Source organism: Ochotona princeps, chromosome 25 (assembly GCF_030435755.1).
Source record: "Ochotona princeps isolate mOchPri1 chromosome 25, mOchPri1.hap1, whole genome shotgun sequence".
In the NCBI taxonomy this organism is placed as follows: Eukaryota; Metazoa; Chordata; class Mammalia; order Lagomorpha; family Ochotonidae; genus Ochotona; species Ochotona princeps.
Genome location: NC_080856.1, coordinates 3,276,680 through 3,409,893, shown reverse-complemented (window position 1 = coordinate 3,409,893; position 133,214 = coordinate 3,276,680). Strand labels below are relative to the sequence as shown.

The 133,214-nt window shown below is 50.5% G+C and overlaps 1 protein-coding gene across 3 annotated transcripts; it reads left to right on the top strand.

Moving 5' to 3' along the window:
- Positions 1-13,179: 13,179 nt before the first annotated feature.
- NRF1 (nuclear respiratory factor 1) lies at positions 13,180-104,178 on the top strand. 3 transcript variants are annotated; one of them, XM_058654896.1, is made up of 12 exons: positions 13,180-13,306; positions 40,962-41,190; positions 42,618-42,833; positions 50,826-50,940; positions 52,333-52,459; positions 53,747-53,887; positions 67,809-67,967; positions 68,901-69,098; positions 70,598-70,699; positions 74,547-74,704; positions 80,398-80,522; positions 82,470-82,709. In XM_058654896.1, the coding sequence occupies exons 2-12, from the start codon at positions 40,968-40,970 to the stop codon at positions 82,517-82,519; spliced, it is 1,614 nt and encodes a 537-aa protein (XP_058510879.1). In that variant the 5' UTR covers positions 13,180-13,306; positions 40,962-40,967; the 3' UTR covers positions 82,520-82,709. The 3 variants fall into 3 exon arrangements, with proteins under 3 accessions (XP_058510879.1, XP_058510878.1, XP_004592586.2); XM_058654895.1 differs by lacking the exon at positions 82,470-82,709 and adding an exon at positions 103,412-104,178 and having other exon boundaries at positions 13,181-13,306; XM_004592529.2 differs by lacking the exons at positions 42,618-42,833; positions 82,470-82,709 and adding an exon at positions 103,412-104,178 and having other exon boundaries at positions 13,183-13,306.
- Positions 104,179-133,214: the final 29,036 nt, after the last annotated feature.

Below are 133,214 nucleotides of genomic sequence, written 5' to 3'. Positions count from 1 at the left end.
CAGTTTCTAGAAGCCCCTGGTTCAGGACTGCCTCCCCCTCCTCCGTGCAGCTCCCCAGCCCCACACAGCTGCCCAAGGATGTGGGTTTGTTTGTCACAGAGACAAGCACCATGGACGGCTCTTGGTTCCAAACAGCTCCTTGTTCTCATGGTAACTGAAACTCCATCAGCCTCCAAATGTATAAAAGGCAGCCGGCAGCCCGGGGATGTTACTACGACAACTGGAAATTGAGTGTGCCTGGTGCGAGGTGGGTGGGAGGCTTTCTTTTCTCCCGGAAGTCTTGGGTCTGGTGAGTAGCAAGAGTCAGGCCTTCTAGAGAGTGGGATGCGCTGATTTCACGTCTGGGCGCAGGAGATCCTGGTGCTGACGTGGCTGTGACCAGAGGCTGGAGGAGCACACGGTGGAACCACCGAGGGGACACACTGCTCTCGTTAGAAAACCACACCGGGGCATGTCCGTGTCGGCATTCGGGAGTTTGAAGAGATAAACTGTATTTTTAGCCTTCATTGGGATTTGCAGATTGGAGATGACTAGGAAAAGCAAGCTTGTTGGGAAGCACGTCCACTTGTCCATAGACGGTCCATCTTCCACTTCGGAATACACAAATACCACCACGGTCTTCAAAACACTCAGGACATTCCAATGCCTTTAGGACATAGGCCTGCCATGCAGGCTTCAGTGTGTGGCGCTTGCTCCAGCTCTATGTCCTGGGTCCTCCTGTCCTTCTGGTGGCTGACAGGTGACTTGGGCAGCCCAGCTTGGCCCTCCCCATCTATAGTGGTGGTTTCTGGTCTGCAGGGAATGGGCTGGCACTGCCCTGGGGTCAGCCTGGACCAACTCCTTAGGCCCATGGTTTCCCTTGCTAGCCGTAGCGTGCGGAGTGTGACTTGGGCAAGGTCATCTGATGATCACGGTGGAGTCACGGCCTGCCTCTGCCCCGCCCTCTCCGGGAGGCGCAAGGGCAGGAGTCGCACATCTTGTGAGAAGTTTCAGTGCAGCATCTTCGGGACATGGGTGGACTTCATTCTCCACTAATTTGCTCAAGCTCAGAGGGGGAGAACTAACTTGGCCAAGGTTGCACAGCAGACACGGCTGGAGAGAAACTGGAGAGGAACCGAGAGAAGCAGCATGAGTTACTCACAGCTGACGTCAAGAGGGGGTTTTGAAGGGCTCTGGGGGCATCCTACCTCATTTGGCCCAGTTGGGTGGGGCTCCTGGTAAAGATTTCCCAATGCTCCAGGAAGGACTCATGGCTGCAGCCACAGAACCCCAAGATGCCAAGACGCCACAGAATATAGAAGACACACACACAAAAGAGAAAACATGGCGGCCCGCCCTGGGGGTGACAGGCTAGTCCTCTGCCTGGAAAAGCAGCAGAAGTTGGCTCAGTCCTCGGGCCCTACCCCCGTGGCAGCCCGGAAGCTGCTGGTTTCTGTTTTGGACTGGCCCATCTCTGACCATTGCAGCCATCTGGGGAGTCAACCAGCTGGTAGAAGATTCTTTGTCTCTTTCTCTGTGACTTAGCCTTTCAAATAAAAGTAAAACAAAATTTAAACACACACACACACCAGAGCAAAGGGGATCGATTTTGTAAAGGGCACACTGCCACGTGGAACATCCACGTCCCACGCCCTGCCTCTGTTCTCCCAGCTTCTGGCTGGTGCACAGACAGCAGATGACGGCCCACGTCCTTGGGTCTCTGCGCCACCTGGGACAGCTGGCATTCAGCTGGCATTCAGGCCTTAGGCCTGGCCCAGCTGTGCAGGCTGCGGCCACTTGCAGAGGGAACCAGCAGATGAATAATCTCCTTGTGTCTCTGTCTTTTAAATAAAATACATCATTTCAAAAGTGGCACTAACAAAAAAAGTTGAAACACAGAAAAGAGAGAGGAAGGACAGGGTGGGCCAGTGTCATGGCAGCTGTCCCCTTTCCTTGGCCCAGTGTCTGGGCCTTAGCCTCCACCCACCACGACCACCAACCAAGCAGTGTGTAGCAGCCCCCACACGAACAGGATCTACTGCACCCACCCTCTCACAATGTCTGCAGGCACCCCTCCTTTCTGCTCTCAGGGGGCTTCTGTTTCCTGTGGCCTGGAGCCCCCATTACAAGAGGACCCACCCCTAGCCACACCCTCCCCTGCCTGTGGCCCTGAGCCTCGGCCTGCAGGATGGGTCTGCGAGCTCTGCCTCCACGCTTTCCTGCTGCAGCCAGTCATTGCTGGGGCTTATGGGCCACGAGAGCCTCAAGCCCTGTGGCCTGCCTGAGAAACGAGTCGGGACAGCTCCAGTCCATCCTGCCCAGTTCAAGTCCCAGCTCTTCTGCCTTGACCGGAAGGTGTTGCCGTGCCCTGCGGCAGAGGGGTCACACCTGAAGTGGATTGGCGCATTGTGAGCAGAGAGGAAACGGAAGTGAATCTCTGCCATGCCTTTCATCTTGTCCTGGCCGCCACTGGAACCCAGACCTGGGCTGTGTGCTCTAGGGCAAGGAATAGAGGAGGCAGGGACTAGAGAAAAAAAAATTCGGTCAACGTTTTTTGGATTATATATATTTACTTACTTATTTGGAAAAGTAACAGAGAAGAGTGAGAGAAGAAACAGACAGAGAGCTCTTCCATCCTCTGACTCACTCCTCAAATGGCTGCAACAGCCAAGGCTGGGCCAGGCTCAGAACTCCATCCGGGTCTGCCACACAGGCAGCCTGAGTCCAAGCCAAGCTTGCTGCTTTTCCAGGTGCACTAGCAGGGAGTGGATCAGAAGTGGAGCAGGTAGGACTTGAACTGGCTGCTCGTAGGGGATGTCGGCACTCACTGCAGGTGGCAGCTTAAGCTGCAGCACCACCACTTGGGCCCGTCTTCCTCAGTTCTAGGTGTTTCTAGGCCAGCTAGGGACCAGTGTGGCTCCTAGTGGTGTGGTCAGCCGACAGTTCTTGCTACTCTTGGGTAACTTCTTGACCTGCTGGCTAGAAGAGAGTCTCTTCCAGGCAGGCACCTAGGGTATGACTAGAAGTTCCTGGGCAAGCTGGCATCCCACATCGGGATTAAGTCTCAGCTACTCTACTTCCAATTCAGCTCCTGCCAAGCAGCAGAAAGTGGGCCAGCTGGGCCAGCGCCCTGCAGGAGCACCCACGAGAGGAGTAGAAGCCTTGGCCAGCCTCAGCTGCCTGTGATGCACAGGTGGCCTGGCGCCCTGGGCAGCCAGCTGCTTTTCTCGAACTCTAGCCTAATGAGGTGCATGTGCAAAGCGCCAGCGGGGCCCAGCGCGGCCGTCCTGCCCCAGAGGCCGTCGGCATGAGCCTTTGGATCGCTTGCCTTCCTGTATTTCGGAAATGCTGTTTCTGGAACTGAGATCACTCTGTCTACACAATCCCATGCCCTCTTTTTTTTTTCCACTTGCAATATCATTTTCCCATATCATTAAAAATGACTGAAAATATTACATTTTTTCATCTTTTATTTTTTTACTTATTTTTTTAAAAGATTTATTCATTTTATTACAGCCAGATATACACAGAGGAGGAGAGACAGAGAGGAAGATCTTCCGTCCGATGATTCACTCCCCAAGTGAGCCGCAACAGGTGGATACGCGCTGATCCGAAGCCGGGAACCAGGAACCTCCTCCGGGTCTCCCACGCGGGTGCAGGGTCCCAAAGCTTTGGGCCGTCCTCAACTGCTTTCCCAGGCCACAAGCAGGGAGCGGATGGGAAGTGGAGCTGCCGGGATTAGAACCGGCGCCCATATGGGATCCCGGGGCTTTCAAGGCGAGGACTTTAGTGGCTAGGCCACGCCGCCGGGCCCTCATCTTTTATTTTTTATTCTAAGAGCAGTACACGTTCACGATAAAGAATGAAAAATAATTCAGAAGTGTACAAAAGAAAGACTACAATCCGCTTCTCCCTTCACGTGCCCCGGGAGAAGCACTTCCGACTTCGGGTTTTCATCCTTGCAACCATCCTCTGTGCCACGCAGAATCATTCTTTTTTTTTTTTTTTTTTAACAATTTTCTAAATTGGAAAGGCAGATTTACAGGTAGAAGGAGAGACAGAAAGATCTGTCCACTGGTTCAGCCCCCCAAATGACCGCAACAGTTCTCTGATCTGAAGCCAGGAGTTCCTGGTCTCCCGTGCGGGTATAGGGTCCCAAGGCTTTGGGCCATCTTCCACTGCTTTCCCAGGCCACAAGCAGGGAGCTGGATGGGAAGTGGAGCAGCCGGGACAGGCACCAGTGCCCTATGGGACCTGGCGGATGCAAAGTGAGGATTTAACTAACTACCAGGCTATCATGCCGGGCCCATGGTACCATGTTTTGGTACCTGACCTTACAATTGGCCTTCTCATGTCTCAGTGCATCTCACAGTCATTTCCTTATCAGTACACAGGGCTCTGCTGTGTGTAAGAGGCCACACGCCCCTCATGGAGGTTCTGCCATGCCACCGCTGATGGACATGGAGGAAATTTCCAATCACTTGTACCACTTGTTTTAAGATTTATTTTTGCTTATTTGAAAGGCAGAGTTGGAGGGAGAGAGAGGCAGAGCGATAAAGAGAAATCTTCCCTCTGATGGTTCTCTCTCCAAATGGCCACAATAGCCAGGACAGGGTCAGGTTGAAGGCAGAGCCAAGACCTTCACCCAGACCCCCCATGTGGGTTGCAGCAGTCCAACCACTTGGGTCAACTGCTACTGTCTCGCAGGTGCGTCAGCAGGTAAGTGGCCTGGAAGGGAGCTGCTGAGACTTGAACTGGCGCCCTCATTGCAGGTGGGGCTGTACCCACTATGCCACAGCGCCGGGCCAGAGCCAGTCTTTTTTGAACATGTCTGAGTGCTCCTCTGGGGTGGCATCTGGACTGGACAGGTTTCGCAGAGAAAAAGAAGCAGCAGAGAGCTTCAGCCAGGCGGGCCATGGATCTTGCTAAAGGGCAGACTTCCTGTGGGAATTGGTTGACGGTGTGATAGAAGCCAAAAACAAAAACAAAACAAGTCTCCCGGCGTGAGACTGTAGAGCACGATGCACACCCAGGCCAAAGGCCCGAGAAAGGGGTGCAGGTCTGAGACCTGGGCGCCATGCCTCCAGGAGCGGGAGGAGTCGCCTGTGCCACTTCCAGGTTGCCCCTTCTGAGACCACCTAAGCCTACTGAAATCTTGGCCACGCCTTCAAGTGGGCAGTACGGAACTGCCCAGCCATTTCCTAACTGATTGAGAGACCCCATTGGAACCACCCCATAGAATTCCCACCCACACAAGGAAGGCTCAGGGAACGCTTAAAATCCCAAGATCCTTCCAACAAGCCCTCCATGTGGCTCCATTGCTGCTTTCAAGAGGCACCGCGCCTTCCGGCTCCTCCTAGCACATGCCTGCTTCCCTCTTCCTTTGACGCTCCCTTAGTCACTTTGCAGATGAAACCTCTCTGTGTGCAACCGGTTGCCAGCTTTTAATTTCTAAACTAAGCTGAGGAAAGAGCCCGCCGAGCTTTGCCTGGAACATTTCTCCACCGTTGTGTTCTGTCAGGGCCCTGGGTGGCCTGCTGGGCGCCCACCCATGCTGGGGAGGGCAGATCCTTTGCTGGGGCCCCTGATTCCAACGCTCAGCTGTTTTAGACACACGCTCCCAGCCATTGGTGCAGGGTCCCAAAGTCTTGGGCCATCCTCCACTGCTTTCCCAGGCCACAAGCAGGGAGCTGGATGGGAAGTGGAGCTGCCAGGATTAGAACCGGCGCCCATATGGGGTTCCAGTGCGTTCAAGGCGAGGACTTTAGCCGCTAGGCCACACCACCAGGCCCCAGACCCAGTTCTCATATATGCCATTGGGTTTTAGGCCAGTGCCTGGCGAAGTCTGGCCTTCCGTTGGACCTTGTATGAGCTGGTGAAAGTTGTAGTCCAGCCCACCCCACACCCTATTCAGGATGCACATTTGGGTGCTACTACCTTGACCAGTTCAGACTGTTGTCGGTTCCATTACCTGTGATTGATGGCAGGTTCCTTGGTCACACCTAGCTTAGTCCATCACCACACCAAGTCTTGAGCTAACCAGTGGGGCTAGAATTTCCACAGGGTTTGGCCCACACACCCCCCCCCCCCCCCACAGAATCTACCCCTGGATATGGTTCTCGAGTGCTAGTTAATGTCATGGCCCTGCCTAATGTGAACCATCTCCTGGTCCATCATCATGTCAGGTAACAGGATATGATCCTGCTATGCAAGCCCCGAGCCTTAGATTTTGCATGGACTGGTGTTCGGTGGTCAGCATTGTTCAGTGATTACAAGTCCTTGCAAGGAAAAGTTACTCTGTCATTGGGAATCTTTGGGATTGATTCATGTTCCAGAGGCACAGTGGGTTCAACCGTGGATCTACCTTAGCAGTGATTCAAAGAATCAAAATCCCAGAGCTCCCCGGCCAGGTGGCCAGCAGGCGGAGCCTGACGCCAAGTGGCGTGCTGGCCACCCGGGGACAGCTCACCACATGCACGCGGTGGCTGGAGTCAGAGATCCGAGCATGGAGACGCCCCGGCCTGAGACCCCCCCAGCAGCCTGCAGGATGCCATAAGTTTCAGCCTCCAGGCCCAAGGTCACGCCCCTCCCCAATCCCATCCCCCGCCCAATGATGGTGGTGGGTGGGCCCTGTGCCCGCGGGGGGGGGGGGCCCAGATTCCCTCCTCAATGTACTCACCCCGAAGGGAGCAGCCCTTGAAGCCCAGGCAGGCCCAGGGACAGTTCACCACAGGCACGTGGTGGCTGGAGTCAGGGTTTCTCCAGAAGTTTTCATGTTACTTTGAGACTTCCAGGGCTTGGCCAAGCCAGGGCCAGGAGCCCAAAACTCCAGCTGTCTCTCCTACAAGCACCCAGTGCTCGGGGCCATCCTACACTCTGCCAGGGTACACGTCAGCACGAAGCCAGAGCCTCAACAAAGCAAGGACTTGAACCAGGCCAAAACTGTTAACAACCTTCTTCCAAGGAGTTTATCAGCTTATTTCCTTTAGCCATTTGAGGCGTACATTAAAACAACATTTTTTTAAAGTTCAAGAATTTGATTAATATTTAAACAACTTGAGAGTAGTTAGCACCCATAACCCCAGCCACCTCACCATAGGCCTGGTTAGAACCAGGATCCTGCTTCCAAGGGACATCCACAGGCAGACAAGGGGGTGGGGCTGTTTCATTTTAATTGATTTATTTTTTTTAAGATTTATTTATTTTTATTGGAAAGGCAGATTTACAGAGATAAGGAGAAAAAAAGATTTTTTTCCATCTGCTGGTTTACTCCCAAGTGGCCACAACTGCCAAAGCTGAGCTGATCTGAAGCCAGGAGGCAGGAACTTCTTCTGAGTCTCCAAGGGGGTACCGGGTCCCAAGGCTTTGGGCTGTCCTGGAATGCTTTCCTAGCCCACAAGCAGGGAGCTACATGGGGAGAAGCGGAGCAGCCAGAATGTGAACCAGTGCCCATACGGGGTCCAGAGCTTGCAGGTGGAAGATTACCCAATGGGGCCATCGCGCTGATTTATTTTTAAACATCTCTAAATGGCAAAACAATAGAATCAGACAGACATAGGAGAGAGAGGGATCTTCCTGCTGCTGTTTCACCCTCCAACCCCAGTGCATGCATTGCAGAGCTAGAGCAGGACCAAGGACTCAGTCCCGGCCTCTCGTGTGGGTGGCTGCCACCTGCTGCCTTCCAGAATACCCGTTAGCAGGAAGTGGGTTCAGGAGCAGACAGTGACCCAGGCACTCGGGGAGACGGGGTGCGGGGCCCCCTAGCAGCGTCATGAATGCTGTGCCAAACGCAGGCTTCCTGAGTGACTTCTTTAGGCATCCATACCACACACACGCATACCGTTCCGGCACAATTCTGTAGCTATCTAGGGGCAATGTTGGAGGGAATGACATCACGGAGCAGGCCCAGGGCCACACAAAGTTTAAACAACACTCAGCATTGGAATTCATTCCAGGTGGTGGCTTTCGTTTGCAGGAGGTGGCCAGCTCCGTAGGGACCAGGCGCTCTCTTGCCTGCTCCACGCCCCACCACTCCAGCTTTCTCTGATTAAGTCCAAACTTTTTGTGGCTGCTCCCTGACCTCAAGAGAGCTGGCGCAAGGTGGGCAGTGCCTGACTCCCACAAGGGGGGCTCTGAGGCGTGTGGCAAGGTGAGTCTGGCAGTGGAAAACTGGCCTTGGCATTAAGCCCACCCAGCGACCTGGGTCATAACGTGTGTGCGATCGCCGAGTTTACAAGCTGCAGGCTGGCCTGGCTGGTGCTGGGCAGAGGCCCCCAGGTCTCAAGCGCACGGATTATAGGAAACCTGCACGGGGCAGGAGCGGGACTTGGCAGCTCAGCCAGGGCTTCTGCAGTTTATAGGAGGGCAGGGAATGCCACGTGCTGTGGAAACCTTCAGTAAGAAGCCAGGCCACAGCTCTGCTTCAACCTCAAACTTCCCCAAACAGCAAAAGGCTCCCACCACTCCCGCTCACGTGCAAAGGCCAGACCCCTTCCAGCTGCTGCTCCGGGGCTCGCCCAGGCCTGCTGAGCAGTGCAGGCAGGCTTGGAGGAGACAGGGTCCCTCCGTGTGTGGACAAGAGCCCCCTGCCCGGTGATCACAGTTGGCGCAGGGCAGTGTCCTGGGTGGACAGGTCAACAGGTGGACACCCACAAACGCTTTCCTCCAAGCCTCAGAGAGGCTCGACTCCGCCTTCTTTGAAACTCCTTCCCATCATCTCACTTGCGTTAGAATTGCACAGGAAGAGTACCTTTGTGTTCTTTCTAGGACAGAATTAGCCAAGGAAGGTGCAGTCACCAGAGAGCATACCAAATACAGAATCTGTTTGCCGTTTTCCAAATAAAATGCCTTCAAGTTCCTAACGAGCAACCTGAGCTTGTTTCCATGAACAGAACTTGGAAACAGCTTTTTCTAAGGTTACCTCATCTAGCTGCACTGTTATGATTTCAGCGTGTCCTCTACATAAAATTATTAATGAGATATTTTTACTGTATTCAGCATCTGGGTTGGGGGCTGCATTTCAGTTACAGTGGGTCTCAACTTGGCCTTGGACCAGCTGCGAGTCAAATGCTGGACTCCGTGTGTGCCGGAGTATGGTTGCCTACTGCGGCAGCGCCAGGAGACTCTAGCAGCATCTTTTTCTATTTCTTTATTTTATTTTGACTTTTTAAAAATTATTATTTTTTATTTGAGAGAGCTATAGAAAGAAGGAGAGACAGAGACATCTTTTATCCTTTAGTTCACTCCCCACATGGATGCAACGACCAGAGCTCAGCCGTCCTCCACTGCTTTCCCAGGCCTTTATCAGGGAGCTGGATTGGAAATGGAGCAGTTGGGACACAAACCAGCGCCCCCCAAATGGGATGCTGGCACTTGAATGTGGAGAGTTAGCCTTATTGAGTCATAGCGCCAGCTCAGGAATGTTGTTTTTTCAAACAATTCTTTTAAAGATTTATTTATTTTTATTGGAAAGGCAGATATACAGAGAAGAGGAGAGACAGAGAGGAAGATCTTCCGTCCGATGTTTCACTCCCCAAGTGACCGCAACGCCTGGTGCTGTGCCAATCCAAAGCCAGGAGCCAGGAGCTCTTCCGAGTCTCCCACATGGGTGCAGGGTTCCAAAGCTTTGGGCCGTCCTCGACTGCTGTCCCAGGCCACAAGCAGAGAGCTGGGTGGGAATTGGGGCTGCCGGGATTAGAACAGGCGCCCACATGGGACCCCGGGGCACCCACAGCGAGGGCCCCGGCCGCCAGGCCACTGCACCGGGCTCGTCGCAGCTTTCTTTAAGTCTGCCTAGGAAGCCTTTCTTTCTAAAAGATTCACTTATTTATTTGCAAGTCACAAGTTCTAGAGTAGGGGTGAGAAAAGAGAAATAGAGGTCTCTGTTGGTTCATTCCCCAGGCAGCTACACAGAATTTGGCCAAATTGAAGCCAGGATTCCAGAACTCCATCCAGGCTTCCCACCTGGATGACAGGGCACTTGGGCCATTAGCAGGATGCTGGATCAGAACTGAAGTAAGAGCCCGGCACAGTAGCCTAGTGGCTAAAGTCCTTGCCTTGCATGCACCAGGGTCCCATATGGGCACTGGTTCATGTCCTGGTGGCCTCACTTCCCATCCAGCTCCCTGCTCGTGGCCTGGGAAAGCAGTCAAGGATGGCCCAAAGCCTTGGGACCTGGAGGAAGTTCCTGGCTCCTGGCTTTGGATCGGCACAGCACCAGTCGTTGTGGACACTTGTGGAGTGAAACCATTGGACGGAAGATCTTCCTGTCTGTCTCTCGTCTCTGTATATCTGACTGTCCAATAAAATTAAATAAATTAAAAAAAGAAAAAGGGGGCTTGGCGCTGTGGCCCAGCCACTAAAGTCCTCACTTAGAACGTGCCAGAATCCCATATGGGCGCCGGTTCTAATCCTGGCAGCTCCACTTCCCATCCAGCTTCCTGCTTGTGGCTTGGGAATGCAGTGGAGGACAGTCCAAAGCTTTGGGACCCTGCACCTGCGTGTGGGAGACCCGGAAGAGCTCCTGGCTCCTGGCTTTGGATTGGCACAGCACCGGCCGTTGCGGTCACTTGGGGAGTAAATCATCGGACTGAAGATCTTCCTGTCTCTCCTCCTCTCTGTAGATCTCACTTTCCAATAAAATAAATAAATCTTTTTTTTTTTATGATTTATTCACTTCTATTGCAAAGGCAGACATACAAAGAGTAGGAGACACAGACAGAAAGGTGCTCTGCTGTTCTGCTTCTCAAGTGGCCACCACAGCCAGTGCCAAGCGGATCTGAAGCCAGGAGTCAGGAACCTCCTCTGGGTATCCCAGCAGGGTACAGGGTCCCTAGGTCCCAGGCCATACTGTACTGCCCTCCCAGGCCACAAGCAGGAAGCTGGACAGGAAGTGAAGCAGCCGTGACACGACCTGGTGCCCACGTGTGATTCCAGAGCATGCAAGGCAAGGTTCCAGCCACGAGGTTACCATGTCCGGCCCTTGCTTTTTCGTTCGTTTGTTTGTTAACTGTGTTTGTTTGCTAGGACTGCCATTAACAAAAGCCTCATGGTCTGGGTGGCTTACACCATACAAACGTATTTTCTACCAGTTCTGGAGGTCAGAAGTTGAGTTCAAGGCATGGGCAAAATGAGCTACTTCTAAGGTCTTTTCCTTGATTTTTCTCTCCAAATCCCATTTTATACTAGCATGCAAGTCATGGTGGATTCGGCCCCACCCTAGCCATCTATCTTACCTTCATTACCGCTAGAAAGGATCAGAAGCGGAGGCTGCACTGAACCAGGCGTGGGCTTCCCAAGCGGCTGCCCAGTCGGCCACGTTGATGAACGTCTAGGCGCCTTGCTCAGTTTACCTATGGGCGACTAAGTGTCGTGCATTTCCAAGCAGGCTGATAAGACCCATGTGGCTCTTCTGTCCTTAGGAAGCCTTCAGGTCATGGCAGACAGGGAAAAATCTATCATTCAAGGAAGGGATCAGTTGGGCCTAAGGACAAGGCGGGGCATCTGGGTGGAGAGGACTAGAAGTTTCTCTACTTCCCCAGCACTGGATCCAGAAAGAGCCAGGCAGTGCCAGGGAACGGGAGCTGCAGGCTAGGGAGCACAGGCCCCTGCCTGTGAGGGACTGTGCTTGTTCACTGCAGCGACAGAAGGACCCTGTCCCAGAAGGCAGCCTCAGCCAGCTCACCCAGGAATCCCTCTCTTGCCAAGGTAACCCCAGTTGCGGTCTTGGGACAGCAACCTGTTTTCTTGGGAGAGTAGGTGGAAATCAACCACACTGACCTGTTTCACACTTTGGGGTTAATACTGGTAACAGCCTGTGTCACTTGGACTTCTCAATGTTTGTAGGATTTTGGAAATTTATCTTACCAAGGAATCTGACAAAACTTCACCACACAGCAGCCTAGATCTGATTTTCTCTGATCCTTTCTTCTGTGAAATGCTGGTCGTAACCCAGTCCTTCTGTGCTAGCTCGGTGGGCCCTGACCTGCACACGTGAGGTCGCTCGGGACCCTGGAGCCACCTCAAAACATTTCATATAGAACCCTAAGAGCATTAGAAACAAGAAAATACCAGATTTTATTTATTAAATGGACAGGAGTTGACAATTCTAGTGGTGGGGAGACCAGAAGAGCCTGTTAGTTATCTTTGTGAGAGGTGACAGGTGCCTGAACCAAGTTAAGAAATGACAGGAAGGTACAGGTTTCCAAGTCTCACTAGATGTGGGCTGAATTCTCCTTGTGGGTGGGCCGCCTTCCTTCAGGGCACACTGGAAACTTCTATTTGTAGGTATTTTGATTTAGGAGACACAGGGATTCTTTCTAAAAAGTATAGCTCGCCCATGTTTTTGTTGAGCTGTTTCTGACATGTTTTGGAATACTTTGGCGATCTCCAAGGCCAGCATGGGGGTAGCAGAAAGGAAGGGGACGGGAATGCAAGCGTTAAAAAACACATGTTCCCAGGCTGAGGAGCTAAGATTCCAGAGTTACCATCTGAGGTCAGAATTTACACAGACCACAAAACTACCCCTCAAATATCAACACTGGATGGCTTTCCCACTGCCCCCCCCCGACCCAACTTTGCGGGCACCTGACTAGGGGACCCCCTCGGTTTCACACAAACTCCGAGACAGCAAGGGCTTTGTCCTGCCAACAGGTGCATCTTCAGCGCGCCCAGAACTCTATCTGACAGAACAGAGCCCTCCAGAAAACGTTCGCAGGACGAAACGAAGCAATACACCAGTCCCTCGCTTTGTGCAAAAACTTTGCTTTTAAAATGCCCGGGCAAAGATCTGAAACAGAGAATCCAGGGATATGGCGGCAAAAGGGAAGCCACCACAAAGCAGAGCCGAGAAAGATGTGCCAGAGCCCCCGGTCCCCGTCCGTGCACCTTCGGGAGGTCCTAACTCCCCGGGCTGGGGGGCGAGAATTCTGCTCTTTTTCCACACCAGCAACCATTTTGGGCGGCCCGCGTCCCTCCTCCGGGGCAGCGACGTGGCGCCGCTGCAGTCGCCCTCCCGGCTCCGGCCCTCGGCCGAGGCTCTGCAAGCCCCCGCGAACACGACGGGGCGGCGGGGAAGGCCGGGGTCGCCAGGCCGAGCCCCCTCCCGGCCCGCCGCCGCCGCCGCGGCCGCACGACCTCCCCATCATGGCGGCCGCGGGCGGGGAGGCCGGGCGTGCGTCGCGTGCGTGCTTCCCCCTCCCTCCCCCTCGGCGGCGGCGGCGGCAGAGGCGGCAGCGCTCGCCATTGCCGCTGGTGGCAGGAGGCTGCGAGGAGCCGGCGCGGTCGCAGTCTCCACGGCGCAGGCCCACGGTAGCGCAGCCGCTCTGAGGTGAGTGCCCTACCGCGCAATCTCCAGCTATTTCAGCCCCGGCGCAGCCGCAACACGCCGCCCGCCCGCCGGCCGGCCGGCCCGCCCCGCAGCCGGCACCCTGCCGCCCCCGGCTTCGGGCCCGGGCCCCCGCCGGATTCGGCCCGCGTCTGGCGAGGGGCCCCGGCCCGGCCCAGTCAAACCGCCACCCCGAGGATGCGCAGGCCGCACTAGGCCCCAGGCGTCCTGGCGGGCTCGGGAGGGAGGCGCTTGCCCTCCAGAGAGCCCCGGCCGGGGTTCCGGCCTCCCCCGCCGCCTGGAGCGCTCCGGGCCGGCCGCGGCCCTCTTCCCCGCCGTGGAACCTGGGGCCCGGCCTTTCCCGCGGGCTCGGGAGTGGGAGGCCCGGGACGGCGCTCCGGGCTCGGGAGCGGGAGGTGGGCGGGCGGCGCGGGACCGGAGCGGCGGCTCTCTGCTCGCTCCCTCGGCCTTTTCCCGGGCTTCGTCCTCCGGCTGTACGGCGCGGTCGGGGCGGGCGCGGGAGCCGCTGTCTCCGGCGGGAGAAGAGGCTGGCTCTCGGGGGCCACCCCCGAAGCTTCCCTCCCGCTGGGGTGGCGTGGGCTTGTTACCCAGGTAGACCGGGGACGGGGAGGGGGGACGCTGGAACGTGGCGCGTTGCCCACCTTGCAAGTTAGGAGGCGGCAGTTTGAGGAGGAGGGCGCAAAGTCCTTTTGTACGCAGGAATAGGGAGCGACATTGTGTTCCCCCCACCCCCTCAGCTGTGCTGTGCCCAGTGGAGGGGGCTCGGTTCTTTACCTGTGGTGGTGGTGGTGATGATCTTCGCTAGGGTTTGGGGGAGAGGAGTGTCACGCCCCTCTAAGGGAACCAAACCTTTGCCCGTAGGGAGCCAGGGGCGCCGGGCTGGCCTTGTGCGTGTTCCCTTGGGTCCCCGTGCTGGGGAGGGGGCACCATGGGGGTTGCCCTTGCAAGCTGCGCGCTTCAGCAGTGCAGGGCTGTCCATGGCCTCGCTCACCTGTTGTGTCGTTGCTGCTGGTCCCAGAGTTTCTGCCGTGCATCTGCCTGTGTCCACAAGAACTTGAAGTGGTTTTAAAAATATGTATCAGTGTTTTGAGGGTGTCAGGCGATGCTGCTCCAGCCGGCTGGAGGAGCTGTTGCCTGTTCGGTCTGGCTTCTTAAGGATCAGATGGGAAGGTATTAACTGCTTTACCTGAGAGCTCCTGTCCTTCGGGCCTAGTTCTGTGTGTTGTCAGAGTGAAAATGTGCATTTTCTTTAGCGCTTGGAGGCCGTGTGTTGAGGGCACCCATTCGGAGCTAAGGTGCTGTGAGGGGACATGGCAGCCCAGTGGGGTTCCTCGGAGGATGGTTGCAGCGTTTGTCCCGGCGTGCGGACACCTGTACCTTTTTTCCTCTCAGCCCTACCTGGCAGAGTTTCTTTGCCTTTGGCCTTGAGCAGTAAGTTCTTGGGTTGTTCCTCGCTCAGGGGAGAGGAGGGCGGGGAGCCCAGGGCGTGTGGGGTGTTTTTGGTGGGGTTCTGCCTCGTGGGTGTGTGTTTCACAGTTCACCCTAGGACCATAGCTTCTGTCTGCGCACCCGTGTGACTCCCCAGTGGCAGGAAGGGTGCACGTGAGGTCGCGACATCCTTAACCACGCACAGGACTTTGTGTCCAGGGCTTTTATTTTTCTCCAGAAGTTAGACGGTGGCTTTCAGCAGGCCCGTGACCCAGTGGGTGAAGAACTGCTCACTAATGTTTTGACTCACTCTTAGGTGAAGTTCTTTGTTTTCATCCCTGTGTGTTGGGAGGAGGAGGAGCAGGGCTGTTTTTTTTTTTTTTCTTAGTAGTTGTCATGCTTTGATTTAGCAGAAGCATTGCTTATTCTCACTCTAGAATCCTTACCTTGTTTTAAGGAAATTTAGCTCTTGAATTTAAAGATGGAGAGTTGGAGTAGGGATTCAAGGAGGACTTCAGGTTTTTGGCCAGCAGTGTGTATTCCAATGGAACCCGACATTGAAGGGTCTTTGCTTCATTAAGCCGTGATAGATTGAGATCATGACTTTGTCAGGGCCCTGAAGCCCGTTTCCTCTAATTGAAGGACCCGGATTTTCCTTCCCCAGGCACTGTTGGTTCCTCCAGACCTGGACTGTCATCAGAGAGTGGTTAATGTGACTCTCTTCAGGGCTATTTAAGATCTTTGTGGTCTGAGAATAAACTTTATACCTTTTATATGCATATGCACTAAGGTGGTGGGAATGTGACCTGTCCGTTGGTTCTTTTTTTTTTTTAAAGATTTATTCATTTTATTACAGCCAGATATACACAGAAGAGGAGAGGCAGAGAGGAAGATCTTCCGTCCTATGGTTCACTCTCCAAGTGAGCCGCAACGGGCCGGTGCGCGCCGATCCGAAGCCAGGAACCTGGAACCTCCTCCAGGTCTCCCACGCGGGTACAGTGTCCCAATGCATTGGGCCGTCCTCAACTGCTTTCCCAGGCCACAAGCAGGGAGCTGGATGGGAAGTGGAGCTGCCAGGATTAGAACTGGCGCCCATCTGGGATCCCCGGGGCTTTCAAGGCGAGGACTTTAGCCGCTAGGCCACGCCGCTGGGCCCTCCCTGTCCATTGGTTCTTTCATGAGTTTTGGAAAGCTTGTGTTTTGGTGTCTGGAGGGATTGCGTTATCAGCCTTTGGATTCACTCTTCAGCCCTGCTTGGGGCCAACAGGAAGTTAATATGTCCATTAAGCTCGTCTCAGGTAGACAGGCGCAGTGGGTCGTTTTGAAGCAGGCTTATTCATTCACTTAGGGGGCTGAGAGTTGGAGGGTGAGAGCTCTGTAGGCTGTTGGGTTTCACAAACGTCTAGCTCTAGAGCTGGCTGCACCCTTGCTGGGCCTGCGGGATCAGGTTAGGGTATGTGATGCTTGCCACTACACACTGAAATACTATTGGGAAAATCAATCATATATATATATATATATATATATACACACACCAGTTTTGGTTTTTGGTTTTTTTTTAAGATTTATTTATTTCTGTTAGAAACACAGAGAAAGAGACACAGAGACACAGAGAAAGATCCTCCATCTGCTGGTTCACTCCCCAAGTGGGGCACAATGGCCAGAGCTGAACTGATCCAAGCCAGGAGCCAGGAGCTGCTTCTGGGTCTCCCATTTGGGTGCAGGGTCCCAGTCCCTGGGGTGTCCCCTATGGCCTTCCCAGGCCACATGCAGGGAACTAGATGGGAAGTGGAGCAGCTGGGACATGAACTGGAGCCCACATGGAATCCTGGTGCTTGTAAGGTGAGACCTGTAGCCACAAGGCTGCTGTGTCTCTTCCCCAACCCTTATTTTTTTGAACCTACACTTACTTTTTTTTTTTTTTTATTGTATTTCATGTTTTACCTGAGATCTAAAGCCAATGTTTTCAGCCTAAATTTAGCCAAGTACAATTTTCCTTAAATTCTTCGTAAAGCAGCAATGGCAAAGAAACACACTTGTTAAGATTTAAGAAACATTTGAACTTGGCATGGTAGCCTAGTGGCTGAAGTCCTTGCCTTACACGTGTCGGGATCCCATATGGGTGCTGGTTCATGTCCCAGGTGCTCCGCTTCCCATCCAGCTCGCTGCTTGTGGCCTGGGAAAACAATTGAAGACAGCCCAGAGCCTTGGCACCCTGCACCCATGTGGGAGACCCAGAAGAAGCTCCTGGCTCCTGGCTTTGGGTTGGTACAGCTCTAGCCATTGGGGCTGCTTGGCAGGGTGGGTGGGGGGTGAGCCATCGGATGGAAGATCTTCCTCTCTGTCTCTCCTCCTCTCTGTATTACTGTATTTCCAATTTTAAAAAAAAAATCTTAAAAAAATTTTTTGTTTAGCCCAGGTTCAGTGTTGTTTTAGTCTCTGGGTACATGTTAATTTATGCGTGTTCTATTTCATATAGTTCCTGGGGAAGCCAGGTGTGGATTGTCCACTTGACCGGGTTTTCAGTTGGTGTTTTGGTATGCACCCAGTCCTATTCTAAGGTGGACAGGCTGGGAAAGCAATAGTAAAAGGAGGTGGAATAAATGAGTCTCATCTATCTCTGGAAGATGACAACCACACTGAACTTTGGAAACTCAATCCTAGAGCAGTAAGAATTTTTTGCTTAGAGTTATTTTAGTAGGGATAAAACTTGGCAAATAAGTTTTTGAAAAGTATTATATATACCTTGGGAAATATGTTTTTTTCCCTAAAGTACAGTTCAAAATTAGGCTAATGCGTTTTCAAGTAGTTTAGTGACTGAAATTTAGAAAAGTCTTCATTATATGGCCTTTGTGTCTAAAGTATTTTGAAGTGTGAATATGTGACATCAAATTAACTTCTCTGAAAGAGAACATCTTTATGGAGAAACAGTTTAATTGAGATGGTCTCGTATGTTAAACTAGTTGCAGTGAAGGCAGGCCTAAGACATTTTTGATCCCTGGAGACAAACTGTGTTCTGTCACTAATAGAAGCTACTTGAAAGATAGTCTGAGGCCTGGCTTATCCTCCACCTACAAGTGCAGGGATCCCATGGGTGCCAGTTGTGGCCTGGGTGCCAGTCAAATCCTGGCTGCTGCACTTCCCACCCAGCTCTCTGCTCGTGGCCTGGGAAGACAGCAGAGGACGGCCCAAAGCCTTGGGACCCTGCACCTGTGTGGGAGACCCTGAAAAAGCTCCTGGCTCCTGGCTTTGGATCAGCTCAGCTCCAGTCTGTTCCGGCCAGTTGGGAAATGAACCAGCAGATGGAAGATCTTGTCTCTGCTTCTCTCCATAAATCTTTCCAATAAAAAAGTCTTAAAAAAAAAAAACTCAGTTTAACAACAACAAACAAAAAGCAAAATACAGTCTGATGAGGTGGAGGCCTCCTCTCCCAGATCCTAGACCGAGGAGTCCGCCTTCAGCAGCCAGCAAGGAGCTACCGAGGTGTCAGATTGCTTTAGGACGGGAGGCTGTGGTGGTGGTAAGGGAAGGTCTGGGTTACGAGGGCAAGGGGAAGATGAGATTGGTACAGGAGTGCTTTGAAAGGTAGGATGAACGCTGGAGTTTGGGAGGAGCGTGTGGAGTGGACGCTGGAGTTTGTGGGCGGAGCGTGTGGAGTGGACGTTGGAGTTTGTCGGAGGAGCTTGTGGAGTGGACGCTAGGGTTGTGGGGGGAGTGTGTGGAGTGGTGTTTTTTTTTTTGAGTAGTTTTAAGATAAGCCACAAGAGTTGCTTTTCGTGTTGTGGATCATCAGATGTATGATAGTTTTATTTTTGGTATAGATAAGCATAAAATTTACATTAATTTTGGCATGCTGATTAGTGAGGTAAAAAATGTGAAAAGTTTGGCGGATGTAGTTCAAGTGGGCATTTTCTTAAGAACCCTTTAAGTGGCACCTGTTGAGCAAACTGCCAAGCCTTTCGCAGAATCACCATGAGGAGAGTTTTGTGCATATAGGCTAAGGACATTTTTACAAAAGAACTTGTGTTTTACTTTCGGTTAGGTTTTTGCTTTTAAGAAGTTTGTGAGTCTGTTTTACTATTGCTCCTGAATGCTAACGTGGTTACGCTGGCAGCTAAGCCTATAGAGAACAAGAGGAAGTGAGGAAATGTTTTCATGAAGCGCTGCTAAAACTAAACAGTAGGCCGGAAGTGAGGAGCTCGGCTCTGGGGACTTGATGCTCGTCTGAGTTCAGGTTGTAAAGAAGTCGAAGAAACTGAGGAAAGCGACAGAAATTCTTTTTATTTACTTTTTAAATGTTCAGTAATTATATTTTACAGCACATAGGCATCAGTCATTTGTTTGTTTATTGCAAAGGCAGATAGAGAGGAGAGACAGAGAGGAAGATCTTCCATATATTGGTCACTCCCCAAGTGACTGCAACGTTTGGAGCTGAGCCAATCCAAAGCCAGGAGCCAGGAGCTTCTTCAGGGTCTTGCACGTGGGTGCAGGGTCCCAAGGCTTTGGGCCGTCCTCTGCTGCTTTCCCAGGCCACAAGCAGGGAGGTGGGTGGGAAGTGGAGCACCTGGGACATGAACCAGCGCCCACATGGGATCCCGACACGTGCAAGGTGAGGACATTAGCCACTAGGCTACCATGCCGTGTCTAGTCAGAGAAATTCTTTTTTTTTTTTTTAAGATTTATTTATTTTTATTTTAAGGCAGCATATACAGAGAGGAGAGACAGAGAGGAAGATCTTCTGTCTGTTGATTAACTCCCCAAGCGGCCGCAACAGCTGGACCTGAGCCAGTCTGAAGCCAGGAGCCATGAGCTCTTCCAGGTCTCCCACGCGGGTGCAGGGTCCCAAGGCTTTGGGCCGTCCTCGACTGCTTTCCCAGGCCACAAGCAGGGAGCTGGATGGGAAATGGAACACCCATTGGGATGCCAGTGTTCGGAGGTGAAGGGGTAGCCAGTTGAGCTAGCCCAATAGGTCCGGGATGTGGGTATTTTAATCATGTCTTTAATTTCCAAGCTGGTTGCCTACTCCTTCTAATATTAAAAGCTGTCTTAGAAGTCTTACTAAATTCCATGATTTAGGCAAATAATTTGAATCAACAGTCTCTTAAAATGCAGATTCCTCTAGAAGAACATCGAAGTTTTACGATGCATTATCAGGTGTGCTTTGAATGGACACCCCTGAGTCTCTGGAAGACGGGTGAGACGTGTCAGTGCTGTGTGGTTTTCCTGGGAGAGCACTCCTTCCTTGTGTGACACAGCAGCCAGGAGCCTCTTCAGCGATGCGGATGATCGCATCCGTTGGTGATCGTGTTGGTTGCCTGAAATCCATTGTCTTGACAACTGGAGTAGATCAAGGAAAAGGGAGTTGGAGTGGGTGTCTTAGGTGAGTAACCTTGGCAAGTGGGTAGGCACTTGGAGAGATGGAGTAGGACACGGAGCAGCCCCAAAGCCCAGCTTCAGGATTGTGCCACCTGGTTTGGATTCCTTATTTTTTTAATACACCAGAATTCAAATTTCAAACTGGCCTAACTGAGCACACCGGGTAATGGACTTTGTGGGAGAGGTCAAATTGCTGTTTTAAAGAGAAAGTGCATTTTGAAAGGAAACAAATTGACTCATAGATCGAGCTGATAGAAAACATTTATTTGTTTTAGAAAGCAAACAATTTTAAAAATTGCTTATACTTTGGAAAAAATGTTTTTGAAATTTATTTATTTTATTACAAAGTCAGATATACAGAGAGGAGGAGAGACAGAGAGGAAGATCTTCTGTCTGATGGTTCACTCCCCAAGTGACTGCAATGGCCGGTGCTGCGCCGATCCGAAGCCGGGAACCAGGAACCTCTTCCAGGTCTCCCACATGGGGGCAGGGTCCCAGTGCATTGGGCCGTCCTCAACTGCTTTCCCAGGCCACAAGCAGGGAGCTGGACGGGAAGTGGAGCTGCTGGGATTAGAACCGGCGCCCATATGGGATCCCGGGGCGTTCAAGGCGAGGACTTTAGCCACTAGGCCACGCCGCCGGGCCCTGGAAAAATTTTAAAGTGACAAATGTTTTAGTCTCGCAATATGGGGCAAGACATCTATTTATTCTCTCAATTCTTTTAAAAATTGTTTATTTGAAAGAAAGTAATAGAGAGGGAGAGACTAAACTGTCATCTATGAGGTTCACCCTGCAGGTGGCTACAGCACTCAGGTGGTCAGGCTACAGTCAGGAGTCTAAAAGTCTGCCTCTGCTCCCCCCCCAAGGCCAGGGGCAGGGTGGGGGGCCTGAGCACGGGGCCATCTTCCACTCTCTTCCCAGGTATTATAGCAGGAAGCGGGGTAAGAGGCATCGCAGCTAGACTCAGAGCAGCACTCGGATGTGTTAACCTGGCGTCCCAGCTTAACTTGGGCTGTAGCCCTGTTCCTTAATTTTCTTTTCATGAAAACTTCATTGGTCTATTTTGTAGCGTCTGAAATACAGTTATAAAGTTCTTTAAAATCCAAGATGATGTAATGCTAAATGGGATTTTTGTTTCTCAAGTCATGATTAAAATTTAGAAATTAAAATACATTTGTTTACAAATGTTTCATACTAGGTTTCTGAAATTTTGAATTACTGGCAATTTTTGTTTCCTCTGGTCTTTGGATCATTAAGAGTAAATAGGAGGCAGTTTCTATTAGTTAGATTTTAGTTTCTGGAGCGGAATTCTCCAGATGTTTGATTGCTCCCCTCGCAGTTAACAGTTAATGCCAGCTGCATTGTTCTAAAGGAACCCTGAAGAATATTGGAAGCTACGATACAAATAAATACATTGAGTATTCTTAAACATAAAAAATTGTGTTATGTTACTTACAAATAACTTGTATGGGATTCTTTTTTCTGATTGTCACAGTAATAATTGTATCTGTTCATTGTAGAGTGTGGTATTTTGGCATATACATGTATGGTGTTCAGAGCAGTTAACATATAGTTTGCACCTCAAACATTTTCTTTGTGACAGAAACATTCAAAATCTCTAACTGTTTTGCAATAGCAACCATTTGGGACTGGCACTGTGCTGTAGCAAGTTAACTTTGCTTGTGACTTTGGCACTGGTTTGAGATCTGTCAGCTCCACTTCGCATCCAGCTGCCTGCTGATACACCTGGGAAAGCTCTGGAAGAGGACCCAAGTCCTTGGGCCCTACACGCCTGTGCGAGAGCTGGAAGAAGCTCCTGCAGTTGGCTGCCCTGACTGCTGTCCTGTTGTGACCCAGTGGATGGAAGATACTGTCTCTCTCCCTCCTTCTCTCTGTTCTTACCCTGCCCCACCCCCTCTGTAACTCTGCCTTTGAAATAAATAAAAAATACATTTTTGTGATAAGTTCCCCTAAAAGTTTCCACATAGGAGTCGTAGGAATTAGTGTGATTCAGTGTGTTTGCTGTTATGTGTCTGGCTTACTTTATGTAGCGTTATGTTCGCTAAGTGTGTTTGTTTTGTTGCAAAGTGAATTACAGTCATTAATCGACAAGTGATTCCATATAGAATTTTAATGTTTTGTCTTTTCCTTTGGTTTGGGCCCATATGTGTTTTTTGGCTTGTTTTCTTTTTCTTTCTTTTTAAAAAGGTTTATTTATTTATTTATTTATTTATTTATTTTAATTGGAAAGTGAGATATACAGAGAGGAGAGACAGAGAGGAAGATCTTCCCTCTGATGGTTCACTCCCCAAGTGACCTCAATGGCCGGTGCCACGCCAATCCAAAGCCAGGAGCCAGGAACCTCCTCCAGGTCTCCCACGTGGGTGCAGGGTCCCAAGGCATTGGGCCATCCTTGACTGCTTTCCCAGGCCACAAGCAGGGAGCTGTTTTTTTGAACTTTTAATGTTGTTTACGTAGTTGACAAGAATGCATACCCATGAGGATCATAGATTAGGGTGGGGAGGGAGGCTCAAGGTATGAGGGAAGGGGGTGGAACAAAAGATTTCACTGTTTCTATTCCTTTTTCTCCTGTATGGGTTGGGGGTGGGGCTGTGTGGGTGTGTGGGCCCTGCTGTCTGGCTCCTCCCCGGCCCAGTCCTGGCTTTCTTTTTTTTTTCCTTTAATATTCGTTTATTCATTAATTACATTGCATTACATGACACAATTTCATAGGTACTGGGATTCCCCCCCCTTCACCCCAAACCCTTCCCCCATCATGAATTCCTTCACCTTGATGCATAACCACAGTTCAAGTTCCGTTGAGATTCCCTAATTAAAAGTTTACACCATACAGAGTCCAGCATCCCACTTGTCCAGTTCAAGTTCAACGGCCTCTTAGGGAGGCCCTCTCAGGCAGAGCCAGCAGAGCGTCACCTCGATCAATTAGAAGCTCCAACATATCATCAGCAACAGTCCAGGTATGATGAGGCTGGTGCAGAGTCCACTGATTGACATAGTCCGTCTTAGGGTTTCCCCTTGTCCAGTTTTCCGCTGGAAGCATAAAGCTGAGGTGGTTGATTCATCTACTCCATTTTCCATCTTTTTTTGATTAATGTTTGATTCCTCCATTTTGTTCAGGGGAATCCCCCTAAAAAAAACTTTGAGGCATTCCCAGTCCAGGCTCCTACATGTACTACTAGTAAGCACAGTGCCCACCACCGTCCATCACTCCGATCAGCTGATGGTTTTAACCCCTGGATAGTCCTGGCTTTCACAGCCGTTTTGGGAGAAAACCCAGCAAAAGGATGATCTCTGCCTTTCAAATAAATAAAAAATAAAATGCATTGCTTTTTTGTTTATTTGGAAAGCAGGGAAACAAGGACTCTCCAGTCTATTTGCTCATTCCCCAGATGCCTTCAACAGTGAGGGAAATGCCAGATGGGGGGCAGGAGGCAGAGCTCGGTCAGGGCTCCCAGTGGGTGGGAACCTGCTGCTTGCCGGTGTGTGAACTGGTCTTGAGGATGTGGGATGTGGGCCTCTCAGGCAGGACCCCAAGAGCATCCCTGACACCAGCCCTGCAGCAGCTTGGACACCCAGAGGCACCTGCTCTTGGGCCACAATAAGGATCATACAGTGTTCACATCAGACTTGGGACAGGCAAATTGTGTTCACTGGGTCTTTTTTACCTGTTTGAAAAGTGAGAATGGAAATGACAAAGTTTCTTCTAACAATCTGTTTTAATTAATTCTAAGTTTGTTGTGATAACCAATAATTATAACTTTTCTTTATAAAGATATATGCTTATTGTGGAAAAGTAAGATAACTAACTTATATCAAGATAAATACATTATGTCGTTTGGTATGATTTCCTAAGCATACATGTCCAACCACAGTACATTTCTGAGTACATGTTGGCTGTATGCACTAATAAGACTCATTTACTATCTTGAACCTGTAATGTTTATGAAAATCTGGTATTGTCATTTTATTTTTGTTATGAAACATACTTAATGCTTCAGCGGCAGTTACAAGTGCATTTGTTTTAATAAAAGAATACACTCTTGTCCAGGAAACGTTTGCTGTCTGTTTGTGGTCTGTATTTTGCCGAGATCAGGGTAGCATGGAGTCAGTCGTGCTGCCCTCCTGGGGTGCGAGTGCTGACCCCCCTGGTGAACTCGGCCCCAGTCACATGGTGACTTGCCTGTTCTCATCTCCACATCCTTGTGGGCATCTCTCTCAATACAACTGCTTTTGTTTTTCCTCTTAACCTGGGAATCTTGTAAGTTGCTAATTCCACCGAGCGCTAAGAACAGTGCTGTAATACAGTAATGTTAAAATTGCATGTGTTTTAGCATTATTTCTGGAGAATTTGATTCTCTATGCAGAAAATATTTATGTGTACATAAAAATCTATGAACCTAATTCATACTTTCCCTCAATGATGTATATGGTTGCACAGTATGTGTTTGTAAAAATGCCAAAGATAAAATAGACATGCAGTCTAAAACTTGAAGCACCAGTACTGCTGCTTAGGACTCCCAGCCTGCATGGGACTTGTGGGACTGAAAGTCATGCTGAGTCCAAGGGGGAATGATGAGCAAATGAGAAGGCCAAGGACATTCGCCGTAAACTTGTGGGCTCCACTGTAGTTAAAAAGAATATTCTTCTTTGATAATATTATTAACTCTTAGTTGGATCTGGTGTGTTGGCTCAACTAGCTGATCTTCCACCTCCAGTGCCAGCATCCGATATGGGCACCAGTTTGTGTCCCAACTGCTCCACTAACCGTCTAGCTTTGGGCCTCAGAAAGCAGTGGAGGACAGCCCAAATCCTTGGGACCCTGCTGCCATGTGGGAGACCTGGAACAAGCTCCTGGCTCCAGATCAGTTCAGCTCCAGCCGCAGTGGCCATTTGAAGTGACCCAGCAGATGGAAAATCTTTCTCCTTCTCTGTAAATCTGCCTTTCCGAAAAAAATAAATCTTTTCTTTAAATAAACCTTAGCTCTTGGTATACCTTTTTAGCTTCATAAGCTTTATTTTATTTTATTGGAAAGGCAGATATACAAAGAGATACAGAAAGATTTTCCATCTGTTTGTTCACTCTGTAAGTGGCTGCAACAGCTAGAACTGAGCCGATCAGGAGCCAGGAGCTTCTTCCAGGTCTCCCATGTGGTTGCAGGGTCCCAAGGGTTTAGGTCATCCCCCACTGTCCTTCTAAGCCACAAGCAGGGAGCTGGATGGGAAGTGGGACAGCCAGGATATGAACCAGTGCCCAGATGGGATCCTGGCACATGCTGGGCTCAGCTTCGCAAATTTAAAATTATAGTTAACTTTTCACTCCTGTTATACATGTGTGATTTTAATTTTATGAAATGAATAATTGGACCTTAAATTCTTTATAAATATTTTATACGGTGTAATCTTTAGAGCTGATATGTAACCAAGTATTTCTGCCTACATAAGTAGTTTCAGTACAGGGATGGGGAGCTCCCATCGCATGAGCTGTATCATGTCCTTGAAGTCACCTGGTTTGGCCCTGCCAAGGCAGACACAGGCAGGACTCAAAGCTCAGTAAATCTGGAGCAAGTGTAAGTTGATAGCTTTGTATGGCCAGCAAATGATACAAATATCCAAATGGCCATTGGTAGGAAAAAAAGGTTTTCCACTCCTGCTTAGTAGCTGGTTTTTATTTTTTTGTAAAAAATGGTGAACTTAGTTATTGCAACATTTTTCATCTAAATATAGTCCTGTGTTGCTTATAGTTGGTTGGATTCTGAGGAGCACATCACTAGGTGACTGCACTGTGGGAGCATCAGGCAGGCACTGCTCTACTTCAGTGTAGAGTCTGAGCCTTGCTGCTGCTGGGCCTCTGGCCTACATAGTACCTTGCCATGTTAAACACTGTAGGCCCTGCTTCCACAGCAATGTGTGTGTGTATCTAAACCTGAAAAAGATCCAGTGCACGTGTGGTTCAGGAGATAAAGCCATGGAGCTGAACAGGACACTGAGCGCGCGTGGGGCTTGCAGGGTGTAATCGCTGAGGGAGTGTGACGGCCTAGGACAGCATTGTAGGCGTCCTTAAGCCTGCATGGAGGCCACATTGGGTGACAAAGGGTGACTTTTTCCTGCATAGCGATTACTTAACTGCCTGTCACTTCATCTGTTTAAAAACTGTTTTAACTTTTAGGCTCTTGTAAATAATGCTTATTTAAGAACTCATCGTATATAGCTGAACAAAACATATCTTCTTTATATTTAATCTTTACCCATAAACTTTTGTTTTAAAGAACTACGACAAATGCCCATCACAAGTCTCTTGCTTTTTTTTTTTTTAATATTTATTTATTTTTATTGCAAAGTCGGATATACAGAGAGGAAGATCCTCCGTCCAATGATTCACTCCCCAAGCAGCCACAAAAACCAGAGCTGAGCCGGTCCGAAGCCAGGAGCCTGGAGCTTTTTCCAGGTCTCCCACATGGGTGCAGGGTCCCAAGGGCTTGGGCCGTCCTCAACTGCTTTCCCAGGCCACAAGCAGGGAGCTGGATGGGAAGCAAGGCTGCTGGGATTAGAAATGGTGCATTCTACACAAGTGACAGGGGACTAATATCTAGGATCTACAAAGAGCTTCAGAAACCCAGGGATAGTGAAAAAACAAACCCTGTAGCAAAATGGGCAAAGGAAATGAACAGACATTTCTCAAAAGAACAGATTCAAATGGCTAACAAACATGAAAAGATGCTCAGGCTCTCTAGCCATCAGAGAGATACAAATGAAAACCACCTTGAGGTACCACCTAACTCCTGTGAGACTGGCCTACATTCAGAATTTGAAAAACAACACATGCTGGCGTGAATGTGGGGAGAAAGGTACCCTCCTTCACTGCTGGTGGGAGTGTAGGCTAGTACAACCATTGTGGAAATCCATATGGAGAGTGCTTGGAAAATTGCAAATAAACCTGCCATATGACCCAGCAATCCCGCTCTTAGGAATATACCCAACAGAAGTAAAATCTGCATACGAGAAGGGAATCTGTAATCCTATATGTACAGCAGCACAATCTACAATAGCAATGACATGGAAACAAACCAGATGTGCGTCTAAGGAAGAATGGTTAAAAAAACTGGTACATCTACTCAATGGAATATTATTCAGCTGTCAAGAACGATATTATTCTATTTAAAACCAGGTGGTCCCAACTAGAAACCATTATGCTCAGCAAATTGAGTCAATCACAAAAGAATAAATACCATATATTCTCTCTCATATAAGGAAGCCAACATGGAAAGGGTAAGTCCAATAGTCCAATCTATACTGTTTTTTTGAGCGTCTGTTGGCTGTTTTGGCTGTGTCTCAAATGTTTTGATGTTTTTATGTTGGTTTGTTTGCTTCCAAATAATTTCTTTTCTCTAGTGGAGTTCATCAAGTGCCCATGGAGTATGCAATGGCAACATAGTTCCTAAGAGACTTCTGTGTTTCCTTTTAGTTAAGCACGTGCTGCCTACTCAGTGGCACATTACTTAATCAAGGTGCTACAATTTGTTGTTGACGTTGTTGCTGTTGTTATTCATGCTGTGATTGATGTGGCTGTTATGAAATGATGTCAATCCGAACAATAGTTAAAAAAAATGTTCTAGATATGAGAAAAAAATGTCTTTGGTATTTTGAGATTGCAATAAGCTTGTAAATTGCTTTAAGTACAATGGGTATTTTGATGATATTAATACTTTCAATATATAGGAATTTGATTTTAACAGATAATTTTGTACTATGAATGTTTACTGTTAGTACCAGGTGTGAAATATAGCTTTTTGTTATTGTTATACTTTTGTTTTCAAAAGATTAATTTTTCTGGCCGAAAGTCTTAATTATTTTAGAGGTAATCTGTGACTACTTTGCCATGTGTGTGTTTTTCCGTTCTTCCTGCATGTTCCATGAGGAAGATATTCTGACTTTGTAGATGAAACATGCTTATGCTTTATTGTACAAGAAGTCTTATGTTTTTAAAGCAAATAAAGGTGTTAAAAAAAAAAAAAGAAATGGTGCCCATATGGGATCTTGGCAGGTGCAAGGCAAGGACTTTAGCCGCTGAGCTACCATTTTGGGCCCATCCATAAGCTTTTTTAAAATCAAAATTTATAATGCTAGTTGTTTGCTTTTTAAACGTCTTTGTTACTGAGAAAGACTCAAACACACAACTTAGGCTTTGCCAGGGTCCAGGGATGCGCATCTTGGCGGTGCACCTGTGCATCTGGGAAGGCCTTGGGGGACAGCCCGCCACCAGTGCCTTCTCCACATAGCTCCCGAAGCACCTGCTGGAGGGAGGCAGACATCCTGCAGGAACAAGTCAAACTCTTCCACTTCCTGTCTGTATCTGAAAGGTTGGGGGGCTTGGTTAGTTCTCAGTGGTCTTCATTTAAATCAAATCCATTTTGTAACCAAATGAATGGTTTATATTCAATGCTCTTTAAAGGCATTTTTATTTATCTTTGCTTAGGATTCGTTTCAGACTTTTGTTGTAGTAGTGATGTTTATTTATTGGCCAGTGCTGTTTCATGGTTTCCTTTGTTAAGAATGAGGATTATTTTGTCACAAGTCTTTCCCGAGGAGGATCAAGGGCTGTGCAGCTGATCATTGAATGTGTGTGTTCTGATTTAGCTTCTAGCTTCAGGACTTGACACAGCTGTGCAGTTGCTGGATACCTGTGCTGTGCTTCAACCCCCAGTGAACTTCCCTTCTCAAACGCACTGTCCCACTCCTGTCAATAATACGATTTCAGCCAGTTTCTCATGCCAGAAACCAGTCTTTCTGTCTCATCAAATCCTTATTAAGCCTTCTAAATAAACTCAACTTGTCTCTTCGTTTTTCCTTCTACCGTGTTGTCTGTGTTTCCTGAAGTGTCCTAGTAACCTGACTGGGTGCACCTTCTGGCTTCATGCAAATCCATGCTTAGTTCTGACACAGTGAATTGGTTTAAAACACATAGGTCTGAGCTTGTCCCCTACTGAACTTAATGTGAAGATAAAACTCCTTCTGGTGAACAGAACCACCTTTTGGACAGTCTGTCTCTTTTTAGAACATAAATATTTATTTAATTGAAAGGCACAGTTGTAGGGAGAGGGGAGGGGATGTTCCATCCACTAAGCAGCTGCTGGCACTGGAGCTGGGCAGCAGGGCCGTGGGTACTCGGGTCATCTGCTTTCCTAGGCACACGAGCAGAGTTCATTAGAAGCAGCTGGGACACACACTGGGGTCCATGGGAATGCTGGAGTCGCAGGTTTGCCATAGCACCAGCCCCTTGAACTTGGTATCAGCCATGTGTTAATCTGCTTGGAAGACTGCAGACTGTTCTAACTCCTTCAGGTGTCTGTCCACGCATCATTTTCTCAGGGAAGTTTAACTGATCTTTCGCTTGTACTTTTCTGTCATTGAGAAGATCCATGTATGTGATTTTGGATTTGTTTGCAAATTGCTGATCTCTGTATTTTCAGCTGATTTGTACATCACCAAGTCACAAGAGTAGATGCTGTGTTTGGTTTTGTCACTAGATGTGGTGCCTGACATGTGACAAGCAGTGTCTTCTTAAGTAATTGTAGAGACCTTGCAAAAGCTGTTTGGTAATATTTTACCTAAATAAACTTTCGTGGTACCATTGGACATCTTATAATTTTCAGAACTCCAACTGGAAGGCTAAAGCAGGCAGTTCTTTTTGGAGCCCGAGCAATCAGTAGGGAAATTTTAAGTTGAAATTAAATTTTCAGACCAAGTAAGTGGTCTTTAACCAAACTTTGACACTAAGCTAACTTTGGGGAAGTAGTTAAGTTTCCATCATTAGAGATATTGAACAAGACTCACGGCGTTAACTTTGGGGAGAAGAACTGGCTTAAAAGACTAGGAATTCCATTGCATCCGCATTGCCTGTACAGCTCTGCTCCCGGCCGCTCACTGCTCCCTGTTCACACTCCCTTCAGGACAGTGCACTCTTGTCAGACTTCTGCCCTCCGTAATGTCTTAACTGTTTTTCTTATTGGGGCTATCTGCCCTCTAACACAGTGAGGGAGACCCTGTTCTAAAGCTCATTCCTCATTAGATTGAAATGCCTCTATCTTTCCAACTGCTCTTACTGCTATTGGATCTTTTCATAGTCCCCATGGAACCTAATGGGGGTAGTTCTATCTGACGTGGTAGTCTAGTGGTTAAATCCTCACCTTGCATCCGCTGGGATCCCATATGGGCTTTGATTCATATCCCAGCTGCTCCAGTTCCCATTCAGCTCCCTGCTTGTATTTTGGGAAAGCAGTGGAGGACAGCCCAAAGCCTTGGGACCCTGCACCAGTGTTGGGGGATCCAGAAGAAGCTCCTGGCTCCTGGCTTTGGATTGGCTCAGCTCTGGACGTTGCGGCCAGTTGAGAGTGAACAGTGGACAGAAGATCTCTCTGTCTCCTCTCTGTAATCTGCCTTTCCAATAAAAATTAAATATTTTAAAGGGAGAAATTTCTACAACAAAAAATCTTCATAATCTGTAATTCCTTTCTACACAGACAAAAAAGCATTGTTAGCAGTTTCAGTATAACTTTCTAGATTATCTTCTTTGCCCATAGCCATATCCATAGCTTTTTAAAGTCCATACTCATTTTAGCTGACTGAGTAACCTGTTTTCCAACCCCCAGAGCACGTTGTGGGATTCTCCTGTCAATATCCTGATTCCACCCCATCTTTAAGACTGTTATCGTGCTCCTCTGCAGTAGCAATTTTTAAATTTACTTCCAATTAGTATTTCCTGTGGCATAGTACATGGGCTATGCTCCAAAATACAGCCCCATTTCATTAATATTTTGCCCTTGATTCCCTGTCTTCCTCATTTTTTGGATAGTTCACTATTAGGGGATGGTGATGTGTGTTGCTTTTCTGGCTTGTCTGTAGGTCAGGACTTCAGCAAGTACTAATCCCGTCAAGCTGCACACGCTGACACACTGTTCTTTCAGGCAATAGCTCTAATTTAATGTCCCTTTCATAGATTTTAGAACAAGATCTTGGCAGCCAAAATTATACTTGACACGTTTATTCCAGTGTATTGCTGCTGGTGAAAAAGGCGGTTGACTTGTTTTGACCCAAGTGAGCCTAATTCTCAGAGACTAAGAAGGTGGGTGACTGGCAGCTTGAGGGGCTTGGTAGGCAGCTGCAGGATGGCCATTGTGGCCAGGGCCAAGTGCTGCTGAGAAGTGTGGATGGGAAATTATGTTTGATAGCCTCTATTTTTGAGAACTTTATCGAAGATCACATTGAGAAAGTAGTGAGAAAGAATATTTTCATGTTTTTTTTTAGAAAGAATATTTTTACTTGATTCTCCCTTGTCCAGTACTTACAGTTTTAAGCATATTTATTCTAAGTGGATATGACATTTTTTTGTAGTTATGGAAACATTTTGATGATTAAAAAAATAGTAAACAAGAAATAGTGTAATTATTACTTGAGTTCTTTAGAAAGGTGGAGTTGTAGTTAGCAGCAGTGAATTCCTCTTCTGTTTCGGAAATGTTTTTTAACTATTGAACACATTCTAAAATTGAGACATCACTTCTAGTTTTAGTTTTACATTAAACTGTTTTCTAAATTTTATTTATATTTAGTCTTGAAATGTGCTTTTTTACGTCTGATTTCCTTTTCTTACATTGGAATCCATTTTTAATGTTTTGTTTGTTTTTCTTGATTTATTTGAAAGGCAATGCTACATCAAGAGAGAGGGAGTAACAGGTTTCACCCACTGGTTCATTCTCCAAATCTGGGCTCGTCTGAATCCAGGAGTCAGAAGCTTCCTCTGCGTCTCCATGTGGGCAGGAGCCCAAGCAGTGGGCCACCCTCAGCTGCTTTCCCAGGCTTGCTAGCTGGGAGCTGGGTCGGAAGGGTAGCAGCCAGGCCTCTCACTGGCACCCATATGGAATATGCTCTTTTTTTTTTTTTTTTTAAAGATTTATTCATTTTATTACAGCCAGATATATACAGAGGAGAGACAGAGAGGAAGATCTTCCGTCCGATGATTCACTCCCCAAGTGAGCCGCAACGGGCCGATGCGCGCCGATCCGAAGCCGGGAACCTGGAACCTCTTCCGGGTCTCCCACGCGGGTGCAGTGTCCCAATGCATTGGGCTGTCCTCAACTGCTTTCCCAGGCCACAAGCAGGGAGCTGGATGGGAAGTGGAGCTGCCAGGATTAGAACCGGCGCCCATCTGGGATCCCGGGGCATTCAAGGCGAGGACTTTAGCCGCTAGGCCACGCCGCCGGGCCCTGGAATATGCTCTTAACCTCTGTCCAAATGCCTGCCTCCTCACCTACCTACCTACCTTTCTTTCTTTTCTTTTCTTTTCTTTTCTTTTCTTTTCTTTCTTTCTTTCTTTCTTTCTTTCTTTCTTTCTTTCTTTCTTTCTTTCTTTCTCTCTCTCTCTCTTTCTTTCTTTCTTTCTTCTTTTTAATAAAGATTCATTTGTTTTCATTTGAAAGTCAGATTTATAGAGAGAAGGAGAAACAGAAAGAAAGATCTTCCATCTGCTGGTTCACTCCATAAGTGGCTGCAATAGCTAGAGCTGAGCCGATCAGGAGCAAGGAGCTTCTTCCAGGTCTCCCATGTGGGTACAGGGTCCCAAGGCTTTGGGCTGCCCTCGACTACTTTCCCAGGCCACAGGCAGGGAGCTGGATGGGAAGTGGAGTAGCTGGGACGCAAACCAGTGCCCGTATGGGATCCTGGTGCATGTAAAGCGAGGACTTTAGCCACTGAGCCGTCGCTCCTGCTCCTCCCTTGGCGCAGCAACCTTCTGTTTGCTCTCTCTTCTTCTGAACCCCTCCCCAGTCTTCCCCTACATAGCAGCCACTGATCCTTCAAAAATGTAAGTAAGACAAACAGACCACATTTTTCCCCTGTTCAGAACTTTTCCAAGATTTCCCACTTCATTCAAAGTAAAACAAGGTTATTAACGTTACCTCAAGGCACCTGAGCAATGACTCAATTGGCAGATCCTCAGCCTACAGGCATTGGTATCCTATATGGGTGCATATCTGTGTCCTGGCTGCTTCACTTCTGATCCAGCTTTCTGCTTGTGGCCTGGGAAATCAGCGGAGGACGGCCCAAAGCCTTGGGATCCTGCACCCACATGGGAGACCCTGAAGAAGCGCCTGCCTCGGGGCTTCAGATTGGCTTATATCTGGCCAGTGTGGCCATTTGAGGGGTGAAACTGGATGTTAGATCTCTCTCTCCTTCTCTCTGGAAATACGCCTTTCCAATAAAATAAATATTTAAAGAAAAGCGAAGGCTCTGCACACTGATCCCCCGCACCTTAGTGGGCACTGCTAGTTCAGTGGCTGCAGACACTAGGGCCTTGATCATGGCACACACTCCTTTCGTAGCAGCTTGGCTTTGGCTGTTTGATCAACCTGAGGTACTCTTTGCCTAAAAATTTTATCTCCCAAATTGCTGGAGACCTGAGTTCAGGTAGCTTGTTAGGAAGGCATCTTCTGGCCTATACCCATTTCATAGACTGTGTTTCCCGTAGACCCTGGGTTCATGTTGGGTGGCCTTTCCTCATCCCCAGGTATTGGGGCAGTTGGGGGGCTGGGTATGGCTTCTCCCCTTATTTCCTCCCTTCCCTCATATACAGGAAGAAGAAATAAAAAATTTGGAAACAGTGATCACACCCAGTTTCCCCTAACCCTCGATCCTTTCCACCCTGATCAACTGTGTAAACATCATCAAAAATAAAAAAAAACTGAAAAAGTTTAAAAAAAAAATGTTTCCCTATAGGAATACTAGGTTAGGCTGCTGCTTTGTGCCCCCGGCGTCCCACATTGGAGCACTGGTCCCAGCCCTGGCTGTTGTGCCTCCAGACCAGCTCCTGCCAACATACCTAGGAAAGCATGACTGAGTTTTAGAAATTAGTAAAGTAAGTACTGTATGTTTTTTTTTTAAGATTTATTTATTTTTATTACAAAGTCAGATATACAGAGAGGAGGAGAGACAGAGAGGAAGATCTTCCATCCGATGTTTCACTCCCCAAGTGAGCTGCAGCGGGCTGGTGCGCGCCGATCCGATGCCGGGAACCAGGAACCTCTTCCGGGTCTCCCACATGGGTGCAGGCTCCCAATGCATTGGGCCGTCCTCGAGTGATTTCCCAGGCCACAAGCAGGGAGCTGGATGGGAAGTGGAGCTGCTGGGATTAGAACCAGCGCCCATATGGGATCCCGGGGCGTTCAAGGCGAGGACTTTAGCCACTAGGCCACGCCGCAGGGCCCAAAAATAAAGATAATAAGAGAAAAAGATAAAAAGATAATAGCACAATAGCCTAGTGTCTATATCCTTGCCTTGCAAGCCCAAGCCCTTGGATCCCATCTGGGCACTGGCTTGTGTCCTGGGTGCTTCGCTTCCCATCCAGCTCGCTGCTTGTGACCTGGGAAAGCAGTCAAGGATGGCTTTAAAGCCTTGGAATCCTATACCCACATAGGAGACCTGGAAGAAACTGCTGGCTTCAGATCAGCTCAGCTTCGCTGTTGTGTCCACTTGGGGAGTGAACCAACAGATGGAAGATCTTTCTCTGTCTCTCCTCTCTCTCTACATATATACCTTTCAATAAAAATAAAATAAATCTTAAAAAAAAAAGTTAATAGCATTGTTCCAGCATAATGGCTCAGTTGCTAAATCTTTGACTTGCACACACTGGGATTCCATATGGGTGCCAACCTGTGTCCCGGCTGCTCCACTTCCCTTCCGGCGCCTTGCTTATGGCCTGGGAAAGCAGTAGAGGATGGCCCAAAGCCTTGGGACCCTGCACCTGCATGGTGACACAGAAGAAGCTCCTGGCTTCTGTCCAGCTTCTATGGCCACTTGTGGATGGAAGATCTTTCTGTCTTTTTCTTCTCTCTGTAAATCTGCCTTTCCAATAAAAATGAATAAATCTTAGTAAAGAAGAAAGAAGATAGTAGTATGGTAAATACAAACCCAGTCATATAAGAAAAGGGGGGAGGGACTTGGAGTATGTCTACAAAACAACTCAGTCACGTGACTGGCAGGGAGTTGTGCTTCGTCCCCCCCTTTCGTACCTATGTTTTCTGTTACTGGAAAAGAACATGTGTCATTTCTATAAGAACACACGCATTTTTAAAACTAAAGATAGAAAATGAGAATTTCCAGTCATGGTTTTTCAAATACTGATACTGAAGCAATCTGGAAGTACCTGGGAAGAGTTCAGAATGTACTCATTCAGTGAACTCGAGGGTGCTGGAGTGCAGATGGTCCTAGAGGCATAGTGTTGGCCTTTAGAGTTTCCTAATTTTATCCAGCAGCAGTTCTTAGTTATCTCAAAGGAGAGCCATGTGCTGCAGGTCCTGCAGCTAGGAAACAGCTGTGAGTGAGTGTCGGCTGTGTTGACAGTGCCCGCAGAATTGAGGCCTTTGCACCGGCAGCCCCGCCACAATGCTGGGCTTCACTCGGTGCAGCCTCTGAATCAAAGTGTCCTTTGTGCTCGTCTCAGACTGAGGGGCGGGACTTGGGGCAATTTATGTTATTTCTCCTTAATGGAAATTGAGGCAGCCTCTAATCCTGCTATCACATGACAGCTACTTATTTGATTTTTGGCAATTTGGGAGCAGCTGTGGACAAACGATTATTCTGCAGAAAGCCTTGCCAGCTGCATGCTGATCTGCTCGCAAAGGCTTGGCCGTGCTGAGCTTCCTGTGTACCAGGTTTCTAACCCAGGGGTAGTTCAGCAATTCACCTGCTTTATATTCACTTAAAATTAAAATATCTATCTATATATATTTGAGGCTGCCAGTAAGCATGTAAAGGTTGTCTGTTCTAATTATTGTCACCGACACAGACTAGGTGTCCGGTCCACTCACTGCATTGTGCTGCCTTTGCTTGTAAACCGTAAGCTGTAAGGGGGATAGAATGTGTGCGCCCTGGAAGGTGGGCCAGCATTAGCTTCCTATTTGGCAGACTGAGTTACTGTAAAGTGTCTGGTGGAGGTTGATGTTGTAGCTCAACAGGCTAATACTCCAGCTTCAAGCGAACGCATCCTATGTGGCGGCCGGTTCATGTCCCAGCTGCTCCACTTCCCATCCAGCTCCTTGCCTGTGGCCTGGGAAAGAAGAGGACGGCCCTAAGCCTTGGGACCCTGCACCGCATGGGAGACCCGGAAGAAGCTCCTGGCTTCAGACCAACTCTGCTCCAGCCTGTTACGGACAATGAACCAGTGGATGGAAAATCTCTCTGTCCGTCTCTGCTTCTCTCTGTTAGTCTGCCTTTTCTAATAAAAATAAATAAATGTCCCACTCCCTTTAAAAAAAGATCAAAACATAATCACATTTCAGTGCAGTTAGGTAGTCACATGTGCCTAGTGACTGTTATTTTGGAGTGCCAATTTACACTTTCCTCGTGCAGGGCCTTATGTCAGCTGGTGCCAATCTGGAGCCCGTAAGAGGTGACTGACTTGAAAGTGTTTGCTGATAGATTCCGTTGACTCTCCGTTGGAAGGATGTTTGGGTACAGAATTTTATGCAACCTGCAGGCTTCCCAGCTTTTATTTTTTTGATATTGGCACCCTCTGCTGTTTCAGCCTTGTTATAACACTAACCTCACGAAGTAGTCCTATTCTTGAATTCAAGGTCACTGAAATTTCAGAAAAAGCGGAACATATATGTGCATGGACGCAGCCATTTTTCTAAAAGAATGTGGTTCTGACCCATCATCAGGGTCTTTGGTGTGATGAAAACCCACTGTGTGCATGTAACCTTCCGCTGCTTCTTTCTTTTGGTAAGGATTTACTTTTACTTGAAAGTCAAAAGTTAGAGAGAGAGAAAGCGGGAGAGTGCATGCACTTTTCTGTCCCCTGGTTCACTCCCCAAATGGCTGCAATGGCTGGAGCTTAGCCAATCAGGAGCCAGGAGCCAGGAGCTTCTTCCAGGTCCCCCACGGGGATGCAGGGTCCCAAGGCCTTGGGCCATCCTCTGCTGCTTTCCCAGGCCACAGGCAGGGAGCTGGATGGGAAGTGGAACAGCCCGGATGTGTGATGGCACCCACACGAGAGCCCCTCGCTGCTGTATGATCCTGTGCAGTTAGGAGTGAAACAAGTTCACAAATCCTCCTCGCTTCCCCTGGCCTGTACAGAAACCTAACCGGAAGCTGCCAGGTGAGTCTGGTTGCTGCAGCCCGGGAGTACTCTGCGTTCATGGAGTCAAGCAACGTGGGTTGAAAATATTCAGGGAAGAGGATTGCATTGGCACTGAACAAGCTCTCCTTGTGGTTGTGCCCTGAGTGCTACAGTATCACGATTCCTATCATTCATCGTGTGAGAGGCCATGCACGTTGCTTTAAAGCTTTTTTACTGGGCAGTTGTGCATCTTACGCTCCGGATACTGCGAAGCGGTCACGTGAACCTCTTCGTTTTCCTGTCCCTGCCTGGACCTGAGACACCAGCTCCAGCTGAGATGTCCCTTTGGCCTTTCTTGAGGGTTTTCTTTGATGTGATAATGTTATTGATTAGGCTAATGCTTTCTTTTACATCTGGTCATACTTTGATTAGATTTCTTGATCCCTTCCTCCTGTGACCTTTATGGTAGTTTCTGCTTCATCTCATCCCTGTGTCCATCACTCCTCATTGCCCTATAGGTATTTCCCCAGGTAGTGGGCTGCTCTGGGGGCCACCAGTCCCACTCTTACCAGCCTGGAATGGATGTGTTCCTATCCTATGTTCATTTTCTGTTTGTGGAGAAAACATAATGCACCTAAGGTGGTAGCCAGGCTGCCAAGAGATCACACTACGATACTGGCACAGCACTGCTTGGGAGTGGTCTGTGTGTGCAGTGCCCCTGCCGTGGGGGACACAGCTAGGCCCGCCGCCGTGGGGGACGCAGCTGGGCCCGTTGCCGTGGGGGCTGCTGAGAGGCACGGGGCAGTCTGTCAGTGCCTCCCTCTGAATTTGCCCTGTCAGCTCGGGGGGTGTGTACTGTCTGAAAATAATGTGGAAGCATTCACTGCCTGTAGCTTCCTTGTCTGTGTTCAGGAGAGCCGTCTTTCAGTTGTAATATAGGGATTTTTAATATACATCTCTTGCACACAATTAAGACAACTCTGTCCTCAGTGTCTTATTTGTGGATTAAGAAATTGAAGCTCAGGGCTGTGAGGCTAGCCAGGCAGGGAGTCAGAGAGGAGAACCATAAAGCCTGACCCCATCACTGCTGCCGAGCGCCTGCGCCTGCCACGGCCCTCCTCACGCTGTCCACACACACAGTCCTGTGGCTAAGGTTAAGTCACTTGCTCACGGGTCTGCCTAAGTGGGTAAATAGCCTGTGCAGTTATTTGAAGTGCAGTTTAAATGTTTTCACTTCTTAGCAGTTCCTGTCTGGCTGCTCAGAGCATCCATGGGTGGGAGCGAAGCTGTTGCACGAACACTGACTTAGAGGGTGTTATGTTCTAGCAACATGTGGCTGTCAGTCACACCTGACTTCCTCTGTAGGTTGTGGAAAGAGTACTTCGCAGTTCGAAGAAGTAGGAAATGCCTTCACCTTTCTTTTCCTTCCTTCTTTCCTTTTTCTTTTGTTCACAGTGCTGCATGTGAGTGGTCAGAGAGGCTGAAGGGGGAGCGGAGAAGGAGGTGGGAGAGACAGGACGAGGCTGAAGTCACAGGTCTGTGAGGCAACAGCCCTGTTGATCTGCTGTGAGCTGCATTCTGGAGGGAAGAATTAAAATCCATCATGCCAAGTGCCAGCATACAAATCCCTGTGAAAAGCACTAGATGCCATGTAATCCCAAGCAATTTAGAAACAGTTTTGAACAGAATTCTAAATTATCCGAAGCATTTTGTGTTTGAGGTTTGAAAAAGAGTGAAATGGATGGCAGTGCAGCACTTTAGTGATGTCTTCCTCTCGTGTAGTTGGTTTTGTGGCTTAGTGTATTAAATTGAGTTTTGGATACAAGTCTGGAGGCTAGGATATGTTTGTTCCCCTAAGTATTCTGAAACTTGCACCAAACATGGGATATGGAAGAAGCACTAGGGTGGCTCATCTGGCATTTATCTTGAAAAGGTTTTTAAATCTGTTGCCATAATTTCAGACTTTCAGAAAAGCCCTAAATATAGTACAGAGTTCACACATGCTTTTTCCAGATTTTCCAAATGCTAACATTTTCCTTTATATTCTTTATACTTTTCTCAGTTGAATGTGTATTATTTTGCCAGTTGCTTCTTGCAGAGCTCGGTGCAGAGAAAGGCAAGTGTGGGTTTGGAAGAGTGTCATGTCACATGGGGTCAAGGGCTGGCAGACGGCCTCCGGCATAAATGATGGCTTGGTGATTCCTGGTCTGTTTGAATCCTGGACTGTTTCATAATTATAATTAAAAGCAATTTTATTTTGAAATAGACTATTATTTGAGCTAGTATATTGATCCCAAAGTGAAGACTCACTGGCTTGAAAGGGTGTGTTGTGATATGTATGATGGGTGCGAGAGTGAAGATAGGTGGTTAGGTGTTAGAATAAAGCTCAGGGATAGCAGGGATTTCTCAGACAGGGTCAGGGCCTGTGAAAAATAAGAATTGCGTCATTTTCAGTTGAGCTGATGGAAAAAGGATGCACAGGAAGTGCAGAGCATTGTTCCACCTGCTTCTGCCTTGTGGGCGGCAGGTCCTACACCTGAACACCATGCCTGAGCCTGTGCGGGAGCTGCCGCTGGCCCACCCCTGAGCCTGTGCGAGAGCTGCCATTGTCTGCTTGCCAGGCCCATCGCAGGAAGCTGTGTTGGAAGCAGAGGGAGGATTTGATCCCCAGCAAACCGCTGCTGGGTGGATGCGGGCATCACGCACAGGGGCTTGACCTGATGCAGCACTGTGTCTGCCCTGTTAGGTATTTTTTGTTTTGTTTTTTAAGATTTATCTATTTATTTGAAAGGCAGAGTTTCGAGAGAGAGAGAAAATTTTTCCATCTGCTGGTTCACTCCCCACATGACCATAAAGGCCAGCCAGGCTGAAGCCAGGAACCAGGAACTTGATCTGGGTCTTCCAAGTGAATGTGGGTGCAGGGACCCCAGTGCTTGGGCCATCCTCTACTGCTTTCCCGGGTGCACCAGCAGGGAGCTGGGGAAGGGGAGCAGCCGGGACTCAAACTAGCACTCACAGGGATGCTGCCACTGCCTGCATCCACAGCACTGGTCCCCATTAAGTGTTTTATGTCTACACATGATCAAATATTCAGTAAGAAATGTTTTAAGAATTTTTAAGGGCCTGGAATGGTAGCCAGGTGGCTAAAGTCCTCGCCTTGCATGCAACAGGATCCCATATAGGCGCCAGTTCTAATCCTGGCTCCTCCACTTCCCATCCAGCACCCTGCTTGTGGGCTGAGAAAGCAGTGGAGGATGACCCAAAGCCTCGGGACCCTGCACTTGCATGGGAGACCCGGAAAAGGTCCTGGCTTGAGGCGTGACTCAGCGGATGGAGAATATTTCTGTCTGTCTCTCCTTTGCTCTGTAAATCTGACTTTCCAATGAAAAATATAAATAAATCTTGAAAGACTTTTTTTCATTGTGGTTGAGCATTTTTATTGTTATTAGGAGTATTTGTTTTGTATCCTGGAACATAAAATTTAGTTCAGTGAATTTCCTTCAAAATGGCTTCACATGAGGAAATTATTCCGTTGTTTCTGTTTCATATTTAATTGATATTTTTTCTGTTTGCCGTGCCTTAGTGATGAGGTAAGTAGTGACGTTAGAGGCTTGCTGAAGGTCCTCTTCCCTGAAGAAGTCAGCTCCCAGCTGATGCGTGCTCTGCCATGCGTACCAGCTCCTGATCCTCATGCTTTTCTGTTGGTAGATCTTCATGGAGGAGCACGGAGTGACCCAGACTGAACACATGGCGACTATAGAAGCGCACGCAGTGGCCCAGCAAGTGCAGCAGGTGCACGTGGCTACTTACACTGAGCACAGCATGCTGAGTGCTGACGAAGACTCGCCCTCTTCCCCCGAGGACACCTCCTATGATGACTCGGATATTCTCAACTCCACAGCAGCCGATGAGGTCACGGCCCACCTGGCCGCGGCAGGTAGGGTGTGTTAGCAGCCCTCTTGTTCTCTGACTGTGGCACCTACCGTACATGTCGGCTGGAGTCCAGGCTTCAGGTGCTCTCACGTCTCCTCTTCACATTTTGTTTGTTTGCTTGAAGTCTTGCTGAGCTTCACGTTCTAGAATCATTTCCTATTAACATTATGACCTTGATATTGTTTTCTTACACAGCCTGTCTTAACTTTTAAATATAGTATTTGTTCTATTTACATTAACAGCTGATAACATTTAAATTTACTAACCTTACTATGTGCTTTTCCTTCATGCTATTCAGTCTGTATTTCCTTTGTATGTTCTTTTGGAATAATTGAAGACCTTTTATAGTTTCATATTTTTCTTGTTATTTTGGGTGCTAACAACACACTATTTAGAACTGCCAGAAATTATAAAAGACATCATTCATCCATCAAAGTCTTATGTTTGGCATATTTCTGAAAACACTTGAATTTCGCTCTCCTGTTCCTGACCTATGTATTCATTCTTTACCTGTATTAACCCTTATGAGACGTTATGTTTGCTTTATGTTTAATCAGCCCCCCATCTATTTACATTCTGACCCCATTTTTCCTTCGGGGTGGGCCTAGTGATGCAGTGACTAAGCTGCCACATCCTTGGTTGGGATGTCTGCATCCCATATTGAGTGCTGGTTCAAGCCCTGACTGCTCTGCTTGGGCCCGAGCTTCTTACCAACACACCTCGGAGCCAGGACGTCATGACTCAAGTGCTTGGGTCTTTCCAGCCATGGGGAAGATCCAGGAGTTCCTGGCTCCTGGCTTTGGCCTGCCCCAGTCTAAGCTGTTGCAGGAATTTGGGGAGTGAACCATCTCTCTCTCGCATCCTCTCCCCTTTCATATAAACAATTTTTTTTTAAGATTTAGCGTGAATCTGTTAGCCAATTCTGGTTTAGCTGTTGTGGCAACGTTTGTTTAGCCTCAGCCTTGAAGGATGCTCTCACTGGGGTGGATTTCCAGATTGGTGGTCTTCTCTTTTGCTCAAGGCGTGAGAACGCAGTCTCGGGTTCCTTTGTTGCCGTCTTACCGTCGGTGGGTTGGCTCTACCCGCTGATCCTACCGCCTTGGGCTGCCGCACGGGCCGCTCCCACAGCTGCGGGCTCCCCGGGCTGCCGCACGGGCCGCTCCCACAGCTGCGGGCTCCTGGCTTAGCTTTAGTATTTGTGAAACATGTGGCTCTGATTTCTTGTTTGTTCTGTTTAGCATTCTCTGGATATCTTGAATCTTGGATTGATGTCATTGATTAATTCTGGGAAATCTGTCATTAGGTTTTGATTCAGCCTTTGCTACCGCTCTATTCTTTTTTCTTCAGTGACTCCAGCAAAATTTATATGTGCCATCCTCTTGTTTTCTTTTTGAAAATATTTATTTATTTATTTATTTATTTATTTGAAAGGCAGAGTGACAGAGAGAGAGGGAGAGACACACACAGAGACCTTCCATCCGTTGGGTCACTCCCTAAAAGACCGCAGCAGCTGGGGATGGTCCAGGCTGAAGCAAGGAGCCACGAACTCCATCCAGCTGTCCTACGCAGGTGGTAGGAACTCAAGTTCTTGGGCCAGTACCGACTGCCTCCCAGGCTCATTAGCAGGAAGCTGGACCAGAAATGGAGGTGGGACTTGATCACGGGCACTCTGCTATTGGATGACATTATGCAGGTGGCAGGCTCGTGTGCCACGCCACATCTGTCCCCTCTGTCTACTCTGTTCCATGCAGTGTCTTTGGCCTGTTTTCCAGTTCAGTCATTCTCCTCTGCAGCTTTGATATCTATCGTTGACTTACTGATTTTGATCATTGTTGATTGTCTCATTCTCCTCCCCAATTTTGGAATTATAGTGTAATTTCCCCCAAATTTACACTGTTAGCAGCTTCTTGTTGAGGTGTTAACAAAAATTTAATCACCATAGGTGAGGCAACCATGATTGCTCTTGCCAGAATTGCCACGTGGTCATTCTTTGAGGTGCCAGTAGCATTTTAACATGGTGCCAGCTCTTGTTTATGTTGGCTGTTCTGTTCATGTGCTGATTATATTTGAATGAATACTACAGAGTGTATTTGAAAAATTGTTTTTAGAAATAATTTTTGGTCTAGGATAATGTTATGAGTCTCGAGAGAGGGTTTTTGCTTGCATTTGGCAAATGTCTGAGGCTACTGGCAGTCCTGGGTCGGCTTAATCCAGTTTAAGGTTTTATATTCTGATCTAATAAATGACTTAAAGCTGAGCTGTATTTTATATCATTCTCTTTTATTCACATTTGTTTTAGCATCATGATGAGTAGACTGCCTGTAAAGCGTTCCTGAATGAGTCTGGTGTTATATAAGGAATATTCTTGAATTAGAAAAGATTTAGGAAAAGCTGGACATGAAATCAAGTCAGAATCCTAGATTTTTTAAATGATCTTTGCAGTCAGGGGTGCGCAGAGAGATACAACACAGAGTATACTCTTATCAGTGTCAGTTATTATCCACTGTGTGCTTCTCAGGTGGTGAGTTTTAAAACGAGAACCTGTGGCAAACCATGAGATGTTTGTACAGTGTATTTTGGGAAATTCTTATGCTGCCCAGAAGAGGGCAGCCTAACACAGTGAATCCAGGTCGGCCTCTCCCCTGTGAGGGAAGGGGTGCCTTGGGACAAGGCTTTGCCGACCCCTGGACTGCACCGTCCTAGGGCGAAGGTCAGGACGACACTTCAGGTGGCCTGTGTGGAGCGGAGGTCCAGCGAGGCTGTGCTGTCTGTATGGTGTAGTTCCTGTGAGCAAGGCAAGAAAGCATTTGCTCCTGAAGACACTGACAGCCCACTTTGGAGGGAGGGGTACAGATAGTCAAGTAAAATAATTTTAGATGGAGCTGAAGGCTCTGAAGTAAATGCTGCAATGAGCTCATGGGAGGGTGCAGTTGCTGCTTTAGACTGAGCGATCTGTGGGCTTCTGGGCAGGGGGAGGCAGGCCTGAGGGGGAGCCCACCGAGCAGGGACTGTGCGGCAGAGGCAGCGAGGAGCTGTGGCTAGCTGCCCTAGCTTTGTGCTCTCCTTCAGCCCGCAGTCGGGACGAGGTAGAGCAGGGGTCTGCACCACGCTAACCATTGACACAGCATGCTGCCCTCCAGAGAGACCTAGACAGTGCTCCAAGGGGCAGGTGTAGGAGTACTGTGACAACAGGAGGTCAACAGTTGTAAAGCCAAGGTAACTGCTGCTGCTGCTTTTGAAAATGTGTTTATTTTTCATTGAAAGGCAGATCTGTGCAGAGAGAGATGCTGGTTCACTTCCCAAGTGGCGGCAATTGCCAGAACTGGGCTGGTCCAAAGCCAGGAGTCTGGAGCTTCTTCCAGGTCTCCCATGTCAGTGCAAAGGCCCAAAGACTTGGGCCAGCTTTTGCTGCTTTGCCAGGCACATTAACAGGGAATTGGATTGGAAGCAGAACAGCAACTGGAACACAAACCAGAGCCCATGTGGGATGCTGCCACTGCACGCATAGGCTAATCTACAAGGCCATGGCACTGGCCTCAAGATAGCCTGTTTTCATTCAGTCACCAATATTAATTTTAGAAGATACGGCTACAACAGCTGGAGCTGCACCAATCTGAAGCCAGGAGCCAGGAGCTTCTCCAGGTCTCCCACGTGGGTATAGGGTCCCAAGGCCTTGAGCCATCCTCCACTGCTTTCCCAGGCCACAAGCAGGGAGCTGGATGGGAAGTGGAGCAGCTGGGACACGAGCCAGTGCCTATATGGGATCCCGGCACTTGATTTAGCCATTTAACCTTTGTGCCAGGCCCTAGAATATTTTTTTTTAACAAAATCAAAATTATTCTTTCATTTTCTCTGAAGCACAAAGGGGTAGGGTCTGTAAGTAGGTTAGTGCAATGTGTTGTTGTTAAGCTGTCTAGCAAGGCCACCTGCCTGTGGCAGCTATCAATCCCAGCTTGGTATGTCTGCTTCAGTGTCTTCTTTTTCTTTTTCTTTCTTTCCTCTTTTTTTTTTTTTTTTTGAATATTCACTCAGTTTTATTGGAAAATCAGATCTTATAGAAAGGATAGACAGAGAGATCTTCCATCTGCTGGTTCATTCCCTAAATGGCTGCAACAGTCAAAGCTAAGCTGATCCGAAGCCAGGAGCAAGGAGCTTCTTCCAGGTCTCCCACGCGGGTACAGGGTCCCAAAGCTTTGGGCCGTCCTGGACTGCTTTCCCAGGCCACAGGCAGGGAGCTGGATGGGAAGTGGGGCAGTCTGGACACGAATTGTGCCGAAACAGGATCTTGGCTCTTGGAGGAGGATTAGTCAGTTGGAGCCATTACAGTGGCCTGCTTCAGATCTTTTTTAAGGAGCAAAAATTACAAATGGCATTGTAACTTCCAGCGTATGTCTTTCTAATCCAACGTCCTGCTAATACACGCTGTCTATTCTTCCTTTAAAACTGAGTTAGCTGTGAATCTAGATTTGGTCTTTATATCATTCTCTCACAATTCTGGTTTTTGTTTGTTTTGTTTTTAAAGAGAGGCAAACACAGGGGTCTTCCATTCCCTGGCACATTTCCAAAAAACACCTAACACCTAGGTCCGTGGCTAGGCCGAAGCCAGGAGTTGGAAAATTCATCTCCACATGGATGGCAGGGACTCAGGGACATAAGTCGCCATCTCCTGCCTCCCTGGTGTGCACTGAAGGAAGCTGAATCCGAAGCATAGTAGTGGGACTTGAACGGCATTCTGATATGGAATATAGATGACTTAACTACTGAACCAAACATTCACTGTTCCTTCTCTTATAGTTCTTTATGCAAATTTTTGCTGTATGTGTATATGCAATTAAATGATACATAGTACATACCTTAAATTTTATATCAGTGGTGTCACTGATTCTGTATTTCCATTAATAGTGATTATTTTGCTTAGTTCTATTTTTCTGAGATTTATCCATGTTGATAGTGTGGCAACATACTTTGTTTCAGCTCCTGTTTGATATTGCACTGGTTTCCTGAGGATCTCATTTGTTGATAGATTGCGTAGGTTGTTCATAATCTTTGACTCTTACACTTGCTGCAAACGAGAATGATTCTCCCTGTTTTCCTGTCTGGGTTTCTCTGGGATGCTGTCCTTCAGGCATCACGCTTTACTTTGTGATCCAGCTTAACTCAGTGCAATTCTTTTTTTTTTTTTTTTTTTTTTAAGATTTATTTATTTTTTACTACAAAGTCAGATATACAGAGAGGAGGAGAGACAGGGAGGAAGATCTTCCGTCTGATGATTCACTTCCCAAGTGACTGCAACGGCCGGTGCTGAGCCGATCCGAAGCCAGGAACCTGGAACCTTTTCCAGGTCTCCCATGTGGGTGCAGGGTCCCAAAGCTTTGGGCCGTCCTCGACTGCTTTCCCAGGCCACAAGCAGGGAGCTGGATGGGAAGTGGAGCTGCCGGGATTAGAACTGGCGCCCATATGGGATCCTGGTGCGTTCAAGGCGAGGACTTTAGCCACTAGGCCACTGTGCTGGGCCCCCAACCTAGGCTCTTGCCAATAGCTGGGCCATGGTGGCTTAATGACTATAGCTTTATGGTGATTATTAATGTGTGGTGGGAGAAGTACCTCCGATTCATCCGATCTAATTAGTTGTTCTTCCTGTACTTGGCCTTTTGCACTTGAAATAATTTAGGGTTAGCTTTTCAAGTTCTATTAAAATTCATGTTGGGGGGGTTTTATTCGAATTGCACTGAGTTTATCAATAATCAAATTGAGTGGCATTATTTGTAATAGCTAAATAGCACAAGTGTCAGCAGGATAATGGAAAAACAAACCAGTTTATTCTTACAGTGGAAAATTACTCAGCAATAGAAAAAGGAACAAACTATTAACACATTTGAGTAGCAAAATCTGTAAAATCTGTAAACATTATTCTAAGTGAAAGAAGCCTTACACAGTGTGAACTGTGTAGGGTTAAAAACATGATGACAGTGATGCGTTGCAGTCCGTGGGAATGCCTGGAAGTTTGTGTGAGACAACTTTTTGTGTCTTGATAAGGGTCTGGGCTTCATAACTATGTACATTAAAAATCGCTGACTATGCTCTTAGCTTTATACATTGTATTATACCAAAGTTTTACTTCCAAAGGAAAAATTAGAAATGAGTATTAAACTATCTAATGATATGTTTGCTGAAGTATTTCGATATTTTTTAAATACAGTTTCTCCCCTGCCTCAAGAAAATCTAACATGGACTTTGAGTGGATAGGAAGATGGATAGATAAGTCTAGCAAAATGTAAAAATTAATTCAGTATTGTTTATATGTATGACTGTTTTCACTCCTATAACTCAATAGCAAAAAAGTAATCTGCTTAAAAGGGCTAGATTAGACATCCCTCAAAGTAGATATACAAATAGGCAGCAAGGTTGTGAAGAGCAGCTCAGCCACAGAGGGAGCACCACCAGGGCACTGCCTCACAGCCACGCGATCCCCCACACTGGCAGGAGCACCACCAGGGCACTGCGCCTCACAGCCACGCGATCCCCCACACTGGCAGGTTACAGAGCATTTGCAACCCTTGTGTGCTGCTAGTGACACTGTGAAATGGAGCCACCACCATGGGAAACAGTCCATGTGAGCACCACATTTCCCATCCAGCTTCCTTCTGTTGTGCCTGGGGAAGCAGAAAGGTGCCCAGAAGCCTAGGTGTGGCCCAGTTGGAGTCCTGGCAGCCATTTCGGGAGGATACCTGCAAATGCATTTCTTGCAACTTAAAAAGTAATAGTGGAGCAACTTAAAAGTATAGTGGAGAGTCTCCAAAATAGAATGATGGAGGCAGAAGAAACAATCTCAAAATTAGAAGGTATTTCCTGTCACCAGGGGGAAACAAACAGAAAGCTGGAAGCAGAGCTGGGTCAAGTTCAAAAAAGTATTCAAGAATTGAAAGACACTATTAAAAGACCAAATATAAGTGTTATGGGAGTCCCAGAAGGTACAGAAAGAGAAGCTGGGATTAAAGGTGTATTCAATGAAATAATAAGGGAAAATTTGCCTAATCTAGAGAAAGACTTGGGAAACAATATCCACGAGGGGCACAGAACTCCCAACAAGGTCGACCAAAAGCAATCTTCACCATGACACATGATCATCAAGCCCTCTTCAATCGAACATAAGGAAAAGATCCTTAAATGTGCACGTGAAAAAAATCAATTGACATATAAAGGAATGCCAATTAAACTCATAGGAGACCTCTCACAGGAAACTGTTGCCAATTATCTGATTAGGACACCCAAGGTGTATAACGAAGTACCTTGATTTGAATTCCCACTTTTTTCTTTTTTTAAGATTTTTATTTTTGTCTTGAAAAATTCCATGGAGAGAAGAAGAGACAGAGTCTTCCATCCGCTGGTTCACTCTCCAAATGGCTGAGTCTGAAGCCAGGAGTCTGGAATTTGTTCCCAGCCTCCCATGTGGGCACAGGAGCCCAAGACTTTGGGCCGTTTTCCACTGCCTTCCCATGCTGTAAGCAGGAGCTGGATGGGAAGTGGAGCATCCAGGACATGAACCTGCATCCAAATGAGATTGCAGCACTTGCCAGGGGAGGATTAGCCTGTTGAGTTGCTAGACTGCTACCTTTCTGGTCTCTTTTTTAAGAGATGTATTTGTTATTTACTTGAAGGTCAGAGTCAGAGAGGGAAAGACAGACAGGTCTTCCATCTGCTGGTTCCTCTCTAGGCAGCCACGACAGCCAGAGTTGACCGTGGGAAGCTGGGAACCAGGAGCTTCTTGCTGGTCTCGGTGTAGGTGCAGGGCTTTGAACCACCCACTGCTTTCCCAGGCCATTAGCAGGGAGCTGGTTTGGAAGTGGGTTAGCTGGGACATGAATTGGTGCACATATGGGATGCTGGAATTGCAAGCAGAGGACTCACTTGCTCTGCCACCATTCTGGTCCTGACACCCCACTCCTAACTGTTGATTCCACTTCCCTTTAATGCAGATCCAGAGAGGCAGTAGTGATGGTCCTGTCCCAGCGTCCCCGCGTGAGAGACCGATTAACGTTTTGGACTCCCAGCTGTGCTCCTTCCAGCCCCACTCCCCAGTCATTGCAGGCAATTAGGACAGAAACTCTTTCTCTGATTGTCAAATACATTTTAATGACAAACTGATTTAAATTATTGTGTGATATAGCAGGTTTACTTCTGGGTTAATACTTTGGAATGTTTATCCAGAAGAATTAGAGGCAAGATCCCAAAGGTATTTTCACCTTCATGTTCATTGCTGCTTTGTGCACAGTAACCAGGGTGCACGTACATCCACAGAGCGGATTGTTCAGGGGGACTCCGTGCTGTGGATGACAGCGTGGGTTAGCCTGGGGACATTAGCACAAAGACACATCCTTTCCCATTCACTTACATCAGAGATGTAAAATAGGGTAGACCGGCCTTCGACAGTGACTGGCAGGGACAATGGAGAGGTGCCGCTCACGGTGCTTTGGGCAATAGGAAGAGTAATTTCTAGAACTGTACAGCATCCTGCCTATAATTCACGATGCGTAAGAAGTTTATAAAGAAGGGAGATTTCACATTAAGCTTCCTTACCACAGTTTAAAACAGTAAAATGTTAGAGAAGAGGAACCACTTTTTTTCTCTACCAGCGATTTATGCTGGAAAGTAAAGTAAAAAAAAAAAAAAAAAGCAGGCCTTTTTTATGGACATTGGTGGGGGTGTCTTTGGAGAGATTTCTTTCAACCAAAACAAGGGTGCTACTAGGCACAGAGAGGCATTTCAGGAGAGTTTATGTTAATCCCACCACTAGAATATATATGTCAGTATAAATATGAGAAATTAAACCTAATTTATTAAGCATTTTACAGGGTTCACAGTGGTGATAAAGGGAGGATGCCTTTAAATATGCTCAACTCACAGGACTCAAACTACAAAGATTCCATAGGGTCTATCCTTCAAAGAAAATGATTGTGTGTTAGGTTTGTAGTGGGCCAGACCAACTTTCATTAATGTTTTCCTCTTAGAGTAGGGAAGTACTCATTGCTGTTCTGCCAGGAGGCTTTCATCAACTTGACCTTGTGGTCATCATCTCCATTTTTGGCACAGTTCCCAGATATGTAAGGACAGGTTTCCAGTTAAGGTGGAGTTGTTCCGGCTGCTCCTTGTACAGGTGCGGTTTGTGTTGCTCCAAGTGTGCGTGGCCGTCTCCAGCTCCCTCGGCCGGGCAGCGTCCTCCAGGAGTGGACGGAGGAGCAGAGACGCACTAGGCAAATTTGGAGTCTGTGATTTTTTCCCTTCCAATTTGGCAGGCTTTTCTTCTCGATGCTGCCGTTTTTCTAGCACTTCTGAGAGTATTGCCATAACAGTATGGGCATGCTGGCAAAACAAAACAAAACAAAACCAACATTATACAGAAGTCAAGCTGGTATGTGCTAGGGAGGTGTAAGTCATTTGCTTATTTTAAAAGATTCATTGTAAATTTTATGGGTAATTCATAGCATAATGTGTCAAACAGTAATGATGCAGGCTGATGATCAGAAACTTCCTTTGTGTGTGGACAAGGTGGTAGGGACAAATGCTGCCTTTTCTGTAGCTTTCATTCCTGCTGCCTTGGACAGGCGTCTGCCCAACCTCAGATTACACTCCTTATTTCAGGGCCTGTGGGGATGGCTGCGGCTGCTGCCGTGGCAACTGGAAAGAAGCGGAAACGACCTCACGTGTTCGAGTCCAACCCTTCCATTCGGAAGAGACAGCAGACACGCTTGCTTCGGTGAGGCCCTGACCCTGTCCTCATTGCCTCTCCGCTGGTTTATTGCTGACAGAGTTAGGACCTGCAGGGTTAGATGTATGGCGATACCAGGTAGGAGTCCCCAGGACACCTCTCATCTTAATGGTACACTTACAGAATTAATTGAAAACAGATGTACACTGTCACATTAATAAGTTTTAAAATATTTGTTTTTGGGCCTGATGACTAAAGTCCTCGCCTTGCATGCACCAGGATCCCATATGGGCGCTGGTTCTAATCCCGGCAGCTCCACTTCCCATCCAGCTTTCTGTTTGTGGCCTGGGAAAGCAGTCGAGGACGGCCCAAAGCCTTGGGACCCTGCACCCGTGTGGGAGACCTCGAGGAAGTTCGAGGCTCCTGGCTTCGGATCAGTTCAGCTCTGGCCATTGAACCAATGGATGGAAGATCTTTCTGTCTCTCCTCTCTATAAATTTGCCTTTCCAATAAAAACAAATAAATTTTTTGCTTCTAATTTTTATTGGAAAGTCAGATATACAGAGAGGAGGAGAGACAGAGAGGAAGATCCCCAAGTGAGCAGCAACGGTGGGTGCTGCACCGATCCAGAGCCAGGAACCTGGAACTTCCTCCAGGTCTCCCACACGGGTACAGGGTCCCAAGGCTTTGGGCCATCCTGTACTACTGCCCCAGGCCACAAGCAGGGAGCTGGGTGGGAAGTGCTTATATGGGATGGCAGTGCCTGTAGGGGTAGGGGTAGGGTTAGCCAGTTGAGCTATTGCACTGCTCCCTCACGTATTTCTGGTAGGATGTCAGGCCTCATACTTACCTATACGCATTAGACAAGCAAGATTGTCTGATCAGAGCTATTTATCTCAGTTTAAATAGAAATTTATGTCTGTATCACTTTTCATCTTTTTAAAATTTTCATGTATTTGAAAGGCAGAGCGGTAGTATGGTTTTGGGGGAGAAGTGTTTCATCTGCTGATTGGCTCTGGGCAAGGCCTGCAGCCAGGAGTCCAGAATTCTATGTGGGTCTCCCACATGGTGACAGGTACCAAGTACTTGACAGTTGCCTGGGTGCACATTAGCAGGGGACAAGTAGAAATGGCTGCAGGATTCACACCCTGTGTGCCAATGTGGGATGCGGCTATTCCAAGCAACAGTTTAACTCTGACCCTTGAGCCGATCTAAAACCAGGAGCTAAGGATGCCGGGGCCCAAGGACTTGGGGCATCCTCTGCTGCTTTCCTAGGCCGGAAGGAAGGAGCTGGATGGGAAGTGGAGCAGCTGGGACACAAAATGGCCCTCATATGGGATGCCAGTGCCACAGCCAGTGGCTTAGCCCTCCTGCCACTGTCCTGGCTCCCTGCCCCTCTCTCTTCTTTAATTGGTTTTTAATCTTGTCATTCTGATTCAGGAAGCTTCGAGCCACATTAGACGAATACACCACTCGAGTGGGCCAGCAGGCCATCGTGCTGTGCATCTCGCCCTCCAAGCCCAACCCCGTGTTCAAAGTGTTTGGTGCAGCACCTTTGGAGAATGTGGTAAGTGTTCGTGGCTCGCTGTCTGGGCTCGTGGTCCAGTGTTTTGCAGGTGGCATTTCGGCCCCTCCTTCGGGGGGAGTAAGAACTGGTTTTTCTTTTCTTTTTTTTTTTTTAAAGATTTATTTATTTTTATTACAAAATCAGATATACAGAGAGGAGAGACAGAGAGGAAGATCTTCCGTCCTATGGTTCACTCCCCAAGTGAGCGCAATGGCCAGTGCTGCGCCGATCCGAAGCCGGGAACCTGGAACCTCTTCCGGGTCTCCCACGCTGGTGCAAGGTTCCAAATCTTTGGGCCGACCTCAATTGCTTTCCCAGGCCACAAGCAGGGAGCTGGATGGGAAGTGGAGCTGCTGGGATTAGAAACCGGTGCCCGTATGGGATCCCGGCGCCTTCAAGGTGAGGACTTAAGCGCTAGGCCACGCCGCCGGGCCCAGGACTGGTTTTTCAAACCACTGCATACAAATCAAGATACATTACCTTACCAGGTACAATGGGAAAAATTATTTTTTGTTAACAAATGAGTTTAAGTTCCAAGATGTCAAAGTTGTGAGACAAAACTGGGATTATTTTATTGATTAGATATTTGAAATCCAATTGGTAATTTTTTAAATAATTGATTTAACTTACTACTTTACTTTAGAAAAATACTTAAACATTTTCATTGTATAGTCATTTTGCCCTTGCATATTTGCATACTATAAACTATTCTTTATCTGGCTACAGTAATTTTGAATCACTTTTAGAATGATGATATGTGAAGATTTAAGGTTTTTATTTTGCTTTTTATTAGCATGAAGTTTGTTAGCCTAAAATGCCAATTACGAGACATCTTTGAAAAGTTCAGGGAAAGGCATACTATGAAAACACTACCTGGAAGGTGTAGTGTTTGGAAATTGCTTTGACAGTCACCTACCACAGCTGGGTTAAGCTGAGGCCTGGGGAGTGCAGAATGTCATTGCCGTCAGCTCTGGAACAAGTGGTGGGCACTGTACTGCGTGGACAGAGAAAACAGGAGTTGAGCCGAGAAACTGTTCCCATCAATTTCTCTCCACGTGCTTCTTCCTAGTGCTGCTTCCTATAATTTCATCATCTTTTCACTTTGTTTTGTTCAATGGGATGTCTTTGGGAAAGTGGGTACTTTCACCTGCTGGTTGTTCAGGTGTTGTTCCTGGGCCTCTGCAGTGGCTTGGTGAGGTTAGTCCCACCCACCGCCTTGTTGCCTGGCTGCTCCAATCCTCTCTGGTTGTGGGCACCTTGTTTACTGCTGTCCTTAATTCCCTGCAGGTGCGTAAGTACAAGAGCATGATCCTGGAAGACCTGGAGTCGGCTCTGGCAGAACACGCCCCTGCGCCACAGGAGGTTAATTCAGAACTGCCACCTCTCACTATTGACGGAATTCCAGTCTCTGTGGACAAAATGACCCAGGTGAGGGGTTGGGGGGAGGAGATACGAAGGCTAGAGGCTCCAGCGTGGGCAGGCCTCATCCCTTGCCCATTTTGGCCCTAAGTGATACTGGCAGAGAGCGAGATGCAGCCGGAGTCTGATAGCGAGACAGGGGACGTGGAAGTCACCTCTGCTGAGGGAGACCTCGGGACACCTGCTGCTCGCAGTGCTGCTGTTCCTTGTGGCCTGTGCATTGCGTGAAGAAGCTTTGGAGAATGCTGGGAATTTCAGTCATAATCAAGTAAACGTTTCAGATCCTCTTGGCTGAGCTCTGCCTCTCATTGTGAATTCTGAATGCTGCCACTGCGCTAAGCTTCCCAGGATTGGCACCATGGCAGGATAGGTTACGCCTCCATCTGGGTGCTGCTTCCCAGGATTGGCACCATGGCAGGATAGGTTACGCCTCCATCTGGGTGCTGCTTCCCAGGATTGGCACCATGGCAGGATAAGTTACGCCTCCATCTGAGTGCTGCTTCCCAGGATTGGCACCATGGCAGGATAGGTTACGCCTCCATCTGGGTGCTGCTTCCCAGGATTGGCACCATGGCAGGATAAGTTACGCCTCCATCTGAGTGCTGCTTCCCAGGATTGGCACCATGGCAGGATAGGTTACGCCTCCATCTGGGTGCTGCTTCAAATCCTGGCTGTCCCGCTTCAGTCTAGCTCCCTGGTAACATGCTAAGGAAAGCATCAGGGCATGGCTCCGGTCCTTGGATTCCTGCACCCACAGGGGAGACCCAGAGAAAGCTCCAGGCTCCCAGCTTTGGACTGGCCCAGCTCCTGCCATTGCCACCATTGAGGGAGTGAACCAGCATAAGGAAGATCTCTTTTTGTCTCTCCTTGTCTCTACAGATTTGCCTTTCAAATAAAAATAAATAAATCATTAAAAATTAAATAAAAATAAGACTTTCCTTTCTATGGAAATAAAAAGCTGAAACTCGGAGAGCCACACTTCTAGTCATTGATCGGCTACTCTCCCTTTGAGAAGGGAAGTCAGTTACTTAGCCGTACAAATAGCAGCCCTCTGTATTTGCTGAGATCGTCCCTTTGACCTTTTTTTAGCTTTGAAAATGATAGTGTGGTGGCACCGGCTCTGGCAGCCCGGGTTAAACCACACCTGTAGCATAGGCATCCAATGTTAGGGTGCCAGGCGTAGTCTTCTGCTAGAATGCCTGGGAGGGCAACAGAAGGCATTGCACATCAGAGCAGAGGGTGCTGCTGCTCCTGTGGGAGACCATCTCCTGGCTCTGCCGCAGTTGTTACGGCCACGTAGGGAGTGTACCAAAAGGTGGAAGACCTCTTTGTTTCTCCCTCTGTAACTTTACCTTTCAAGAACAACAAAAGATGGGCCCGGTGGCGTAGCCTAGTGGCTAAGGTCCTCGCTTGAATGCACTGGGATCTCATATGGTTGCTGGTTCTAATCCCGGCAGCTGCACTTCCTCTCTATCTCTCCTCCTCTCTGTATATCTGACTTTGTAATAAAAATAAAATGAATCTTTAAAAAAAAAAAGAACAACAAAAGAGCTTAATCAAGATTTGATCGAAATCAAACATGCTTTAAAATATATCACATTTTCTGTGATGGGCACTTTTCCCTTTTTTGTTGTTGTTAAAGATGTATATATATTTTTAAAGATTTATTTTGTTTTTATTGCAAAGTCAGATATACATAGAAGAGGAGAGACAGAGAGAAAGATCTTCCATCCGATGATTCACTCCCCAAGTGAGCGCAATGGGCCGGTGCTGTGCCGATCCGAAGTCAGGAGCCAGGAGCTCTTCCGGGTCTCCCACACAGGGTCCCAAGGCTTTGGGCCGTCCTCGACTGCTTTCCCAGGCCACAAGCAGGGAGCTGGATGGGAAGTGGAACATCCAGGATGCAAACTGGTACCTATGTGAGATCCCCATGCGTGCAAGGCACATACTTTAGCCACTAGGCTAGCACGCCAGGCCCAGCGCTTTTCCTTTTTGTCACAGTTAGTGGATTGTGTTGAAATATTCTGGAGTTTTGGTAATATCAGATCATTATAGATGTTGGGTTTTTAATGTCAAGTGACTGAAAACCACAGAAGTCAGAGCAAATGCTGTGGTTACCATTTTGGAGGTAAAATATTTGAAACTTTTTTTTTCTGTGACTTGTAGTTGCTGGTGCACCCTTCAGTGCCGTAACACCTAAGGGCTGGGCCTAGCGAAAACGGGGAGCCAGGAATCCACCCAAGTCTCCCACATAGGTGGCAGGGACTCACCCTGTTGGGTCATCTTCCACGGCCTTCACAGGCCTGTTGGAGGGAGCTGGCCTGAGGCAGAGCCAGCCCTCCGATATGGGACGCTGGTGTTGCAGGTGGCAGCTTTACTCACTGTGCCTCAGCTCCAGCCCCTAGACTTGAATTTTTTAAAATATGCAGTTGATAACATTTCTGCTTTATTTTGTGCGAAGATTGCTTTTCTTTGTTATAGTGAAGATATCAGCAACTCTTGTTAAATCGCCCATTTTTCCTCATGTGCCTGCCGTGTGTGGGAAGGTACACCAGAGTGCTTTAAAGGAATAACTCGTTTCATACAGCTCCCAGAAAGAACTTTTCTATTTTATATTCAAGGAAGCAATGCGTAGCCATTATTTATAATCCTAAGGAAACTTGAGTGACACACACAGTGTCGTTATCTCGGCTGCACTCAGCCCTTGGAGGTGATGGTGTGACTGTGCACTGCCCTGCAGCGTGCTGGGAAGCTGCCGGAGAGAGCAAGTGGTGTTCAGTATTGCTCCCATGTTTTGCACTTTATTCACTCTTTGCTGTTAGAAAGTTACCATGGTTTAGTGGACAGAGTACTGAGTCACAAGACTGGGTCACTAGTCCAAATTCCGTGACTATTACTCCACTACTCACTTTCAGCTTCTGCAAGTGAAAATAAACAGGCCCTCCTACCTTCTAGAGGAAGAGGAAGAAGAAACGAGATACTATACTATAAAGTGCTTTGCTAATACATCACACAAAACTATTATTACTAATCATTAACACTAATTATACATGTTTCTTGTACTAACTTTTTAAAAAATATATGTATTTATTTTCATTGGAAAAGCAGAATTACATAGAGAAGGTGGACAAAGAGGGAGAGACAGGGATCTTCCATCTTCTGGCTTACTGTCCAAATAGTAGCAGTGACCAGAACTGGGCCAGTCTGAAGTCAGGATCTTGGAGCCTCTTCCAGGTCTCCCACATGGATGCCGCGACGCAAGGATCTGGGCCACCCTCCATTGATTTCTCAGGTCATTAGGAGGGAGCTGGATTGGAAGCGGGGCAGCTAAAACTCAAACCAGCACCCAGGTGGGCTGCCCGCACCACAGATGGAGGATGAAGCTGTGATGCCGCAGTGCCAGCCCCTGCTAACTTGCAGATGATCAAACATGCGATCCCTCACCCGTGCTTTGTGGAAAGTTAATGAACCCTGAACTTAAATGGGACAATACAAATGACCATGTTATTTTACCAGTTGAAAATTGAGGCATGGATAGAAAAAGCAATTTATGAAGACACTGAGTGATTAGTGGAAGCACAGCTTGCTTGGGTCTGAGTCCCTACTCCTGGCCTGCCACTCCCTTTTCCTATAGAACTGCCATCAGCTCCCAGAGTGAGCCTTCCATTGAATCCACAGTAAACATTTAATATGTTAAAAGCATTTCTTGGATTAAAGACTCTCAAAATCTCCTTCATCCTTAGAAATCATGGAGTATCTGGGTTTCTGTGGGAATGAAAGGCACTCTGTGGTTGCATGAAGTTGCTCTGGGAGGAAGGGTGTGTGTGTATGGGTTGTGTTTAGATAAAAGTAAATTATTTGTAAATGTGATATTTTACCTAACATGATTTTTTCTCTACTGTTCAAAATGTAGCTTGATACCAATAGCCTATTTTTTGTGTGTCATTATGAAATAGAAACCACACAACCCTGTAGTGTGAATGCTCACCTGTCTGCCCACACTTTGTGGGAGTTGGAGGAAGTTGAGATGCAGGGAGAGTGGTTGGTTTGGAGTACGTGCTGCAACGTCAGAATGCGTTTACAGTGAAATAGTGAAGTTGTGTTTTTCAGAGATGTTGACATCAGGGTAACCCTTTTCTCTAGGATACTAAAATCCAGAGCCAGGGCATCATTGGGAGCTGTGTTCCTCCTGCAGGTAACTTGTAGGTCTCTAGTGAGGTCTCAGCCTGGCTGGCCAGCTCCCGGCTGATGCCAGTGCCGCTGACTCAGCTGACGCGGGAAGTTAGGGAAATGCAGCGTTTCACAAGAATCAGGAATTTGCTAGTGGAAGATCTATTTGGTTCTTCACCTCCATGGAATCCTATAGGACCCTGTTACTCTTATAAGGTTGTGGGCTCTTTTTGGAATCCATATTAGAAATGACCCAGTCAAAGACTGTAATAGATGCACATCTCTAGAAAACTTAGTGTTACTGGTCAGCACCTTCTCTCTTTCCCTTTCCTTCCCTCTTCCCGTTTGGCCTTGGTGCCCTCCTCTTATTCTCACTGGGCTTCTCTGTTGCCTTGGTAGTCCCTGGAGTAGTGATGCAACAGAGTGGCAATCATTCACCTGGAGGGGAGCCCTCAGAAACGCCCAGCCCAGCGAGCGCTTCCTTAGGAAGAATCGAGTCACGAGACCTGACCTGGTTTATTTTACTTGGGACTCATTCTGTTGTGTTATAATTGAGGTCTTTTAAAATACACACACACATATATATATTAATGCAAAGGTGGCGTGATGGGGTCTCACCTCTCCTTTCCAATGGCCCCTGTCTCCTGGACCCCCCAGAGGGTGCTTTCCCCTCCTGTTTTCCTGGTCACTTCACAAATAAAACTTCTCTGTAACCGGAAAACAAACAAAAAAACAGAAAGCAAGAGTGATAGAGGGCTGCGTCAGCTGACAGCAGCTGCTGCGTCGGGCCAGGCCGGGCGCCAGGGACTCCAGTCCAGACTCCTGTGTGGGTGACGGAGACCCAAGTCCCCGGCCCGTTTGCTGCTGCTCAGGCACGTCACCGGAAGCTGGCATTCTGACCCCTGGAGAAGGGACGGTGGTGTCAGAAGCATTGGCTTGGCCTAAACAGCGTAGATCCAGCCTCTTCTGCTTCAAAGAATAGAAAACATGCAGCTAAAGTGAAATCACCTAGACATGGCATGTTCATGTTTTTGTTGGGTAAGGCCTTTCTGTTGGGATAATTATACAATTCTGGAAGTAGATTCTAGGGGCGATTATACAACGTTGTGAATGACTGAATGCGTCTGAACTTTTTATATTGAATGGCAAACATTATATCTTATATATTTTGCCACAATTTAGAAAGAAGGAAAGAACCAGATTAAAACTCTTTTACTTCAGTGGCTTTCAAAGTTGGCTACATAGCAGACTCATCTGGGAAACTTCAGCTCCTGGAGGCCAGGCCGCACTTGAGCGTGGTGAAGTCCTACCTGGAGGAGGAGGCATCTGCGGAGCTGCTCTGACGACAGTGTCAGCCCTCGCTGAGCCAGGCAGCTGCTGAGCCGTGTCAGGGCGCTTTGCACAAAAGGCACAGAGATGCTTACCTGCGGGATGGTGTGCCACGTTTTCTAAAGCATTAAGTAGGACCAAGAATATCTGGGTAACAGAAATTTGGCTGTCTCGGGTACGATAAAAGAGTGAAGGTATATTTAGGAATAGTAAAAGAAGGAGTAGGCATATAAATTATATATCCTGAGATACAATTAAAGTTGGAAAGGTTTGCAGTTTTTGTGACAAGGAGTTAATAGCCAGAATAGATAAATATTTCCTATAGGTGAATTTTTTTTAAAGTAATTTAAACTTATTTTGAGCATTAAGTAGGAACAGGAGTTTGGTGCAGTGGTAGACACCACTTGGAACAAGCTTATTCTCTGTTGGAGTGCCTGCCTGGGGTACAACCTCTTCAGTCGTCTTCCTGCTGCCTCCCACCCTGGGAGGGAAGGTGTGACGGCGCAGGCACTTGCGTTGCATTCGTGTGAGAGACCAGGTAGATTTCAGGCTTCCTAGTCTGGATCTGACCTCATCCTGGCTGTTGAAGGCATTTTGGGAGTGAATTACAGATGGAAGATCTCTCTTTACCTTTCGAATAAAATGAGAAGAAATAGGCAAATAAGAAATTTGAAAGGAACTGAAACATTACAAATAAATAATTTTGCCCACATCACTAGAGCCAAAATAAGAACACTTAATAATAAAAACAATGCGCGCACACACACACAGACACACACGTATTTACAAGGTCAGAGTTAGAAAGAGAAAGCATAAGAATGAGAGCAAACTTTCATCCACTGGTCCACGCCCCACATGACCACGTGACCAGGGCTGGGCTCAGCCAAAGGCAGGAGCCAGGACCATCATGTGGGTGGCATGTGCCACCCTTGAGCCACTCTCCTCTGCTTTTCCCAGGCATCAGCAGGGAGATGGACCGGAAGTGGAGCTGCCAGGACATGCACTAATACCCGTACAGATGGCAGCGTGGCAGGCAGTGGCTTTACTGCCACATTGTAACACCTGCCTCAAGGGTAGGTATTTTTTCAAAAGGTATTGTCCTACACTCATAGTGAGACTTGGATTGGTGAAGTCTTCGTGGAGGACAAATCTGGCAGCATTATTAAAATCCTAACTGTACGTGCTCTTTAACTAGCATTTCTGTTTTCTCTATTTCTTCTGAGGAAATAAATGTATTATACAAAGAACTGTACACTAGCAGTTTGTAGAGCAAAACCTGTAAACAGCTTGCATGTTTATCAGTAGCATAGTGTTAAATAAGATTGAAAATCTGCCGTGATGTTAGGCACATGTTAAAAATACATTATTTATATGGAAGTTGTATGTGGCCAATATGAAACACCTGTGTTTTACATGAAACTGGGCTTTTGCAGCAGGTATTTATGAATCAGTGTGTAGAATTTGGAAGGAAGGGTGTTCATCAGATTGATGCCATGGGCAGGAGGCTGGCATTGAGGAGGGTGGGCAGGAGGCTGGCATTGAGGAGGGTGGGCAGGAGCTGGCTTCGGGGCGCATCTTCGCTTGTATGAAGAGTACAAACAGCATGGGTCAACGAAGCTGACTAGTAAGACCCACCCTAAGGGCAGCTGGAACTCTAGGGGTGTTGTAATCCCAGAGGGGGATGGTGTCCTAGGTTGCGGGGTGGCAGGGACAGAGGTGCAGGCTTTGGAATGGGAAGGACTGAAGAGGTCTTTCAAGGAGGTGTTCATTAGATGGCCTGGAGGTCACTCACTCTGAAGATACACTTCCCTTTTCTTCTCCATCCTGTGGGAATGTGTTGGAAGAGAAGCTGCTGTTCCTGCTGGCTCTGCCAGGCAGGAGTAGTGCACATATGATCCAAGCATGGCTGCTCAGCGTCTTGCAGCAGAGATCAGCGGTACGGATAGTCACACTGAGTGAGGAAGCATCTCGCCTTTGCTCTCTGTGCCTCTTAATTACCCATTTGAATATAATTGAATTTGTCCACCTGGAAGTTCAATGTGTTAGACAATAATGCCATCACAGTCTGAAAATTCTTCAGTTTTCCTTCCCTGCAACATCCCTTCTCCAGCAACGATACATAGGAACTCATCTTCCAGTATGATTTGGTTGCAGCTGCCTTCTCATTCAATTGGTTACACAGTCTCTGACTTCTTGAGGAGGGGTGGAGTTGGCAGACATTTGTTTGAAAGCTGTTTTCTTGTTATTTGAGCACAAATGCATCAAAATTCCTACACTTAAGAGCATGCAAAGAGAGAATAAGAGAAGGGTATTTGGGAATGTATATGTGTAATGCATTGTTGGACAGCAGAAAGTTAACATTTTACTGATTTCTAATTTTTATTGTAGTAAGAATGGCTTTTCACTCTTCTTCCTCCTCCTCCCTTTGCCCCTTCTGCTAACCCTGGTCTTTAGGCCTTGCCCAAACTTGCAAGCTCCAGGAAGTCACCCCCTGGCCCCAGAGGAGAACTCTGACACCCAGAAGCCCATTGACACCCTTAGGGACACCTGGTCCCTTAGCTACTGCCCTGTGCCTCACCCCAGCCCTTACCACAGAGCCGGAGAACAGTGGTGAATGGAGTTTCCAGAGAAGCCAGTGTGAGGACAGCCACTCCCTGGGCCACAAGTGTAGAAGGAAGGCACCTAGCCCGTGGCCCAGTGACAGTGTTCCTCTGGGTCTCTGTAAATTGTCTTTAGCGGATCTCACCACACCCCTGCTGTGGAGCCATCAAGAATGGCCCCATTTCCCCCAACAGGACTATGGAGGGTCCTTATCTGCACCAAGCCCAGGAGACATCATGGAAGGAGAGTTCCCTCCCTCCCTCCTGCCCTTCTTTTGTCCTATGAAATGCTGATCTCTGAGTTTTTCCTGGTTTATGTCCTTTGCGAAGTTTGGGGTAGAAGGAAAGTGGAATGGAATGAAGTTCAAGATACTCTGGTCTGGAATCAGAAGGGGCCTGAAGCAACACACACACACACACACACACACACCCCCTAACACCACTTCCAGCAACACCAACATGGCGAACACCAGCACCACCACCACCAGCACCTCCACCACCAGCACCACCACCACCACCACCACCAAACATGGCTGACACCAGCACCACCACCACCACCACCACCAACATGGCTAACACCAGCACCAGCACCACCAACACCAATACTTACATGACTAACACCAGCAACACCAATATGGCTAACACCAGCACCACCACCACCAGCACCACCAAACATGACTAACACCAGCACCACCACCACCAGCAACACCCGGATTTTCAACCTCCCCGGGATTGTTGGCTTGGAATTTGGAGAATTTTGTATGAGGTGTTCTCAGAAAGGGCAGGAGTTAGTCCGCCTCTGCTGCCAACCGTGAGATTGTCCCCTACCCCACATTTCTCACAAGACATTTTTTTGTATTTGCACAGCAAGAGCAAATTTTTCTATGAAATAACTGAGAAATGCAAAGCAAAAACTTCATTTTAAAAGCATATACAAAAGCAAGTATTGTTGCAGTGGGTTAAGCTACCATTTGGAGTGCTGGCATCCCATGTACTGGCATCCAGCTCCTGTGCTTGGGCCGGAGGAGGCAGGGGCAGATAGGCCCCTGACACCCACATGAGAGGCCCAGGTGGAGCTCCTGGCTCTGGCTTCATCCTCACCCAGACCTGGTTGTTGTGGTCATGTGGAGAGTGAGCCAGCAGATCGAAGCTTCTGTCTTAACTCCACCTTTCAAATAAATCGCTGAAAGTACATAAGGTGGTTGGCATGGTGGCACAGCCAGTTAAGCTACAGCATGCAGTGTCAGCATCCCATATGGGTCCTGTTTCACTTTTGATCCAGCTCCCTGCTTGTGGCCTGGGAAGGCAGTCGAGGATGGCCCCAAGTCTTTGGATCCTGCACCCACATGGAAGACCTGCAAGAAGCTCCTGGGTCCTGGGTTCAGCCCAGCCCCTGGTGTTGCAGCCATTTGAGAGAGTAAAGCAGCAGACGGATATTTATCTCCCCTCTTACCCCTTGCCTGTCTACCTCTTCCTTTCCAATTAATAAATAGATCTCTTTAAATAGGTGAAATCAACTACAATTTCTACGTCATCTTTGCTTTTGACTGCCACTGGTATGGATTGGATCGTTTTTAGGATTTGATGACTGTGCCGTTGAAGAAGCTGCATTTTCTCCTTTTTGTGGGTTGTGGTGGAGTCGAAATCAGAATGAGAGAGGCTAGAAAGTCTTGTTGCAACCCAATTAAGGGCCAGTGCGCGAGCCTGCCAAGGCTGAGCCTGTTGATTGTCTCCCTGTGGATTCAAGATCAGCCTCCCTTAACAAGCACACTGGGAAGCTTTCCTTCCCAGCCTCCCCAGGACCAGCAATTAATCCAACTGGTAATGAGAGCAGCCCTGAATTCTGGAAAGGAAAACTTTAACTCTTTCTACACTGGGCAGTTGGTTTTCCCTTAATTATAGTCTCTTTAGTCTCAGCACTATTTATTTGGGACAGAATGAAAACACTCTGGCATAATGTTGCCTTTTCCAATGAAATCAGCTTATCTTTGTGAATTTAAAAATTAAGAAAATCCTTCATCACTCAAATGTGTAGACTTGAAAACTAAATTTTTCTGGAAGTTACTTTTTTCTTCTGATAAAGAGGCAGACTGTGTGTTTACACTTTAGAATGCCAAGATCTGCCCCTGAGCTAGAACCCTTTTGTCTCAGCTAGTTTTCAACTTTTGACTTGATGGATTCTGCCTGTGGAGTTACTATCCTCTGTGTGGCTTCTGTCTCCCCTGGGTCTTCTGTTGGCCTCTCCTAAAAGTCTGGGCTGCTGTGTGTGGTAGCAGATTAAGCTGTCATCGGCAGTGTTGTCATCCCACGTGAGCACTGGTTTAAGTTCCACCACTCCACTTGTGGTCCAGCTCCCTGCTAATGTGCCTGAGAAAGCAGCAGCAGGCCGGAGGGTGTGGGCCTCTGCACCGTGTGGGAGACCAGGATGGAACTTGCTCTGTTTCTCTGGGTGTGTGTTTCTTACTCTCTGTTGCTCTGACTTTCAAATAGATAAATGAGTAAAATTTTTAAAAGAAAAAAAGGCAGTTACTGAAGTAATAATGATCTAACCAGTATTTATTCAATGCAACTTTGCACATTTACATGCTATTTCTGACTCTCTCAGTTACCCTTTATATTTTCCATTATTTTAAGGTTTTTTTTAAAAAAAATATTAATAAGCCATAAAAACTTGTCACAATCAAGAGCAACAGAAAATTACAGGGCAAGAGTACTAGGAGCACCAAAAAAAATAAAAATCGGACTAGAACCTGCGTGGGCACCACAGGTAAACCACCTGTGGCACTGGCCTCCCAGCTGGGGCACTGTGAGCCCCAAATGGTCCACTTGTGATCCGGTTCCCTGCTGATGATCCTGGAAAGCAGTGGAGGAGGGCCCACGTGTTTGGGCCCCTGCACCTGCATGGGAGACCTGCAGGGTCCTCCTGGCTCTCCTGACTTCAGCCAGGCCCATCTGCCACTCTTGTGGCTCTTTGAGGAATGAGCCCGCAAACGGAAGACTTTCCTCTCTCTGTAACTCTGCCATTCAGATTAAAAATATATATATATATTTTCAACCATTTCAAGATTTAAAATATTTATTTGAAAAGCAGAGTACTATAGAAAGGAAGACAGAAACAAATATCTTCCATCCAGGGCTGCCCTGCTGAAGACGGGAGCCTTCTTGGGTCTGCCCGTGGGTGCAGAGGCCCAAGCACTTAGGCCATCGTCCACTGCTTTCCCAGGTGCGTTAGCAGAGAAATAAATAAGAAGCGGAGAAGGCAAGGACTTGAACCTGCAGCCATATGAGATGCTGACATTGCAGGCAGCAGTCTGTGCTGCAGACTGTGCTGCAGTGCTGGCCCCTGGACGTAGGTTTTCACTGGCAAAAACAAGTAAGCTGAGAGGGTGAGAAGCTGGAGGAGTGTTCATTACGGGAGCTGATGATGTACCCACGTCTCAAGTTACCAGTAAGTTACTGAAACTGGAAAGCCCAATGAAACCCGTCAGAACAAGACGGAATGGAAGGGTTCTACAGCCAGGGACCAGAATAAAACAAAACTGAGGAGCATGGGAAGAGTTGGTGCGATTGGGCTGAGGGGAACACACGTTGTGGTAGCTGTCCACACAGCGTGTTTCACATCAGGTGTGCCTGAATTCCACATCCAGCTCCTGCTGACCCGTTTCCTGCCAGTGCATGTCCTAGGGGGAAGTTGCGGTACCTTGGTGCTTAGGTGTCTACTGTCCATATGGGAGACTGATGTCCCAGCTCTGCTTTCAGCCTGGCCCAGCCCAGCCTCAGCTGTCACTGACACATGGAGAGTAAAACGGAATAGGAGAGCTCGCTCATCTGCTCCCTTCTTCCCGTCTCTCTTCCCGTGTCCCTCCCCTCCCGCCGCCGCCCAACCCTGTCTCCCTCAGAAATAAATGAGAAAAAATTATAATTAATTTAAAAATGATCAGGGTCTTTATCATGATCAAATAAGCAATAAAAAGTCGTCATAGTTGGACAGTCCTTGGGATTAGACAGGTGGGGCCGCGGAGCGGTTTGAGCTGCCGGTGCGGTGTGTGCAGAGGCCTCTCCCAGCACTTCCATTCTGTTAACTGCAAGTTCCTCAGCCACCTCGTCTCATTTTCTCCACTCTTGGCATGTGGTAGTGAAGAGTTCCACTTTTTTGGATGTGTGGATTAGATAGAATAAAGGGATATTGATAAGTTTCTGGTATCTGCTTATCCATCTGCGCATCTGAGAAACCCATTTTAGATATGAATAGATGAAGAATTATATGTATTAGAATTGCGGCCTTTGCTGCTGTGTGTATCTGCGGCTAGAAAAAGGCATACTCTCAAGAAATCAAGATAAAGGGGAAAATGGCTTTCAGATGCACTTTCTTAAAATAACTGAAGGCATGACTTCATGAGCCAGCTGACAGGATGGCTTTACAAGTGGGCATGTTCTCTGAGCCTGCTGCTGGACACTGCAGAGCCAGGTTGATGTGGGTGTCGTGTGGCGAGTCCTGAAGACTGGAAGGAGCATGAGCAGTGTGGCTGCTGTCAGCCATGGCAGGTAAACAGTTCTGGCTTGGGTTCATGGTTCCCTGTTCAGCAGTTTGCATTATCTTGCAGTAAAATAATATTTTGTATTCTTCATAATAAAAATAAGAATATTTGATAAACGGCTGTCAGTGTTAAAGTATAGCAATAATTCATTCTCTCATTAATCCCTAAGTGTTCTCATTCTCGCTGCTTTTGTTGCTTTCTGACCACAGCTATAAAACCCATTGCTGGAAAGTGTCTTGAGCTCAGAGGCAGCATGGAGGTGTCCTGGGCGCCGCGTGCCTCTGGGACTCCAGACTGTCGGGCAGAAAGCGAAACAGGAGGCCCGCGGAGGAGCTGCTGGTGGTGCTGCAGCTCGGTTAGCGACAGGCAGTGCTGGGGCACAAGCACACCGCCTGGGCCAGGACAAGCACTTCCCCAGGTCCGCACAGCCGGCTCAGGCATAGCGGACCCCAAACCCTCGCCTAGAGTGCTAGGGTTGTTTCCCCTTTATATTTGGGTCAAAGCCTGTAAATTGTATCATGTGTTCTAACCCAGCACCTCACTGCTGCAGTGCTTTTTCTTTTTAAAGATTTATTATTGTTATTGGAAAGCCGGATATACAGAGAGGAGGAGAGACAGGGAGGAAGATCTTCTGTCTGATGATTCACTTCCCAAATGACTGCAACGGCCGGTGCTGAGCCGATCCGAAGCCAGGAACCTGGAACCTCTTCCGGGTCTCCCACGCGGGTGCAGGGTCCCAATGCATTGGGCCGTCCTCGAGTGATTTCCCAGGCCACAAGCAGGGAGCTGGATGGGAAGTGGAGCTGCCGGGATTAGAACTGGCGCCCATATGGGATCCCAGGGCGTTCAAGGGGAGGACTTTAGCCGCTAGGCCACGCCGCCGGGCCCTGCTGCAGTACTTTTTATGTGACTCTCCAGAGTTTTCCAAAGATGGCGATGTCCGCTACAGATAATGATGATTTGGCTCTAGCCTTTTCCTGTCCTCTAATTCTTACAATTCCAGTGACTACAACCTGTAGGAATACTGCTGGAAATTATACAAGAAAACCGGTGTATGCAACTAGTGTTGTCTTCAGGGACAGAAACCAGACTGAGGGCAGGTGCTCTTGCTCTTACAGGAGCCAGCCTGCGAAATACAGCTGCAAGCTTTCTCTGTCAGCATCCATAGGCTTTTCAGTAGCCGCGGACCTGCAGCCTTTTACCGGGAGCGGTCACACTGCAGTGGCTTCTGTATTCTCAGAATCCAACAGGGACATAAACAGCCCAGCACTGATGTCCCCTCTCCTCTTCTAGGCACAGCTGCGGGCATTTATTCCAGAGATGCTCAAGTACTCTACGGGTCGGGGGAAACCAGGCTGGGGCAAAGAGAGCTGCAAGCCCATCTGGTGGCCCGAAGACATCCCCTGGGCAAATGTCCGCAGTGACGTCCGCACCGAAGAGCAGAAGCAACGGGTAAGGCTGGGCTGCCATTGCCGCTGGCCCGGGGTGTCGCTGCCGCTGGCCTGGGGTGTCGCTGGCCTGGGGTGTCGCTGCCGCTGGCCTGGGGTGTTGCTGCCGCTGGCCTGGGGTGTCGCTGGCCCGGGGTGTCGCTGTCGCTGGCCTGGGCTGCCGCTGGCCCGGGGTGTCGCTGGCCTGGGCTGCAGCCCTGTACCGTGTGAGCTGCCTCAATTGTTGTCATTTCTACCTCTTATGCTGACCCTTCCCTCCAAAGATGCTTGCTGTCCTCGGTTACAGTCAGTTCCAGCCATCACTGCATCACTAGGAAAACCAAGAAGCCTGAAGAAATGATGTTAGTCACTTTGAAACCTTAGCAGTGGCCTTCTGATTGGCTGTAGCCACTGCTGACAGACATAAATGTGGCCTTCTGATTGGCTGTAGCCACTGCTGACAGACATAAATGTGGCCTTCTGATTGGCTGTAGCCACTGCTGACAGACATAAATGTGGCCTTCTGATTGGCTGTAGCCACTGCTGACAGACATAAATGTGGCCTTCTGATTGGCTGTAGCCACTGCTGACAGACATAAATGTGGCCTTCTGATTAGCTGTAGCCACTGCTGACAGACATAAATGTGGAAATATAGAACTGTCTTCTGCATGTTTGTTTTCCATTTTTGAGGTTTCCAGATAACCTTTGTTGTATATTTGTTGGCCAGAGTAATCTTTTGACCCCAAGCTGCAATAAATTCCAAAATCTAAAACAGACTTTGGTCTGCAAGAAAACCTTCTTTGCTGCCTAGGGCTCCATTTCTTTGTGCCACAATCACTGTGTAAGAGATAATCCCAAGAGTTTCTCTACACAGGTTGGGGTTGACAGATCAGCAACTGCTTGGTCCGCTGTGGACTGAGGAGTCCAGGAGTTCTGCTTCTGCTCTCTTGGGAACAGGTCTCGTGGACCCAGGCCCTGCGGACCATAGTTAAAAACTGCTACAAGCAGCACGGGCGGGAGGACCTCCTGTATGCTTTTGAAGATCAGCAGACACAGAGCCAGGCCACGGCTACCCACAGCATAGCCCACCTCGTTCCATCCCAGACTGTCGTGCAGACCTTCAGCAACCCCGACGGGACGGTCTCCCTCATTCAGGTGAGTGCTTCTGGTGACCGGCACACTGCGGCTGCCCCCCACTTCACTCAAGCAAGTTCTCCTTGTTCAAACTCTTTATTTAAAAAAAATTTGATATTATTTTATTAAAGACAGTGTTATGCAGAGTCTTACATCTGCTTCTCATGTCCAAATGGCTGCGACAAAAACTCAGAATCAGGAACTGTATCCTGGTCCCCTACATGCTTGGGAGCTACCCAGGCACCCCAGGTACTCGACGTAGTAACTGCTGCTTTCCCAGGTGCATCGACAAGGAGAAGGATTGGAAATGGAGCAGCTGGGATTTAAACTAGCATGCGTCTAGGATGCCAGCATCGTGGGCAGCAGCTTAACCCACTGTGCTGCAATGAAGTCTATCTTTGTGCATATTCTTGTGTGAATTTCCTGTTGCTCCCACAGAACTTCCTGTTGCAAAACAATTTCTGAAGAGTACTTTAAGTTGTTTGTGTTTTGTTTAATTCAGAACTGTACATAGATTTCTTAGACATTAAAAAAAATTTAGGGCCCGACACAGTAGCCTAGCAGCTAAAATCCTCGCCTTGAATGCACTGGGATCCCATGTGGGCACCGGTTCTAATCCCGGAGGCCCTGCTTGTGGCCTGGGAAAGCAGTCAAGGATGGCCCAAAGCTTTGGGACCATGCACATGCGTGGGAGACCCGTAAGAGGCTCCAGGCTCCTAGCCTTGGATCAATGCAGCTCCAGCCATTCAGGCTGCTTGGAGAGTGAATCAGTGGATGGAAGATCTTCCTCTTTGTCTCTCCTCGTCTCTGTATATCTGACTTTCCAATACAAATGAAATAAATATTTTTTTAAAAATTAGCAAGGCTTCCATAATACTTTGCCACTGCCAGTGGCTGGGGCATGTCCCTTCTGATGACCCCTTCTGAGGTAAGGCACACCTGGCTGGTAGCGCACCTCTCGTGTTCAGGGTGAGGGCTGGCACTGGATGCTCATAGTGAAATATGGGTTATCAGTTTGAAAACCAATTCTGGGGCCAGTCACGGTAGCCTAGTGGCTAAAGTGCTCGCCTTTAACATGCCCACATCCCATATGGGCTCCGGTTCTAATCCTGGCAGCCCCACTTCCCATCCAGCTCCCTGCTTGTGGCCTGGGAAAGCAGTCAAGAACAGCCCAAAGCCTAGGGACCCTGCACCTGCCTGGGAGACCCAGAAGAAGCTCCTGGCTTAGGATTGGCTAAACTCCTGCCGTTGCGGTCACTCGGGGAACGAACCATCAGACAGAAGAGCTTCCTCTCTGTATATCTGCCTTTCCAATAAAAATAAATAAATCTTTACAAAAAAAATTCTGAACTTCATGTTTATCTCTGACGTGTGATTTGACTAACGCCTTTCCCATTATCCAGCATGTGTATCACTTGTTATTTGTGCCACATTTGGGATTGTGCGAAAGAAAGTTGGCTTCTGAGGAAAGGATGGGCCTGGGAACCAGTCACTGACTGCCTCTGCCATTTTTTCTCCAGGTTGGTACAGGAGCAACGGTAGCCACGTTAGCTGATGCTTCAGAACTGCCAACCACAGTCACCGTGGCTCAGGTCAATTACTCCGCTGTGGCCGACGGAGAGGTAAGAGGGAGGATTCTGTCCACATCATCCTCATTTGTCTTGAGAGGGGATGTGGGGGCAGAGGGTGGATGGGAACGGGCTCCCGTGTGCTGGCTCACTCCCCGAAGGAGCTAACACCTGGGCTGGGCCAGGAGGCAGGAACTCCAGGGCGTGCATGGACCCTGCCGCTTGAGCCATCACCACTGCCTCCAGGGTCTGCATTAACAGGAAGCTGGAGTCAGGATCGGAACCGGACACTGACCCCGATATGCTGATGTGGGCCTGTTACCCACCGGGCCATATACCAGCCACTGTGCACCTGCAGCAACCTTTGTGTTTTGTTTGTTTGTTTTGTTTTGTTTTTAAGATTTATTTTTATTTTGAAAAGCAGAGTTACAGAGAGAGAAAGACAGATAGACAATGAGCTCTTCTGTCTGCTGGCTCACTCCCTACAAGGCAGCGACAGCCAGAGCTGAGCCTGTCAGAAGGCAGAAACCTCTTCCAGGTCTCCCACATGGGTGCAGGGTCCCAAGGGCTTGGCCGTCCTCGACTGCTGTCCTAGGCTACAAGCAGGGAGCTGGATGGGAAGTGGAGCAGCTGACACACAAGTCGGCACACATACAGGATTCCAGGCTGCAGGCTGAGTGTTAACTGGCTACACAACAGTGCCGGCCTGGCAGCATCTCTTTGTTTTAAAGGAGTTAGGAGGAGTTAGGGAGGGAGAGATCTTCCACTCTCTGGTGCCCTTCCAGGACGGCGACGGCAACATAGTTGGGGTTATCAGCTGTATTGCTGTCTCAGTGCTTGCTGGCATAATACTGTTTAAGGAGAACTTATCACTAATTAATTGGAATAGATTTTAATGAATAGTTTCACATCTTAAAGGTAAACAGTGTGTTTAAACACACATAGAAAATACAAAGGATGCAAGGCCTGCCAGTCACTCATCTGTGGCTTTTCTAGCACTTAACATCATTGTTGTCTGTGGCAGAAGTGGGTGAATAGTGTGAAGCTTTAACGGGTCTTTAGTAAATATGTTCAGTGAGATGAGAAAAAGTTCTAAGTCTTCCAACACTTGCAATGAAATAAAAATGATAGAGACAGAGGAGGCAGAGGTCTTTTAGAAAGGGATCGGATGTCTCACTTTGTGTAGCATGTTTCCCTTTGCCTGCTTGTTCTCTCGGGTATGGACATAGCTGTTGCTGTCTTTTAGTTTTGAATTAAGAATTATAGGTAATGAAGTGTCTCACTGGTGAGGGTTATAAAAGAGAAAATGTCCAACTACTAGATAAGCTAATTTGACCTAAACTACCAATACACATAACAGTTTTTCGATTGTTTTCAAATACTCATTCTAGGTTGTTTGTGAATATGAATTTATGTGAGATGTGAATAGACTGAGTAGCACATGGGAATGTGTGAATAAAGATCTGTTGTTCTCCATCCATTCAGTAACCACTTTGGGAGTCCTGTGTGGGCATGACAGGACCAGGGTAAGAAAGACTGCCCTTGCCCTTGGGACACCTAGGTGGCTGGAAGGCAGCACCCACTGAGGATGGTTGCAGCGTGGGGTGGGGCCAATGCAAGCAAGTCCCGGGCAGTGTGGAGGAGAGGAGAGGCCCTACCTCAGCCTGGATGGCAGCGTGTTTGTCTTGGGAAGCTTTCCCTTAGGAGGTGTGCTTAGCTGAAGGGCGCCTGGCAAGGCAAAGATGGAAAGCTGGGCGTTGATGTTCTGCCAGAGAGAGCAGCAGAGACCCTGTGCCAGGTTGTGCAAGCATGGAAGAGCCCCAGTGCTCCTAGAAGATAACAGGACAGCCTCAGGTGTCCTCGCTCCTGAAAGCTTGTGGCATTTTCTTTGGGACATAGGACAACCATAAATAACCCTCACTGCAGGTGAGGAGGGAGGGCAGCAGTGGCTCAAGCAAGCACAAGCACTGAGACGGCAGAGCAGACGTGGGGGGAGGCGGACACAGCAGCTCTGTGCATGGCCTGCCTGTTTGGGAGTAGCAACTCTTACTGCATTTGCTTCCTCCCCTTGGTTGCCTTTCCCATTAATCTTTCATGCCACATACTTTAACTTCCCTAAATTGTGCTGTTTATGGCAACATCCTAATAGTATTTTCACTACAAATATATATGTGGTATGTATGTCTCCACTGACTTGGCACCACTGGACTATGGGGACTGGAGAGAGCCATCCTGCACCAAGCTTGGGTGTGAACAGACGGAGGATGGGCTCAGATAGAGGGCAGGTAAGTAAAAGGGAGGACTGGTTAGTTGCCCTAGGTGCCAGTGCTGCCCAGCTGGAGCACAAGTGATGAGTGGAATGACTGGCCTGTATGAATGGACAGCATAGTGGCCTTTGACGCTGGCACTGGTGGCAGCAGTGCCCGTCGCAGAAATCAGATCAAAGACATATCTTGGGAAGAGTTTTTTGAGTTTGTGAGTGGGCAGCTTTGTAGCTATAGAATAATTCTGTATCAGTAGTAAGAGGGCCTGAAGTTTACTGCCTACCTGGAAGAACTCAGTTCCGATTCTAAGAGCTCAAAGGAATGTCCCTTTCTCAGGGGAGGGGGGCAGGGAGGGGCTTTTTATAAATACCCAAGAAGCATGTCATAATCTGAGGGGAGGAGTGGAGACAGGAGACTGGATGGCTACTCTCTCTAGGGCTTGGGGCGCGCTAACAGGTACAAGATGATCATTCGTTCAGCCTCAGCACCAGGAAGCCAGAAAAACATGAATTCTAGTAAGCAGAGACCGTCCTGAGGCCCAGGAGTCTGAAAAACAATATGGTTGAACCAACTTCTCATTTCTCATTTTTCAAAATTATTTAAAAATTTTTATTCACTTTGTTTCAAAAGCAGAGAGACCGTGGGCAGAGAGAGGTTATCTCCTGTCTGCTGGTCCGCTCCCCGACTGCCTGCTGCAGCTGGCGGTGCTGCGTGACATCCAGGTCTCCTACGTGGCTGGCAGGGACCCAGTACACCGGCCACTGCCTGCTGCAATGCAGCACCAGGAGGCTGGGTGGGAAGCACAATGGCCAGGACTCAACGCAGAACTCTGCTGTGCAATCATGGCACCCCAGTTGGCAGCTTAACCTGTGGCACCACAACTGCCCGGGGAGACAAACTGATTGTCCCAACCAGAGAGAATACTATTAGCATCGAGGTAGACACCAGAAACCCCAGGCTTCCTACTGTGCACAAAAACTTTCTGGCCTAAAAAGTTAATAATGTCAAGTTGGAGTAACTCTGTGCTTGATGTAGCAGAGTTGGATTCTCTTTCATTCTCTCACTGGTTCGTGCATTCCTTTGTTTTGGCTTTATATACAATGCCCCTCCTCACACAAAAAGAAAACAGTAGTGAGCGCTTGACCTGGTGACCAAGATGTCTCACGTCCCAGTGACTGGGCTTGGCACCTGACTCCGAATCCTGGCCCCGGGTTCTTGCTAGAGAGGTTCTTGGCAGGCAGCAGTGATAGCTCAGGCACCGGGTTCCTGCCACCCACATCGGACACCAGGGCTCCAGCTTGCCCCAGCCTGTTCTGTTGTGGGCATTTGGGGAGTGAATCAGAAGATGGAAGATTCTCTCCCCTTGCCTCCTTCCACCTGTTGCTCTGCCTTTCAAATAAATAAAGTAAACAAAACTTTAAAAGTATATATGTATCCAATAAAAATAAATGAATCTTTTCAAAAATACATACATATATGCATTTTTATATATATATATATACACATATATATATACACACACACACACACATTTGGCTAACAGCGGTAATTTTTAGAAAAATTGTCTTTTAAAATTATAACCATTTTGGGACTTGTTGTGTGTGTTTGTTTTTACTACCCTGTCCTTTCTGCTTCAGGTGGAGCAAAACTGGGCCACGCTGCAGGGCGGTGAGATGACCATCCAGACCACACAAGCGTCAGAAGCTACCCAGGCTGTGGCATCGCTGGCGGAGGCAGCAGTAGCAGCGTCGCAGGAGATGCAGCAGGGAGCCACGGTCACCATGGCACTCAACAGGTGGAGGCAGGGGTGGGGGAATAAATGAGGATGGCGGACCTATCCTCAAAGAGAAGTGTCGTACCACAGTTTGTTACCATTGGCACTTGTCGCTCTCAGCCCCTAGGCTGCTATCAGTTGGATTTGAACCAGGAAACCACGTCCTTTGTGGGCATGTAGGAAGGGTGCTACAGCAATAGTAAGAGCGAATTTCCAAAATGAAGTGTTGCTCCCAGCCTACATCCCGGCTGTGGATGCGAAAGTCGTCCCCCGCGCCATTCTCCTTCCTCTCTGACTGTCTTGTCATCACTGGTCAGGAGTGGCCGTGGAACCACACGGCCTGGGTTTGAAACTCTGTCATCACTTACTAGCTATTTGTCATTTGACAGCTTTTTTTTTTTTTTTAATGCTCTGTCTCCTTTATGTAAAGTGAGCTAACAGTGCTCATGTTGTAAGGGTGTTGTGAGAACTGGCCTTCTGCCTCTGGGAGCCTTAGATCCGTGCCTGGGATACAGTAAGGGCTGCTCTTACCTTCCTGTGCAGCACTGGGTCGTCTTGGAGAAGTTGTTAAACTCCTAGGGTGTGCCAGATCTCTGCTAGGTAAGGTGGAGCGCATCCTCTCATGGACGAGGTCCGTTGCAGTAAAGCAGTGAACACCCTCCCTTGCAGAGCTCTGGTGGATTGTGTCTTAGAAATGCACAGGAAGGGAGATTGCCTTCCCCCACACTGGAACTGGCTGCAGTATCCTCTAGGTGTGCCCGGTGCTGGAGAGTGTGGCAGAGTCTGAAGCATTTGCTGTCCCAGGCTGCGGTGCTGTGGCTGAGGTCCAACCGCTTGGCAGCCGTTGGAGCTTGAGAAATGTAGCCCTGACCTTGGTCCCCCGTGTTTGTAATGAGCACAACTCTCATTGCACATACTCGACAAAACCCATGTGACGATAGGTGTGGCTCTCATCAGGCAGTTCAAACTTAGCACTTCAGGAACTGAGCTGATCATTTAAGCTGTATTTTCAGATTTATTCCTCCAGAATTGATTCTGGAAATGAAAAGACCAGTCCTAACTGTCCAGGCATGACTTGTTCAAGTCTTAGGAACCAAAATAGTAAAAATGGAAGCAAAGTGACTACATTGTTTTTGAAGATTTATTTTACATGAAAGACAGAGTTGCACAGGGAGAAAAAGACATCCACTGATTCATCCCTCAGCTCTGGGCCGCATCCCTCAGCTCTGGGCCAGGCCACGCCGGGAGCTTGGAACTTCTGAATCTCTCATGGGTGGCAAGGGCCCGAACACTTGGTCTTTCTCCCATTGCTTTCCCAGGCACATTGGCAGGGAGTTCACTCAGATGTGGAGCAGCCAGGACAGGAACCAGTGCTCAGATGGGGACATATGGCAAGTGGGGGTGGCTTAACGTACGGCATCACAGCAGATCGAACTGACTATTTGAAATAAGTGTGGCAGGACCTGGTGGTTGATGAGGGTTGGCAAACTGGAAGCACACATACGTCTTGTCCAAATTACCCACGCTGACATGGAATCAAAGCTGTGTCTCAACCCATGGAACATGGCGCTTTGCAGTAACGTGGAAGTCATTTGGTTCTCCCAAATGTCAGCTCTGCCCAAGTCATTCCTTGGAGAGAGGACACCCAGGTAAATGTGAGACGTGTGGCCCAAGAGACAGCTTCCTCACTGTAGCCGGGCAGCCTGTCGCTGACGAGCCAAACTTGATTTCCTAGTGCCTTCCAAGCATGAGTGACCTGGGCCCTGCACCTCGTGGAAAATGTGAGGCTTCTCCCGGCTCCCTTTGCAGTGAGGAGCAGAGCCTGTTTCCAAGGGCAGAGAGGGGAGTGGTGTCCCCTGGGGACTTATTAAACGTCTTAGATGCAGCTGAGGTGGGGACAGTGTTTACTCCAAAGGAAAGAGCATGTGGTTCACTGTGGCATGCAGGAGTAAAGAGATGTTGAAATCCGTTTGCAATCAGATAGTTCAATGCCCGGGTGAGTCGAGGAAGGGGTGGAAGGCTGTCTCATCTGTCGAGGGTGAAGAAAGCAGGCTTGGCAGCACACCCTTCAGGGGCACAGCAGGACTGTCTGAATACCTTAGGAGGGTTGGACCAAGACACAGCAGAACCTTCGCCTGCACAGGACTTGTTGTTGGGGGTCGTCTTAGTGAAACACCCGCGGAGAAGGCTGCTCTCTGTTCCTGTGGTCACAGGGGATGTCGTCACTGCCCCTTCAGCCTCTGTTTCGGGTGCAGGTGGAGGAAGCATGGTTGGATAACCACCTGCCCCTGCAGCCCTGTAAGCAGCAGCTGTGGGCACAGAGAGCGGGCGAGACGGCAGGTGGGGGGTGAGAGGACCGAGGCCTCCACCTCCGAGGGGACGGGCATCAGGACAGGTGCAGGACAGGCCTGTTTCTCAGCCATACTGTTACCAGGGTTTTTGTACAGCAAGTCCGAGCAAGGGCCAAGCCCTCAGTCTAGCCCACCTTGGCTTCCTAACAGTCCAAAGCAGGCATAGAGGAATTGGTATTCAAAACTATGCTAATATTAATATTCAGAGTAAAGAATAAAATGTTTATCTTATCAAAAGATAGATTCGTTGGGGTTTTTTTTAAGATTCATTTATTTTTATTGCAAAGAAATAAGGATTTCAGGTACTGGGATGGTGGTTCCCAGTGTGGTAAGCTGCCGCGCAACATAGGCATCCCAGCTGTTCCACTTTCAATCTAGCTCTCTGCTTATGCACAAGGAAAGACAGAAATAATGCCAGAACTACTTGGCTCCTGGTTTTGGCCTTGCCCGACCCTGGCTGTTATGACCATTTAGGGAGTGAGGCTGCAGACAAAAACTCTTTCTCCTCCTGTCTCTTCTTTTCTGTCACTCTGCCTTCCCACCCCCCAATTGTTTTCATCTTAAAAAAGATAAATATTTTTAAGATATTATATTACTCAAAGCATTCTGATTCAGTATGATCCCTGTCAGAATCTCTGTGTTGTGTTTTATGGCTCTAGAAGAGCTAACCCTGAATGCCATATGGAATTTCAAGGGCCCCTGAATAGAACAACCATCTTGAAAGGAAATGAAGGAAAGAGCTGGGAGGACTGATACTTCTCATTTCAAAACTTGCAAGAAGCTGCAATAATGAAAGTAGCAAGCTACCCACAGTCAGACAGACCAACGGGGCGGAAGAGAAAGTCCAAAACTAAGCTTTTACATCTTATATCTGGTCAAATGATTTCTTAAGATTTATTTGTGGGCCTGGCACAATAGTGTGGCGGCTAAAGTCCTCGCCTTAAATGCCCCGGGATCCCATATGGGCGTCGGTTCTAATCCTGGCAGCCCTGTTTCCCATCCAGCTCCTTGCTTGTGGCCTGGGAAAGTAGTCAAGGATGGCCCAAAGCCGTGGGACCCTGCACCCACGTGCGAGAGCTGAAAGAAGCTCCTGGCTCCTGGCTTTGGATTGGCTCAGCTCCAGCCGTTGCAGCCACTTGGGGAGTGAACCATGGGACGGAAGATCTTCCTCTCTGTCTCTCCTCCTCTCTGTATATCTGCCTTTCCAATAAAAATAAATACATCTTTAAAAAAAGAGGTTTGTTTATTTGTATTGGAAAGGCAGATTTACAGAGAGAAGGAAAGGCAAAGAGGGGGAGATCTTGGGTCTGCTTGTTCACTCCGGAAGTGATTACAACAGCCAGAGCTGAGCCAATCTGGAACAAGGAGCCTCCTCCGGGTCTCCCACACAGGTGCAGGGTCCCAAGGCTTTGGGCCATCCTCTCCTGCTTCTGTAGGCCACAGGTAGGAAACTGGATGGGAAGTGGAGCAGCTGGGGCACAAACAGTCACTCATATGAGGTGCCTACACTTGAAGGTGGAGGATTAGCCTGTTGAGCCATGGCCATCAGCCCCTGGTCAAATTATGTTTGACGAGAATATTAGAGAGCGAGACAAGAAGACAGAAAGCTGCTACCTGCTAGTTCACTACCCAGATACCCACAAAGGCCATGGCTGCGGCTCAGCCAGACCCCAGACTCAGGGACCATGAACTGAGCCATCGGTCTCTCAGTGCATGATCTGCAGTGGTGGGCAGCTGGAATTGTGTGCTAGAGCCGGGGTTGATCTGGATACCTCGGTGCCGGAGGCAGGCGTCTTTGCCAGCGTCCAGGTGCTGTCCCTAGGCATAAAACTCAGTCATGTGCAACTCCTGGAACAAATCACTCGGCAAAAACTTTGTGATACCACGTTTGCCATTAATTTCTTGGCTGTAACACCAAACGTGTGAGTAATAAAAGAAAAAAGACAACTTTGGCTTTATAAAAAAATTAAAATTTGTACATCAAAAGACATTGTCAGCAGAGTAGAAAGGAGACTCCTAGGATGAGACAAGACATTTGCAGATCGTGTATCGGAAGAGATGGACAGCCAGAATCCTTAGACAACAAAAATACGGGTTCACTCAGAAATGGGCAAAATGCATCACTATACATTTTTCCAGAGAAAATATACGAATGACCAATAAACACATGGAAAGTTGCTTCACAGTATTGATTAGCAATGCTCCACCTTGCTAATCAATACTGTGAAATGCCATTTCACATCCATTAGGATGATCACTGGCCGCAAGGTGAAGAACAAGTGTCGACGAGGAGGATGAGAAATTGGAATCCTGTGTGGTCAGGGGATTGGTGGGACTGTGACTCAGCACTGCTGTGGGAAACAGTGTGGTGATTTTTTTGGTTGTAATTAAAATTAGTAATTAATCCAGTCCACAGATATTTGTGAGGAAAGAGAGTTTATTATTTTGTTGTAAAAGCCAGCATTGGGGCCCGGCACAATGACTCAATGGCTAAATGCTGACCTTGCAAGCGCTGGGATCCCCTATGGGCGCCGGTTCGTGTCTCAATTACTCCACTTCCCATCCAGCTCCCTGCTGTGGCCTGGGAAAGCAGGGGAGGACGGCCCAAAGCTTTGGGACCCTGCACCCGCATGGGAGACCCAGAAGAAGCTCCTGGCTCCTGGTCTTAGATCAGCTCAGCTCAAGTCACTGTGGGCACTTGGGGAGTGAACCAGCAGATGAAAAATGTTTCTGTCTCCTCTCCATAAATCTGATCTGCCTTTACATCAATAATAAATCTTAATTTTTAAAAAAAAGTTAAGAAAAAAGAGCCAGAAGTATGAGGTGCATCATGGGAGCGTTCAGCTTGAGTCTTCACTTGAGCCCTGTCTGTATGTAGAGTGAGACAAAGGGAAGAGTTGCACTTTTTAGGATATTGGTCCACCACTACTTTGTTTTTGAAAAGCATGAATATAACCAAGCTGTTACTCTTTAGTATTAACTGAATAGCAAATTCATGTCGCTGGCATTATCATTCACCCTTGGCTTAAAGGGCTGGTCTCAGATGATCTGCCTGGGTTACTGTGAGGGGCGGGAAGGGGAGACGGATCTTTAATTGACATCCCAAATGGTTTTTGCATTGTGAATGCATAGGTGAGAGCTCACTGTGCCCTCAGAACACTCCGATGGCGTTGGCCGTGAACATCTAGTCCCAAAGAGTCCTTGCCAGGGTTAAGCATTACATTAGCTTTGTAACAGTGTAGAACTTGGATTTCCCTCGTTCCTTACCTCTTACAGTTCTCCCTTGCCTTTCCCTTTAGCGCGGTTGTCCCAAGACTGCTTGTCTTGTTGTCTGACATCTCCCTCCTGTTCCTGTGCCCACAGCGAGGCTGCCGCCCATGCAGTCGCCACCCTGGCTGAAGCCACCTTACAAGGCGGGGGACAGATCGTCCTGTCCGGGGAAACCGCCGCAGCTGTTGGAGCACTTACTGGAGTCCAAGATGCTAATGGTAAGAGGGCATAAATATTTTATTGAAGTTCTTCCCTATTTCCACTTAAACCTTCCTGACACGGCCGACAGCAAACCCTTCAGGAAGAGCCTGAGCTTTGCTTTGAATGTTGCCTTGCTTGCGAGGCATTTGATGACTAGGAAGATTCTCGTGGCTCCAGTCCTGTTCACTGTAAGGTAGCTTGTGGTTTCCTGAGGGAAAAGCCAGGGTTGTGGCTGCTAATGTGACCATTTATTTTGCCAGAGGCATGTTGTATCCTTTCCCACCTTGAGGGTAGGGCACGTCGGCATCCTTCCCCACCTGTCCTGCGTGGGGTGGAGTGTCCTGAACACCGCAGGGGAGACTGCCTTTGCGGGGTCAGGCCAGGGTCAGGCCGGGGAGCCACTGCTGCAGCCAGCCCTTGGGATTCACTTCCTGTTTTGTAGCCTGCCACCACCCTGCCCTCCTTTCCAGGTATTTTTTAATTTTCTGGCTATTATAAATACTTCTAATAAGCAAAAGGGATACAGTTCATAAAAATATGACAAATCATTTCTACCACAGCCCAGCTTTCTGGATCCACCTCAGCAGGCTGTGGAAGCGAGCTGTCAAGTTGGCTGCAAGGGGCATGCTTCAGAAGTCTGGGCCAAGGAGGAGAGTCAGCTCCTCCTGTGAGACTCTGTGACTTGCTTCTTAAAACTATATGAAAATCTATAATTCAACAGGGCAAATTAAGTAATGTATGATTTGGGCGCAAGGGATTGTTGCATTGAAGTGTGGGTTTTATTTAAACAGAAACTTCTTTGGTGACATTAATGACTAAGAGAGAGAAGTTCTTGGCACTTTTTCATTGTGGTTCCTAAGGACCAAATCCATGGAGAGTTGAAAAAGTCTTAAACAAAGACACACACTGCATCATCTTGGAAATAGGAAGAGAGAAAGTAATTCCTTCTCTCCGCACCGACCCCTCAGAGAAGAATTACATGGAAAATGCGGAGCACTACTGTGGCTTCTGAGAATTTTGTTTAACCAAAAATAGAAATCCAATATAAAACTACAGCCTGCCTTTTCTGTAGGGCTAGGAGCTTTCATGTACCTGAATAGAGATAGAGTTGATCTTAGCCAAAGTACTGTGGTTAAAGGGCATCTCACAGAATGGAGTGGGTCATAGTTGGAACTAAGGCAAGTCTCCCTCTAGCTAGAATCCTCCCTGTTTCTTTACCATGTTCTGTTCTTTTGTGAGTCCTGATCTGCCCTCAGTGGCTGTGTGGCATTTGTGAAGTTTGATTGCTGCTACTCACTGTGCATCAGGTACCAAGACTCCCCTGTGTAGGTTTGGTAGGAGACTATTATCCACTTGATTTGATTTTATTTGCGAGAAAATAGGTGGTTTTATAGACCTGACCCCACTCTGACTTCGTTGTTTCAGTGGATGAATTTGTAGGATAGTCTAAAGGCCTTGTGGGTCTCTGGCCAAGTGGACTGACCATTCAGCCACACACTCAGGTTGAATCACACACCCACTGCTGCTGATTACTTAGGCTGGCTCTTGTAAGTTAGCCTTTGGGTTGTGTGAATCAGTTGCTGTTGGATGACATGCTGTTGGCTGCGTGTGTGGTAAGAGAAGATACTGGTCTGCATCCTCAAAGCCACAGCAGACCGTCCACAGTCTTGGCCCACTGAACCTTGCTGACCTCAGACTTGATACTGGACTTGGCCTTTCTCAGCACAGCTTTTCTGTATCAAACCAGGTTGGTGAGTTGTGCCGTATCAGCAAACTTAGACAAGAGCCAATCATTTACCTTTGATCTGGTCCAAGCAATTCTGATATTCTTTCTGTGTTTGAACATACTGAGCTGGAATACTGCAGCATTTACTCCAATACTGGAACCAGATTTTTCCCACTTAACCAACTAATTTTTATATCTGGCTAGACTTTTTAGGGTTCTCTTTTCATCATTTTTTCAGATTGTGTCCTGTTGCCAGTGTTTGTCACTTCTGTAATGCCAAGCTTATGATATCTGCCAGTAGACCAAGTGTAATTTATCAGGAAGAACCAGACAATAGCAGAACAAGGTACTATTTGTGGGCATAGCAATAACTTGGAAACAGACATTGTTGGGGGAAAACTGCATCCCAAATTCCAAACTGTGGTTTAAATACAAATCTGACCAGCAGATGAATCTTCTAAGGGCACTCTGGGTATTGATGAGACCTGAAATAGAGTGCGACGGAGGACAGTAGCCTGGGGGAGGTGGCTGGGCTGGACAAGAAGAAGGTACTTCACAGAAGTACCCTATAGGATGGTGTGTTCCAAGTTAATGACCTTGGCAGAGATTTAAATTCCAGGCCACCAAGGCAGACATGACAAGGGCATTGGACAGTTCTAACACTGTAGGAACTATTCGAGCCAGTGCTGATTTTATTGCTTTATATAGAGAAGTAAGTGAGCCTTTGGTCTCTTAGGATAGAGTTTTATGATTGAATTCAATGTAAAATTTTTCACAAGTGTCTTTTCACTGAGTTGTAACTAGAATTTCTCAAGCTGGGTGAAGCCATTGTTCGCTCTGTCCTTCCCCGTAAGCACACCTTAATGACAGCCCTGCCTGTCCACTGAGTGCGTTTCACCTCTTATCCGGACTGTGCCACTTGGGGACTGTTAACCAGCCTTGGGGAGCCACGTCCACATACCTTTCTTCTGCCTGCTTACCACAGCAAAAACATGGAGAGGTAGGACTGGCCACTCAGAATGCCCTTAGGCCTGAGATACCCTTATACTTGTTGCATTCCTGAAAGATACGTGTTGTTTCTAAAATTGAGATGGACAAACAAGTGAAGTGCATGAGTAAATCAAGGTGTTTTGAGAAAATAGCAACGTTTTCTGAAATAGCTGCCACTTTTTCTGATGGCACCGCGAGAAAGGGCGCAAGCAGCATCGGCTCGGGGTTTTACTTGGCAAAGTTGTTAGTATAAAACGTACCTGTAATTCTACCTACTAGAATGTTATGTTTGGTTTTTATAGAATCTGGCCTGTATCCTCTATTAATTAAAATGTCACCAGTATTTTGTACCATACATTGAAGTATCTTGACCGTTGTGTCATGAAGTATTCTTTCGCGAAGATCATCTTGACACTTGGAAGGATTCCGTCACCTTGCCCCTAACGAGCCTTTGTTAATCGGGTTGTCGGTGCCTTTCTGCGCCAGCATTTGCACTGTAAGGCTGGCCTGCACCTCTGGCCTGGGCCTCACTCGAGCTCACACTGTGAACCAGCTTCGCTGCCTCTCACCACCACTGCGTGTTCGATAATAAAGAAATGTTTGCCTGTTTGCTGGGCAATTTTTAAACATTAATGATGAATATTCCTCTTTTCCACATTTTTACCTACACTTTTCGTTTTAGTGTTTGTCTACTCATTCTCTGCTTATTTTTCATTCAGATTTAAGAAATTTTTTATTAGAAAGGCAGATTTACAGAGAGGAAAAGTAGAGAGGTCTTTCAATCACTGGTTCACTCCCCAAGTGGCCACAACAGCCAGAGCTGAACTGATCCAAAGCTGGGAGCCAGGGTTTTTTCCAGTTTTCCCACATGGTTACAGAGTCCCAAAGACTTGGGCCATCTCTAGCTGCTTTTCCAGGCTCTTAAGCAGGGAGCTGGATCAGAAACGCAACAGCTGGACAGAAACCAGCACCCATGTGAGGCTGCCGGCGCTTCAGGCAGAGGGCTAGCTAGCTAAGCCACCGCAGTGGTCCCTTCTTTTGAATGGTTAATATTGGTCTTACTGATTTGCAAAAGGTCTTCACCTATAAGGGTATAGCCTGTTTCTTTGTGTGATTGTTGCAAACAGTTTTTCCCTGGTTCATTTTTATTTCACTTTCATTACTTTTCATTTTCCTAATTTTTTGTTTTTATTCTATTTGTACCTTCAAAATTAGATAAACATTTAAAATAGTTTCAAATATCTGAAATTTATTGTGGTATAAAGCATTGGGTAAGAATCTAAATGATTTTCAACTCCACAATATTCTATCTTAGTCCAATCATTTTGGCACTATTTTTATTTCATTATAAAGATTGAGATCCATGCTTTGTATACTGATTGGAAGTGTACCAATTGTACAATTTTTTACAAAGTTTTTATGTATTATTTTCATTGGAAAGTCAGATTTACAGAAAGAAGTAGAGACAGAAAAATCTTCCATCTGCTGATTCACTCCCCAAGTGATAGCTGGAGTTGAGCTAGTCTGAAGCCAGGAGCCAGGAGCTTCCTCAGGGTCTCCCATGTGGGTGCAGGGTGCCAATGCATTGGGCCGTCCTCAACTGCCTTCCCAGGCCACAAGCAGGGAGCTGGATGGGAAGTGGGGCAGCTGGGGGACATGAACCAACTCATATGGGATCTTGGTGCATTCAAGGCGAGGACTTAGCCACTAGGCTACTGCACAAGGCCCTGTACAATTCTTTCTTAAAAGCATCTTACCTCATTTTTTAAAAAAGATTTTCTTTTTTATTTACTTGGTGTATTTATTATTCAGAGATAGCGACCTTCCATCTTCTGGTTCACTCCCCAAATGGCTGCAGTGGCCCCAGGGGGGCTGGGTTGAAGCTGGGAGCCTGGAGCTTCTCCCTGGTCTCCCGTGGGCTCAGGGACGCGAGGTCCTGGGCCGTCCTCCACTGCTTTCTCAGGCCATTAGCAGGTAGCTGGATTAGAAGTGGAGCAGCCAGGGCTCAAACTAGCCCCAGCCGGTCTTTGAAATCCTGACCCAGCTCTTTAGCACGACTGCTGACAAGTGGTAAGACTGACTCATGTGAGCTCTCGCCTCTGTTCCTACCACAGCTTCCCTGGGGCTGGGTGTCTCCAGGGGTGCTCAGCGTTAAAGGGGTGAGCCGGGGGGGGGGGGGCGGGCAGGAAACGCTCCAAGTCCTGGGCCAGTGAACTGAAACATGAAGAGGACATTGAGTTTGGACTCACATATTTTATATATCAAAAAGCTGTGCTTCTGTGTCTGTTTCAGCAGTTTTGTGAAGCCTTGGTGCTTTTTTTTTTTAAGATTTATTTATTTTTATTTAAAAGGCAAATTTACAGAGAGAAGGAGAGATAGAGAAAGAAGGTCTTCCATCTGCTGGTTCACTCCCCACATATCCTCAACGGCCAGAACTGAGCTGATCCGAAGCTGGGAGCCAGGAGCCTCTTCTGGGTCTCCCAAGCGGGTGCAAGGTCCCAAGGACTTGGGCCATCTTCCAGTGTTTTCCCAAGCCACGAGCAGAAAGCTGAATCAGAAGTGAAGCAGCTGGGACGTGAACCGGCACCCATATGGGATGCTGGCGCCACAGGGTGGAAGATTAGCCTGTTGAGCTATGGCTCCAACCCTGGAGTCTTGTTTCTTGCACTTTAAAATTTTTAGTTTTTCTTTTTGACTTCTTCAGTTTCAATTTTTGGTATGAACGGTGATAGGTACACTACGCTTAGAGAGCTGTTAGAGAGCTGTTTAAGATAGATGATCAACATTTTTGTTTAGTTGTCGAATGTCTGTTTCTCTCTTCCATTAGTTTTCTTTAACAAACACTTATAAAATGCTTGGCTGTGTGAATTCTCCTACATAGTGTTGAGGCAGAGTGGCAGCCATGGAGTTAGCAGTGAAGTGCTCTGTCTGGGAGCACTGCGCTCCGCAGGCTTCCTTGCTGTGAGCTCCAGGCTCCTGTCTGGGCTCCACCAGCGTACGGCCCCTTACACCGACAGTGTCTGTCCGCAGGCTGCAACCACAGGCCGCGTCAGAGTGCCCATGTGCCCAGATGCCTGGGGCTGGGACTGGGGCTCCCTGCTCAATGCCCACTGCACCCAGGGTCTTGCTGGCCTCCAGGCGCCCTGAGGTCTGTGTGAGTGAGTGAGCGTACTGTAGGCGCAGGTGCTGTGTAGAAGCAGAGGGAATTGTTTGGCTGAACTAAGACGCACCCTGTCTGCTGTGTGTGTCTGCCCGGAGCACCAGCACAGATCCCAGGGGCTGCGGTACCTGGGGGTGGCCCAGCCTAAACAGAGCAGTAACAGAGTAACAGGAATGTTTACACATCAGAAAAATAACTTATGGAAGCACCACAGACTCGACCAGAAAGGACACCAAAACCACAAGTGGTGTTTCAGAGACCAGTAGTAAAGTCAACACTGGAACTGCTTCCATAGACACACGGACGGCGTCGCACGGTCAGTGCCATGTGCCTGGCAGCATCCTTGGGATGTTACAGACGCCGGGAGGCTGGGGCCCCTCCGCCGATGCCAGGCTGCTCACTTATAACACAAGTTTACGACAAGATCATCCAAGGTGCGCGTGAACTGAAGAAAAGTGTTCTAGAATGGGAAGAGGGATTTTGTGCTTATTTATTTATTTATTTGACTTTATTTCATGTTTGTCCATTTTATTATGTTGAAAATCTGTCATTCCAGACTGAAATGTTTGAGGGAGGGGGCATTTTGTCCTCATCCTTTTGATAATTCATAGGAATTAAACCAGTTTTATGCTTATTTGAACTGTCATAAGGCAGTAGTTTTCATTGTCTGAAAACTATTGCCTGTGCTAGCCTTATTACTGGATTTGACTTTTCTTATAATTGCTACAATTACATTTTTATAGAATGTAAAAATTATTAAACAGTTGTTTGGAAAGTGTCTGCTAGAGATTGATTTTTTTTTTTAATGAACAAACAATTTTTAAAGTGTGAGCTTTAGTGTAAGTGAAAAACTGTGAATTCTGAAGGAGACTAAAAAAAATGAGTGTTGCCTCACTTGGAATGCTGTGGCATGCCGTCCTGGTGCCTCCACAACCTCAGCTTCACGCCGGGCCAGGCTTGGGCTTCAGGGAGCCGAGCTGCTGCCCAGAGCCTGTCCCTGGCTGGGTGGTCTTGACCGTCCCTGGGCCTCCACCCGGGGCTTCCTCCAACCCTTGACTGGGATCCAGCTGGTTCGAGAGTGCCTACCCCACCTGGGGTCTCAGCATTTCTTCTTCAGGGCCTGGAGGAAGGGAAACGGACAGGAGGGTTGTTTACCAATTAAAGCTGATTGCAGGGCCTTAGCAGGCTGCTCAGGCTGGCCCAGAGCAACCCTTCTTTTTCTTTGGAGAGGTAGATTCTTCGAGGCTCGGGAGGAGGCCTAGCAACAGTCTTCTGAGGTTTTCCCTTAAGACTCTTCTGTGTAACACAAAGCTTTCCTAAGAATCAGAGATCCAACTTAGTCTTACTAAACTTTAAAATAAATGCACATTTTACTACCCATCCCAGCTGCAAAGTGAAACTGATTTGAAAGTTCCTTTAGGAAAAAGAAATTCTGTTCTCTTAATAAACATGTCTTCCCCTTTTCCCATCTCTGTTTTCCTTTGCCTTTATTAACAACTTTTATAGTTTGTTTCTCCAGTTTAATTTCAAGTATGTTGATTAAAATACTTCCTTTTAAAAAAAGATTTATTCATTTGAAAGGCAGAGCTATATAGAATGAAAAGCAAAGACAGAAGGAGAAAGGTCTTTCACCTGCTGGTTCACTCCCCAGTGGCTGCAGTGGCTGGAGCTGAGCCACGCTGAAGCCAGGAGCCCAGTGCTGCTTCCAGGTCACCTACATGGGTGCAGAGGTTCTCGTGCTTGGGCAATCTTCTGGTACTTTCCTAGGTACCTTCACAAGGAGCTGGATCAGCAGTGGGATTTGAACCAGCGCCCTTAGGGGTTGCTGGCATTGCAGACAGCAGCTCAACCACAGTACCGCAGTGTCAGCAGCGCCTACAAGGCAGAGTTAGAGTGGTGGCGGGGAGACAGAGATCTTCCATCTACTGGTTTGCTTTCAAATGACTGTAACAGCTGGATCTGGCCCAAAGCCAGGAGCCAGGGGCTTCTTCTATGTCTCCCAATTTGAGTGGAGGGACCCAAACACCTGGATCATCCTCCTACATACAGCTCATCCCCCTGCTGTAGGGTCGTCTGATTTTGCAGGCATCTGGTCTATGCCAAGAGGAGGAGGTGTTCATGGAGCTCTGTTATCTTGGGCAAGCCAGTCTGTGAGCCTTAACTGCGAAGTCAGGATAATGAGGGCTCCCCTTGGAAAGTAGCTGTGAGCACTGGGCAAGGTGGTTCCTGTCCAGGGTTAGCGTGCTGCCTGGCGCATGGACACCTGGTAGCCAGAAAGCTCTCATTAGCCGGCAGTGTCCCCGTCTCCCTGCCGTCATCCCTCACCACTGCACGCAGTCCAGAGCGTGCAGCACTGTGCACACCCTGTGTCACGGTGCGCATGCCTTTTCTGTGGCCTTGACTGATGGAAATAGAAGGGGCCGTTGTTGACAGGTCCCGCTGTTGGCTGTTCCTGGGTCACGGTGCTGTCCTCGGCCAGCATGTGGCCTGCAGTAGTAAGTTTGACCTTTCTCGCTCCCCGGATGGCCCAGGCTCAAACACTGTATGGATTTCAGCTTCCATCGCGAAGGGGGATTTCTTTCTTTCTTTCTTTCTTTCTTTTTTGGTTGGTTGGTTGGTTGTTTTTAATGCTTACCACCGCGGTGTGTTATCACTTGCCACGTGTCCGTCTGCTATGGCTTTTCTTTAAAAAGAAAAGGTAAGATGCTGGTCTTCTGCTTGATGCGCTGTAAAATACATCCACAGGCTTGCAGAGGCGTGTCAGTCAGATTGGAAATACTACTTTAGGGACACTGTCGGTATTGCTCACCCCAAAGGTTGCTGTTGATGGATGCACTACTTCAGTATGCATGAGCTCTCTCTGCCTCTGTGGGGTTTTTGCTGTTAAACTTTTCAAAAAGTTTTGGTGTAAGTGTGCATCTCAGCACCCTACAGCATGATAACGTTAAAAGTGCCCAGTGTGCTCTATGATGCAGTGGTGCTAACCGTGCCTTGAATCCAAAGTGCCTGGTGGAGCAGACACCCCCTAAACACCTTGTTCAGTGTGAGCTCGGAGTCCCAGGATATGAGTCCTTGGAGGAGCGGTGTAGATGGTAGCTGTGGACTGCGGGACGTTCTCCTGTAAGGCAACCAGGCCTGTTTTCAATGGCTAGCCTTATTGATAAAATGACTTAAGTAAGGAAGACACTAGGGGCTCTCTGCCAGACCAAACTGGGCATCACACAGGCCTTTTTTGGGGGGGGGGGGCATTTTCTATGACCTGGAAAGCTTCCTTTTTTAAGGAATAAAATGTGAAGGGCCTACCTTGTGGCACAGCAAGCAAAGGCTCTGCCTGTAATGTCCGCATCCTATAGAGTGATGGTTCAAGATGCAGCCACTGCACGTCTGGTCCAGCTCCCTGCTTGGAGCCTGGGAAAGCAGCGGGAGATGGCCCAAGTGCTTGGGCCCCTGCACCCACATGGGAGACCCCGAAGAATATCCAGACGCCTGGCCTAACCCTGACCTTGGTGACCATTTGGGGAGTGAACCAGCAGATAAAAGACATCTCTCTCTTCACCCCCCCCCCAAATCTGCCTTTCAAATAAATAAATGAGTCCTTTAGAAAATAACAAAATGCCTAAAATTTAAGGCTGTACCAAAAATAGTGTGATCTGATGAGTGTGGTTCCCCAGTGACCTCAGCTCACAGAGACAGAGTGGCTTTGCTCGTGGATGAAAAACAAGGAGAGAAAAAGCTACCCATGTGACTACACTAATCCACGAGAGTAAGCAGCACAGCAGGAAGCTTGCAAGCAAACTGGCCCGTTTTCATGCCCTGCAGAGTCCCTGCTGGACAGTCTGACACACAAGTGGCCACAGCACCTAGGTCCACTCTGACCTCTTCAGGACCCAGGTCACAAATGCAAGTTTCTCTTCATGTCTACAGGTATCTGCAACCAGGTACTCCAAGTGAAGTTATAGTGGTGCCACGAAAGATCAGATATCCAAAGCCTGGTGACACACAAGGCTGAGAAGTGGAAGGTGAATTCAGTGAATTCCAGATTTCTCCATGAACATGGCTGCTCAAGGAAATGGGAGCATAGAAACCTACAATGAGGCTCTCAGATCTAGGACAGCCGAAGGTGTATATGCTTTCCTACCCACGTGCGTTATGTCACATAGTCTTCCCCTGACAAGGTGCAAGGGAGAGAGTGGTGCTTTTGTGCTCTTGAGCCGGTCCTCCTCCTCCCCTGCCTTCAGCCTGGCCACCTGATATGCACATCACTTTTCAGAATAGCTCCTGCCATAGGATTTAGGCTTCCTTTGTGAGCCCGCAGCACCTGTTGGCTGCTACTGCTGTCAGCATCCTGATTGGACCAGGCTCCTGGGGAAGAGTTCATCTCCAGGGAGTCTACTCTTGACACTTTCAGGACCTTCCTCAGGCCCTGGGCCGGTAAGGCCTCCACTTGGAGGCAGTAGTGGATCTCCCACTTGAGAATTCATTTGTTAGGAAACACAGTGCAGGGTCACTACTCTGGAATTACCAGGCCTTCTTGTCATTCGTTAGGTGCAGCCCCCGGTCTCACCCCCAGAAAGGTTTGCAGGGGACAGGTTTCTTTGCCTCCTGCAAGAGCTGAGCTGTGGACACTTCAGGAGGGGTTCCTGCCTGTGAGAGGGTCTCCTGTGCCCAGTGCCGCTCAGCGCACCTCTCCCTGCACAGAGGGTCTCCTGTGCCCAGTGCCGCTCAGCGCACCTCTCCCTGCACAGAGGGTCTCCTGTGCCCAGTGCCGCTCAGCGCACCTCTCCCTGCACAGCCACCAGAGCATCTCCCACCACCCATTGGCCGTTGACATGGCCTCGTGCACGCATCATTTGTGTATCAGAAACTGCTAGTTCAGGCTTTACTGCTCAAAAGTGACATGGGAAACCGTTGATGCTGATCTGTCTCCATTTTCTTTTAAGAATTATTTATTTATTTGAAAAGCAGAGTTCCAGAGAAAGGGAGAACGAGCTCAATCAGCTGACGGTTCTTCCATGTACTGGTTCACTCCACAGATGGTCGGAATGGTCAGGGCTGGGCCACACTGAAGCCAGGGGCCTGGGACTCCACCTGGGTCTGTCGTGGAGGTGGCAGGGTCTTTGGACTTGGGCCATCTTCCACTGCTTTCCCAGGTACATTAGCAGGGAGCTGGACCAGAAGTGGAGCAGCTGAGGCTGAAACCCACATTCATGGGATCCACCAGTGTTGTAGACAGGCAGGCTTCACCGCCTCTGCCCTGACATGGCCCTGGTCTTGATTCTCACATGGGACTCAGAGGGTCTCCTGAGGACCCCTGAGGAGTTCACCTGAGCTGTGAAGACAGGCTGGCCTACCTTTGCTCTGTCAGGTCTTCTCACTTCGGTGAAACTTGATGAGCACCCAGGATACCGACCAAAGTGAGGGTCATTTGGGGCAGGGACCCGGGATGGCGCCGTGGCCTTGAGATAGCCCAGAAGGTCCCTGCCATCTGGCAGATGGACACAAGGCCACGCAGCATGCTTCCTTAGCTCATTCTGCTTCTCGTTAGGGCCTCATCCGAGTCTTCATGTGTGAAAGGCAGACACTGATCTTGGATGATACCAATGCCTGAGAGCCAAAACAGCCTTGCTGCCTGTCACTGCAGGCAGTGTTCTGGGAAAGGAATTTTTATTTGGGGGCATACAAAAATCAAAGCCATGATTGGACAAGTTTAATGGAAGTCATTTCTATTCCCTACATGGATGAAAAGGCAGGCTTTGGGGCCAGTGTTGTAGTATAGTTGCCACCTGCAATGCCAACATTCCATAGATGTGCAGATTCAAGTCCCAGCTGTGCCATCCTGAGCCAGCTCCCTGCGCAGTGCTTGGGAAAGCAGCAAAGGATGGCCCAAATGCTTGGGCTCAGGGAGGACCCGAATGAAGTTCCTGGCTTCAGCCAAGCCGTCTGAGGAGTGAACAGCCAGTGGGAGACCCGTCTGTCCCTCTGCCTTTTTAACTCTCAAAAATTAAACTTGCTTTAATTGAGCGTGTTAAAATTGTGGTAATCCTATTCACACAGGAACCATATTATAACAGGCCAAATTCTTCCAGAATTTTTTTTTTAAATGAAGATTCATGGGTAAAGGGGACTTTCCTCTTTTTACTTATGCTGCCATCGGGACTTTGAAGGAATGTAAGCACGTTGTTATTAACTCCAATAGCTTGCACATCTTGGCCAGCATGATTCAAGTTACCTGGGTAAATACAGGATTCACTTCCCATCGGCTTAATTAAGAGCAAATGTGCAGAGCCTGGTAGCAGTCGTCATCTGAACAGAATCAGCTTGCTTCCTTGTTCAGGGATGCGTCCTCTGGCCAGGAGCAGGGATCACAGGAAGAGGAGCTTGTGGTTGGATGGCGAAGCGTGTTTGCCATTGTGAAGGTGGCAATTGGATCTGAGAGCCGCTGAAGCGGTCTAAATATGGAAACCGAGCCACTGCTCTGAACCAGGCTGCAAGTCCTTGCTCTCAGACGGGCTACCCGAAGAGGCAGGCAGCAGTGCTGACTGTGCAGCCCAGCCTACTCTCGCTGCTCACAGCACGGTGATGTGTCCCTGCACTGAACTGTTTCCACAGGGCCCACTGCGGCTGCAAGGTGTTAAAGTAAGTGAGTATAGTGAGCAGGGAGGGAAAGAAGCTGTGCGAATTGAGAGGAACGCCGGGAAAATACATTTTAGGTGAATACAGTGGATCCATTTCCAGACTGGAGTTTCCATCTGAACCAAGGCAGTGCTGTTAGTGTTGTATACTGGTGTACAGGGGATGATGGGAGGTCTGTGGTGTGAGAATGGCACACTGGAAGCTCTGGGAAGGACGCAGAGGCACATTCTGACTATCTCGAACTAAAAGTGAATTTAAAATTTTTTTTTACTTAGTTCTGGGGCAGTCCCTGTAGTATGGTGGGTCAAGCTGCCACCTACCCACATCCTATAGGGGCGCCAGTTTGTGTCCTGGCTGTTCCACTTCCCTTTCAGCTCCCTGCTGATGGCCTGGGGAAGCAACCAAAGCCAAGCCAAGTGTTCAGGACCCTCCGCCCACATGGGAGAGTCAGGTGGCGCTCCTGACTTTGGCCTGGCCCAGTGCAAGTGACTGCAGCCAACAGGGAGTAAACTAACAGGTGGAAATCTCACAGCCCCCACCCCCTGGGAATCTAATGTCCTTTCCTTGCCCTTTCTCATCAAAAAATCACTGAGTTGGAACCAATAGGTGTGTCTGTTTCCACCGTTCTCTCCCAGCCTGCCTTCCGCTTCCCAGCTCTGCTGCTGGATTGAGTGTTCCGGTACAGTGTTTGACTAGCAAGAGGACCTGTGAGCACTGGCCAAGCGTGCTGGGGGTGGACCCCAGAGGTGCTGCTAGCATCTTATGCGTGACGCCCACCCCATCCAGGACCTTGAATCAACCTACTTCCTGCACCTGCCTTCCTCCAGAGCGTCCTGCTGCGGACACCCTGACCGACCTCAGGGCAGCCCTTCAGCTGTTGCATACAGATTGTCACGCAGATTACTTGTGACACATCTTAAATCCAGGGACAGTTTCTCTAAGCAAGCTAGAGCAGCCCCCTGCCCAGCTGCTGCCTACTTAGGGAATAGGAATTAGTTTCCATATTAGCTTAAGAAGACATTAATTAGGAAGGTAAGGCTACTGCAAGCTACATTGTATCCACTGTGGAGAGGAAGGCTTGTTGGAAATGAGCTACACCCCCTGTCGCTCAGCTATGGTTTTTTTTTAACTTTTTTTTTTTTTAATTGGAAAGTTAGATATACAGTGAAAAGAGACCAAGAGGAAGATCTTCTATCTGCTGATTCATTTCCCAAGTGGCTGCAGCAGCCGGAGCTGAGCCATTCTGAACCCAGGAGCCAGGAGCTTCCTCCCAGGTCTCCCACGGGGGTGCAGGGGCCGTCCTCAGCTGCTTTCCCAGACCACAGGCAGGGAGCTGGATGGGAACACAAGCTGGCATCTGTGTGGGATGTTGAGGGTTAGCTAGTTGAGCCATTGCTCTGACCCACTAGATGAAGTTTTTGTTTTTGTTTTTTTAAGATTTATTTATTTTTATTGGAAAGGCAGATATATAAAGAGAGGAGGAAAGAGAGAGAGGAAGATCTTCCATCTGCTGGTTCACTCCCCAAGTGGCTGCAACGGCCTGAGCTGAGCCAATCTGAACCCAGGAGCCTAGAGCTTCTTCTGGGTCTCCCAGGCGGGTGCAGGATCTCAAGGTTTGGGGCCATCCTCAGCTGCTTTCCCAGGACACAAGCAGGGAGCTAGATGGGAAGCAGGGCCCCTGGGACACGAACCAGCGCTCATGTGGTGTACCAGCGCATGCAAAGTGAGGACTCTAGCTGCTAGGCTACCCTGCCAGGCCCTGGATGGAGTTTTTAAGTCCCTGCTTTGGCCTGCCCCAGCCCTGGTCATTACTGCTTTTTGAATAGACCCACAGATGGAAAATCAATTTCTGTCTCCCTTTCTTCCTCTCTCTCTGAATCCCTGCCTTTCAAATAAATAAAATAAATCTTTAAAATAATGATAATGACAACAAAAAGTTAAATGCATCTCCACTCCTACCTTAGCTGCTGCTGTCTGCCCTTGGCTGCCATGGTCTCTCACAGCCAGCCCATTGTCTCCTGAGGTTTCTGTGATCTGCATTCCCCTTTGCTTAGAAACACCGGTGCCTTCTGAGTTGCCCATATGCTACCCACTATCTGGAACATTACTGCAGTACAATTTCTCTGAGTAAGTCTAGAGAAGGTGTAGAAGGGAGGGAAATGGGTGCTGAGAAGTACCCAGGCACCTGTGGGGCTGCTGCCAGCTTCAGGAAATCATGCAGCACTTGCCAGATGTAAGCATATTTAAATCCATAAATCCCTGAGATGCACTCAAAAGCCTTGGATTTGGGAAACACTGAAGAGGAAGGTGATTGTTCCAGAAGCAACTAATGTAACAGGAAGTGAGCTACTATGGAAGAAATGAGTTTTCTCTCTTCTCCTTGTTTTACTGTCAAAGGGCTAGCTGGATTTCTTTTTCGGTCAGTTGTGGCATGCTCTGTGTGTGTGTGTGTGTGCGCGCACCACCTTCCGGTTTGTCCTCTGCCCGTCCTCCCGTCTGCCCTTGCAGGCTGTGCTCGGCTGCTCTAACTGATTTTCCTCTCTCTGTCTCCTGTGCCACGACATGCTGTGCCGCTCTTCCTCACGGGGCAGTGTGTTGCTCAGATGGCGGCCACTGATGGAAAGGGGAGATGTTTAAACTATTTCCCTTTTTGGTGTCTCTCTCCCTCCCGGCTTTCTCTCCAGAGAGACTTTCCCCTCCCCGCTCCCTTCCCTGCTCACCTGGTCCCTCCACAAATAAACTTTTGTCTGCAACAGGAAAAAAAAAAAAAGAAGAAGAATTTCCCTTTTGCGTGGAAACAGCTGTAGATACCCTTAGTGAGTCTGCAAATTCAGGAATGACTGGAGAGATGCAGTATGGCATCATTTCCTGTTTGTTCCCAAGCTGTCTTCTGGCTCCCTCCTTCAGGCAGCGTGCTCTGCTCTGGAGTTGGCTCTCATGTCCGCAGACCTTAGGAGGCAGACATCATATAGTGAGTGTCCTTTGGGTTTGAAGAATTATTTATCTTCCACCAACTGTTGTGTTTATTGTTTGTTTAGCTCTGTTGTCCTCGCATCCATATTTTTCTTGCAAGTAGAGATATTTCCATGACCAACTTGGAAGGCATTTGGGCTGAAAGATTGAGTTACAGCAAACAGCAATTCCCAAAGGTTGCTGGCTTGTGAGGTCCATGAAAGGTCCATTCTTTGCAGGTGACTGCCCTGCTCTGTCTTGTCACAGGCTGAGGGAGGCAGGCTACAGGACCCACAGCCTGTGCCATCTGGTTGGCCCATGCCTGTTCTGTTAGCTTCTGAAGCTTAGAGACGTATCAGATAATGACTTCAGGCCATCCCGTCCTGCCCGTTTCTCTAGCACTCTCAGTACCGTCCAGCAGTTAAGCCTAGGTTGTTTATTCACTGATACCCAGGGTTAGCAACCATTTTGTCTTTGCTGTGCTGCATTTCCACTACCAGTCCTCACCGCTGCTGGGCTGCACGAGGGGGCTGCCTGCCCTGCCTGCTCGTCCATCTGCCCTGATTTCACGGCTTTTATCTCTAATCTGAACATCTTCAGAGGCCTGTGGCGACCGATGTGCTCCCTGGCAGGAGCAAAGCACCGCTGCAGGCCTGTGCCGCCTCTGCTTGCTGCTTCCTGAAAGCGTCAGTCTGACATCTGTGCTCCCCACGGGGCTGCACCAGACCTCCTGCTCCAGTCAGCCTTCAGAAGCAGCCAGTGTCTGCTGTGTACCTACTGTGTGCTGTGCCACACTGCACCTGTGACAGCACGTCTTGTCATTAGTGCGCAGTTAGTAATCCCAGCATTCATGTGTAGGTCTTTCTGAGCGGGAAGCCTCAAACAGCGGAAACTACTCTTTCGGTCCTCATAGCAAATGCACCCAAGCTACTGTGCAGCCTTTAGCTAGAACATTGTAAGAAAGTTGGGGAAAGGACGTATCTGACTCCAGTCTGGAGGTGAGGAAGTCAAGTTTGAACATCAGACTTGACTCCTGAGTACCTGCTGTGTCCTGCTGCAGGGTGGAGAGGAGCCCCGGGCCAGCCTCTGACAGACCCCTCCCTCCCCAGGAGAAGGCATGGGAATGATTAGAAAGGCAGGTCATGATGAAATTAAGGTCTGACTCAAAGTGGAAGCTTCTGCTGGAGCAAGTGCTTATGGTGTGGTGTTTAGGGCGTCCCAAGGGGACGGGGTAACTGCTCTAAAGGGGCGAACAGGCTGTGGGTAGGAACGTTTGCATAAGCCAGCTCAGTTGTTACTGCTAACTTTATTTTTCTGACAGTGGCAAGCCACCGAAAGTAGATCTGTTGTTAGTATGACATGATTTTGCCACGTAGCATTTAGAGATTTAGCTAAATATCTAGACATACTCATCGTATCTTAGAGTACTTAAAGAAGTTACTTGTGGGAAAGACTAATTCACTCAAATAAATAAATCAATGCTACACATGCGCGCACACACACACACACCAGCAGACAAGCAGTGAGGCTTACTACCCCAGGAGAGGTAAGCGATGCAGCTTAGCTCATGAACAATAAATCCACAGCATGCAAGGCCTGACCTTTAACGTTGACCCTGCTCTCATTGGCGCCCGTGGTCTACCGCAGCGCTCCCTGCAGCCAGCATCAGACAGAGCCCCGTCCAGCCTCATGGCCTTGTTCTGTGAGTAGATGGCAGAATCTACCACCCAGGCCCAGGGTTGAGAAGCTCAGAGGGCGCTCCCTTGCTGCACCCACTGCTTTCACTCAGAAACCCCAGGCCTGGAGCTGGATTATTTGAGTCCTGAATTGGGGGATGGGGAGTACTTAAGAGTCCCCCATTATAGTGCCTATCACATTTTTTTTTAAATATTTATTTTTTATTTTTATTACAAAGTCAGATATACTAAGAGGAGGAGAGATAGAGAGGAAGTGGAGCTGCCGGGATTAGAACCAGCAGCCATATGGGATCAAGGCGAGGACCTTAGCCATTAGGCCACGCTGCCGAGCCCTTGCCTATCACATTTTAAAATTTTTAAGTCTTCTGACCAGGAAATCATGCACTTATATGTGGCATATGTAAGAAATTACATCTACATTTAACATAATAATAAAATGTGAAACCCTGAGGCATGCCGGAGTACTGGTTCATCAAATGTAGATACCTCCGTACAAGACAACAGTAAATGCAGTAAGGCAGCTCTCCGAATGGCACTGCTCGCGGGAAATACCCAGAAACAGCACGGATGGGCATAGACCCTTCTGGGCGGGCCGCAGCCAACCCCACCGACCCCACCGTGCTCACTACCTGGGAGGGAAGTGTGCCTTTTCCCATGCTGCACCTCCCATAGCTTTTGAGTGTTACTGATTTACAAGAATTAAGTGCCTGCTAAATTCCTAGGAGGGGCTGAGTGCTGAAGACACCTCTAGTGAATGCAGGGGAAGCCGAAGCCGTTCTGTCTGTGTCCTGGTCTCCTGGGTTCTCTCCCAGCCCAGCGTGGGGCTTAAAGGCAGGAACAGTTGTGTCTCTGAACATGTCCCATTGCTGTTGTTTGTTGTGTTTGAAATGTAGATCTACATCTCTACAATGGACCTGCTTCCCAACAGCCTCAGTTGCTGGGGCTGGGCCAGGGCAAAACCAGACCCCTGAAATCCTCGCCAGGGCTCCTCTGCGGCTCCAGCTTCTGCTGCTTTCCTAGGCGTATTAGCAGGGGACTGGATCGGAAGTGGAGCAGCCAGGACTTGAGCAGTGTTCTTACACAATGCTGGTGTTGCAAGCCGCAGCTTAAGCCCCTGTGTCTTTTTTTTTTTTTTTCCAGATAAATGTTTATGCTTGCTTTTCAGTTTAAAGCAAAGGGAATGGGTGTTTAGCCTAGGGTTTAGATCACATATCAGAGTTCCCAGATTGGGATCCCAGCTCCGTGGGGGGCAGCCAGCCCTGTGGGAGACAGGTTTTTTTTTTTTTAAGAACTTTTTTTTTAAAGGTTTATTTATTTCATTACAAAGTCAGATATACAGAGAGGAGAAGAGACAGAGAGGAAGATCTTCCATCCATTGATTCACTCCCCAAGTGAGCCGCAACGGCCTGGTGCTGTGCCAATCCGATGCCAGGAACCAGGAACCTCCTCCAGGTCTCCCACGCGGGTGCAGGGTCCCAAAGCTTTGGGCCGTCCTCGACTGCTTTCCCAGGCCACAGGCAGGGACCTGGATGGGAAGTGGAGCTTCCGGAACTGGAACCGGCGCCCATATGGGATCCCGGGGTGTTCAAGGCAAGGACTTTAGCCACTAGGCCACACCGCCGGACCCATGGGAGACAGGGTTTCAAGTTTCTGGCTCCAGCTTCCCAGCTGTTTGGGGGATCTGGAGAACAAACCATCAGACGGAAGATGCTGCTCTTCTCTCATTGTTGCTCTTCTGTCCGTTCTCTCCCTTTTTCAAATAAAAAACAAGAAATGATCACTATAGAGACAAACAGGATTGGATTTGCAAAATTGCAAAGATTCAGTTTCTCATAGCTTTGAAATATTGAAATCTGTAGGCCTGCCCTGCTGCTTCCCAGGGCTCAGAAAGCCGGCAGCAGGCAAAAGGCTGAAAGCGCTTGAAAATAACTGTGCAGCTGCCAACGACGCCTTATTGCTAGCACTGCTGTGGGGGCTTTCTAAAAACCAAAAAGGCGAACCCCAGGCCCTTCACAGAGAAGGTGGAGGGTTCTGTTGCTTAGCCAGTGACCCAGAACACAAGCTTGGATTACCGAGCGCCTCTAGATTAGGGCTAATCAGAGGCAGGCTGAGCAGATGCAGACAGTCCCAGCCTGATTACTATACCTCGGCGTTTAATCATCTCTCCTCCAAGGGCAGCCAGCCCGACTTAGTGCAGACTGGGTTTCCATGCCTTCGGACCCTCCCCCACTCTCTTGCCGGGAACATAAAGGCTGCTAGGTCAGAGCCTCTGGGGTGATTTAATCTAATCCATTTCAGAATGCGTGCCCCGGAAATGAAATGGCAGCACACTTATTTAAGGTAGAGAAAGACAAACTATGTAGTATAGAGTGGAATTGGGATTCAGCATGTTTGAGGTCATAAAGTGACTTCTGCATATAGAAAGATGTCTCCTGTTGGCTGGTTCACTCCCGCAGATGCCTGCAGAGCCTAGGGCTGGGCAAGGCCAGAGCTGGGAACTCATTCCAGTCTCCCACAGTGGAGTCGAGGACCCAACTCCCAAAGCTTGCAAAGGTAAGAAGCTGGAGTGTGAGCTAGGTGTCCAAGCCAGGCACTCCAATGCAGGGTGCAGGCATCCTAACATGATCCTAACAGGGAAGCCAAGAGCACACTCCCTGGCAGGCTCGACACCACTCACTCATCCCATGGAACTTTGGGAATTTACTGAGTACTTGCTAACTTGTTGGGGACTCAAAGGTGGAGACTAAGTCCCTTCCCTAAGAATTGTCTCCTTGGGGACGAGCTATGTAACAGTGGTCATGGAAGGACCCTGTCTCCACGGGGGGCCTTTCCAAACTGCCATTGGCTGTGGAAGGAGAACTCCTAAGAGGGAGCAGGGGAGAGAGCAGAACTGACTGGGAGGAGTAAGAGAAAGCCGTTCAAGGCAGAAGCAGCAGTGGACGCAAACGTGAAAGTGCATGCTGGGAAAGCCCAGGCCACCGGTGAGCTGCCTGCAGTGCAGTGGAGTGAGTGGGGACAGTGGGTTGGCAGGCTCAGCTATGCAGCAGGAGCCGACGGGAAGCAGGCAAGACCGGCGAAGGAGTTACACTCCATGAACCTTTGGAAACCACTGAGGCATTGTATAAATCAGTTTGCTTGGGGATCGCCCCATCAGCCAGTATGTATTTTGACATCTGAAGCCTTCTTCATTTTCTTCTGAGGCAGATCTTCCATGACACAGTGCTGGGCATGGACCCATAGTCCATGAAACCCCAACATCATGAGCCAGAGTGGAAGAGGTTTAGTTTGGTTCTGTGTACCCCAGCCTTGATCCACTTGGAGAGTGAACCAGTGGATGGAAGATCTTTCTGTCTCTCCTCTCTGTAGGTCTGACCTTCCAATAAAAATAATAAATAAATCCTTTTTTAAAAATGCCATGTAATAAAAACTTGAGCAAAGATCAGAGAAGGAATAGGACCAGTCTTCTGGGAAACTGAGAATAGTCTGGGGTGTCCAGAGCACAGGGAGTAAGGGGTGAGACTAGAAAAATGGACCAGGGCAGATTCTGGGATGCCCTGAGTACCAGGCCAAAGCACTTCCCTTAGTCATGGGCTTTGGGAGCCTTTTCAGCATCATGAAACTTGACAGGTGGAGATTAGGGGAGTAACATGTTATGGAAAAATTAACTTCAGGGGACAGGAAGGTACAACTGAAATACTGATTGCAAACATTTAAGAATTATTTCAAAGATTTAGACAGATTTTAAGAGTTGCACAGGGAGAGGAAGAAAGAGAGAGATCTTTTTCTACTGGTTTACTCCGCAAACAGCTGCGACAGCCAGGGCTGAGTCCGGCCAAGTCTCTGGCGGGAGCAGAGCCCCAAGCTTCTCAGGCGCCTTAGCTGGGAGCTGGATCAGATGTGGGGCAGCCAGGTCTCAAACTGGCACTCCACAACACCAGGCCCTACCATGTACATTTTTTTTTTTTTAAGATTTGTTTTAAAGGTCAATTTACAGAAAGTGAGGAGAGACATAAAGAGATAGATGTTCCATCCAGTGATTCACTTCCTGGTTGGCTGCAGTGGCCAGTGCCAGGCCAAAGGCAGGACCAAGAGCTTCGTCTGGGTCTCCCACAGGGGATTAGGGAGTTGAGCACGTGGACCAGCCTCTGCTGCTGCCTCAGTGTATCGGCAGGGAGCTGGATCCAAAGCAGAGCAGCCACAGCATAAGCCAGAAGCCCTAAGGAGTGCCTGGGCGTGCAGGCGTGCTGTGAGGGTGTGCCCAGGCTAGGTGACAGCCGGCCACTTCTGTCATCCCTGCCCCTCCCGCCCAGTCAGTATCACTCCTGGTCTTCGGACCCTTGCCGGTCAGCGTCTCAGTCCAAGGCATGAGCGCCTGTGTCCCCGGGCTTGCAGCCTCCAGCACCCGCTAAGTGTGGATCACGTTCTGTCCGCTGTCACCATCCTTCCATCTAGCCTTTCCTCGCTGTTCTGCTTTCAGAAGCAATTAAGAGGTTTCTGCTTCAGTTTCTGATACATTCAATATAGTTCATACATAATTCTCTTTTTTGTTTTTAAATATGCATTTATTTTCATTGGAAAGGCAAATTTACAGAGAGAAGGGAAGAAAGAAGATCTTCCATCTGCTGGTTCACTCCCCAAGTGGCCGCAACAGCTGGAACTGAGCTGATCTGAAGCCAGGAAACAGGAACCTCTTCCAAGTCTCCCATGTGGGTGCAGGGTCCCAAGGCTTTGGGCCGTGCTCGACTGCTTTTCGGGGCCACAGGCAGGGAGCTGGATGGAAAGTGGAGCAGCTGGAACACCAACTGGTGCCCACATGGGATCCTAGAACTTACAAAGGGAGGATTAGATGGTTGAGCCGTCACGTTGGGCCTGTAAATAGAATTCTTTTTAAATTTTTTTAACAGTGCAATAAAAAGGGTGGTACTTCACCCAGTTAGATATTTGATAAATCAAAAAAAGTGGTAATATTGACAATAGCTGTAACAATAATTGAATGGAAAAATGACCATTTCACTCATGTGGTAATTTTAAAGTCATAGTGGATCATTAAAACTATAGTAGTGTAATATCTTTAACCATTGGCTTGACGAAAGCATAAAATGAAGTTTACAACTGTCTTTTCTACGTCTTTGTAAATTTCGGCTCCCACAGGTAAGGGAGAACACACAGTATTTGTCTTTCTGTGTCCAGTTTATTTCATTCAGGATCAGTTTTGCTGCAAATGATAGAGCTTTGTTCTTTGTGTAGCTGAACACTGTTCCATCATGCGCGTATAGTACAGACCTCATTTCCTTTACTTATTCATCAGATGACGGGCACCTTGGTTATTCTGGACAGACCTGGGCTGTTGACGGAAGCTGGACTCTGCGGACAGGGATGTGGCTGGGGAGAAGGGCTGGGCCAGGTGTTTTCCTTTTCCAGCTGTGAGAACTGGCGCCCAGGCTGCAGAGGGCGGCCGGGCAGCACCGGGCTGAACCACAGATGAGCCCCGTGGAACGAGGCCAGCACACCTGCCGGGCCTGTCCTTCCGAACGGTGTCGGCAAGCACAGAGGCACAGCATGGTGGGGTGGCCTGCCTTGAGCCCAGGTTCCACAATTTCTCTAAACCTCTCCTTCCTGATAGTCTATTTGAAGCATTGTACATGGGGTATGGAAAGAGGTTGCTGTGTGCCCAGCCAGCAGCGAGACGCTGGGCTGGTCGCCAGGAGTCTACACCCCGTCGCATGATGCTCTGCTTTGTCTCCGCAGGCCTGGTCCAGATCCCAGTGAGCATGTACCAGACTGTGGTGACCAGCCTCGCCCAGGGCAATGGGCCCGTGCAGGTGGCCATGGCCCCCGTGACCACCAGGATATCGGACAGCGCAGTCACCATGGATGGCCAGGCTGTGGAAGTGGTGACATTGGAACAGTGACACACAGCCATATCATGGCATTGTTTTCTAGTCTACTTCAAAAAAAAATTTTTACATGTTTGCAGCGGTGCAATCAAATGGAATTAAGTCTCTCGACTTTGGAAGAAGAGTTTTGTTAACCTTTTTTTTAAAAAAGGAAGAAGGCAGCGGATTTTGGAATTGCGTTTTTTTAAAGTACCACTCTTGATTTTCTGGGATCAGTGGAGTAAGAAACTGCATTGTCGCTTTCACTGTTCCCCCGAAAAGCCAAATTGTGGCAGGACTTCTTTCTGCGGAAATGTGTGTATACTTACGTGTGTGTATGTATGAGTGTGAATATATGTATATGTGTACATATGGACATACACATTTACATATATGTATAGAGTATATATGTACATACATGTATATGTATATGTATGAAGCCCGCATGGAATGACCTGTATGAAATCAAGGTGAGCTGTGGAAATGATCATTCGCCCAGTTTAGTGGGTGACAGGGTACGCGGCCAGACACAGTCACCTGGTTTTTGCTCATGCCGGGGTCGAACACTGAGCTACTGAGAAACTCAGGCGGAGGGACCATGCCCTTCACCAAAGCTGCCTCCCAGTGGCCGTCCAGAGCCCTCCCCTGCCGAGGGGATTCCAGAAAGGAGTAGGGTCCAGAAAACGCAAGCAAGCAGGCCCGAGGCCCCCACTGGCTGCGGGCTAGATGCTGGTTGGGCTGGCCCAGGTGCTGACCTGGCCACGAGCAGGTGAGTGTCCGGGAGTTCCCAGGCAGGGCCAAGAGGATCCTGCTCGCTCTCCCGTCTCCTCCCCGCTGGGAGTCCTCCTGAGCTCCTGACCATTACAGAATTGCTTTGGTTGTTGGCTCAGTCCTGAACTGGTCATGTGTGGGAACTGAAGGTGACAGAAGTATTAAGGATTTGAGGAGTGCGTGCGCATTAGGTGTGCCTGCAGGCGTGTGTGTGTGTGTGTGTGTGTGTGTGTGTGTGTGTGGTGGGGAGAGAAGGAAGGGCTAGAGGAAAGGCTTGTGGCTGGCCTCGGCCACGGGAACAGTGCTCTGCAACCCTGGAGCTAGGCACGGAGAAGCCTCTGGAACGAACAGGGATGCGGGCTCCTGGGCGTTCAGCCCTCGTGGTGGGGCGTGGGCCCAAGGGCACTGGAGCAGTGTCTGGCCTTCCTGGATCGAGCCAGGTTGCTGGGGGACCTCGGGAGGCTGCCAGCCTGGGGTTCCCCACAGAAGACCACCGCGGGTGTCCGTGTCCCCAGCTGGCTGCCCTTGCCTGAGTTGCCCACGGGCCAACCTCTGCCCTCAGGAGCAGGGACAGCCTTTCCCCCTCCTCCTGGGTCCCCACGCGTGTGTGACAGTGTATTTAATGTGTTGGGTTTTTTTAATGCGACATTAAAAGATCTTCATGTCTTGCTCAGCCTTTGAGAAGAGTTTCAGATTCTTGTATTTGCTTGTTTTATATAAAACTATCCAATGTTCTTTGTATGTTCTTTTCTGTACGTAACAGGGTGGGGGGGGGGCAGTTTCCATATAAGCAGTCCTAGCTCTACAGTTGGTTATTTTTTTAAATTCTTTTTATCATCATTGTGAAGCTGTCCTGGGGCGTTCAAGTCCTTTGTGGTAAAGTAACCTCCAGTAGTCTGAGAATTTGCCGAAAAGAAAACAGGGGGAAAAACCTAGTAGAGCATGGATTCTGTGTCGTTTTCCATTCTGTCTCTACTGCCTCATTCAATAAATAGTTGAAAATGTGGCAATGGCAAGTGGGATTGTTGATCTCTGTGAGAGTACTCGGCCACCCCGACCTAGGAGCTGCCTTTGGGCGTCGCTTCCTCTGCTTGTTCGAAGGTGCTTGCCCCAAAGGAGTGAGCTTTGACCTTGTGCCCTTGGCACAATGAAGCCCCAGAAAAGGAGGCCGAGGATTCAGCGCATCAGCTCCATCCCATTGTCAGTGATGGGATGTTTTCTGTAAAATCAACCCCAAAGTGGCTGGAAATTCTTGTTTCAAGGCTTCATGCCATAGTCACCTTGAAAAGTCAGGTGCAGGCCCGGTGGCGTGGCCTAGCGGCTAAAGTCCTCTCCTTGAAAGCCCTGGGGTCGCGTATGGGTGCCGGTTCTAATCCCGGCAGCTGCACTTCCCATCCAGCTCCCTGCTTGTGGCCTGGGAAAGCAGTCGAGGACGGCCCAAGGATTTGGGACCCTGCACCCACGTGGTAGACCTGGAAGAGGTTCCTGGTTCCTGGCATCGGATCGGCGCGCATCAGCCCGTTGCGGCTCACTTGGGGAGTGAATCATGGAACAAAAGATCTTCCTCTCTGTCTCTCCTCCTCTCTGTATATCTGACTTTGCAATAAAAATAAATCTTTAAAAAAAAAAAAAAGAAAAGAAAAGTCAGGAGTCAGGTGCAGGGCTGGTACGGTGGCTTAACAGGCTTAACCTCCACATTACAGTGCCAGCATCCCATATGGACACCAGTTCTAATCCCAGCTGCTCTACTTCCAATTCAGCTCCTTGTTGATAGTCTGGGAAAGCAGCAGAGAATGGCCAAAAGCCTTGGGACCCTGCACCCACGTGAGAGACCAGAAAGAAGCTCCTAGCTTCAGATCAGCTCAGCTGCAGTCACTGTGGCCATTTGGGGAGTGAACCAGCAACTGGAAAATGCTCTCCGTAAATCTGCCTTCCTATTAAAAAATCTTAAGGGGAAAAAGAGAGAGAGTGCGCAGGTGCAGATAGCACAGGTTTGACTTCCAGTTCTGGTGCCTGCATCCAGTGTCAGTGTGCTGGGTTCCAGACCTGCCTCTGGCTCCCAGCTCCAGCTGCATGCCAGTGCAGACTTCTGGGAAGCAAAATGATGGCTGCCAGCTTGGGCCTCAGCCACGCCCAGCCGCTGCATCTCAGGTACCTGGAGAGCATTTTACCTCCCCAACCCTGGTCTTTCTCAAACGAGACAGAAATGACTAGTTATTATCGGGAGATGGTAGAACCTCGCCACGCTGCAAGGTACTTCCAGTGCAAGTAATCTGTGCAACTCTGGCACAGATCATTCTGGAAGCAGACGCGCCAGCCAAGAGTTGCTTTCTTCCATGCTCACTTCTTGGGCTCTCTCACAGTTCGCTGCCTTTCCCATGATGACTGCCACTTTTCCAGCCTCCCAGCCATCCCTCTTGCTGTTGGTAGTTTGGGCCAGGCTCCTGGCAATACTTATTACCATCATCGAATGAGGTTTTCCAAAAGTGTCTTTCTTAATGCCTCACAGAGGCTCAGTGAAGCCGCACACCCACCCCTGCTCTTGCACACACGGCACCTGTTTGCCTGAGAAGGAAAAAAGGAACCACCTGTGGACTCCGTGGATTACTTCTCCCCTCACAGGGTGCACTCCCCGTGGGTACCTGCTGCGTCCACTGCACTGTTGCTCAAGACCTGGTTGCTGCTCACATCACACCCAACTGCCTTAGGTGGGAGATGGAGGAGCATGTGGCTGTGCCTGCGGGGACCGGGTAGGGACTTCAAAGAGAACAGAAGTTCCCGTGCAGGCAGGAGGGCAGGCCCTTCCCAATGCTCCTCTCCTAGGAGCTGACGAGCCCCCATCTCAACACTCCAGGATCTTGTGTGAAGTCTGATTGCTACAGTCAAATGAAGGATACCTTGCCATATTCCACAAGCAGAATAAAACCTATGTGTAGACTAGGTCTGAACAAAAGATCCAGTAGTTAAGATTTATTTATTTCAAAGGCAAAATGACAGGAAGGAAACTACATCCTCTGGTTCACTCCCCCAAATGGCCAGAACAGACGGTTGGACCAGGCTGAAGCCATGAGCCTGGAACGCCACACAGGTGGTAGGGGGCAAATCATTTCGGCATCAGCCATTGCTTTCCCAAGCATGTTGGCAGGCAACTGGATCAGAAACAGAGCAACTGGGATTGCTCAGCACTCCAGTATGGGATGGTGGCACAGCAGCTCCCAACTGTGAGGATGTTCTGTTGAACTTCCAAACAAGGTTTTTAAGTCCTCTCCTGCCTGTGGTTGCCCTGAGGGGGCCACACCAAATGCTTCCATAGACCTTATGAACTAGAGATGTTTTCCATCCCTGAAATGGATCTCTGTGGCCGCACATGCTATCTGGACCCTCTAAACAGAGAGGACATATAACCATGTCAGTTCTCTGCTCACGTGTCTCCTTAGGGGCTCTGGATAGTCAGTGTATGTCTTCGAGGCTGCAGTAAAGATGTGCTCACAGGAGCTGAACTCCAGCCCAAGTGTTCTCGGCTTGAAGTCCCTCGTCGGAGTGCCCCCTTGCACAGTCACAAGAGCCCAGTGCTTTCAAGGCTCCCCCACCACCCCCACTTCCAGAGCGAGTGCCATGGAAGCCCTGGCCAGTGGCATGGAGGAGCCCTTCGGTGGCAGTGCCAGAGCATGTCAGGGCTGATGCAGGCAGAGCCTCTGCTCTGTGAGGTGGGGGAGCTCAGCGTCCAAGCCAGTGCCAGAGCCGAGCGCCACTCTGGAGGGCAGCTCTTGGAAAAGATGCCCATAAGATGACAGAGGCCACAGTGGAGGAAGGAGGGACAATGGGAGGAGGAGAGGGGGCCAGGGAGCAGGGTGGCAGTGGCTGGTGCCCCCTTCCTCCATCTGCACCGACCTGCAGGCTACCGAGCCCCTCTCCACAGCCTGGTCTGCAGTGTAGTTCTGCTGGGCTGGAGTCCAGGAAGGAACAAGGGATAGATGCGGCACTTATCCGCAGGGCTGGAGCCTGAGCGCCAGAGCAGCCTCGGGATGGGGGGAGGAGATGGGGGCAGGGACAGGCCTGGATCCCAGTTCATTTATGAAAAGCATTTTCATAGGGCCCTGCGGCGTGGTCTAGTGGCTAAAGTCCTCGCCTTGAACGCCCCGGGATCCCATATGGGCGCCGGTTCTAATCCCAGCAGCTCCACTTCCCATCCAGCTCCCTGCTTGTGGCCTGGGAAAGCAGTCGAGGACGGCCCAAAGCTTTGGGACCCTGCACCCGCGTGGGAAACCTGGAAGAGGTTCCAGGTTCCCAGTTTCAGATCAACGCGCATCGGCCCGTTGCGCTCACTTGGGGAGTGAATCATGGGATGGAAGAACTTCCTCTCTGTCTCTCCTCCTCTCTGTATATCTGACTTTCCAATAAAAATAATTAAATCTTAAAAAAAAAAGGGGGGGGCCGGCGGCATGGCCTAGCAGCTAAAGTCCTCACCTTGAACACCCCGGGATCCCATATGGGTGCCGGTTCAAATCCCAGCAGCTCCACTTCCCATCCAGCTCCCTGCTTGTGGCCTGGGAAAGCAGTCGAGGACGGCCCAAAGCTTTGGGACCCTGCACCCGCGTGGGAAACCTGGAAGAGGTTCCAGGTTCCCAGTTTCAGATCAACGCGCATCGGCCCGTTGCGCTCACTTGGGGAGTGAATCATGGGATGGAAGATCTTCCTCTCTGTCTCTCCTCCTCTCTGTATATCTGACTTTCCAATAAAAATAAATAAATCTTAAAAAAAAAGGGGGGGGGCCCGGCGGCATGGCCTAGCGGCTAAAGTCCTCGCCTTGAAAGCCCCGGGATCCCATATGGGTGCCGGTTCTAATCCCGGCAGCTCCACTTCCCATCCAGCTCCCTGCTTGTGGCCTGGGAAATCACTCCAGGACGGCCCAAAGCATTGGGACCCTGCACCCGCGTGGGAGACCCGGAGAAGAGGTTCCTGGTTCCTGGCTTCGGATCGGCGCGCATCAGCCCGTTGCGGCTCACTTGGGGAGGGAATCATCGGATGGAAGATCTTCCTCTCTGTCTCTGCTCTTCTCTGTATATCTGACTTTGTAATAAAAATAAATAAATCTTAAAAAAAAAAAAAAGCATTTTCATGACACTAATAGGAGTCATTGGGCTGCACAGTTCACACTGTGCTAGATTGGCCTGTTGTTTATGTTGATGTATCCAATCTGTAGAAGGCAATATCCCTATTGAGAAAACAAGCGCTACAAATAGGTCAGGTTAGGGAAGGGCCCGTAGGGCAGCAAAACCACACTGACTGGTGCCACTCACTGTCCACGTCCCAGGTCAGAGTCCCAGCTACTCCGCTTCCCATCCAAGCTTTCTGCTAAGCACAGCCCGACGGGCAGCTGATCCAAGCACGTGGGTCCCTCCACCCACGTTTGTGTCCCACACTCTTGTCTGACCCAGCTCTGGCTATGGTTAGACTTAGGGGAGTGAATAGCAGATGGAAAATTTTGTCTTTGAAACTGCAATAGAGAGTTCAAGTTAAATGGTTTGGGCAGGACCCGGTGCAGTAGGCTAGTGCCTAAATCCTCGCCTTGAATGTGCCGGGATCCCATCTGGATGCTGCTTCATGTCCCAGCTCCACTTCCCATCCAGCTCCCTGCTTGTGACCTGGGAAAGCAGTCAAGGACAGCCCAAAGACTTGGGACCCTGCACCCGCGTGATAGACCTGGAAGAAGCTCCTGGCTCCTGGCTTTGGATCAGCTCAGCTCTGGCCATTGCAGCCACTCAGGGGTGAACAAGTGGACGAAAGATCTTTCTGACAATGGGTGCTGGGCTGACACTGTCTGTACCAGCAGTGTCGGGCACACTTACATAGCATACTGATGGAATTGTAACTCTTTCTGCAGGAATGTGCTGTTGTGACAACATGGGAACAATCAGTCAGGGGTGGGAACTGGGGCAAAGGATAATCCCAGATTAAAGAATAGCATAATAAAATCCAAAATTGAAAATTAAAAGTTTTTTAATTACCTAAAAAATGATCTTTCTATATCTCTGTATATCTGCCTTTCCAATAAAAATAAAGAAATCTTCTAAAAATAATAATTATTTGGGAAAATTTCTACTACTACTAAGAGGCAAAGCCAAGACACAGATTTGGGCAAGCCGGGCCCCAGCACTTACCAGCTTTTCTGGTGGCCTGAAATGTATGAGAGTAAACAAGATGACAGGTTCCAGCTTCGGTGTTTTTCTTAAAATAAGATTTATAGATTTATTTATCTTTATTGGAAAGTCCAATACACAGAGAGGAGGAGAGACAGAGAGGAAGATCTTCCACCCACTGATTCACTCCCCAAATGACTGGAACGGCCGGTGCTCAGCTGATCTGAAGCCTGGAGCCTCGAGCTTCTTCCGGGTTTCCCACGCGCATGCAGGTTCCCAAGGCTTTGGGCTGTCCTCGACTGCTTTCCCAGGCCACAAGCAGGGAACTGGTTGGGAGGCAGAGCAACCGGGACTCGAACCAGCACACCTATGGGTCCTGGCACTTGAAGGAAGAGGATGAGCCAACAGAACCATTGAATCAGACCCTGGACTGTAGTTCTGAAAAGCAACCCCCAAGACGTCTTGAGTTCAAGGCCAGATGGGGCGTCCACACGTGTCCACGAGTCACACACATGAACACAAGCTGAAGCCTAAAGCAGAGCAGGCCCCAGCCTGGCTCCCTGCCTGAGGGCCCCTCGTGTGCCAGCAGCTGCTTGCTCAACCTGAAAACTCAGGGGTCCTCAAACGTTTCCTGCCAGCTGCATCACTCCAAACATAACTAGATGGCCAGTGTTAACATTAACTTGCCGCCTCCCCCAGAAAACAAGTCATTTTGAATTTTTAAGCTTCATTTATTGTTATTTTTATTTATTTGAAAGATGGAGTTCCAGTGAAGGAGGGGCAGAGGTAAGAAGACAAAGTCTTCCATCCACTGCTTTACACCAGAAATAGCCCCAACAGGCGGGCGAGACCAGGCTGCAGTCAGCAGCTTGGAACCTCTTCTGGGTCTCCCCCGTAAGTGGGTACAGGTACTGTGACTTGGGCTACCCTCTAGCTACCTCCCCAGACCCATTAGCGGGGAGCACGAGGGGAGACAGCAGCGGGGCTCCCTAAGGGATACTGCCACTGCGGCCATGGCTTGGCTTGCCAAGGTACAACATCCACCCCGTAGTTTATTTTAAGATGTATTTATTTAGGGCCCAACGGCGTGGCCTAGCGGCTAAAGTCCTCGCCTCGAACGCACTGGGATCCCATATGGGCGCCGGTTCTAATCCCGGCGGCTCCGCTTCCCATCCAGCTCCCTGCTTGTGACGTGGGAAAGCAGTCAAGGACAGCCCAAAGACTTGGGACCCTGCACCCGCGTGATAGACCTGGAAGAAGCTCCTGACTCCTGGCTTCGGATTGGCTCAGCTCTGGTTGTTGCGGCCACTTGGGGAGTGAACCAGCCGATGGAAGATCTTTGTCTCCTTCCCTGTGTAAATCTGCTTTCCAATACAAATAAATAACATCTTTTTTTTAAAGATGTATTTATTTTATTACAAAGTCAGATATACAGAGAAGAGCAGAGACAGAGAGGAAGATCTTCTGTCTGATGATTCACTCCCCAATTGACTGCAACAGCTGGTGCTGTGCCGATCCGAAGCCGGGAACCAGGAACCTCTTCCAGGTCTCTCACACGGATACAGGGTCCCAAGGCCTTGGGCCGTCCTCGACTGCTTTCCCAGGCCACAAGCAGGGAGCTGGACGGGAAGCAAGGCTGCCAGGATACAAACCGGGATCCCTATGGGATCCCAGCATGTGCAAGGATAGGACTTTAGCCACCAGGCTCCCACTACTGAAGCAGGGCCTCCCGCCGGTTGTAATCCCAGCAGCTCCACTTCCCATCCAGCTCTCTGCTTGTGGCCTGGGAAAGCAATCAAGGACGGCCCAAAGCCTTGGGACCCGGCACCCACATGGGAGACCCGGAAAGAAGTTCCTGGCTCCTGGCTTTGGATTGGTGCAGCACCAGCTGTTGCGGCCGCTTGGGGAGTGAATCATTGGACGGAAGACCCTCTTGTCTGTCCTCCTCTCTGTACATTTGCCTTTCCAATAAAATAAATCTTAAAAAAAAAAAAGAAGAAGCAGGGCCTCCGGGATTAGAACTGGTGCCCACATGGGATCCCGGCTCGTTCAAGATGAGGACTTAACCACTACACTATTGTAGGCGGGCCCTAATTTATACATTTAAAGCATACCACTCAAGGGTCTCCAGCATACAAAATAGCACATTATAACAAGCTAATTTTAGAACATTTTCCTTGTCTACTAAACAAGCAGATGTCTATCATTTTTCCCCCCAAAATGAAGCAGGTTATATAAAAGCTGTATATAGGTATGAATGTTGTACAGCATGTTAAGCTGCCATCTGGGGCACCTGCAACCCATGGAGGTGGACCTGGGATTCCACCCCGGCTCCTCTGCCTCTGCCCCAGCTCCCTGCTGATACCCCAAGTACTGATGGGACTGTCGTAGAGCACAGCAAGGCATATGAGCATCGATTTGTGGCCGAGCACCTGGGGCCTCTCTTGCACATCACTGGCTGCAAGGGGGCTCGCTCCCAGTCACAGTGGACAGAATGACAGGTCTCAGATACTCCAAGCAGCCTTGCTGCTGCCACCACTGAACCAGTTCTATTGTTTTCTGGACACGGGCAAGCTGGCAAGGGTTTTTTGTTTGCTTGTCTGGGGCTTTTTTGTCAATTTCTATTGGAAAGGCAGATGTAGAGAGAAGGAAAGAGATCTTCCATCTGCTGGCCCACTACCCAATGGCAACAATACCAGAGCTAAGCTGATCTGATCCAAAGCCAGGAGCTGGATGGGAGGTAGAGCAGCTGGGACACGAACCAGCACCCATATGGGATCCTGGTGTTTTGAGGCAGAGGATTAGTCAACTGAGCCATTGTACTCGGCCCCCTCCCTGGCAAATTGTTTCTAAGAATGGAGTGGACTCAATTTCCCAAACAATCCTCCCAGAAGGAAACCTAAAAAGCCATCTCCACGTAGGCACCTTCTTAAGCTACTGACAGGTGTACCCCTAGCTATCTGGAATGGCTCTAGACAGCTGCAACTGATAGCTGGCTCCCCAAATGTAGTGCCAGAGCCTAATCAAGGCACTTGGATGGTCTGCTTACCCCTGTGAGCTGCAGATGCCCCCACTGAGCAGCTGTTCTCCCAATTCACCCTGCCAGGGCTCTGCACCGCTGGCTGCTGCAGCACCCATGGTGCCCAGGGAGCCTCACCATGTTCCCCTGCCCACTGACTCCAGCTTCACCCTTCCACCTGTGACAGCACTGCCAGGCACCTCACAGGAAGCTGTTCTTCTGTCCTGACCCGTGTCCAGGCAGCAAACGATGGTTGCAGGAGCAGACCACACCACAGCAACGCACTTAGCGCCTTGCACCTCCAGCACCTCCAGCCCCTTCGCCGTGCTACTGTCCTGAGGCTCCGAGGAGCTAGCTGCCTACAGCACAAGCTGCTCACACCTCTGGGCCACACTGCCTGCCTTCCACCCTCACTGCCCAGGATAAGGCAGGACAGAAGTTACCATCAACCCTTGTGGCTGACCACTGCGCTTCTGGGAGCCTCTGGCAGATGGCTCCGGTAGCTGTTAGCCTGGGAATGCTCCCAAAGTGTACGCAGGCCCTGCTCCCCTGCCAGCCCTGGCCACACGCAGCTCTGCCAGCCCATATATGTATACCTTGGGAGGGTGTGTTCAGCTGGCCAAAGTTCAGTCTCCATCATCTTTAAAATCAGTCGTACTGACATTCTGAAACACTGCCTGCAGCACGGCTAGTGCTATCTGAATATGAACTAGTATGCTTGAACTGTCATTACATTTGGGAGACAAAGCCAGGATCACTAAGCTCTTAAGAATTTAAAAACTGAACGAAGCACCTTTTCTTTTTTTTAAACAAGGCATCTTTTGATGAGATAGGAAGAAACTGCTTGCTGATGTTTCCCTGGGTATCGTTCAAAATGGCCAATGAGGGCCATGCACAATAGCTTAGCGGCTCAAGTCCTTGCCTTGAACGCACCGGGATCCCATATGGGTGTCAGTTCTAATCCCGGCAGCTCCACTTCCCATCCAGCTCCCTGCTTGTGGCCTGGGAAAGCAGTCGAGGACGGCCCACAGCCTTGGGACCCTGCACCCGTGTGGGAGACCTGGAGGAGGTTCCTGGCTCCATCTGCGGCCACTGCAGCTACTTGGGGAATGAACCATCAGATGGGAGATCTTCCTCTCTCTCCTCCTCTCTGTAAATCTGCCTTTCAGTCAGGGGTGGCCAACACATCCCCTTGCCTGCCAGGTTGGCTGATGGGTAGAGGAGTGTCAGGAAGGGCAGGCCTGGGCAGGGGTAAGGGAACAGGTTGGCAGGTCATCCCAGGCCTCATAAACCCAGGTAAAGCGCTTGGGCTTATCCTGGCTCGGGAGCTGAGCAGAGAAGGGGCATGTCAGATTAAGCCTGGAGGACAGGCTGCGGAGCGGGCAGCGGGGCCAATGCCTGCAGCGTGCCCATCCGGTGGCACTCTGCTTCTGCCCGCCAGCAAGCAGCCAAGGCCTCCAGGACAGGTGCCCTTGCAGGTGGGCCCGGGTTGCAGTCCAGCTCCCTCTGGGATTGCACAGGGCAGGGGCAGCCAGCTCAGTGAGGGCACATGGTTCTGGTCCCCTGTACTCACAGGTTGTGGGCAGGACAGTCACTTCCCTCAGTGACCCAGGCTGCCTGCCCCTCCAGCCAACCTAGTCAGTGGGGGCATCAGCAGCCGTGGCCCCGGGTGCTGCTGGCTGTTAGAGCCCCCCTGCCCTGCCCCAACAGGTGCACTGGCAGGCCATACTTGCCCTCCTGGGTGCCCGTGTCCACAGACTCCCCCTGGCCGTCCTAACATTTCTCTCCCACCATCTCAGAGATACCTCAAAACACAGACCTGGTCATGCCATGCTAGATGTGGGGCGGGGTGAGTGGGAGCTGGCCAGGCCGGGCTTTGGCTCTGGAATGGGTCTACCTGCCTTACAGACCTTCTGGCTCGTCTCTGGGGAGGTGGCGAGGCCTCAGTAGTACAGCTGGGTGTGTCACTCCTTTCTTCTGGTCCCTCCAACACTTCCAGCCCCCAGCACACTGCTGGCCACCAACTTCCTGTCCCTCCACAAGGATCTGGGCACGTCACACAGGGTGCCCTCTCTCTGCCCACATCCTCCCAGCCAGAAGCCCAAGAGACCCACATTCTGTCCTTCAGGGCCCCCCACCCCCCTGGAATCAGGACCCCTGGGGCAGGGAGCCAGAAGGTGCACTGTGCAGAACACAGCCAGGTGAGGGGCTTGGACACCACCACCCCTGGCCCTGCCCTCTCCCCTCCCCCACCCAGCGCAGGTGGGAGTGGCTTCCCCCCAGGCTGGCTCTGAGACCTGTGACCTCAGGGAGATGCAGGGAAACTGGGAATGTCACTTCCAGCTGCACCTGCCCTCTGCCACTGTCTGGCGGCCCAGGACGTGGCGCCGGGCCGTGGTCGGCCGTCTCCCCTTCACGGGAGGAGCCAGGGCGCTGAGCAGCTGCCTGCAGAGTTGCCTGCGGAGGCCACACACCATAGTTGGCAAGTCTAGAACCACCGGATCCCATACCTCACCAGTGTGAGTTCTACCATTGCCAAAGAGGGTGGGAGGCAGTGGTGTTGGCCTGGGGGCCCAGGAGATGCAGTCCGTGCTGGGGGAGAGAACAGAGATGGTTATGGTGGCCAACTGGGGAGGGCTGGCCTAGGCTGTTCCCAGTTCCCTACATCAGGTGCACTCCCACTGGGCACCGCCCACCCAGTCCCATCATGCCCCCTTAGGACACTTCCCAGAGGCCAGAGATCCCTCCCACATCAAGGACAGGAATCAAGGAGGGAGGTCAAAAGTGCTTGGGCTGCCCCACCCCCATAGGAGAAAGAAGGATGTTTCTGGATCATACTCCTCCTGCCCATTTTCTAGTAAGCCCCAAAGAGGCCAGCTCTGCACTGGCTTTAACGCAGTCAGGAGTATGGCAAGCACAGACAAGGCTACAGCCTGGGGTGGGGCGGGGGATTGGCTGGTCTGCCCCTCCAGAGGTCCAGGAAACTCACCAAGGACAGCTGGCTTTCTGCTTCCCAAGCCTTAGATGGACTCATTTCCAAGACAGACTAGGTTGGGGGAGCAGTTGGCTCCAGTGTCCTGGAGGCGCCACCTCTTCCAGGTCCAGGGCTGGGGACAACAGCAGTGCCCAGGGGGAAGCGGCTGTTGGGCAAAGCTTGACTCAGCCTAGCAGGAAGGTCACTGGGTAAGAAGTAAGGGTAGGGACTGCGCAGCCTCTACATCGGGTGGGTGGGGACCCTACCCTAGCTTCATTGCCATCTTGGGCCGCCCCGCCCCACTAGCAATCAATGGAGTAGATCTTATTTCCACCAGCCTGAGGCCGCAGAGCCCCCAGGGCAGAGACCAGGATAATGGCTGCGATTGAAAAAGCAAATGGAGTGGTGGGGGAAGGGCCTCAGCCTAGAGAATCAGAGGCTGCCTCTGGGGAACTTCACCCTGCACGGCCCTTAAGACAGGAGAAAACTTGGCCTGTGTCCCAAGGGAGACATGCCAGGGAAGGGGAGCCAAGGGGGTCCTCTCCCAGCCCAGCGGTGACCAGCATTCTTCCATCTGGCCAGTGTTACAGGGGGACGTCTCCTCCACGCCTGATCTGCAATTAGCTGAAGGATGTGGAACCAGAAACTAGCTCAGGAAGCCAGCTCCCTGGCCACTGGCAGTTGCCCACCTGGGCAGGTGTGAGGAACAGAGAGAGGCGGAGCCCTGGGAAGAACTGCCTCCACCCCACCCCCAGGGCAGCTGCCGATCCAGGAAGTCCTAGTTCTCGGCCAGGCAGGAAGGAGCAGAAATGTGACCAGGGGTTCACAAGGTCCAGAGCCATCTGCCCCAGAGCCCTCTATTCCCCCCCCTTACTGGGTCCCTGCATCACGTGACTCCAGGAGGTGGTGCTCATTCAGGTGAGGGAGCTCTGGAGAACCCACAGAATGACAGCCAGCAGGGAACCTGGGGGAATGGGCTGGGGCAGGGCGGAGGGACCCGGTCCAGCAGCCCCTAGGGCACCGGGGCAGGTGACCTGGGCACCCCAGCCCAGTAGCTGGAAGCTGAAACACCTCCAAAAAGCCTCAAGTGACTTTCCTGATGCAACCCAGTAACTGGCTCCGGCCCCAGGCTCCCCAGGGAGAAGCGACCAGCTCTATCAAGGTCTGGCAGCTCCCAGTTGGCCAGCATCCCAGGTCAGCTGGCTGGCCTCTTGCTGACCGCTGGACATCAGGGTTTCACACAGGAACTGGCTGGCTGGCTGGGCGATTGGCCCCAGTGTCTGCCATCTGTGCCCATACCGTGAAACCTGGGCCTAGTACTAGAGGTTTCGGGACCAAGACACCTGCAGGCCCCAAGGATGTGAGACCCAAATTACAACCCCCACCCAGAGGAGGCTCTGCTGCTCATGAACCTCTCTGGCAATAAGTGGGTTCCTAGAGCCTCAGCTTGCCCTTCTGCAGGATGGGTAGTTGTAACCATACACCCGACACCCACGTAGGCTGTGGCAAGGAGCCAGAGATGCGCCATGGGAAAGACCACATTAGTACTGCACTGGAGCCCCCCAGGGTGCAGGGGCTGTGCTCACACCATCCATCTCCATGCGAGGTTTTCACTCCAGGGCAATGACCCCTCTTTCCCCCAACAGGGGGAAGCTGGGAGCTGAGCTGGGCCCCTCCAAGCCCTGGCATCGCTCAGGTCAGCCCTACAGATGGTGACCTCCCATCCCCCCTCCCTGTCCTAGGCAGCCCCATCTGCTGGCCCAGCTCGGATTGCCCAGGCTCCTGGGCTCTGTGATGGCCCCAGGCAGTGTAAGGCGATCTCATTGCCACCGCGCCTGGGCTAGCCCTCACTCATTCCCTCACCCACCCATGCACCCAGCAGCAGCTGGGCCAGGTGGGTGGGGCCGACGGCAGCTGCAGCGTTCTGCTTGTCCCATATTGGCACTGCACATGATTGCTCAGAGCGGAGAGACACAAGCAAAAATGTGCTAGTGCCAAAGTCGGCCAGGCAGACGAGACGGGTGCATGCCCTCCAGTCTCCACCTGCGCCCACCCCTGAGGTGAGGGGGCCATGCGGGTCTCCGCCGTCCAGTCCCACTCGCGGATCTGTCTCTGCTCTGTTTATGGCCCTTCGGTAATTCACTGACCGAGATTGTTCACAGTGAATTCTACCAGTGCCATACACAGAACAGGAGTCAGGCTCTCCGGCCGGCATGCCCACCACTCCACCCTGCCCCACCCCCACAGCCATCACCCACCATGCTCGGCATCCTGACCTTCCTCATCAGCTCAAGATGGTCTTCAAGGAGACAGGTGCAGTGTGGAAGAAGGGCTGGCTCCTCAGCTGGGTAGACACAAGGACAAGGCCGTCAGGTTGGCGGCCTTCCGCCTTCACCCACGCTAGGGATGGAAGTCCTGTTTCCGTTCATGGTCAAACATGAACAGCAAGCAGCTGACCTGTCATGCCAGATCCCCCTTGGCCTCCTGAGGGCAGTGACCTGTGGGGACATCCAGGACCTTTGCTCGACCTCAGCCTGGCCCCAGTTCCGCGCCCACTGCCGTCCATCCTCTGGCCCACCCAGTGGCAGTAAGAGCCCCACGTGGGCTGCTTCCCCCACTTGAATTCCTAGCTAGGCTGGACCATGACCTGTCACAGCAGCCCAGCCCAGGACGCCTTTGCTTGGGAGCCACAGGCACACGCCCTCCAGCCCCGAGAGCTGTTTCTGACCAGGAGGGGAGACTGAAGGGAAGGCGGAGGCCCAGGAGTCAAGGGCGGGGCTGGGCAGGTTGCATCAGTGGTTGCCAGAGCGTCTGCCTGCAGCCTTGGAGTAGCAGCCGGAGGAGGCAGGGAGGGTCTCCTGAGAGCTGGCGCTCAGGGTACAAGGGTTGGGAGTGCCTCGGAGCAGAATCCACAGGCTGCTGCAGCCGGCACGGGACCAGAAGCGCTAGAAAAACACCCAGAAGGTCAAGAGGACAAATTCTCCCTCACCCCCTTCCCCCAAAGCTGTGGCCTCTTGTGGATGCAGAGCCCTGTCCGTGAGCTCAGGAGCTTGGCTGCCTTCACCCTCTCCGCTCCGCACCCCACCCTTCCCACCTGCGCAGCCACCCTGGAAACAATATCTCCCAAATTTGAAGACAGCGGTGGAGGTCGGAAATGGCCCGCACAACGCCTAGCCCAGGGGCCAGGAGTGCAGTGGGACGTAGGTAGCCAGCAACCCCAGGGAATCCAGCAGTGGCCCATTAACATGTAGATCTGTTGACCCACCCAGAAATCAGCAAGTTAATGACACCCAGCCTCTTCTTCCCCCAGGGTGGGAAGATCCACTTTAAAAACCTTCTGGGGTGTGGTGGGGGCAGGCCAGTTGCCTTTCCAATTTAAACCAATTAAAGTAAAATTTAAAAATTAAAGTGGGGCCAGAGCATTGGTCCAACAGGCTAATACTCTGCCTGCAAGTGCCTGTGTTCATAGGGGTGCCTGTTCATATACCAGCTACTCCACTTCCTTAGAGCTCCCTGCTTACGGCTCTGCAGGACAGCAGAGGGTGACGCAAACCCTCGGACCCCTGCCTGCAAGCGAGACCTAGAAGCAGCTCCTGGCTCCAGACTGGCTCAGCTCCAAGTGCTGCAGCCATTTGGGAAGTGGGCCAGTAGATGGAAAATCTTTCTCTCAGTCTCCGCCTTTCTCTGTACATCTGCCTATCCAAGAAAAATAAATCTTAAAAAAAATTAGAGAAATATCTGGACAATCACACCCTGGATACTTCTGGATCCTTTTTTGTGTTTTTGAGAGAGCCAGGAATGGGGTGCTGAGGTTAGAGGAAGGGCTAGGGCTCCTACCCATCAGAAGGCAAGGAAGGCTCCATGGGCGAAGAGCAACTGCTGCAAAGTGGTCCTGGGCCAGACACTTTGCTTCAGATCAATCGTGAATCTCTGGGGACCTGAGCTGTTCTCCCCCCACAAGCCCTCCCCCTCACCCCCTCCCTATAGGCAGAGGCTGTGGCTCCTCCCCCACACCTTGCCCCTCCCAAGCCCAATGCAGCAGGAGCCCAATTGCCGCAGTGCCCTGGTGTGCCACACCCGGAGGAACCCAGGAGCCCCCACTCCCAACCCCAGGGCCTTGGCACCTGGTACCCGGGATGCCCCCAGGGAGGCAGGCTCTCCCAGCACCAGGGGGAGCTCAGGGGAACTGAGGAAGCTTTAAAACGGCCACTCAGAATCCCAGAAGGAAAAACAGCTTGGGAGGTGGGGAGGGCAGTCCTCGCTGACTCCTTCCATCCTCCCTGAAGGCCAAGGCAGCTGTTGGCTGTGACCAGTCCTGACCTTGAGCTCAAAGGCACCAAAGCTGAGGGAGCAATTTGGACTCACCCACCCAGACTGGGTGCAAGCTCTGGGGAGTTGGGAGTACGCAGGTTTAGATGACTGAGGGGCTAAGGGCTGACCCCAAAGATCTGTGCCCTACCCTCCCTCACAGGTGCAGGCTGGAAGCTCCACACCAATGCTCCTTGCTCCCCAGAAACGAACGGTCTGGGGATTTGGAGTGGGGGACCTGGTGTTCGTTGCCACCTTGTAGCCCCTGCTGCACAACAGACCTAAAGTCCCGCTCCGAAGCCTCATCACCCCAAACTGGCCAAGTCCTTCCCCTCCCTCTAGTCTCCAGCAAATGTACTCCCGTCCCAAGGGGCACCAGTCTTGCCCGTGTCCACCAATCTGTGGCCCTAGGAGGTGCAAAGGGAGGGCTCCCGTGGCTCCTAGCCACCCCTTCAGGGATCCAGGTACCCAAAGCTCTGCACGATACAATGAATCCCGTTAACTCGCCTCAGAGAAGAAGCCAGATAAACGAAATTCTTGCCAAGTGAGACTGGTACCCCAGAATTTGCAGAAAGAGGGACCTCCAGAGGCTTCTCCCGGCACCAGAGGAGCACGAAGGGGAGGCCATGAACGACAGATGGAAGCATTGGAGGATCTGCCACCAGCGTTCGAACAAACACGCTCTCAGGGAACGCGCCCTGCCCGTCGGGGCTGAGAATTGGGCGCCGGCCATGCTCCTTTGGGGACGCCATCTACGGACTCGCTGCTTGGAGTGGCTCGGCCCGCGGCTCATCGGCCGCCCGGCCGACGGGACACCGGCTGAGGGTGACGCAAATGGAGTGGGGGTGCGGGGAGCTATGAGACCACCCCGAGGCCCAGCGCAGCACAGGCATCTGTCCCCCACCCTCGCCTGGGCGGCGGGAGCGAAGTCGAGCTATTAGTCCCCCCGAAGCTTTGCGAAGTCGGGCGGAGGGTTCCAGGGGCCCTTGACCAACCAAGGGTGCGGACAACGGAGACGTGGAGGCCGAGGAAGGTACGGCCTGGTCCGGCTCCTATCAGATGATCGCGCCCACAGCCTTCCCCCTCCCTCCCAGCTAGTATTGAATACCCGGTGCAGGGCGCCTGGGTGGGAGAGAGGGCAAGCGAAGGGCTCAGCCCAGAGGGCTCGAGGGATGCTCTAACCAAGGCGCAGTGACCCCCGTGCAGGGCTCAGGGGTGCCAGTGACTGCCTGCGGACCCTGAGAATGGGGACCGACACAGGAGGTGGTGTGGGGGGGGAGTGGGTTCGGGTCTGCCCTCCGGGGCCACCCAGCCTGGGGACACCGCGGCTTGAGAGCGGGGAGTGAGCCGAGTTCCCTAGAGACCGGGCGGGGCCGATCAGGGGCCCTGGGCGCCCTGAAAAAGGAGCGCTCTCAGGGCCAAGTCCCCGGAGGCCCGCAGCCCGTTTTCCCCCCTCCCTTAGCCCTCTGCTTCCACCTGGGACCCCCGGGGCGGCGAAACGCCCGGCCACACCTCGGGGGATTCCTTGGGAAGGAGACCCTGAAGTCCGCGCCTCGCCAAGCGAGCCGCACCCAACTGCGCGGCCGCCCCCCACCCTCGCTCCGGGCGGACGCCGGCCCCGGGACGCTTAGTGTGTAGGGATGAGGGGTTCAGGGCCCGGAGACCCCTGGATGCCCCTGGCGGAAAGCCCTAGGGCCAGGATGCGCTCTGCCGCGTCATCCCCGAAGGCCGGCAAGGCCGATCTGCCTCAGCCTCGCAAGCCAGGTTCCAAGCACTACTGGTGCCGGGGTGCCCGCCTCCAGCCTTCTCTACCTGGCTCAGCACTGGCTCCGCCCGGCCCCGCCCCGGACACTCACCTGCGCCGGCTCCGGGATGCGGGGCGCACGGCGCCGAGTCCACCGGCAGGAACCGGGAGGGGGGCGGGGAAAGACCTTTGTTGGCAGCGAGCTGGATGGACGGAACTCGAGGTGCAGCGGGGCCAGGGCCGACGACCCAATCTTCACTGCCCCGCGCAGGAGCAGGCGGCGCCGGGGCGCAACAGAGCACAGCGGGGAAACAAAGAGGAACCGGGATGAGGCGGCGCGCTTCCTGGGTGTCGGGTGACAGGTCTGCTGGGGAAGGCCCCGGGCCCCAGCCACCCGAGCAGGATCCGCCTCCGAGCGCGCTGCCGGGGAAGCTCGGCGCCGAGAAGCCCACAGAGCAGGGTAGACCGGCGGCCCTGGACGGCGCGGCCAGACGGACGCCCCGAGGCTGCGGCGCAGAGGCGCACGAGCTCTGGCGAGTGCGGGGATAACGACTCGGGGAGGGTTTACCGCCCCCTCCCTGGCCTCGCCCGCCTCCCGGGCCGCGCCATTGGCTCAGGTGCAGTGAGGCGGAGGAGGAGCGGGAGGCGGGGCGGGGATGATTCACCTTGAATGTGGCCACGCCCGACGGGACTGCAGAGACGCCGGGAGGAGCGCCGCCCGCTTGCCCAACCCGGCTGGGTCTGGCCTCCAGGGGGGTGAGGGGTCCTGCAGCTCGCCTCCGATCCCGGTCCTCTGCCCTCGGGCCGGGGTGCGGCCGGCCGGGCGGGACACTCCGACGCCCCGCCAACGCCACCACCCTCCGGGCCCGGAGTAGCCGAGGTGTGTGTAGTAGCCCCGCATGCTTGGAAATCCGACCCCTGGCTGGGGGAGGGGAGATGCATTTGGAGCTGGGGCGCACTGTGGGGGCCCCTGGATGTGATCTGCGCAGTCTTCCCGGGGCGAGGGGCGCCAACTTGAGCCAGTTCTATGGGCGCACCCGGATTCGGGGGCACAGGACGAGAGCGGAAACCAGAAGGGTCCTCACCCACTCATTCTTGCCCAGCACTGAGGCCACACAGGTGCCTGGCCACCGCCGCCGCGAACAAAGGCTGCCTGTCCCGGAAGAGGGAGGGGGCGGGAGCCGCCCCCCGACTCGTTCCCATCTTCCTTCCTTACCCCCCACCACACCGCACCCCACCCCCACTGCGGCTCTCCCGGGAGGGCGGGGCAGGCGCGGCTGGGGCGCGGATCCGGATTACAGCCCGCCCTCCCTGTCCTCCCGGTCCTCCGCCTGGATAACCCCGCGCTGGGGCAGGGAGGGGCGAGGGTCCTGCCAAGCTGTCAGCGTCGGGTGGCCTCTGCCTTCCGGCCCGGCATCCTCAGCCCCCAGCGCCCCCTCCCTCCCTGCTGCTTCGGGCTTCCGCCCCAGCGCTGACCGACCGCCCCAGACGGCCACCACAGTTCAAAACCAGATTAAAATAAAACGGTAATCCGCCCTCCTCCCTCGTAGCTTCTAGCTCTGCCCCCCCTCCGCGGGCCTAGCGGACCCGAAGCCACCATCGGTGTGGAGGGGGAGACAGTGCTTGGTAGACACCCCCAAACCTAACGGCCCCTGGCCCTGGGGTCGAAGACCGTTAGCACCTGTCGTGGACTCCAACGACGAAGCGGGTAAGACTGTGCCCCACCCCGGCCGAGCCGGGAGGAGCTGAGAGTGACGGTGCGGATACGAACCCTTCAGGATGCCCGACTCCCGGGCAGTGCCAGCTCCGGCCGCGGGTGAGCAGGAGGCCAGTGTACCCACCCCACCCCCCCGCTCAGGCAAATGGAAGGACGAATCTCTGCGCCTTAAGGGCCCTCTCCCTCTCCCAGCCAGGGATGACGGGGCGCGACGCGCCGGAACCTGGACGAGCTAGGCCAACCGAGGCTGGGGGGTGGCTCCAGACCCAACCCTCCCCGCCCCGGCTGGGTCGTCGCCCCGAGCCTCGTCGGACGCGTCCCTACCCGCGCCCTACCTGGTGGCCAGGCCCGCGGGATGCCGGGCGTGATGTGCCCGGGACCGCCACCCGGCGAAGAGCGCAGACCGCGCGGGCTGCGAGTGGCCCCGCGCCCAGCGGCGCCCCTTTATAGGGCGCGCCCCGCCCCCGCGCGCCCCTCCCCGGCGCATTCACCTGCTGTCGAGAACCCGACACCGCGCGGCAGAAAACTAGCCGCGGGGCCGCGCGCTGCGGCGGCCAGCGGGGCGGGCGGGGCGGGGGCGCAGGGGACCCGGATCCGATTTCCACCTTTTCTTAAACTCGCTGCTGAAAGTCGAGACGGGCCTGGGAGCCAGTGCGCCGCTTCCTCCCCCTGCCTCTCCACTACTCCCCCACCTCTACCCCGCAGCTGCCCGCGTACCCCGAGTCTCCCAGCGCCACGTCCGGGAGGGGCCGCGAAACTACACCCGCAAGGGCTCATACATATTTTAGGGAGCAAGATCGGCTGGTAATCCGAGCTGGGCCGGGACGGTGAAGGGGCGGCCCCCGGAGATCCGATACTCCGGATCCCTTACGGCCCAGAGCCCACGTGGCAGAGGTGGCTCGGGCCGCCCCAGGTCCTTCCTTGGCCGGCGTCCCCTTCCCCCACCCCGCATCCCACCGTGTCCCCCGCACGCGCGACGTCTGTTTGCCAACTGTGCATCCTGGCCTCCTAAAGGAATCCGTTGCCCCGGGCTGCTAGCCGCCCTCCCCGTCCCCAGGGTCGCTTCCAACCTTTAGGCAGGTTGACTAAGCACCTGCCACGGACCTTGGAGACTCTCCACCTAGAAGTCTCTGCACCGCCCCCTCACTCACACCTCAGACGTGGCCCCTTGTTGTCAACACTTGTCCGCTGGGGTTTGTTCCTTCCCAGCTCCTACAGCAGTCTGCAACCTCGAACTAGGCGCCTCTCCACGACGGTCCCCGTGGTGCTTGCTGAAGCTTTGGGGCGGACAAACGAAGCCCCTTCTCGCAGGGCTCGAGTGGAGGATGAGGAGGGCGTGGGCGACTCGAGCCTCCCTCAATCGGTCTGTTCTTGGTCTGTCTCCGCACTTTAAGTCTTTCTGGAAGCCTGGGATGGCGGCCCCCAGGGCACTGTAGCACCTCTAGTGAGGGGAGCCCGAGATGGGTTCCTCCCTACTGCTTACTTCTCTGAGTCTCATCTGCAAAGTGGGTAGACCGACTCCACCACCGGGGTCAAGAGAACGCGTGTGTGATGCGAGCGTGCGCCTACTTGGGGACCCTAGGGATCCCTGCACTCCGTAGGCCCGTCCATGATCGCTGCCCAGGGCCTGCTCCTCGTGCGCTCTGCAACCGCTCTGCGCCCGACTTCCAGCAGGCCTGGCCCGGCCGGGGCGTATGGGTGGAGGTCGAAAGGCCAGACTTTGCGATCTCCAGGACCCAGCCCAGTCCTTCATATTCCTGTCCTGGAACTTAGACGTGCGGAGGGGGCGGGAAGAGGTGTTCGGCACCCAAGCAACCCGTGACGGTTTTGAGGAGGAAACGTGTTTTTGCGTTGTGAGGTTTTCTCCCAGGCCAGCACGGCGGCCCCGGAGGCTGGGCTCCGGCTGCGCAGAGGACGCGGTACCCGACGCGGACAGGGAGTGCGGCACAAAGGGCGGCAGCCGAAAGGCGATCTTGCCTGGCCGATCGACCCGGCTCTAAAAGGGAACGAGGGAAGCGCACGCGACACGTCCTGGAATACATCCTGGGCACGCGGAAAATTGCCAGACAACCGGGCTCCAGGCTTGTGTCAAAATATCAAGGAGAGCTGAGGCAGAAGCTTAGGGATTTTTTTTTTAAGGGAGGCTCAGCCTTGGGGAGAGGGCCGGCTGCGCAGTGCAGGAGCGGCGGGGGCTCAGGGCTCCGGGCAGACGCGCTTCCCGAGTTCCTGCGGGCGCGCTGGGAGCGTGGGCCGGACAACGAGGCGACGGGCACAGCCCTGGTCATGACGCTGGCGCGGCCTCGGGGCTCGCATCCACAGCGTGGGATGCTGCTCACGCAGCCGGGGCTGGGGCACGAGCCGAGCGAGGGGAACCAAGTGGCTGGCCCAGCTGGAAGGCCGTGTGCGGTCGGCCCGGCTTCCTCTTCTATAAACGAAGCCACAGTCAGCCGCCGCGCATCTTTCCGGAGAAAGTGCGGAAGAGAAAAAGGTCTCGCGGCCGTCCCCTGTGGACACTCAGCTCGGTCGGAGAAGGGTCCCTTCAGGACTGGGGGCTTCTCTCGAGCAGGAACCCGTGCAGGGCGCACTCCCAGTGGCCCTCATTCACCGCACCCAGCCCTGGGAGCCCAGCTGCCTGCGGGAGCCGGGGGGAGGGGCCATGCCTCACAGCGCTCAGCCCCTTCTCCGAAGGTCAGTGACCAAGGTACAGTTTTGGCACGCGGGGGAGGGGTTCAAAGCAGAATTTTGCAGCAAAAGTGAACCCCCAATCCAGACACAGGCTTGTTTCCTTTCTGAAAGGCTTCCAAGGATGAGGAAGGACTGAACGGTCTCCGGTAGCAATCATTCGCGCAGGGAATCACTGCACAGGTGGGGGCGCACACGCGTGTGCTCAGCGTCTTCCAGAACATTCTCAACCTCAGTTTATCCATGGGTCAATTGGGAGTGTGCACAGATGAGAAGGCTGCTGGGTGTGGGCTGGGGGAATCGTGGAAGGAAAGGCTTCTGCGAGCTCTGGGTCAACAGCCTTGCACTTCTGGAAGGAACCGCACCAATTGGAGGGGCTGGATTTGGTTGGCTTTTTTGGCGGAGACGTGCCCACGTGCGGCGTCTTTTCCCGTCCGGAGGGGTTGGTGGTGAGGCTGCGCCCGGGCTCGGGCTGTCAACACCGCCCCTAGTTCCGCACCTCCGAGCGCCTTCCCCGCGCACCATCCCCTAGGTGTGACCAGCGCCCTCGGCGCGCACCTGCTCTGTAGGCCTCGGTGCCCTCCCAGCACGGGCCTTGGGCCACCTCCGCCAGAGTGGGCTCCCGCCTGTGGTCGGTCTTGAGACCACTCCCCCACCACCACCAAAAAAAAGCACTCCAGCACTCCGTCTTGCCAAGGGCGGAGACGCAGGGCACCTCATTGTTGTTTAGGGTCTGGCGGCCCCAACAACGCATTTTTCCAGACTCTGGAGCCCGCCAGCCTGACTTCTGGTCGCCTGTGCTGGAGAGAACTCCCGGAGCGGGTGGTTAAAAGTCACCCCGGGACACCCCCTCCCTCCCTCAAGACCTCAAGTGGAGGGCTGGGAGGGGCGTGAGAACCCGCAGGAATTTTCCTAGGGTCGCACCCGAGGGGTGCGTCGAGGTCCGCGTGGGGATGCTTGGGAAAGGGAGGGGCACGGGCTGAGGAGCGGAGGGGGCACCCAGGGAAATCAGGAGTTTCTGAAGCCCTTGGCCAGGGGTATCCATCGCTGCTGCCCAGGAAGGAAGGAAATCTGTGTCGCAGGGTGCCTGCCACCGGGAGCCCTGTCTTGGGAGAGCTGCCACTGGGCCTGGGTCAAGGACAGGAGCCGCTGTGAGCTTTGGCCAGAGCCCACCTCCGATGCACCCATGTGGCCAGCTTTGAGCAACAGGGTTAGGGCTGCGGGTGCTTCTTCCAGCTTGCGCAGGAAGGCAGCTCAGCGAACCTGCAAGGGGGTGAGGCCAGGACCCTGCAGGCTCCCTCCTCCCTCAAGGTCCTCCCTGCAGCCCGGTGAGAGAGTGGCTTGCACAGGTGCGCTGGCCACAGCTGGGAGGCTGGCAATGCACCCACAGACCCCACCCATGCCCTTGGGGTTGGCTTCAGCCTCCTGCTGTCAGTAGACCTGGCTCTACCTTGTAAGGGAGGTCAGAGTTCCTCAGCCCTGCTTCCGGGGTCCTAGCCCCTTCCCACTTGGCTGCCCCCCAGACCTGCACAGTCCTGCTGTAGCTTCAGCTTCCAAGGAGGTGGCGAAGGTAGCCTGAGAACTGTGCCTGTTTTGCCAATACTGGTCTAAATTCGCCTTCCCTGTCCTCTTCCCTCCCGCCATCCTCCTTTTCCAAGACCACCCCCTGACCCCTTCCAGGAAGTGTAATGCGGCCTTGGAAATGGAACTCCAGAGCCCAGCTGCATTCAAACATACAGCTGTCCCTGAGTGCTGCAGGCCTGGGACCATGGCTGGCCCAGCTGCCTCTGGACGGCCTATAATGGTACCCTCTCAGGGGACTCCCCACCCCCAGTCCCAGAATCTGGGACCGTGATCAGAGGCCAGGGCCTTCATGAGCTCATCTCCTGCTTGAAGACAAGACAGTGCCTACTGGGCTGGACCATGCTCCAACTTCCACTTCTCAGAGACCACAACTCCTGCCCTGCCCAGACTGAGCCAGCTGAGCCCGCCTCCTGCCTCCTCCCTCCTCCACCTGCAGGAGAGAGCCCTTCTGCTTCCTGTCACCTGCAGAGGTCCCAAGGGTGAAAGGCTGCTGGAAGCCCGTGCCCCCTGCTTCCCAGGGAGTAAGGGATTGGGCCTCCCCGACAGGCGGGTCCCAGACCTGAGATCCTGCCTGTCCTCTGCTGTGGGGTTGGGGAGTTGCCTTCTTTGTAGTCTCCCACTCATTCCCCCATCTCATATGCCAGACATCCCCAGGGCCACCTGTGGGCGAGCAGGGCGTGGGGTCTCCTGGCGGAGCTGATTATCACAGTTCTGAATGTTTCCAGGCAGGCAGGCTCCTGCCCCACTCTCCGACCCTTTGCCCATGGATGATTTAGCACCTGTCAGGGGCTGGGGCCTGCTTTCTGTGACCTCAGCGGCCCTCCTGGTGATTGGTGGGTCTGCCACCCTAATGGGGGGAAGAGTGCGCAGTAGGGGGTGCTGCTCCCCATGCTCTGGTTTGGGGGTCTTAGGGATGGAGCTACTTGGTCTCAGAGATACGTAGAGAAAAGGCCCCCCGCCCATCTCTGTGTCCTCAGCCCAGAGTGACCCAGACTCCTTTCAGAGGGGACATGGTCTCACCGACACCTAACATGCTCCAAAGAAAGGCATTACACCCAGGGCCCGGCGGCGTGGCCTAGCGGCTAAAGTCCTCGCCTTGAAAGCCCCAGGATCCCATATGGGCGCCGGTTCTAATCCCGGCAGCTCCACTTCCCATCCAGCTCCCTGCTTGTGGCCTGGGAAAGCAGGAGAGGACGGCCCAATGCTTTGGGACCCTGCACCCGCGTGGGAGACCTGGAAGAGGTTCCTGGTCCTGGCATCGGTTTGGCGTGTACCGGCCCGTTGCGGCTCACTTGGGGAGTGAAACATCGGATGGAAGATCTTCCTCTCTGTCTCTCCTCCTCTCTGTATATCCGGCTTTTCAGTAATAATAAAATCTTTAAAAAAAAAAAAAAAAAGAAAGGCATTACACCCAGCACTATCTTGCTTCGCAGGCCTGTGTGCCTGGGCACACACAGCCTGCTTTCCTATAATTTGTTCAGGAAGTCCAGCACGATATCCCACCTCTATCCTTCCTGCTCCCCGTGAAGCCCACCCCCTATCCATCTGGCACCGACAGACTCCAGCTGGTCATTATCAGCCATCTGCCAAGCCCTCCATGAGGCACAGCAGTGGCACAGCCGCCATCGTTTCCCGCCCCCAGGCCCCAGGGCTGCCACTTCTCCCAGCTCCACCAGCCATCTGGGAAATGACAAGAGCCCACCCGTTAGTGTCTACAAGTCACTGCTTTCTTGGGGCAGGAGATGTGGGCATGGGTAGAAGGCAGAGGGGGTGACCCCTTAATGGGAAGGGGGTGCCTCGCCATCCCAGCCTCCAGTGAGTCCAGGCCTCCCCTGGGGGGGTGTAATTGGGAGGAGGCGGAGAAACAACTGCTTTCAGGTGGCTTTCCCATTGGCCTCTTGGTCAGGTGCAGCCGCTGCGTGGGAAGGTTTCTCTAAGACTGTACTCATGTGGACTGTACTCATGGGTTTCCAGCAGGATGCCTGCCACAGGAGAGCAGAAGGAGGGCCCAGAATGGCTGAGGTTCGGTTTTCTTTCCTCTGAACAGCTTTGTTGAAATGTAATTAATGCACGATAATATCAGCCACTTTAAACATGCACTTGGGTGAGCTGTACCCGTATGCACCGGCTCGGGACCACCACTAGCTTCGTTATTCTGGACACTCCCATCCGATCACCTTGCTGTTCCACCCAGCCTCCCCCAAACCCAGCCACTGGCTATTGCTGGTCTGCATCTCCTCCCGTTGCCTTCCTGGCACTTTCTAGAAGGTAATGCAGCCTAACACTGCTGTTTGGGGGCAGATGTGATACAGCCACTGATGCTGCAGCTCAGAGTGCCCCACTTCACAGAGCAGTGCTGGTTCAGCTCACAGCTTGTCTGCTTCCAATCCAGCTCCCTACTCATGTCCTGGGAAGCAGCGGAAGAGGCCCCAGTGCTTGGGTTCCTGGCACTCGCGTCGGAGTCCCAGAGGGAATTGCTGCTCTGGCCGTGGCCTAGCCCGGCCAAGCTAGGAGAAGGGTTTGGAGTGTGAACCAGCAAGCCGACAAGCCCTTAGTCCCATGTTCACACTGCCTTTTAAGTACCTGGAGAGAAACAGGAAACAAGAGCTTATTTCTTGTTGACTGTTTGAAGGCAGACACACAGAGAGATCTTTCATCCGCTGGTTTACTTCCCCAAACGCCTGCAACAGCCAGGACTTGGTCAGGCCAGAGACAGGAGGCAAGAACCCCTCCACGTCTCCCTTGGCTTGAGCAGGGGCATAAGGCTTAACCATCACCTACAGCCTCTGACTGTGGGCATGCGCAGGCCGCAGCCTGCTGCAGTGGGCTTCGACCCCAGGCCATTTGGCCTTAGCCCGCTCACAATGTCCACTGCTTTTTTTTTTTAATGTATTTATTTTTATTGGAAAGTATGATATACAGAACAGAGGAGAGACAGAGAAGAAGATCTTCCGTCCGATGACTCACTCCCCAAGTGGCCGCAACGGCCAGAACTGAGCCGATCTGAAATCAGATGCCAGGAGCTTCCTCTGGGTCTCCCACGCAGGTGCAGGGTCCCAAGGCTTTGGACCATCCTCTACTGCTTTCCCCAACCACAGGCAGGGACCTGGATGGGAAGTGGGGCCGCCAGGACATGAACTGGTGCCCATATGGGATCCTGGTGCTTGTAGGCAGAGGATCAGCCAGTTGAACCATTGTGCCAGCCCCTAGGCTGGTAAATGTTTCACCACTGACCCTGCGTGGCAAGGGAATGCCCTGGAACACCCTGGTGTGCAGTCTCTGGTACAGAGACACTCCCCCCATGACCTCTGGTGGCTCTCAGGGAGACATGTGGCTTTCATTTCCCTTTGCTCATGGTGGACCGGTTTCTGTCCCGCTGTGCTGCACTCCTCTGCCTCCCCCACCCCCAGGTCTTAGTCTTAGTGTCCCAGTGTTTGTATGTGGGCACTTGGTGCCCGGGGCAGGGAGTGCTCGTTCTGATGTTCATTTGTATCTTCTCGATGACCAGCGGTGCCGAACTGCTTCTGTGCTCCTGTGCCTGGATGGGTGAGTTTGAGGGGGTGGAAAGGAGGACCAGCCGCGGAGCATGGTGGGAAAGGTTAAGGCCTGAAGGGCTCCAGGACCTCAGCGCCAGCACGCCCAGTCAGGCAGCCCTGGCCGAGGCTCTGGGAGATGGCAGGGCATACAATTCACCCTTGAACTCTGTGTGAGTCAGCTTTGGGACCCTTAGGTAAGATTCCTGAGGGGGTACTTGGGAAGCTGTAGGTTGATTTTTGGTTTACACAGGTAGCCCCAGCACGGGATGGAGGCTAGCCATGGCACTGCAGCTCCCACGGACAGGAAGCAGAGGGGCAAACTGGGCTGAACATAGCTTCAATAACCAGCCCTGGGGGCAACTGCTGTGGCATAGCAGATGAAGTCACTGCTTGGGACACTGCATCCCACATCGGAGTTGGTTCAAGCCCTACCTCCATGCCCTAGTCAGCGTCCTGCTCGTCTGCCTGGGAAGACAGCAGATGGTGGCTCCAGTGCTGGCGGCCTGCCCTCCACAGGGAGCGAGCCCCTGGCTTCAGTCTGCTCCAGCCAGGCTGCCACGGCCATTTCTCCTGCCTCTCTTTCTGTAACTCTGCCTCACTCACACTCACACACACACACACACACACACACACCCCTTTACCAAAGGCATCTCATCAGAGATCCCAGGATAACTGAAGCCGCATCAAATGAGTTGCTGAAGTCACAGTTCCTGATGGTAGAGGGGAAAATTGAAGCCAAATCTTTTTCTTTTCTTTTGTTTCTTTCTTTTTTTTTTATTTGCATTTATTAGAAGGGGAGAGTGACATAGCCAGAGTCACACACGTGCGTACACACAGATCTTCCATTTGCTAGTTCCAGTGGCTGGAGCTGGGCCGATCCAGGAGCTCCTCCTGTGTCTCCTGTGTGGGTGGTGAGAGCCCAAGTACTTGGCACAGTAGGCAGTGCCATCCTAGCCAAGTTAGCAGGGAGCTGTGCTGGGCTTGACCAGGCCTCCAGCCGCTCAGGCACCGGCGGAATGAGCCAGTGGAGAGGTCTCAGGGTCTTCAGCTCCAGGGTAGGTAGGAAGTGCAGCATCCAGGACCTAAACCTGAGCTGCTGATGCCACAGGCAGAGGGTTAACCTACTGTGCCACAATGCCAGCCCCTGCACTTTAAAAAATTAATAGAAAATAGAAAATCCAGACGTGTAAGCCTGCTGCC

Excerpts from the sequence above, each read along its gene's own strand:
- NRF1 (XM_058654895.1), top strand. The coding sequence starts at position 40,968 with ATGGAGGAGCACGGAGTGACCCAGACTGAACACATGGCGACTATAGAA. Across the intron at positions 67,968-68,900 it reads CCGAAGAGCAGAAGCAACGG|GTCTCGTGGACCCAGGCCCT; the intron begins GTAAGGCTGGGC and ends TCTTGGGAACAG. Across the intron at positions 80,523-103,411 it reads TGGAGTCCAAGATGCTAATG|GCCTGGTCCAGATCCCAGTG; the intron begins GTAAGAGGGCAT and ends TTGTCTCCGCAG.